This window comes from Procambarus clarkii, chromosome 51 (assembly GCF_040958095.1).
Source record: "Procambarus clarkii isolate CNS0578487 chromosome 51, FALCON_Pclarkii_2.0, whole genome shotgun sequence".
Classification (NCBI taxonomy): Eukaryota; Metazoa; Arthropoda; class Malacostraca; order Decapoda; family Cambaridae; genus Procambarus; species Procambarus clarkii.
In genome coordinates, this window is record NC_091200.1 from 2116623 (window position 1) to 2238359 (window position 121737).

The 121737-nt window shown below is 43.2% G+C and overlaps 2 protein-coding genes across 2 annotated transcripts; one reads left to right on the forward strand and one right to left on the reverse strand.

Annotated features, from left to right (window-relative positions):
- The first annotated feature begins 34731 nt into the window (after positions 1 to 34731).
- LOC123774570 (uncharacterized) lies at positions 34732 to 65350 on the forward strand. The gene is made up of 3 exons (XM_045768934.2): positions 34732 to 37027; positions 63948 to 64087; positions 65213 to 65350. The coding sequence occupies exons 1-2, from the start codon at positions 34838 to 34840 to the stop codon at positions 64038 to 64040; spliced, it is 2283 nt and encodes a 760-aa protein (XP_045624890.2). The 5' UTR covers positions 34732 to 34837; the 3' UTR covers positions 64041 to 64087; positions 65213 to 65350.
- A 2688-nt stretch (positions 65351 to 68038) lies between these two features.
- On the reverse strand, positions 68039 to 85349 carry LOC138351871 (elongator complex protein 2-like). The gene is made up of 14 exons (XM_069303878.1): positions 85198 to 85349; positions 83965 to 84154; positions 83222 to 83344; positions 81697 to 81918; positions 80690 to 80944; positions 79428 to 79639; positions 78756 to 78862; positions 77524 to 77593; positions 77037 to 77220; positions 75817 to 75963; positions 73638 to 73803; positions 72773 to 72927; positions 70190 to 70444; positions 68039 to 68707 (listed from the first exon to the last, which is right to left on the reverse strand). The coding sequence occupies exons 1-14, from the start codon at positions 85318 to 85320 to the stop codon at positions 68508 to 68510; spliced, it is 2409 nt and encodes an 802-aa protein (XP_069159979.1). The 5' UTR covers positions 85321 to 85349; the 3' UTR covers positions 68039 to 68507.
- Between the last annotated feature and the right edge of the window lie 36388 nt (positions 85350 to 121737).

Below are 121737 nucleotides of genomic sequence, written 5' to 3' on the forward strand. Positions count from 1 at the left end.
TACCAATTATGACACTAGCTCTCCACATATGTCAATTACTTAATATGGAACCTTCTTGCGGTCGGTCTCGAGCCCATTGTTGATGTGACCATGTGCATTGATTTTTGTTACTAGTTCTTCAAGACTGTAACTTGCTTAGCTAAATGAATTGTGGAGTTCAGTCCCTGAGCCCATTATGTGGGGTTAGAGACCGACCCCAAGAACAGTCTCTAATCTAAGCCACTTAACTTACCTGATTTACCCGAGAGCCACTAACCCTAGTGGCCTCGACGAAGACAGGAAGCCGGCGGCTTGTCGAAGGTCCCCCCCCCTTCCCATTTGCCTTGATCTTTTCCATGTACATTTTGAAACTCGGCAAAGTTTTGGCAGTTACGTCTTCGGCGGGTAAGCAGTTCCATGGATTAAAAACCCTGCGGCTGAAAAAGCACCTCCTGTTCTCAGTCCTACATTGTGGCTTGTTGAGCTTGCAACCGTTGCTCCTTGTTTGTGTTACATCTGATCTTCTGAAGAAAATATCCATGATCAACATCCTCTAACTTGTTCAGTATTTCTGTACAGGACAGAAATACTGTCCTGTACTAGTGCATTTCTGTACATTACTTTACAGGACAGTAAAGCTGTCCAACTTTTGCTTTATTCAAAATAAAAAGCAAAGAGTGCCTAACTTCACCTTCATAGTTTCATACCTAGTGCTTTAAACTCGCACGGTATCTAGTGCTACCCAATTCCCCAATATATGTACCTATGCCATATAACTTTACCATTGTAATCATTGCTGTTATCTTATATAATGTTATACACATAGTTTGTTACATTATATCTTGCAATAATTCTCAAATTATGCTAAAATGTACCTGCTGAGAACCATTAAATTTACTTTAATGTAACTACTTTTTTTGTCAAATTTCTTATAAAATGTATATTTTAATACTTTCTTACAATGTATTTTTATACTTTTTTACAATATACCTGTAAATATTTTTTTAATTTTGCTAGAAATTACCTTCTTAAAATTACATGTTAGATTAAGAATCTGCCCGAAACGCAATACGTGTTAATGGCTCTACAGTAGTTTAGTTAGTTTAGTTCAATTATTATGCACCCCATACCCATCTTGTGGGCGGTAGTGGAAAGGGTTACAGAGGCACATAATGGGCTCAGAGACAGAACCCCACAATTCATTTAGCTAAGCAAGTTACAATCTTGATGAGCTAGTTACAAAATTCAGTATAAGTCGTCATATCAACAATGGGTTTGAGATCGACCACAAGTACAGTTTCTAAATTAAGCAACTGACATATGTGGTAGTGAAAAAACATATACAACATTAATATATAAAACATAAACATATAAAAAATATATAAAACATTAATAATTGTGTAACTACCTTCACAAGATTGTCACTTGCTTTGCTAAACGAACTATGAGGTTCAGTTCCTGAACCCATTAGGTACGTCTGTAACCCATTCCACCACCACCCATGGGATGGCCACCTATTTTTAACAAAACCTAAGCTTGTTAATAAAAAAAAGTGAAGCTAACAAATTAGAGAATGTTCAAGAAAAAATACAAATGAAAACAATAAAAAGTGTTTCAGTACTACTGAATAGAATTGTTTTGTACAGTATTATGAGCTCATTTGCAGTTTTAGTAATCCACTTTGTGAGATGCTTTTTTATTATTATTAACAAGTTTAAGTATACACAGCAATGTGCTGCTACCATAACTGCCCGAAACGCTTTGCGTAATAGTGGCTTTAGGCATTGTATGTACTAGCTCTTATCTATAAAGCCAACAAACTTTGTAAAATCTCTTTATGTATGTACCTTTGCCTAAATAAAAATTATTATTATTATTATTATTATTATTATTATTATTATTATTATTATTATTATATTCTATATGAAAGATTACAAAGTGTAGATTAAACACTAGCTTCAAGTTCATCTAATATCCCCATCTCACAGGATGGGTAGTCTTAGGTTTAGCCAAGGAGAGAACATGAAGTGCGAGACTGATCTATTTTTTTTTTTTTTTTGAGATATATACAAGAGTTGTTACATTCTTGTACAGCCACTAGTACGCGTAGCGTTTCGGGCAGGTCCCTGGAATACGATCCCTGCCGCGAAGAATCGTTTTTTCATCCACGTACACATTTTACTGTTGCGTTAAACAGAGGCTACAGTTAAGGAATTGCGCCCAGTAAATCCTCTCCGGCCAGGATACGAACCCATGACAGCGCTCGCGGAACGCCAGGCGAGTGTCTTACCACTACACCACGGAGACTGTCTGATCTATTAGCATCCACTAGCAAAATCTAGGTACAGCACAAGAATATCTTCCAATATTCGTGAGTGTATGAGGTAATTACAGAGCTCAAAGTACCTCATACCATTTGGTCTGAAATCACTGATAACGGGGCAATCACAGGGAAAGTGTTGGAGAGTATGTCCCAGCTCTTGTTAGATCTCCTGGATCTTATCAGCATCTCTTGTGAGATGCTGACCTTCGATGCAAAAGGCTTGGGATAGTGGTGTGTCTATCACTCTAAAGTTCACAGTTCATTATTTACACTGCATAAATTATTGGGATTAATATGTAGCCTAGTTAGTCATCAAACCATCCCTACCAGATTTGCACGTTTTCTTCATATATTAAAAAAAATGTGTAGAATTTGAGGTACACCAAAGAAATAGTAATTTTAATTTTAATTCTAACAACTAACTGTAACATGCTCGTGTCCGAAGCTAGACGCAAATACAACAAAATTATTAATGATGGTAACAGAGTCCATTTCATGTGATCTCCATCTCACGTTGGCCTCCGAATGCATGATACGGCTGATAAGTTAGCCAATGAATCTGCCTTTAAAGGAGACGTTGAGTGTAACCTTGGATTGCCAATGAGCAATCTGAGAGCAGCAGTACACCGAGAACTTTAACAAAATCTTGTAGATCTGAGGCAAAGTGAAATCGACCCAGAAATTCCATCTACTACCATACTATCATGCAAGAAGAGCCACACATCTTTGGATCATCCAATAAAATCAGTAGACTTCTAGATGTTATTACTGCTCGGCTTAGACTCTGCTATAAGTGTCTCTGGGAATTTTTATTACCTGCTGATGTAGACCTGACCAAATGTAAACTGTGTCAACAAGATTATTCTCACATCCTCTGTCATTATGTGATGGAGTGCGAAAAGATACGTGTATTCAGAGACAATTCTATAACAAATGTTCCAGCAATGTGTAAATTTTTAATTCACAATGATCTGCTACCAGAAATCTTAGCCAAATATCCCCAGTTTGCTAACTGTAGGTAGTAACTAAGTGACTGTAACCTATCCATCGCTGCCCACTGGATGGGAGGTGGGGCGGTGTGCAGGATAAATATATAAATTGTGACACTAGCTCTCCACATATGTTAGTTACTTAATTTAGAAACTGTACTTGTGGTCGGTCTCAAGCCCATTGTTCATGTGACGGTATGCATTAAATTTTGTAACTAGCTCTTCAAGACTGTAACTTACTTAGCTAAATGAATTGTGGAATTCAGTCCCTGAGCCCATTATGTGCCTCTGTAACCCTTTCCACTTCCGCCCACAGGATGGGTATAGGATGCATAATAAATGAACTAACTCTGTAACTCTTTCCACTACCCCCCAAAAGATAGGTATGTGGTGCATAAGAAATGAACTAAACTAAACTTTCCCAAACAGCAACAAACCTATGGAACATGCTATCCTATTCAGCCTTCAATGACAGGCCTGTTTTCTTGTCAAAAATTCATCCGGGAAAAAATCATCCGTAAGAATGGGCACCCCTTAATAAGGTAGCGGCTATATATTAATGGTTCTATACTAAGGAATGTCACGCTAACGCTCCCGTTTGCGTATTACACCGCAGTGCTTCTCTTCCAACATGGTGGAAACGCCCACTTTAGTGCGTTCATCCCAGCATTACCGTGAGTGAAAGTGCACAACCCTTCCCTCAGCCCAACCGCCGACACCAACTGCCTAACGGCATACACCGCTTTATTTTTTTCTCTCTCACACACTTAATTTACTTTTGAAATTATAAATGATGTGATAGAAACACAAGTCGGGAATCATTGTTATTAGACAACCGGCGGTGGCAAAGGATGGGTCTAAGAGCCGAAACTCGATCCTGCAGGAACACATAAGTGAATACACACACACACACACACAGTTGAGCAAGGTCTTCACAATAGAGCAAGGAGAAGCCCCTGTACTAAATGAGGCGGCGGCAAACCAAGCAACCTTGGAGGAATTTAAGCTCACCAGTGATGAGGTCAAAAGAAATCTGTTGGAGTTGAATATGGCAATGGCTGCCGGGCCTGACAGAATCTCACCGTGGCTACTAAAAGAGGGTCCAGAAACACTAATTGTGCCACTCTCTATGGTGCATAAAAGGTCACTGGAAACAGGAGACCTACCAGAAAGCTGGAGGACAGCTAATGTAGTCCCAATATACAAAAAGGGTGATAGGCAAGAGGCACTGAACTACAGGCCAGTTTACCTAACTTGTAAACCATGCAAGGTGATGGAGAAGATCGTGAGGAAAAGGCTCGAAGAATATCTGGAGGGCACCACCAGCATGGGTTCAGGGTAAATCGTGCCTCACAGGCTTAATATAATGTTATGACCAGTCGAAAAAATTAGACAAGAAAGAGAAGGGTGGGCAGACAGCATTTTCTTAAAATGTAAAAGATAAGGTGCTCCAGTGGATAAGGGAGTATCTAAATAACAAGAAACAGCGAGTAACTGTGAGGGGGGGGGGGAGACATAAGAGTGGCAAGATTTCACCAGCGGAGTCCCACAGGGCTCTGTACTTGGACCCATCCTGTTTCTGATATATTTTAACTATCTTCCAGAAGATATAGACTCATTCCTCTCAATGTTTGCTGATCCTGCAATAACTATGAGAAGAATCAAGATAGACAGAGACTACAGGACACACTGGAGGAATAGTCTAAGAACTGGCTACTAAAGTTTAACTCAAGAAAGAAAGAACCCCAGAAACCCACATCAAAAGGATATCATCAGCGACATTTGCTAGATTGGTCTATAGAAACTGGTGTAAGGAATCGTTCAGGACCCTGTATTCCACTTATGTCAGATCAATTCTGGAATATGCAGCTCCAGCCTGGAGTCTATACCTAGTTAAACACAAGAAAAAGTTAGAGAAGATTCAGAGGTATGCCACCAGACTAGTCTCAGAACTGAGAGGTATGAGATACGAGGAAAGGCTACGGGAAAGGTTGATGAGGGGTTCGGGAGCTAAACCTCATGTCCCTGGAAGACAGAAGAGAAAGGGGAGACATGATAACCACCGACAAAACTCTTCGTGAAATTGACAGGGTGGACAAAGACAAACTATTTAGCACGGGTGGGACACGAACAAGGAGACACAGGTGGAAACTTAGTAAACAAATGAGCCACAAAAACATTATAAAGAATGTTTTCCGTGTCAAAGTAGTTAACAAATGGAATGCATTAGGCAGTGATGTGGTGGAGGCTAACTCCATACACAGTTTCAAATGTAGATTTGATAGAGCCCAGTAGGCTCCAGAATCTGTACACCAATTGATTGACAGTTGAGAATCGGGACCAAAGAGCCAGTGCTCAACCCCTGCAAACACAACTAGGTGAGTACACACACACACACACACACACACACACACACACACACACACACACACACACACACACACACACACACACACACACACACACACACACACACGTATGCGCACGCACCAAGCAGTAGCAGCTCTGGCGGTAGTGATAGTGTCAGTCAGTAGTTCCCCCTGGTGGAGAGCGGAAGGCAGGTTGTCGCCGACAAAGTTGTACATCTTAACATTTAGAACAGTGATTGAAACGCCCGCACACACACTCACGGATGTGGTGGTACTGCTCGCGGTTACTGCTCTCAAGTGGATAGGACTACCTCTGAATTTTGTTGACGAATTGTGAGTCCAATTGAAACCTTCACGAAGTGTTACTATACAAAAGAAGTTCATTTACAATTTATCAAAACGAAGAGGTGAGTGAGTGACATAGTCGTGTTGCATATGTATATATGTGCATATATGCATATGAGTTACATATAGGCACAGTGTACGAACCGGACTATTAGGCTTAGTTGACAATGCGTTTTTGTTTACATTTCGCAGAGATAAAATAATCAGATTTTATGAAATGAACGTGTAGGATTTTATTGGTATTACTAAGTTATTTGTCTAGTTTTACCTATGCTAGGCAGAATTTCACATAAAAATAGGCATATTTGGGTTAGGTCTGGTGAATAAATTTGTTCGGGTTAAATTTAAAAAAAATCTTCCAATATTCGTAAGTATATGAAGTAGTTAAAGAGCTCAAGGTACCTCGTACCATTTGAAATCATTAATAGCAAGATTCTGGCAGATAGTGTTAGTGTGCCTGTTGTTGTTGTTATAGATTAAGCTACTCGGAACAAGTTTCAAGTAGCACGGGCTATGGTGAGCCCGTAACTTACCTGGCACAGGAGCGGGACAAGTAGCACGAGCTATGGTGAGCCCGTAGTGGACTTACCTGGCACAGGAGCGGTGGTTAGCGTGCCCTTGTTCACATAATTTATAATTGGAATGCTCGCCGCTGGGGGAATAATTACCTACAATCATTACGGGCTATTCATGCCCGTGCGACCTCTTTGAGTGGCTTAATCTTCATCAATCAATTGCCTTCAACCACTTGGGTAGGAACTGCTGTTAATGAACTACCACTTACTATTATACCTACTCAGTGAACACACACACACTGTGTTTCGTCAGTGCAAGTATGTATGTATGTATATATATATATATATATATATATATATATATATATATATATATAAATATATATATATATATATATATATATATATATATATATATATATATATATAGTGTCAGACCACGGAGGAAAATTGAAATAGGAATTTCCTTAAGTACTTTCGTATATTAATACATCTTCACTCCTTCTGAAGATGTATTAATATACGAAAGTACTTAAGGAAATTCCTGTTTCAATTTTCCTCCGTGGTCTGACACTGTCACATTTTTAATAGCGTGTTTATTTTCGTGATACACACACACACACATATATATATATATATATATATATATATATATATATATATATATATATATATATATATATATATATATATAAATATATATATATATTTATATATATACAGTTTATTTTAGTCCTGGACTATCTTCAAGACTAAAATATACATGATGGTTAAGAAATCCACAGGAGCTATGATGAGAGGTCCGAACCTATGCACGGTTCCAGGGGATTTGTTCATTGATATATCACGATAATGTGATTTCGCTGTGTATACGTGACGGTTGGTCAGCTAACTGCTTGTTGCCTTAATAATAACCTTCCATAGGTTGTTTACGCCTAACATCAATCCATTATTAGTAACAGCAATGATCTGTGGCGGCCAGTAACCGCAGCTTGAACAGCTGATTCACCTTCACGTAGCCCAAGATCAAAATGATCTTTTTTTATTCATAAAATCGACATTCTTGTTGTTTTAGGTGTAGCTACTCTGAGTAAAAAGTTACAAGAAGCACGGTCTGTGGTGAGCCCGTAGTGGCTCATTTAGCTCTCAACGTATTTAATACAGTTTACCCATAACCTCACAACTCTCTCTCACACACACACGCTTCCCCCAACCTCACAACTCTCAAACACACCCTTCCCCTCACCCCTTCTCACATACCCTTCCCTCATAGTCCCCCCCCCCCCCTCCCTCACTTCTCAAAATCACAGTTACGAGACCATTTAATAAATAACACCATAACACACTATTGTACAATAATACTTCTGTTAATATTACTCCTTTCTTGTATAAATGTAAAATGTATTTGTTTAAAATCATGTAAACATTATTATAAATGCTTTAATTTTTAATCAAATAAAGATACGGCAATTATCAGGAGAAAGCGTTAAGTCATTGCGATTACATTGCACTTGGAAGGGATACGAGGACAAGGAACTAGGATATGAGGACAAGGAACTAGGATATGAGGACAAGGAACTAGGATACGAGGACAAGGAACTAGGATACGAGGACAAGGAACTAGGATATGAGGACAAGGAACTAGGATACGAGGACAAGGAACTAGGATACGAGGACAAGGAACTAGGATATGAGGACAAGGAACTAGGATACGAGGACAAGGAACTAGGATACGAGGACAAGGAACTAGGATACGAGGACAAGGAACTAGGATATGAGGACAAGGAACTAGGATACGAGGACAAGGAACTAGGATACGAGGACAAGGAACTAGGATATGAGGACAAGGAACTAGGATATGAGGACAAGGAACTAGGATACGAGGACAAGGAACTAGGATACGAGGACAAGGAACTAGGATACGAGGACAAGGAACTAGGATATGAGGACAAGGAACTAAGATACGAGGACAAGGAACTAGGATATGAGGACAAGGAACTAGGATATGAGGACAAGGAACTAGGATATGAGGACAAGGAACTAGGATACGAGGACAAGGAACTAGGATACGAGGACAAGGAACTAGGATACGAGGACAAGGAACTAGGATACGAGGACAAGGAACTAGGATACGAGGACAAGGAACTAGGATATGAGGACAAGGAACTAGGATATGAGGACAAGGAACTAGGATACGAGGACAAGGAACTAGGATATGAGGACAAGGAACTAGGATATGAGGACAAGGAACTAGGATATGACGAAGGGAGGAATGGTGCCCAACCACTTGCATGTATTAAATATTTCCGAGTTGTGTAAAGAAGGAATTCAGTTCAGTACAGCATCGTCAACGCCTGTAGCACTATAGCTCAGGGCCATAGATTAAAATAAAAATCAAGCGGACGCAAGATAGTGTCAAATTGAGCTCAGCCGTGGACCACAACCCGTTCTCTCTAACCCAAGGATTCCTATAAATACATTCTGACCATACAGTTTCTGCACGCCAAGGGCCCAGACACACTTCAAAATGTTGCACGAACAAAAACTACATTCACTCCAAACATCTACTACCACCTACGAGCTACTCAATGCCCCAGCCACCTCTTGTGGTGGCTTAATCTTCATCAATCAAAAGTTTGTGTGTAGAATAGTAATTCACTCAATCCCCTTTCCACGCTGAGCAAGTATATTTTTATCCTCATGAAATCTGTGATGTGAATATATCGTGGCAGCGGGGGTGTATTCCTCAGGGGCCAGATTCACGAAGCACTTACGCAAGCACTACGAACCTGTACATTTTTCCTCAATCTTTGGTGGCTTTGTTTACAATTATTAAACAATTAATGAGCTCCGAAGCACCAGGAGGCTGTTTATAACAATAACAACAGTTGATTGGCAAGTTTTCATACTTGTAAACTGTTTAATAAATGTAACCAAAACCGTCAAAGATTGAGAAAAGATGTACACGTTCGTAAGTACTTGTGTAACTGCTTCGTGAATCTGGCCTCAGGTCTGGTGCCATGGGTGTAGCACTTAATGCAGCTTTTGAACTCTGCAAAATGATAACCGCATAAAGAGTCGTAGTTAGCGCTAGACAATTATGACTTAACTACCAGACCGATTTCTTAACCAAATAATAGGTCGTCTGAACACTCGAAGACGACGACGATTAACTAATTACGGGTCGTTGACGTTACTTAAAGCCGACGACTTTATCCTTGACAGCAATAAGCCAACATGAGAAAGCTTGAGTTTTGGTTTAAAGTTTTATTAGAATAAAATGGACCTAGTTCACATCCTGTGGACGGTGGCGGGTAACATAATGCCCCCCATGTGTTCTTAAAGCCTAGCAATGTACACTGTATGTGAACTAGTTTTAATTATTCTCTCCTTTCTTCGGGAGAAGATTTCTCCGAGAGGTCCAGAGTTGATGAGGACGAATTTCGTTACTATAAATAACTACAGACCTAGAAACCTTGAATCGGGTCAATTCAGCAACTTATCACATTAAAGTTACTAGGATAATAATAATAATTTATTCACAAGAAGGTACAATGGGTTGGCGAGATCACATAAGATTGGTATTTGTACATTCTTGCAAAGCCATTAACACGTATTATGTAGTTTGCATAGTATTGTAGTTAGTTTAAGACCTCGAGGTAAGCAAGCAAGACAATATATGGAATGGTTACGCACAGTAAGTCACAATACCGTGGCTGAAAAAATTAACCTACGAATTAACGAATCCTAACGAATCCTAATTAACGAATCCTACACATCTGAAAATAAAGGAAGTGACGAGGTTTCGGTCCGTCCAGGACCATTATCAGGTCGTGTAAAGAAAAAGTGTGATAGATTAAGTCCTTTTATCAGTTAAGAAATTGAGATGATGGCAAGAGGGCAAGAATAATAGGAAAGTTTCCCTGTAGTACAGCTGGGTTAGTTCTTCTTACGGCCTCAATTAGCCAGTAACCGGGTTCTTTTAGTTCAACTTTCTATGGCGCCTTAGTACCTCTTCTTACCAGATCCGACCCCGAGGCATAGGTAAGTTATTAAGAACTGGTAGTAATAGTAAATCCAACGGGACTGGGGGGGGGGGTGTAAACAACACTAAACAAAGCCATCACCAAGTCTACTTCTTCACTATATACACTTATTACATTTGTACATAACATAGCACTGCAGGTGTCACTTTCACAATACAAAAAGAATTTCTGCGATATTCTATCCCGGCGAGTCCACTTCTATCTTCTATCATGCAACACTCAAGGTTCCTTACCTGAGGCTTTCTTCTATGGTACTCACGGCGGCGACTTCACCTCTCTCAGCAATTCACGGGCCAGTCCTCCACAGTATCATCGCAGTGTTAAAACATGAAAACACTATCTCGAAACTCCAGCAACACGATGGCTGGCTTCACCTCAAACAAGCCTTAACTTAGGGGACAAACGGACGCTAATTCCACCAAATAACATAATTGGGCCATCCCAGGATACGTCGGTTGAATCACCAATACCTCGCTGACTATCACAGAGAATTCACTGTCTCCACCGACCAGGCCCTACTTGTTCCAACTGAAACAAGTCTTGTGTTCAGGACTGCCCTTGCTGGTCACTTCGGGTGATCCTCTTGTCGACCAAGGTACCCCCCACATCACTTCTGAGGAATAAAAATTGTATAGTAAGAAGGGAACTACACAGGTGTCAGTAAGATCACACAGCCTTCCACCGGGGAACAGAAAATGCGGTCGGGTGCGTTTATCAGATGGCGTTGACATCGTTGATATCGTCACAGTTCCCGACTCACAATCAGGACAGAAGGGATTTGGCGAGTATGGGAACAAGTATGGGAATAAGGTGAAGTTCGTAAAATCAGTTCCGTTGAATGTCCATTCCTTATTCTGCTTCAAAACTTTCCTGACTTCTCTTTCTTCCTGTTTCCTCCCATTACCGGTCCCCACGTCCTCCTACTCGAATTCCTTGCTTTCTGTCTCTCTTGTTCCTACTGACCCGGACAACTTTTGCTCACATTTTTTTCCATCTTTCTCTTTCTTTCGTAACCCTTGCCTGTTGTTAGGTCTTTCATTTTCCTTCTGCTACTAGTCTTTCACAGCGCCACTCCAGCTGCCAGTCTGCCCTCTCGGCTCGCTCATCCTGTGGCCACCTAGCATAGTATAACATTATTTGACCAAGACCAACCAAGCATAACCAAGTGATCCAGTCTGTTAGCGTATCCTACTACCCTCTTCCGCTTGTCTTTTTCCCCTACTTTTTTCTTCCGATGCAAATCTCTCCCGCCTCTACTTCCCTCTCCTACCAGTCTTTCCTCTCCTGCTCGCCTTTCTCGTTTCTTATTCCTGCTGCCACTCATTTCCTCTCCTCCCTCCTCCCACAACCAGTCTCTCCCACAGCGCTTCCTGGCCGCGGGAGGGGCCTGGGGCCGGACCAACTGCGTCTCCCACCGAGAATATTTCTAGGCCAGCGAGGGAGCCACCGTCTGGCAGCCTGTTGACAAGTGGTCACCTCAAAGTTTCACCGTGTTGGATAACCTGTAGGTCTGACGGTCACTTTTATCTCCGGGTATTTTTATCGTGCAGACGCAAATGCGTTGCTTAGATATAGCTGTTAACAAAATAGAATTTAAGTATCTGACAAATGTGAAAAAAATTGATGATATATGTGTGTCGGTTTCAAATTTAGCAATGAAAATGTAAGATTTATTAATTAGGGTTGCAATTAAATAAGGTTAATGCAGTCGATGGTTTTGTGGCGAGACATTATGTTGAGTTAATATGATGGGGAGAGTGGGGGGGGGGGGGGGATGGTGGGTATACGAGGCTCCCGTCCCGCGTCCTGACACAGTGTTGTAACCGCTCACAACACAACTCAACACCTCATTGGGGCACATCCGATCCCACGATCGTCGTGACCCCTAAATCAACACAACAACACCTCATTGACAGGTGTTGTTATATAGTCAATAACAATAACGCCTGTTCAAGCGAAGCGATTGAACCTCGCTTGAGGGTTCAAGCGCTTAATTGTTCAAGCGAACAATTTGGTTCAAGCGAGGCGCTTGAACCAAATTGTAAACTGCAATATTTTACTGTTATGGTCGAAAGATCAGACCATACTTAGAACATCTATACTCAATTATCCATGCACATAATACATAGTCTCAAATTTAGTCTCTGATCTCAACGTACAGTGAGATCAGAGACTAAAATTTGTTACCATTCCATTAACAAGGGATACTTGTACTTCAGAAAAGACTTTGTTGAATAGCTTTCCAAGTAAATTTATTGGTCGAGGGAAACATCTGTGTAAACTTGCTGAACTATCCAAGCAATTGGCAGGAATTTAACAAAAATGGAACCATGTATATAGTTAACAATAACGTTGTAATATTAAAAGTAAATTACACCAGTTAAGAGAACACGCTCGCCACACCTGGCAAAATGATTTCAGACAGGTTTGAGCCCTGGGCAGGGAGGGTCTGTTGGCTATCGATCGGAAATTGTTCGCCCAGCAGTAATTGGGGACCTGATTGTAAAACGAGTGTCGGGTCGTGTTCCAGGGAAATTTAGTAAAGTAACAATGGTAGGCCTGCGTCCATCCCTCTGTTTGTCTGCTTGCTCTACAGGTCTTAGGTTCTTTGTTCTCGATTCCCAGTAAACCAGTCAGCGCTGCTTAGAGCTCAGTCTGCTGAGACAGACAGAGAGAGAGAGAGAGAGAGAGAGAGAGAGAGAGAGAGAGAGAGAGAGAGAGAGAGAGAGAGAGAGAGAGAGAGAGAGAGAGAGAGAGAGAGAGAGAGAGAGAGTGAGAGAGAGAGAGAGAGGTGGGGGTGGGGGGAATGAGGAACTGAGGATATACACACAGTTGTACCCCGCTCATCGGTAAACTCATACTTGTGAGTTTACTTTAGTCTTGGGCTATGTTCAGGACCCAACTATTCTTGGTTGTTGGTCAGTAAGCTATTGTGGGGGGCCTTAATAACCCTCCAGAGATTTTGGAGGGTTATTCAGGCCTTATTGGGTTTGATAGGCCTTAAACCCAATACCGAACAAAGAGAAGCTATGATGACCAAACCACACGTCAGAAAATGGTGAAACGACGACGTTTCGGTCCGTCCTGGACCACTATCAAGTCGTGCGATGGTCGACATGATAATGGTCCCAGGACGGACCGAAACAACGTTGTTTCTTTTCTGTGTGGTTTGGTCATTCCATCTTCAGCCAGGTTACTGTGACTCACCATTACTGCGACACACCGTTACTCCATAGTTACCTAATCTATATATATATATATCCAGGCGAAAGACGCGTATTTCTAAAAGGGTAATGAGTCCTTTAACTGTTAAGAAACAGCTGAAAGTCGCTCAGTGCGGGCTTGAGGCTACAAGACTGAGGGATGCCTAATGTTGTCCTCTGGCCTGAAAAAGACACAATGTGTAATATTGCCACACTGTTGAGGAAGCTGGTTCCCTGTTTACGAGCTGGATCCTATTGTTTACGTATGTATTTCCGGCCTGGTGAAATTATACAATATATATATATTTTTTAGTTATGTATTGTTGCCTGTGTGTGTTGATGTGGTTAAGGCCATGAAAGAGGTGGTTGACTTGATGAAAGGTGGAGAACAAGTCTCTCTCATGTTCAGAACTTTGATTATACCTGTTAAATATCACAATCTTTTAAGTAAAGACTGGTCACATTTAAGCAATTTCAATTTCTCAATTTCTGTATGTATTATGCACCCCATACCCATCCCGTGGGCGGTGGTGTAAAGGATTACAGAGGCACATAATCGGTTCAGGAACTGAACTCTCTAGTTCGTTTAGCTAAACAAATAACAATCTTTTGACGCTAGTTACAAAATTATTTGGGCTCATTTGGATTTTAATTTTTTCCCCATGTTCCGTGTGTCTCATTCTGTCACTCTCACTGTCTTACTCTCACTCTCGTGCGCAGGTCGTTGGAAGAGGTGCGGAGTGCAAGAGTCGTGATCTGCAGCTGTGGGAATAATTTATGGTAAGTGCACTTGGGAATAGCGCTAATTTAGGCCGGGTTGTAGGGAGTAAATGTCTGTTGAGCACTGGCCGTGTCGGTTGTTTGAAAGGCTGTCAGCTGTACACCGGCCGTGCCCATTGTGTGGAAAGTTTCCAGCTGTACACCGGCCGTGCCCGCTGTATAATGGGCGTGCCTACTGTCTGGATTCCAGCTTAACTCCGTAATATGTACTGGGGTATGGGATGAACATAGGGTGACCACTTCCCTCCTTGGTCCTTCCCTTCGTCATCCCCTCCCCCTGATCGCCCCTTCCCCACTCCCCCTCTTTCCTCAGACAATATATTAAGAAGCACTGAAACTTAGTGCTTATGGGCCTCTTACCCTCCCTTTTTTCGTGCTCCACCTCTCCACCATCCCCTTGGTCCTCCCTAATCCTCCTTTCCCCAATTCACCTCCGCCGTTCCCTTCTACCCATTCCCTAATCCCCCTCTCCACTTCGCCTCTCTTCCCCTTTCTCGCAGAAAATATATTTTTAGAAATTAATGAAACTACTGTATGGGTCTCAGAATTTTTGAGTAATGATGATAAACTCTTGGGCAATCATAACCAATATTTCACACTTGACTACATGAAAATCTGATGACCCGGTGTCAATAATTACTAATATTTCTTAAATCTTTTAACTTAGGCCTACCCTGACTAGCCTCTGTCCGTCCTGTATCCAAGACCTACAAATTTGGGTGACACATATGTCAGTTGCTTAATTTAGAACCTGTACTTAAGGTCGATCTCGAACCCATTGTTGATGTGATGACTTATATTGAATTTTGTAACTAGCTCATCAAGATTGTAACTTGCTTAGCTAAATGAATTGTGGGGTTCAGTCCCTGAGCCCATTATGTGCCTCTGTAACCCTTTCCACTACCGCCCACAAGATGGGTATGGGGTGCATAATAAATGAATTAAACTAAAAAAAAAATAATTTGGGTGAGGCTAGCCCCTAGCGTCTGGCCTCCAGCTTTGGACGCACACAAACACAGAGCAACAGACATTCTCTTAGAGTAGAGATCGATGACTAAGAGCCAATAATTACTAGCTCGGTAGGGATGGAAGTATTAAATGTGTCGATCCTTGGCTCATTTGGTCTATATATGGACCAGTTGTAAGGTTCTTCCCATTGTTTTCCTCAATGGCCTCTAATGTTATTTTGTATGTACTCAACTAGCTGGTCTTACTGGGGGCTGGGCATCTGCTCTTTAATCCCTCCACTGGACCTTCAATTGACTTGTGTATAGGTTTACGAGCAAGCCTATTGGGCTCTGCATATCTACATTCGTGTGATTTAGGTTTATACAGTCTAGAGTCTCTCCTCGTAACTTAGACCTCTCAGCTCTGGGAGTGGGCGGGGGTATATGTCTCGGGTTCTGGAACAGGATGTGGCATTTTTCTGGATTTTCTCTGGTTTCGTTTTATGTTTAATGAAAGAAGGACTGGATGCTGGCGTGGGATGTTCTAAATTTCATCTGATGTGTTCGACCGGGTTTCGAACTAATGCCTGTTCAAGTTTCTGAGAGCAGCCAGTATGTTCCGATCTTCTTGTGTACTCGCCTACTTGTACTCATCTAGTTGTCCTTGCAAGGGTTGAGCATTTGATCTTAAGCCACATGTTTGGACTATCAGATCAGTGCTGCGACTATTCACTCGTTTTATACTTATACAATTGTGTATCGAATTGGTTTTGGTAACTACTTCATTTGGTTCCTTCCACTCATTTATGCCTCTGAAATTTTTTTTGATATCTGTGACCCATCTGTGTTCGCAGTTTCCACTTATTGCCTCTCGTTCGTTCTTTGAGCATTGCTTCCATACTAACTTTGTCTCTCCCCTTAGTATCTTGTGTTCATGTCTGCCCTGTTCCTTCATTCCTCCAGTGTAATAAGGTTCAGTTCCCTCGGTCTTTCTTCATAGCTCAAGGACGAGCCTTGTCCCATATATTTGGACTTTTCCTAGTCTTGTTTTGTTTCTTTAGGTAGGGGTTCCATGCCTCAGCATGGACCCTTTACCTAAACATCACCTTAGGATAGTCTGCAAATAGTTAAATTGAAAATAATTCACTGGTGTAGGTCGTTTATACTAGTCTGGAACACAGGTGGTCCTTGCGGGACCCCTCTCGTCATTTCTCGCCATTCTGATTGTGCATCATTCATCATATTTTGCTTTCGTCCCGCCATGTAGTTTCATATGCAGCTTAATGCTTTTCCTGTCACGTCTGCCTCTTTCCCATCTTCTTTACCAATATTATGTAGGTGACGAAACAATCCACTCGTCACCATTTTTTTTTTTAATTTTGGTAACGTACATAAAAATCGAACCTTATTAGGCACGATTTTCCTTTCCGAAGTCCGTAGGTACTCGCCTAGTTCTGGTTGCGTGGGTTGAACTTCAGTTCTCGGGCCGCACACGCCTGTGTGTGGAAGGGGGGGGGGGCAGGGATGATCAGAAGAGCCACTGAGAGAGTTGGGTAAAGCCTTACAAAATACGGAAGGTGAAAGCAGCCAGCCAGCCAGCCTGTGCGGAAGAAGCTGTCAGAGAAATTAGGTGTTACACACTCGCTTCGTACGTGCGGCTGTCAGCCAGATAAATGCCTACCGAAAATGATGATGTTTATGGCGGCTGGGGGTTCAAGACGAGCATGTGTATGATGCTGGGGGTTCAAGACTAGCTTATGTATGATGCTGGGGGTTCAAGACTAGCTTGTATATGATGCTGGGGGTTCAAGACTAGCTTATGTATGATGCTGGGGGTTCAAGACTAGCTTATGTATGATGCTGGGGGTTCAAGACTAGCTTATGTATGATGCTGGGGGTTCAAGACTAGCTTATGTATGATGGGTTTGACCTGGCTGGTCAAAATTTGTGTATATGGCAGTTAGTCAAACAGTATTTTACATCGGAGGCCGGGTGGATTTAAATGGATGGGTAGATAGATGGATGGGTTTGAATGGGTGAGTTGGGTGGGTAGAGTTATAAGGATGGGTGAGCCCCTAGAGGAAACAAAGAACAAACTAGAGGGTAAGGATTTATCAGTCTCATAAATACAATGACTTAGCAGGGTTCATATATCTCCAGGACTGTTATTTATAGCATAGTAAACCTTATTCTTTTAAGCGCAGGTATGGAAGCCTAGCCGGTCGGCATAGGCTTTTAAGACCCAAAAAGCCTAGCCAATCATAGTCTGCGTTACTTGATGTCGAGAGCTTGACAGCCAATCATCCGCCGGATTTCTCAACGTTTCCAAACTGCTTCTGTTGCTCAAGCGCTTTTAAATGTTGCATGCAAATAGCACTTCTAAATGATGCATGCAAATAACCTGCATTTCGGCGAGTTGCTGGAGCGTTTCCGACGGCCTGGGTTGGCCTAATTATAGGTAGCCTAGTCGTAGCTGTGACCTGAGCTCACTTTCCGTAGCTCCTCTGTTCCGCTATACGTAACACATTACTAACGTCGAGCCCTCGATGGCGGGAAACACCTTCCGGTGAGAGATTTTCACCGGCTTCGTTGAATACCGAAGTCCCCTCCCTTTCTCGCAATTCATGCCGCTTTCCTCGCAATTTGCGACGATTCTCTCGATGCCAAAGAAGTTAAATGCGACCAAAGAAACTTATAGCATGTAGAATTAAAGTTTTGGTATATTGCAGCGGCGTTATTACCACTGAGTCCTCGTGCCTTATGAAGTCAGTTTGACATTTCTTCAAAACTTTGAATAAATATAGTGGCAAAATAATTTAATTTAAGAAGGTGATAGTTTAATCACAATTTGTGTTTCTTCGTCTAAAATGAGTGTGAAATAACAAAAGATGTTGCATAAAGGGGTTCAGTGGTGAGCTGGTTTTTGCTGACAATGAACAAAGAAGATTCCTGCAGGTATTGTTAATTATGATGAGATTTGTTGTTGTTCGCGCCAAGAGCAAAGAGCGTAAACTTTGTCTTAGTGTAGAGGAAATGGCATAAAAAAGCGCAGCTCATTATATGATACTGTCTGGATCGCGCTTCGGGATTTAACAGCTTTTGCCTTGTAGTTTCGTTAAGACCACCGGCACCATTCCTCACCATACCCAGACTTAGTCTGATATAAAGACATGGAGAGACAGTCAGATATCACGGGAGACATCTCCCGTCGCAGGGTGCAGTCGCACCTCCACAGATCTCCAATATCAGCTCTTGATACTGGTAATGGCTCAAAAGGGCCACCACTTACGAGCTATTCACGCCCGTGCCACCTTTTGGGTGGCTTCATCTTCATCTTAACACATTCACAAGGGAGACATCTCCCGTCACGCAGGGTGCAATCGCACCTTCACAGATCTCCAGTATCAGCTCTTGATACTGGTAATGGCTCAAAAGGGCCACCACTTACGGGCTATTCATGCCCGTGCCACCTTTTGGGTGGCTTAATCTTCATCAATCAATCAATCAGTCAGATATCAGTTACAGCCCCGCTCCTGTGCCAGGTAAGTCTACTACGGGCTCACCATAGCCCGTGCTACTTTGGAACTTTTGTTCTAAGTAGCTGAATCTAAAAGAACAACAACAACAGTCAGACACACAACATTTCAAGCGCCCATTGAAGCGTATCATTCACCAGACCCATTCATGGGAAAAGCGTGAATGGTGAAGATAATCCACACTCGTCCCAGAATGCTTTTATTTTTTTATTTACCAGGAAGCGAAGATGTGTTATATAAAGAACATGTCTCCGCCCCAGAACATGAACAGCACTGAGAACTATCACCTCACACGCCACCCGAGCCGCGTCTCGGATCATCCAGGTTGTAGCATTTCCCCAGAGCATAAGTTCTAGAGAACATTTTGCTCATCAAAATTTCTTCCGAAACATCTCTATAGAACACGATCCTAGAGGATCTAGGGAAGGAAACTATGAGGAGAGAGCACTAAGCCAGGATAACTGTATATACCTCGGAAGGTATGTGAGGACAGGAAGATGGGATAGGGGAACGGAATGAAGGAACGGTGTCTGTAACCACTTGGACCATTGGGGATCGAACGCCGACCCAACAGAAAGCGAGGCCTTCGCTCTACTGACCATTCCAAGTAGATAGACTACAGATGTTTGAAAACTTTTATCTCAATAATTCGCCACAATAGACTAATTAGAGCGCGCGCCCACGCTCATCACCTTGGCTACAGTTCACGGCCCAAATAATCATAAAATTTTTAGCGAATCAGTTTTGTTCCGTTCATATTTACTATTATAGAAGCTGAGCAGCCCAGGTGGTCCTTAGCGCTCCTTAGCTGCTCCCACGCCATGTCACATCTATCTATCTATCCATTGTGTCTGTCAGAAGCCTGCCCCTACCCGGAGCCTGCGCCTACCCGAAGCCTGCACCTACCCGAAGCCTGCCCCTACCCGAAGCCTGCGCCTACCCGAAGCCTGCGCCTACCCGAAGCCTGCCCCTACCCAAAACCTGCCCCTACCCGAAGCCTGCCCCTACCCGAAGGCTCTGCCTGTATGTAGAGAGCATTTGCTTATCGTAAATTACCAAGGCTGTGTATGTTGATAGACTGATATGTTACATACAATCCAATATCGCATCGTGAGAATCGCTGGTGCCATCTAGTTTCGATTTCTTAATTGCCAGTTCGTACACAATACCGGAAAGGTCGCTTGCCGCAGGGCTGTGAAACTTGCCTGGATATCGTCTCACGCTGGTGTTGCTCGCACGTCCCATGGCTTGAAATTCCCTTCACGAGTTCGTTATACAATCACTTACCTTCCTACCACGCTCACTGGCGCTGAATGGCGGTAATACCTTTAACCTTCCGCGTGCAGGGAGTTAAACGACCGCTTGCGGCAAGTGAGGGGGCAATTATCCCAAGCTCACAACTATCATCCGAGGCTTGCAACATAGTGCTAAAGGGGTTGAGCATCTATCAATATGCGGTTTATACGGTTTTCTCTCACACTAATTTGTCGTTATGTTGACCAGACCACACACTAGAAGTTGAAGGGACGACGACGTTTCGGTCCGTCCTGGACCATTCTCAAGTCGATTGAGAATGACCATTCTCAATCGAAGAATGAGGACGGAGAATGACCATTCGCCGTCCTGGACCATTCTCAAGTTTGTCGTTATGTTTGCAAATAAAAAACAAACCTTCTGTTTGATATTTTAGTTTCTTAATATAATTTAAAGAAAATTACGATTTCTGTGGTGCCCTACAAGGCTTTATTTTGGGATCTATCTTCTTTGTAATATATAAAACGACGCTGATGAAAAGTCTCTACCACCATTCTTAATCTGAGGATGATACAAAGAATGTGTGTCCTATGTGTGAATGTGTGAATGTGTGTCATCAACTAAAAGACAGCACGCTAACAGTAGCCTCTCCACAAACGGTGAAAGGACTGGTAACACTAAATTTTTTTTCCTTCCTGGGAAGTGTTGTTTTCTGATTGCTTTTGCTGTCAACGTATAGAACATGGATATTATGTCCTTAAATAGAACATGGTTATTATTTCGCTTTGGGCTGTGCCTGAGACAAGCTTAGGGAAGACTTTTTGATGATACCTGAAGGGTGTCGACTTATGGAACACTGTACCATAGGTTCAGATTAGGAGTCGGCAGCCATATATACTTTATATAGTATAAAGTATATTATACTTTAACGTTTACTACCCAGGAAAAATATACATTGTTTAATTACTTCTCGACATAGACAAATGCAAGACTTTCCACGCGAGGCCCAACAATCCACCACCCAGGTATTCACCTGAAAATTCGGCTCTAGAGAAAAAAAAACACTGCTGAGAATTACACCAGCGCCACCTATGTCAACACGACATAGGACACGCCACGCTTCGCACAAGTCACGGACACTACAGTATAATAGAACAACCCAGTATCATCAAAGACTTCAGTGACATCTTCAAGATATCGAGTGATATCCAAACGAGAGACTGCAGCATCAGCCTTGCTGATTCATCTAGGCAGCAGGATGTAAGTCTTATTCAGAATAATGAACCTGTGTGTGTGTGCTCGCTCAAGCCGTTCAACAAAGAACTTACTCGACTCTCAAGTTCAACTGACGTAACTCATCAGACAAAACGGGACGACCTTTCAACGTCGTGGGATCCATTAGCTATTCAAGCCAGTAACATCTTGTTCGACTCATCACTGACGACTCTCCATATTTAAGACTTTATAACTGCTCGAGGTCATCCTTGCCAGCGACTGGTCGTTCCTCTGGATACAGCTCTCAACACTTGATTAGCTTCCTGAGGATGTGTGTGTGCGTGTGTTAGAGAAATATATGTAGTTGACATAATAAGAGGACAAATAAACTGAGCTAATAGCTCGATTCTGCAGATACAAATAGTAAATACACACACACACACACACACACACACACACACACACACACACACACACACACACACACACACAGTACCAGACTAGTACCCGAGCTCTTTCCACCAGACTAGTACCCGAGCTGAGAGGTATGAGCTACGAGGAGAGACTACGGGAATTAAACCTCACTTCGCTGGAAGACAGAAGAGTTAGGGGGGACATGATCACCACATTCAAGATTCTGAAGGGGATTGATAGGGTAGATAAAGACAGTCTATTTAACACAAGGGGCACACGTACTAGGGGACACAGGTGGAAACTGAGTGCCCAAATGAGCCAGAGATATTAGAAAGAACTTTTTTAGTGTCAGAGTGGTTGACAAATGGAATGCATTAGGAAGTGATGTGGTGGAGGCTGACTCCATACACAGTTTCAAGTGTAGATATGACAGAGCCCGATAGGCTCAGGAATCTGTACACCTGTTGATTGACGGTTGAGAGGCGGGACCAAAGAGCCAGAGCTCAACCCCCGCAAACACAACTAGGTGAGTACAACTAGGTGAGTACACACACACATGGGTTAACGAGATGTTCGTCAAGGAACTGCGGTCAGTCAAACATGTTTGCAAACTGAAGCGGCAGGATTGGTGTCAGAGATGCACCGCCGGTGTCGTGTCGGTGCACCTCTCCGTAGGGACCCTTCGGTGGGGACGAGATGACTCGCTCCGGACGACCCTGCCAGGGTAAAAACAAGCATGGCGCCGGCTGAGTGCCGCGCCGTTCAGCGTGTTGGTCTCGTCGACGCCGCAAGAACTGGCTTCACTTCTTCTCTTGTAAGGCCACACTTCACGCTCTCGCCCACCTAGAGCTTATGGTTGCCCCACCTAATGGTGGCCTTCCTCGTTCACTCGGCTACTGGTGACCTTCAGCCACCTACAGCTACTCAGAGTGGCCCCCTACCTACGTGGCTCCCACTTTCACCCACCTACAGTGGCTCATGGTGGGCGCCCACCTCAGCTGCGACACACCCATCATGTTGGGTCATCTAGGCCGCGTGTCACAGCCTTGCATCACCTGCCTGGAGGGAAGCGTGAGGCTGGCATCCCGCGCCCCCTAACACGGACACGCTCCCACAGCTGTGCGTGCGCGCGTGTGCCTCATTTCCATCACATTCTCCACGAGATTTCCCCTCCCATGATCTAGTGGCTCCGTCCTCCACCTTGCTCGCTATTACATCTTAGTATTATACCATCGGCTACATTTACCAGTCGCCATCTTTGGTGGCTTCGATGAGACATGAAGCCGTCGGCTAGTCAGTGGTGCCTTGTTTTTTAATAATTACTTGTCAAATACGCTTCAATGACCTATGCTCACAGCAAGAGAAAAGTTGCCTACTATTAGTGCTGGAACCAGAAGAGTTCCAGAGGAGTAATCCATAAGAGTAATCCATTCATAGGTGAGATTTAAAGATGCAGCCTCCTGCTCTGACTTTATGCAAGATGGAGGTGGGTTTTGAGGATTTGCAGCACCCCTCTCTAAATGAAGCAGAAGCGACCACAATATGAAGCTGATATCTACTTTCTCGGCCACGAACTAACACAGGAATACTAGACCGCCGGCTCGAGACTGTAACGACAAATAATAATTTGAATGTAATATGGGTAACCAATTTATTGTAGCCGATTTGTTCGCTAAAATTCCATTTATCATAATTTAATCAGAAAAGGCAGAAGAAAAATATTAACGGAAAAGCACTACAAATAACAGACGAGTATAAAGAACTGGGAATATTGCCTCTCCTTAAGTACCAATATAGCATAATAGTTGACTCTCGGTTTGCTTATTTAGCTTGTTTTGACTGCTGTTTTTGCTGTGTGAAACTGAGTTTGCCTTTCCAGCATCTGCAACAGTCCACACACACACACACACACACACACACACACACACACACAGGGCCGGTGGCTGACTGGACAGCACGCTGGACGCGTGATCCTGTGGTCCCGGGTTCGATTCCCGGCGCCGGCGAGAAACAATGGGCAGAGTTTCTTTCACCCTGAATGCCCCTGTTACCTAGCAGTAAATAGGTACCTGGGAGTTAGTCAGCTGTCACGGGCTGCTTCCTGGGGTATGTGTGTGTGGTATGGAAAAAAAATAGTAGTAACAGTTGATTGACAGCTGAGAGGCGGACCGAAAGAGCAGAGCTCAACCCCCACAAGCACAACTAGGTGAATACAACTAGGTGAATACAACTAGGTGAATACAACTAGGTGAATACACACATACAGCTGCAACAACCCACACACAATACACACACACACACACACACATACACACACCTGCAACAGCCCATACACACCACACACACACCTGCAACAGCCCACACACAACACACACACACCTGCAACAGTCCACACACGAAAGTTGGTTCAGTGGCCGCTGTGGTATTACGCAGGTTATCAGAGTAGAACTGCAGTAAGTGAAGACGCAAATTTCCCTGACCTTGAGCGGGAAAGAGTGCGAGACTGGATCGCATCGTGCAGGAACCGTGAGGAAGTTACTGGACTTCGCGTGATCTTCGGTGTCATGCTTCGCCTGTTCTTGACCACCGTGCCTCAAGTGGCTCTACTTAATCTTACCAGAGTGATCAAATACACGTATAGCAGTATGGAAGACCCCGACGGCGGAGGCTGACAATAACTGGCTACATAACACCTCACATAACATTAATTTATTTTGAAACAAAGATCAAGTGGTCATGGTAGTGTGTATAAGCCTTTACGGATTTCCATGACATATGCCAGCGCTTGAAAGTGAGAAGAGCGATGACATCCGCTGCCCAGCGAGCAGTCAACTGAGCGTCCGTGTTCTATAGATAGTCACCAGCCAAAACAAGCGAGAGTAGAAAATTTCCTTCCAGGGGAAAATCAGGGAGAAGGTGCTTGGAACCCGAGGTGTGATGAGTTGAGACTTCCGGACGTACACAACGATACGGTGGACTGTTGGAGGAGGGAGGTGGAGGGGGGATTACAGGTGAAAACTAGCGACAGAGGCGTAAGTGTGTGGCAGTAACAAGCGGGTACAGGTTGGGGTGTTGGAGACAAGGTCATTGCAGCACACCGGCCAGACAATGATGAATATATTAAGAAGATAAGGATTTGTGTCAATCTTTGAGCAGGATGGAGAAAAAAGATTGTCGGTAAAAAGAAAAATAGAAGCTCTACTTGAAACAATAGACTTTAAAGAATTAATTTTTCATGGCCGTGATAATATTTTTTCCATTTACTAGTGGTGGCTCAGTACAGGTATGATCTTCAGCCGTCTAAGTTCTAAATTTGCTTTTGATGTTCAAACTATATCTGAGAGAATTTCTTTAATGCCACATTAAATATTGCGGTCATGTCATCCACACCTGACCACAGTGTTGATCAAATTGGCGGATCAATTATTAAAGACTTTGGTACGCAACATTTATTTAATATATTTGTATAATTTTGCAACTAGCAAGATGCGACACCTTTCCCTGGCGAGTGGTTTCTTGAGCAACAACGGACTCGAGGACAACATTCCGCCGTGGAAGAGCGAAAATGTCAAGTGAAGCGCAGTTTTGCGACACCTCTGGTGACGACGTTTGTGAAACCCCCTTACCTCACCGGGTGATGGTTCGACGCCTCGTAACTACATTACATCATCTCCAGTGGTCATTTCCGAACTGAGACTTACGAAGTTGAACACCTGAGCGTTGAACCTTAACATATCTGGGCGTGGAATATGCTTTATGCTATTTAGAGCGAGTCTTGTTGTCTCGGGACTGCTGATGGACTAGGTTTCGGCGGAGCAGCTGCCATTCTAGGGAGGCTAGACTGCAGGAGGAGGATTTCACTTTGGAATTAGGTGCTAAATGTTGATGCGGATAGAGTTAGCAGCGAAAAAACTCTTCAGCAATAGGATACATGATATGGACTAAGACAAACCTGAACTGATAAAGGGTGAAGTCATAGTAAACTAACTCTAAAGCAATAGTGGAAACAGTATTAACAACACAGTTGTTCAATGGAACTCCCACAACAAAAATACGACGAAGCGCACAAACTGGCCCACATCAAAAGGTTATCATCAGCGGCATATGCTAGGTTGGCCAACATAAGAACTGTCTTTAGAAACTCGTGTAAGGAATCGTTCAGGACCCTGTATACCACTTATGTCAGACCAATCCTGGAATATGCAGCTCATGCCTGGAGTCCATACCTAGTTAAACACAAGACAAAGTTAGAGAAGATTCAGCGGTATGCCACCAGACTTGTCCCGGAACTGAGAGGTATGAGCTACGAGGAAAGGCTGAAGGAGCTGAGCCTCACGTCCCTGGAAAACAGAAGAGAAAGGGGAGACATGATAACCACCTACAAAATTCTCAGGGGAATTGACAGAGTGGACAAAGACAAACTCTTCAGCACGGGAGGAACACGAACAAGGGGACACAGATGGAAACTTAGTACCCCAAATGAACCACAGAGACATTAGAAAGAATTTTTTCAGTGTCAGAGTAGTTAATAAATGGAATGCACTAGGAAGTGATGTGGTGGAGGCTGACTCCATACACAGTTTCAAATGTAGATACGATAGAGCCCAGTAGGCTCGGGAATCTGTGCACCAGTTGATTGACAGTTGAGAGGCGGGACCAAAGAGACAAGGCTCAACCCCCGCAAGCACAAATAGGTGAGTACACACACACCAACAAAGCACCAGGCGGGACCTCGGGTAATATCGAAGTCGAAGTTACACCACATTTGGTGTACTTGACTAATATTGATTATATAATTTATTAAGTACTTGAAGACGTACCTGGGTCTGAATGTCACCCCCATCCCCCCCCCCCTCTCTCTCTCTCTCTCTCTCTCTCTCTCTTTCCTTTTATACAAAGAATAGGGTTCAATATGACTGTCAATTGAGGAACCTGGTGAAACTGTAAGCAAGAGCTGTTATCCTACCTCAGAAGATCTGAGATAGGATAACTGTGCACCATTAGGAAAAAAGCTTTATTTAAATCTAAGTAATAATCATATAAAGAGCAGGATGAGGCAGTAGCTAAGTGATCTCAGTAGCTCAGTGGTTGGTGCAATCGGCTCACAACCTGTTGATACCGAGTTCGATTCTCAGGCAGGGGCGAAACGTTCAGGCAAATTTTCCCACACTCGATACGTATGTTCAGATAACAGTAAAATAGATATCTGGGAGTTAGGCGATTATTGAGGGTTAAAAATAGCTGAAAGGCGGAACCCAGGAACTGAAACTCTTTCCTCTCTCTGTGTATTTACTATTTGGGTCTGGAAGCTCGAACTGTTAGCTCTTGGACCTCACTCTTCTAACAGTCGGCTGTCTAATGTACTGACTCCTGACCTATTTCCCTCTATCATATCTACTACTACTACTACACTATTGACCTCATTGCTGAATGATTCGGACAGCGCTCAGGGGTCTTTGTGCTAAGGGTCTGGTTTCGATTCCCGGCCGAGGCAGAAACATAGGGATATAGTTTAGTTCACCCTGATCCTCCTGTTCATCTAATAGCAAATAGCCGAATAAATTATTCCAACGGCATTTTCCTGTACCCTGCCAGAGACTACTTTTTTCCAATTTTAATCTCTCTATTTCCATCCAAGAGATCTTGTAAATCTGAGACAAAGTGAAATGTACATTAGTAATTCCATCTGCCATTGTACTATCAGGCAAGAAGATGCACACATCCGTCGATCATTAATTGCAATCAGCAGACTCCTAGATGCTGCAACTATTCGGCTTAGATTGTCATAAGTATCTCTAGAATCGTGGCATTACCTGCTGATGTAGACTTGACCAAATGTAAACTGCGTCAGCAAAAATTATTCGCACACTCTCCGTCACCATGTGATGGAGTGCGAAAAGATACGTGAATTAAGAGAGACAGTATAACGAATGTTCAAGAAATATGTAAATATTTCGTTCCAAATTACCTACTACCAGAAATTTTACCGAAATATTCCCAATTTGCTAACTGTAGGTAGTAAATGTAGGTGACTGTAGTAAATGTAGGTGACTGTAGTAAATGTGGGAAACTATAGTAAATATGGGAAACTGTAGTAAATATGGGTAACTGCTGTAAATATGGGTAACTGTAGTAAATATGGGTAACTGTAGTAAATGTGGGTGACTGTAACCTTTCCACAGCTGCCCAGTGGATGGGGCAGCCTAACTAATTGTGGGTGACTGTATAATATAATTATTGTCGTTATTGTTATAACAATATATATTAAATTTTGTAGCTAACTTATGAAGACTAAAGCTTGCTTAGGTAGACGACTTTTGGGGTTCAGTCCCTGAGCCCAATATATGCCTCTGTAACCCTTTCCACCACCGCCCACAGGATGGGTATGGGGTGCATAATAAATGACCTAAACTAGACTGACGGCAGTATGACCTGGCGACCTTGAGATTGAAATTGAATTGAAATTAAAATAAGTTTATTGAGGTAAAATACACACAAAGGGATGAGGTAGCTCAAGCTATTCTCACCCCGTTCAGTACATCGTGTTAATACATACATAGACACACATCACAAGCAATAAACGTATTACCAAACATTCTGAGAGATAAACATATACATTTCCTCCTTTACACAATTATTCCTTAAGATGTTTCCTTGTGTGGCGTAAGCCACGTCCCGCTTACGAAGCTGTCATTCCTGTATCACTCAGTATGTTTGGTACGCGAGTTTGTTTAGTTCTGGGATGGTTTTTCTCGTCAACGAATACGCGAACGAATGAATAATTGAAAATATTAAGTAAGAATTAAGTAAGACCACGGAATTGATAGCCTATCCGCCGCAGCTGTGCAAAAGCAGTGCTGTTTAAAATTCAATGGAAAAAATTCTCAGGAATAATGGAGAGGACATTTGAGAAGCCGCCGGCTCTCTGTCCCCATCGAGATCACTAAAGATGATGCATGGTCCTCAGGTAAATTGAGGTAAAGTAATAAGTTTTAAACTAGAGACAAAAAAAAAAAGCGTCGGTGAACTGTATACTATAGTCTACCAAATTACATCAACTCCTGGTAACGTTTTCTGTGAACTTGGATACGGACGTAGTTAATTTTCTTCAATACTTGGGTAACTAATATATAAGTTCATTGAGAGGTTTAACATAAAACATAAACATTTTATTTAGGCAAAAGTACATACATATAAAGGATGTAAGTAGATTGTTGGATTCGTGGGTAGGCAGGTACCTCGCCTTAATCGTTTCAGGCATAATGTGGGGGAAAACTTCAAACTAATTGAGATAAAAAATGACTTCAACTAAATGAGATCCAAATAAAAATGAAATAGAGATAAATAATATAACAATTATTACAATTTTGCTGTTCCATCAATAATGTAACAGCAACAGATAGTAATTTGACAATAAACAGAAGACATTGTATTTTTTTTACACGGCAGATAGCTGCAGCAGCAAAAACAAGTTCAAATTAATGTTCAATAACAGCAAAACATAGTTTGCCATTTAGGAAGTAAGGTAGGTTACATACACACAGAAATCACAATTGCGTGGTGCATCAAATGATGCAACGATTAAGGCAGCGTCTGGGATGCTCTCAGACGCAGGTTCGAATCCTCGTCACGGCCCTTGTGGATTTGTTCGTAGGTTACGTAGTCTATTAGGTATCTCTTAGTTTCTCTTTTAAACTGGTTGAGAGAAGGACAGTCATTGATGTGATTAGGGAGGCCATTTCTTATTTTGGGGCCCTTGGATTTGAAGAGCATTTCTGCTTTGGTTAAGTCGCACTCTTGAAATATGAATAATTCATTATTAGATATTTGATATACTAGATATACTAGATAATTCATTTTAAATAGATATTTGTTTCTAGTAAGGTGCTCATGGGTTCTTCGACAGCCTTCTCGGAAGGATTTAAGGTCAGGATTAGCATTGTAGTTCAGTGAACAAATCCACCAGGGCCGTGACGAAGATTCGAACCTACGTCCGAGATCATCCCAGACGCTGCCTTAGTCGACTGAAATACGACATGGTCAAAAACCATGTCGAAAGTTGAAACCAGAAGTTGGATCTAACTTTCTTGGATCCTGCAGCCTCTCCGAGACACAAACCAGGGTTTTACACAACTCCCCCATGCACTCGAGCTATGTCTATAGACCGTTCTACCTCTTCGCCCTTACTTCATTACACACAGAAATCACAATAGCGTGATGCATCAAATGAACAAATTTGGTCATTTGATGCATCACGCTATTGCGATTTTTGGGTGTAATTGTAGTTCAGTGTTGTATATAGAGTACACTTGAGAGGATATGTAGTGACTTAATATCTAACATATTCAAAGATTTAAGTAAGCTGGCCGAGTGCTTGTTATTCTTCTAATTGCTGGTTTGTGCTGAGCAATTGGAGGTTGTAGATAATGTTGGGTAGTAGAACATCAGCCACAGGTGCCACAGGTGCGATAAGGATAGATGAGCGAGCAATAAAGCCTTACAAGGGGGAAGGGGAACTATCAGGGGGAAGTGCCAAGCCATTACGACTATATAGCACTTGGAAGGGGTCAGGATAAGGATTTGGGATGGGACGGGGGGAAAGGAATGGTGTCCAACCACTTGGACGGGCTGGGGATTTAGTTTTTTTTTGCTATATTTAGTATGCTCAGTATATAGCACTGGAAATTTAACTTATAAATGAGAACAACTTGGAATTCACCATCTACTGTTACTAATGTGGATATTGTAAATTCTCAGGTTAATTTGATCAGTGGATTTAATACTTAACAGAATATAGAAGGGTCTATCAATGTTGTGTGTGAGTTTGTTAGCATTTAGCCAAAGATAGATTTTATTTTTAGTTCAGTATTCACCGTTTCTCATAATAAGAGGTAAGGACTGGAGAAGATGAATAATTATAATAATAACAGTTATTTAATTATGCAATATAATTGAATTAATTGTGTTGGGGGACAGGCAGCCAGAGTGTATTTATACACATTAGGATTTTATCGAGACCCCAACCCCTCCTTGATGTCAAATTACTGACCCCGCCCAGGATGCAACCCCACAACATGCTGACTAACTCCTGGGTACCCACTTACTGCTAGGTGAACAGGTACATTAGGTGATGTGCCCAACCATTTCTGTCCCGCCCGGGATTCGAACCAGAGATTCCCAACTGAGAGTCGAGAACGAAACTGTACGACCGAGACCCAATAACATGTTGCTATGCAATGCCAAAGACAAACTTGAGATCTAGGAAGGTGGTACATGATTTTTTAGTGTGCAGGGTGAGAAATGTGGTCATGCAACGATGCACACCAGCATGAAGTCATGTGTCTGGGGGAAGTCATGTGTCTGGGGGAAGTCATGTCTCTGGGGGAAGTCATGTGTCTGGGGGAAGTCATGTGTCTGGGGGAAGGGGGGGGGAGAACATGGTTCTTATTCTGTGGAGGAGACGATTTATGACAATTCTTTCGAATGGTTTACGAAGGCAGATAGTAAGGGAAACTGGGCGGAAAGCATTCACTTGGTTAGACTTGGAAATCGTAATTAGTTTTAATAGCTAAAAGCAATGGACAATTCAATGGTAACACTACAGCATTCAGTACCTTTCAATGGCAGGGGCAGGAATGTCTGACGAAGGGCTTAGCTATGGTACACTATGGTACACTAAGCGAGATAAGGGAGTGCCTTGATTAAGCGGGGTTAGAACATCGTTGGTGCTCCTTCGGGGTCTGAGGCAAAAATTGCTAATAATAGAACCGAGTTATGGGATGGGAAAGTTCTCCGCCTGCTAAGAGGAGTCAGCTGTCGTGTGTTCCTGTACTACGCACCTCTGTAAACAAAACCCCCGCATGTCAGGGGCCTCCTCGGCGTGTGGAGGATGGTTACTGGTCTCTACTTGTTTTGTTACTCACAACATGATCTACTTTTTTAGTAGTACCGTTACCCCTCGGAGGTCTTCCATGGTGTTGGCTCCCGCTCACACACACACCAGTACTTTCCTAAATTAGGAATAACTGAGATTAGTTTTCTGCTTTGGGTACAAGATATAGAACTGGTATAGTTGCCTGCAACATTTACATTGGCTTGTATTTAACACATTCTGCGTGGAGTTGTTCCTATTGTCGAAGAAATGACTAAGTTCAGGGATTGTTCATGTGAGTGATAGTATGGATATATGGTCTTCAGGAAGTTCTATTGCTTCATTAGTAAAGTTTATCATTTTTGGAGAATTAAATGTAGTGTGTTTAGTATAAAAAATCAATACAAATCCATAGGTAATAGTTTGGTTAGCCTGCGACAGTGTGAGTGTTACAGAGGCTGTGTCTTCCCTCAGGAATGTATATATATCTACATAGACGTTTTAAACGCTACGTAGTTCATTGTCACAGATTGTTTCTGATGAAAGCTCTTTACTTTCACCTACCTCCCAGCAGGTGAAGGTGACACCCACAGCACTCAACCACTTCCCCCTCAGCAGGTGAAGGTGGCACCAGCAGCACTCAACCCTTCTCCCCCCAGCAGGTGAAGGTGGCACCAACAGCGCCCCCTCTCCCCCCAGCAGGTGAAGGTGGCACCAGCAGCGCCCCCTCTCCCCCCAGCAGGTGAAGGTGGCACCAGCAGCGCCCCTTCTCCCCCCAGCAGGTGAAGGTGGCATTACCTGCCCTTGACCCAATAACTGGCTGCCTTCCCCAGTATCATCTTCGTCAACACGTTGCGCTCACAAGACTAACTCCTCTTTTACCAGATGTCCCAATATTGTCTTATTCCCTTTTACTGTAGGCACTTCCTTATTTTTAGCACGATTAAGCTCCTTGAAGTTAATGGCAGAGGGGCTGGCGTTTCAATGTTACCTACTTGATCGCGTTGTTAATATTTGTTCCTGCAAGCCAGGTCTCGGGAGGCAGTGAAGCATGCGTGGAGGTCTCAGCATGCCATAAAGACTCCTCTTGAAGGGGTTTATGCTCAAAATGTAACTTTTGCGACGGAAGGAAAAAAAATATGTAAATATTATTTTAGAACGAGAAAGCCGCTGCATCTGTTTGATATTTGTGGCCCGGGGTGTGGAGTGGCCTGGGGTGTGGAGTGGCCTGGGGTGTGGAGTGGCCCGGGGTGTGGAGTGGCCTGGGGTGTGGAGTGGCCTGGGGTGTGGAGTGGCCCGGGGTGTGGAGTGGCCCGGGATGTGGAGTGGCCCGGAGTGTGGAGTGGCGTGGCCCCGGGGTGTGGAGTGGCCCGGGATGTGGAGTGGCCCGGGGTGTGGAGTGGCCCGGGCGTGGAGTGGCCCGGGGTGTGGAGTGGCCCGGGGTGTGGAGTGGCCCGGGGTGTGGAGTGGCCCGGGGTGTGGAGTGGCCCGGGGTGTGGAGTGGCCCGGGGTGTGGAGTGGCCCTCTCACCACCACACTGGTCCAGCTCTCCACAGGAAGTCCAACCACAACACTCCGCTTTCCCTCTGATAATTCCCTCCCTCCTTCCACCCACACAGTTCCCCGCTACGGTCAAAATAACTCATCCCAGTTATCATGAGCGGCTAAAAAGTTATTTGGGAAGGCGACTAGTGCGACAGATGGCTAGGGAGAGCGCGCGTGCCAGAGAATGAGCAACAGCGCGTGCGCAGTAACCCGGGGAAACTTCTAAAGGATTAGTGGAACGTTGCACGAATTTTATGGCAGCGGTTGTGATGTCAACCCTCACTTACAACTTACTGTGTTTGTTCCGTCTAACACTGTCAAGAAAGCAGTGCTGGAGTAACTGGCGATGGCTGGGATAGTGTACGACGGCCCGTAGGCTTGGCGCGCCTCCCGCCTCGCTATACTTCAGTATCCCCCTTCAAGGTGGCTTTTGTTTGGGTACGGGTGAGTCCTCTTCCGCCACTCGGCTCCTTCAGTACTTTCTGGCTGCGTAACTATGCCAAGAAAAGGTAGTTACATGTTATGCTTTTCCAGCTGCTTGACAACTGTCCAGAGGGAGGGAGAGTCATCCGGATTTGAACATGGTATGTGGATTAGAAAAGTGTTTAGCATTCCACGAGTAAAGATCTACTAGCAATCTCCCACCATACCACGCCCACTCCCCACCATGCCACGCCCACTCCCCACCCTGCCACGCCCACTCCCCACCCTGCCACGCCCACTCCCCACCATGCCACGCCCACTCCCCACCCTGCCACGCCCACTCCCCACCATGCCACGCCCACTCCCCACCCTGCCACGCCCACTCCCCACCATGCCACGCCCACTCCCCACAATGCCACGCCTACTCCCCACCATGCCACGCCCACTCCCTACCATGCTACGCCCACTCTCCACCATGCCACGCCCACTGCCCACCATGCCACGCCCACTCCCCACCATACCACACCCACTCCCCACCATACCACGCCCACTACCCACCATGCCACGCCCAAGACTCGTGAACCAAATAAATTAATTTCTAATGTGCCTTATTTTCTCTCTTGTTGCAGAGTCCGAGACATTGCACCAACTCTCAAGGCAACTTCCAGACTCCAGCGGTGGGCAGGGCGTTTACTGCACTCCACACTTTTGCTTTATCTTGAATACAAGATCCTGTTCCAGTTTGTGACTCTCGTGGAACAATTATCCATTAAAATTATCAGTCTAAGGTCACTTGTTTAGACATTTGGATAAGAAATAATTGTTCTTCCCGGCATTTTCTATAATTTGTCCGAAAATCTTCCTTCCCTGACACTTGGTCTTGGCACTGTAAGGCCTTCCCTTACTGCCTCTGCTGAAGCCAGTTCAACCAGCCTTAGTGAAAGATTTGGTACATCCAAAATATTAACACAAATAGTGAATGAAATGAGCCTAGGAGTTTGACCGTCCCTTGATCGGTGTTAAAGATAATGCCAACAATATATTATTATAAAACAGTTTGATGTACACAGCACTTGCGTCAAAATGTCGCATGTGACTGTGGTAGAGGTGAATGAATCTCTTATTAAGAACTTTGTTAAGGAGGCTGCCTTAAGATTAGGCGTCGAAGATCTGAAGACAACAACCGAGCATAAACAAGAATGCATATTTTGCCAGCGGAGATTCTCACGGGGTAACGTCACCCAAGACAGACTATGTCAGTGCACAGTGTCCAAGATGAACCCAAAGTCCGAAGATTTATATGCGAACTTCAATGAATTACAACAACGTGTCTATGGAATGACAACAGACACACCTTCAACCTTTCCGGCTGAAAGACGTGATCTGCCAAACATTCATACATCGAGGGGACTAGTTAGAAAATGTAGCATTATCGACCAGAATGTTGGGGTGACTGGGGCGGTGTTCATGGTGTCTGACCCTGGCTGCCAACAGCAGTTGGATACTTCCGACGATGAGTCAGATTCTTCACTCACCTCTTCTGTCTCGTCATTATCAGAATCTGATTCGGGCTTGAGCAACATAATTGAGGTAGAAGGGAGGCCTGCGTCCCACCATGCCACCACCATCGCTATCGGTGAGAACAAACTACACAACCGGCTCCTGCTACACATCCCTGGGGCGACTGAGGACGATAAGAGTAGTGAGTCTCGGGAGCATGGCACCGAGGGAGTCCTCCGGGAAGTTTCCTCATTACAGACTAACGAGGTAAAAGTCACTGATGACTCTACAGACACAACGATGACTCTTGAGTGGCGAGTCATTCCTCCCTCGTCACCCATACTCCAACAACCTGCGCACCTTGAGCTAGAGGGCGATCGAGGCTCCACACCTACTTCCTTCTCCAGCGCCTACACGGTGACGGAGCTGGAGAACGAGAGCACCAGCGAGGACTCTGAAGCTCCACGCCACAACTGGTTAGGCCAAGATTCAGACGAAGAGCTGCAAGGGAATCCAAGAATTCCAAACCGTCACAACCCCGAAGGTGCCTTGCTGTCCATCAGCGAAGATAATTCACTGCCCTGGGGAGACGACAATCAGCACTTGTCGGATACTAATGAGAGTGACTCTGTCGGCAGAATTACTTCCGCCCGTCACATTGTCCTAGATATTACAGGAAATACAATCAAATCTGTGTTGTCTAGAGCGGAAGGCGCTTCCCTAGGGTGCAAGCTCCGCGAGGAGCTATATCGGCTGCGTCATACCTCAGACAGCAGCAGTTGCGGTGGTGATAGTATCGTTTATAGCTACATTCCCTGCCGTGATCAACGGGAAAAGGAGGACGAAGAACTGTGGGTAGCCAACGAAGCTGCAGACCCCGAAGGTAGCCAGATCTTCCATGGAGTAGCACCTCCCCTCTTGCTTCCCCCGTGGGGCTGGGGCGACTCACTCGGAGGTGGGTCTGGCAAGCCAGAGCCAACAAAGCGCGGACCAGTCTGGGCTGAGCAGCTGCGGGCGCCGCACGTTTGTGTGACTGCTCCTTCGTGTGTGTCATCGCTCATGTGTACCCTGGCGCCTTCCCTCGCCGCCCCCGTTCCGGTGGGCACAGAAACCACTCAGCGCAAACACTACTCAACAAGACAGAGAGTAGTCGAACCTCAGATAATTACAGTCGTGGACGAGGAACCAAAGTACAAACAAAACTGGAACAAGCTCAACAATGGTGACACAGAAACCCAGAGTGAAAACCTCCAAACGTCCGGCACGACCAACATGCCCACCAAAAGATTTTCCTTCCTCATCAGGAGCAACAGCGTGAAAAAAGAGAGCGTCACCGATCCCAACTCGGTGCCCGCAGTCCGACAGCCAGTGACCCCTAGTGACCAAGCCATCCTCGACAAGCTGGCCACCCTCAACATAGAGGCGCCAGATATTGTGTTCAAACCCAGGACACGGTGCTCACTCTTCGAACCTCCCTGTGTTCGATGCGGAGAGCCCGTCTACCTTCAGGAGCGCACAGAGCCCACCCTTAGGCTCGTCTACCACAGTTCCTGCTTCAAGTGCCATAGATGTGGGGTTAGGCTCACGCTGAAGACGTTCTTTAGGAGCCCACTAGACTCTAAGGACAGCCGGGTGTTCTGTAAGAGTCACGTACCCTCGTTAGACCCAGGCCGGCTGGACCCAGGCCGACTGGACCCAGGCCGCCCCGACACATCTTCAGGCAAAAGCTCCCCTGACGGCACCAGACCAGACACTCACAGCGACACCTGCAGGGTAAGCCCAACAGCGCCATTTGTAATTATAATAATTCTTTGTTTAAGTGCTATTGGATGCTAGAACTAAAAGATAATGTTTACACTTTCAGTTCACAAGTACAGCACATTGTTGTAAATGTTACGCGGATAATTGGCGGTAAGGTTTCCAGAGTGCGCATGGCCTCGACCCCTGGTAATGCACATTAAAGAATAATAATAGATTTATTAAAAATGGGAACGGTACATTGTATGACTTTTCGTATTTATATTTCTTAAAAAGCCAGTAATTAGTTGTAAAAACAATCGTCATATTCACTCAAGTTTTATATATAGGCCAACTACTGGAAATCTAATTGCTTAGCCCAATTGACCTAACCTAATACCGCGCATTAAACCGGAAATAAGATACCTGCAAGGCTGGCATTGACCGCTACGATCACCGACGGAAGAATACCTGCAGGCAGATGAAACTGCACCTTATTTTCATATCTTAAAAGCATGACTTGCTTCACACACTGTGTGTATATATATCAAGAAGATTGTGCCAAGAGCTGGAACTGTAAACAGGTGGTGCACGGGTGATGTAGGTGTTGTGAAGATGGGTTCCGTGTCTCGCTGACTCATCCAGTTCATCAGGCCGTTAAAGCAGTCACAACAATGACACCAGCAGCGAGCTTCCCGGTTACCTCCTCCCCCGTGACTGACCTTCCTTGGTATTCGTGCCGGACAGACCAACCCCCACACAAACAAAATTGATACATTTTTATAAATAGTGCTGTTCGATGTCACACTAACCTATTCGATGTAAAAACGTGGGCTTGCCTCTGGAACCTTTGGGCGTGTTGTGCAGCAAGTAAAAACAGCAAAATGATGTGAACTTTGAGAGTTCCTCGCGTATTTTTTTTTTTCGGAGGTGCATTATTTGTCGAACCTGTTTCCTTAGGTAACATTGACCGCCTTTTATTCCCTATCCTCCTCCTTCACTCAACCTTCCTCAGAGAGCCTAATAACAGATGCACTTCGTTTTATGCGACGGAAATAGCTTGCCTTCACCAGAAAACTTTCATATCGACGCAGAGCTTTTTATTATTTTTCTCAACGTCCGAATCTTAGGCCGTTCACATATGCGACCATTCGAACACGGTGAGGTGGGGGGGAGGGGGGGTTACAGGAACAGCGTTGCCAAGGTCACCGGATCATACGTGTGGTGTGTAGGTTAATAACTCACTTATGTATGAGATATTAAGAGGCTTGTTTAGGCAGTTAAGTGTTTCGGTACACGGAGACAATTCCTTTAATGAGAGTTTCTTAGTCACACATTTTCTTGGAAGGTTTTGGTATTCGATAAGTCGATAGAAAATTAATTATATATATATAATTTCAGGATAAAAAACTTACTTCAAAACGTGGAAGTAATCTGGTCATTAATTTAGTTCAGTTCCTGCAGTGACATCACTCGGAATATTATTAACGCAATATATATGCGGAAGAATGTACGGAGTGTGTAAACTCGGTCATTACAGTGTTGAACACGGCCAAGAGGCTTGGTGCTCTGGTCTATTGTTCCCAGTCTGGATGGTTAGTATTGTGGCGTGCTCCCCCTCCGCACGCACGCACGCACGCACGCACGCATATGGAGGGAGGGAATTATCAGGGGAAAACATCTTGTTGTTGTTGTTTTAGATTCAGCTACTCGGAACATAAGTTCCAAGTAACACTGGCTATGGTGAGCCCGTAGTGGACTTACCTGGCACAGGAGCGGGGCAGGTAGCACGGGCTATGGTGAGCCTCGTCTCTGGCGGGGAAAACATTGATTGATGATTGATGAAGATTAAGCCACCCAAGAGGTGGCACGGGCATGAATAGCCCGTAAGTGGTGGCCCTTTCGAGCCATTACCAGTATCAAAAGATGATACTGGAGATCTGTGGAGGCGCAACTGCACCCTGCGTGACGGGAGATGTCTCCCGGACCAAGCGGTGACCAAATGGTGGGGAAAACATCAAGCCATTGCGACTATATAGCACTGGTCAGGATAAGGATTTGGGATGGGACGGGGGAATGGAATGGTGCCCATCCATTTGAATGGTCGGGGATTGAACGCCGACCTGCATGAAGCGAGACCGTCGCTCTACCGTCTGGCTCAAGTGGTTGGGCGTCACGCATATGGAATGTGTTGGAGGTATGACCAAGTCAGTGGCCCTGCCTCTACCATGGCATCATCTGGTCAGTGGTGGTGATACAGTGGTAGAGTAATAAGTTGGTAATACCTTGGCGGAGGGTTCGAGTCGCCTCACAGCCCCAGTGGACCTTCTCATTGATGTATTTCACATTAGTGTGATTTTCTGTGTGTACGTGGTGGAGGAAGTTGAAACTAATACCATAATAGGTTTAAATGCAACGTAAATATGATAACAATGTAGATGTGCAGATATCATTGGATTAGATGACCAACCAGCCCGTCTTCAAATGTTGTCACAAAGATGAATAATTACTCGAACCGAACCAAACAGGTTCAGACAAATTAATAACACCGTCCACGAATGAAAACATGACAGTTGAGTTATTTATTGTGGACCCCCACAATAAATAACTATATATATAGTTACTCGCTATATTGTGAGTAACTAACTCACAATATGGTGAGGCCGCTCCAGACCGACAACCAGAGCGCAACTCCATAGTCTCCTGAGACTGATGGATGCCTACTACTACTACATACTCACCCCGTGGGCGGTGGTGAATTGATGCAGAAAGCGTGATTATGGGAGACTTCAGCTCCAGGGTTACGACTTGGGCAGAGAGGGAGGCAGGAGGCTGATGCATAAACAGCCGGGACAACAGACTCGTTGTTCATGTGTCAACATGTGAAGTAGATACCAGAGGCCAGATTCACGAAGCAGTTACGCAAGCACTTACGAACCTGTACATCTTTTCTCAATCTTTGGCGGCTTTGTTTACAATTATTAAACAGCTAATGAGCTCCGAAGCGCCGGGAGGCTGTTTATAACAATAACAACAGTTGATTAAGAAGTTTTCCTGCTTGTAAACTGTTTAATACATGTAACCAAAGCCGTCAAAGATTGAGGAAAGATGTACACGTTCGTAAGTGCTTGCGTAACTGCTTCGTGAATCTGGCCCCAGATCGTGAAAAAAAAAATCGTCGATTACACTATGTAACACAATGCCTTGGTGGCATTTATTGCCTTTGCCTCCTTCCTCTCATCACAATCGACTTGAGAATGGTCCAGGACGGACCGAAACGTCGTCGTCTCTTCACTTTCTAGTGTGTGGTCTGGCCAACATTTTTCAGCCACGTTATTGTGACTCCTCGTCAGCATATAACACAATGTTTGCCCCTTGGTAGAGGGAGTTGTGACACTCACAGCTCTGGATAAGGGGTCGGAAACCTTCAAGCACCTTTAAGACATCTTCCCTTAACTGTCTAAGACAAAGGTCAAAGCAAAAGTGTGAGGCGAGCAATAGCCATTGTCTATACTTTGGAGCCATAAGCAATTAGAAAATAACACTACCCAGGGATCCCAAAAGTTGCATAGTGTTATGATCATAAGAGAAAACTTTGATATGTTATCAGTCCAGTAGGCAAGAGTAACCATGTAGTTATGAAAAGTAGGTAAGTTTTTAATTAAGCATGATATAGCGCTCAATAGCTCTTACGTTCCAGCGCCGGCCCACAGGCTCAAATGCTATCGTAATGATTAAGTATGCGAATAAAAATTACACAAGATTGAGGTTACCTCCTCGCATGCATTACAAATTAGATATATGAAGATTGCTTTGCGGATCACTGCATCACAACTGCTAGAAAAGTGAGACCCAGGAGCTGAAGCTCGTCTCTGCAGACTGATAGACATACACACACACACACACACTTCAGAAACAAAGCGCGAAGCAAGATAAAGTATTAGTTTGTTACAGAAGTGGTCCGTGAACTGAGATGAGAGAGTTGAGAGAGAAGGTCGAGGGTGCTGAGCCTCACTGTGCTGGGAACGACACGGGGGCAGAGGTGATATCTTAATTCGCACTCATTTTAGAGAGAGCAAAGTGGGTCAAAACGAGAACATGATGGGGAAACCTTGCACCTTAGATGAATCATTGGGATGTGAGCAAGAACTTCTTCACCGCAAGAGGACTCAGCTAGAAGGGCAAGTTGTAGTTTAGGTGTAATAAGGAGCGAGAGGGATTTTGTCATCGGTAACCCGCCAAATAAAAGCAGGGGCCCCTGAAGATGATGTATGTCAGTATATACATATAAATCAGTGTGTATAGGTGGGTGAACACACGGGGTATGATGATTACATATATAAGAAACTCGAGAAAGGGATACAATTGAGTGATAGACTGGCGTAAGAGAGAGAGAATCAAACGAGGGGGAAGGGACACTAAAAGGCACTGGAAGCTCAACCAAGCACAAGATTTGTGTTTATAGTACACGCATATACGCTCACACCTCCTCAGTATCTCGAGATTGTCTTCACTTAGTTATCCTTAAAAGGGTTAAGCTCACGGGGCTCACATCTCGGGAGTATTATCTCATCTGGTGGCTGGATGTGATTATGACGCTTAGCACGTTCCTGGAACTCCAACGCTGGAGAATGTTGTCAGACGGGTAGACTGGCCTGAGGGGACGTGTCGAGTGGGGGAAGGGGTGGGACGGGTAGTCTGGCCGGGGGGTTGGCAGGGGACGTGGGGGGAAGGGGGAGGGACGGGTAGGCTGGCCTGGGGGGTTGGCAGGGGACGTGGGGGGAAGGGGTGGGACGGGTAGTCTGGCCTGGGGGGTTGGCATGGGACGTGGGGGGAAGGGGGAGGGACGGGTAGTCTGGCCTGGGGGGTTGGCAGGGGACGTGGGGGGAAGGGGGAGGGACGGGTAGTCTGGCCTGGGGGGTTGGCAGGGGACGTGGGGGGAAGGGGGAGGGACGGGTAGTCTGGCCTGGGGGGTTGGCAGGGGACGTGGGGGGGAAGGGGTGGGTTGGGGAGTTAGTTGGTTTAGTTATTATGAACCCAATACCCATCCCGTGGGTGGTGGGAGAAAGTACTAGGGGCACGTAATGGGTTCAAGAACTGAACCCCATGTGAGGCGAGTTTTCCTTCTACCACTTCTACTCCCCCATTCATTTGGACCGCTACGAGTCTCTCTAGACATGGCGTTGTGAAAAGGCTGTTCATCATTCAGTAATAATAACTATTTTGTCAAACGTACAAAAATGTACTGTTGGACCCCATAAATTTACTTTTGTATTGAATTAAAAGAAATAGCATGCTAAAAATATGGAAAACTAAAGAACCTAACCTAACTTAATCTTCCAGAGGCGTAAATACCAGCCCTAGACCTAATATAGTACATATGTCATATACTTGGACATATGTACTAGGCTCGGGCGTCCACTTCCTGGGGCTCGTGCGGCCCAGGTTCTGCTTCAGAAGGCTGGGGTCGTTCTTGCCCTTGCTTGGGGTGGTTCTTCTCCGGCCCCGACCACGACGGTCTCCGGGTTTGGAGTCCCTGTGCCTTCTTTTACCAACTTCGAGGTCAACTCCGGAGCTGGAGCCCCTAGAGCAGTTCGATATAACCTTCAACCTCGTTCTGACAGTTCTTGCGACGGCGCTGGAACCAATCGTATTGGCATTTGCCTTTCCACTGGAGACTTTCGGCGTCGGGGAGAGGAGGGACCTACTGCATGGGTGACAGCTTCGCCTCCGTATCAACCTACCCTGGCTTTGTGCCCTGGAGAGGTCACTCCAGACCGACAACCAGAGCACAACTCCATAGTCGTCTGAGACTGATGGATGCCTGATACTAGGTCTAGGAATGTTTAAAGTTTTTTCGTGGCCTCTATAATTTGAATAGAAAACGTGAACATTGTTGCTTGCAACATTTCATTTTTGTCCGTTCGACAAAACAGTTGCTATAAGTACTATAATTTTAGGAGGACGGGTCGGCGGTGCTGCTGGCGAGTAGTTGTGACCTTCAGTTAGAGCCTCGCGCCATACGTGGTGGTTATCGTCCTCGAGGAGCGCACAACTGCTGCTGGAATTCGTAAATATCTGACATTTGGTATTTGTAGAAAGCACAACATGCTACAAATAAGATTTGAGATATAAAACAAAAATTATGCAGTTTGAATTGTCCGGCCTCGTTCCTGAAGCACCTAGCTTAGAGTATTTATATATATAAATAGTAAAACGGAAGGAAAAAATTGAATAAATTGTTCTCATGAAGAAAGAAAAGACTTCCTTTCTTCAGGGGTCGCCTTACGGTGTACTTAACGTAACATAGACGAGTGGTTGTGTAACCCAGACGGGAGAAAGGATGTATTACAAGTCAATTGACTTGTAATACATCCTTTCTCACACACACACCGAAACTACGACGTTGCTACAACGTTCGAACAAGTTTTAACACTTCCTAACCAGTTATAACAACCAATCTAGCAAGTTGTAACAACGTTCTAATACATCATAAACACGTTAAGCCAAGATGTCACAACTTTATTACAAGTTGTAACAAGCGGAAAATAGAGACAGTTTCGGTTTGTGTTTCCAGGGAAGCCTGGCCTCGGGTCGGGCTTGGGAAGTAGAAGAACTCCCAGGACTCCATCAAGCAGATATGTAGCCTGTGCCAGGGTCAGTTTGGAACACGTGAATTTACGAGTCTTCCATTATGCCACTTTTCATCTGTGTGAAGATAAATCTATGGTAAATATTGGTCGTTACGCATATTGTTGGCATGGCGGTGGACGGGGTGGACCTCCATAAAGATGCAATGGGTACCTGCATGAGCTCATCCCACGCATGCGTGTGTGAGCTCATGTACCTCTCACCTCAATCTCAAGGTCTAACTCCAGTCTATCTGCAAACTTAATGAGAAATACAATTGCCATGATACTACGTGTCTGAATATCTGTATCTATCTTGACTCTGTGTGCATCGGGGGAGGGGGGTTAGTGGGCCAGGTGGCTTGGGGGAAAGGGAAGTGGGCCAGGTGGCTTGGGGGAAAGGGAAGTGGGCCAGGTGGCTTGGGGGAAAGGGAAGTGGGCCAGGTGGCTTGAGGGAGGTGTTTATGGATGTAAACAAACAGCCACGTTCCATTCCCTGCGTGTTACGCCCAGTGTGGACTATTAACATAATCCTCATTCACTGGATTGCTGATGATGCAAATTTTGTAAGTAGTCATCACCTTGTAAGTAAAGTCGTATATACACAATGAAGTCCCGCTGTCCTGTCTAATGGCCGCCCCAAGTTTTTGCATTTGCTAACAAGCGAGATGCCTGGAACTCAACACCGCCTTACTGTCAGAACTGCTTAGTAGAAGGTTATGTCGTGGGTGCTCTGACGCACAGACCGGGTCACATAGCGGGTGTGTGAAAAGTTTCCTTGTTGCGTGAAGCGGGTTCTGGTGCGTAGTGGTCCCTGGTGAGTAGTGGCTCCTGGTGAGTAGTGGCCCCTGGTGAGTAGTGGCCCCTGGTGAGTAGTGGCTCCTGGTGAGTAGTGGCCCCTGGTGAGTAGTGGCTCCTGGTGAGTAGTGGCCCCTGGTGAGTAGTGGCTCCTGGTGAGTAGTGGCCCCTGGTGAGTAGTGGCCCCTGGTGAGTAGTGGCTCCTGGTGAGTAGTGGCTCCTGGTGAGTAGTGGCTCCTGGTGAGTAGTGGCTCCTGGTGAGTAGTGCCCCGTGGTGAGTAGTGGCCCCTGGTAAATAGCGGTCCTTCAGTATGCCGGGGAGCGTTAGGAGACTCGATAGGAAGTGCTCATTAGGAAAAGGCTTTTGAGCCCGTCTTGCACCACCATGTAAGTCAGGTCTGGTCGCCCCACTGTGCTGTGGATCAAGACGAGGTGCTGGAGTGCGTGTATCTATGAGAACCTTGCAGGATCAAGCCTCTGCTTCTAAGTCCCGATTCTCAGCCATCAGTAGTTTAATACAATATCGAGTGAGACAGACATTGAAATAAGTTTATTGAGGTAAAATACGCACAAAGGGATGAGCTATCTCATCTCTTTGTGTCTATTTTACCTCAATAAACTTATTTCAATGTCTGTCTCACTCGTTTTGCTTATGTTAACACTGAAAGCTGTGTATTGAATTGGTCTAGACAGCTTCATCTAATCTGTTCTACTGTTCGTTGCGTTGAACATTACTTTTATACCCACTTCGTTAATTCCCCTTAGTCTTGTATGTTGTTGTTGTGTCTGCTGTGTTCCTTCTTCCCTCCAGTTCAAGTCTGGAACTGGAACTGTGATCCAGTTCCCTCTGTACACAACGGTATCGTATGAGCATTAAATCATAAATCTAAAACAGAAAGCACAAGAGCTCTACGCAAATACGTTAATTTAAAAAGCTTAGTTAAGTCTCACTTAAAACAAAAATAATTTACTTTGCGTGTTTACAATTTAACCTAGTGTTGGTCATGCTGCTACACAACTGATGTTGTCTTGGGTCTGGTAATGTGTATAACAATATATATCCGTTCCTCGACCTACAGAAATCATTGTTATATTTCGCTTTAAATGTTAGCCGGTCCTTGGTAATCTTAGCTGAGAAAACTCTCCTCTGGCCCACTTGGCTACGAGTGACGTCGTCTGCTTCGAACTTGTTTAAACATTGTCTTCATGTACGTAACGTCTGCTTGTCTAGCAGATTCTCTCTCCTCTTACTGGTGAATGGTTTCAATTATTTATGGTTTCAAAGATGGCATCCACTATTGGGTATGTAGGAAGTTCAAACTGGGCGCCGTTGTGCCCGGTGGCGCCAGTTAGTGCTGCCCCCCTGGTCGTAACGGCCGCTGCCCCCCTGGTCGTAACGGACCGCCCAGCCGCCAAAAGTTCCATGAACTAACAACGGTCTTGCAGGAATCTCTTCAATTCTCGCGCTGACCAATTTGTTCAAAATTGAACGGAAAAACGCACATTACTGGACAAGTAATAATCCTGACCACTCCATAGGAGTGATATGGGTTCTCATACACCTCTCTCCCTCCAGACAAATCCATTATCACTCACACTACGGGATTTCTAACGTCGGCCAGCAGGTCTTCGTTGGCATGCTCTTATTGGCTGCCTGATCTAGGCAAGCATAGGTTGTTTGCTTGAGACAAATTACCAGCTTACATAATAGACGTGAGATTGTTCGAGTGTTTGAAGTGTAGGTTATACACACACACACACACACACACACACAGTTTGGGTGGATGTAAATAGGGGCCTTGACTTGTATAGACAAATAGGTATTCAGGCGTTCCCACTATTCTCATGTTCTTATTGAAAACGGATATAAACCTAATTGGTCTGTTGACCAGACCACACACTAGAAATTGAAGGGACGACGACGTTTCGACTTGAGAATGGTCCAGGACGGACCGAAACGTCGTCGTCCCTTCAATTTTCTAGTGTGTGGTCTGGTCAACATACTTCAGCCACGTTATTGTGACTCATCGCCTAATTGGTCTGTTTCCTAATTTCAACAATGGAAAACAAAGTGACAAATGCAAGATTAGCTGTAGCTGTGAAAGTAATCAATAATGCATACAAGTACGTCACCTTAACTACAATATCTGACGAATGCTGGCCAGTATATGTACATAAATACAAGGGCGGATAGTGTACTGTATGACTTATTTTAGGATAGTAAAATCGGTCGAGGGTCTTCGAAGTCACGCAAGTACCGTAGCGATTGAAAGCAAGAGTTACAAAGAACTGAAGTCTTCAGGGAGGCGAAGTCTTCAGGGAGGCGAAGTCTTCAGGGAGACGAAGTCTTCAGGGAGGCGTGACCTTAAAAGCAAGGTCCCACAGGTCTCGGTTTCAGAACTCCTTCCATTTCTTGATTTATATAAATGATCTCAGATGGAATAAACGCCTGCTAATGTCTGTTGTCTAGATTCGTAAATTACCAGATAAACAGGCAAGTTGTAGAAGCTGCGGGAAGACCTGGACAAATAGTAAGGATGGTCTGACAACTGGCTGCTAGAACTGTAACTCTCCTCTCCCAGGCGGGACCTCAGCGCTCTCCTCTCTCATCGCCCAATTCTCTTCCTTCCCTTCTCCTTGCCTTTCTCTCTAACTCCTCGATTTCTTCTTCACATCCGTTATCTCTTCACGCCCCCCCCACCCCTCACTTTCTCTCACTCCCCCCTCCCCACTCCCCCAAGAGCATCTGTGCTTGTTGCCAGCAGGTAGGGACCACATCTGTCACAAAGGCCCCCAAGGGTTATTTTCACCACCCACAACAGGTCTACTGTATGAAGACTACTGTAGTGGTCTACTGTATGAAGACTACTGTAGTGGTCTACTGTATGAAGACTACTGTAGTGGTCTACTGTATGAAGACTACTGTAGTGGTCTACTGTATGAAGACTACTGTAGTGGTCTACTGTATGAAGACTACTGTAGTGGTCTACTGTATGAAGACTACTGTAGTGGTCTACTGTATGAAGACTACTGTAGTGGTCTACTGTATGAAGACTACTGTAGTGGTCTACTGTATGAAGACTACTGTAGTGGTCTACTGTATGAAGACTACTGTAGTGGTCTACTGTAGGTTGCAGCTGTATAATACAAGTGTCCTTCGACCGCTGGGTCTGTTAGTCCCCAGCTCTATGTAGGTCTGCTGCCTATAGGTTAGTTCCCAGCTCTATGTAGGTCTGCTGCCTATAGGTTAGTCCCCAGCTCTATGTAGGTCTGCTGCCTATAGGTTAGTCCCCAGCTCTATGTAGGTCTGCTGCCTATAGGTTAGTTCCCAGCTCTATGTAGGTCTGCTGCCTATAGGTTAGTCCCCAGCTCTATGTATGTCTGCTGTCTCCTTGTAGTACAACTGTCTACGTTCTCGGCTGCCAATTAGATATCCCGGGTTCGATTCCCGGACGGGACAGATGGTTGGGCATGTTTCGTTTCATGCGTTTTAAGGTCTCTGTTCACCTAGTAGTAAATAGGTACTCGGGAGCAAGGCAACTGTTGTGGCTTATATCCTGGGGAAGGTCACTAGTTCGACCTTGGAGAGACCTCATTATATAGAATCCTAAGTATACAGATCCTATTTGTATCACACCTTGTATGTATGTACTTTACCTAAATAAACATTTGAATTTAAACATTTGAATTTTGAATTTGAAGTACTGGCTTCAACGCTCTCCACGTCAACAGAGATTATTATTTTATAAGAAACTACTAGTATTTGTTTACTGCTGCTAAGTATCTTAAGATACTTTTTCGATTTTTTTTTCAATTTGTTTTTTAAAACAGTGATTTTTGAAGTATCATGGACATAGAGTTGTACAGATTTTAACCCCACACTCTTCATATATTGTCTAGTATATTGGCAGTATATTGCCGTATTACATAAGAACAACAACAAAGGTAACTGCAGAAGGCCTATTGACCCATACGAGGCATTATACATTATACACATACTCTTTATATAGTGTCTAGTATATATACAGTATTATGTATTGACAGTATATTGTCAGCTGTTGGTAAATTCCTCCATAGATCTAATGGTATATTGATCCTTGTATCTGAAACAATTATCTTGTATCTGCTGCTAGGCTATAGTTCGTATATCTGAAATTCACGTATTTACTTATATACCTATCCTTATATCTAAACTCATACGCGTATTTACTACCAAGCTCAAGTTTATCATTTATATCTGGTGTTTTGCCTCGACACCTTCAACCTTTCAAGGGTTGATTGTGTAGTTCTATCGTGATCTATTGATGGCCTTCCTTCCCCCTTCCCAAGGTTAGGCTGATTTACTGATCTTTTTTTACATTTACACGGGTATGTGTGTGTATTTACTATTTGTATCTGCAGAATCGAGCTATTAGCTCTTAGACCCCGTCTTTCTAACCAATCTATTTTTCCTATATTATGTTCTACTACATATTTCTTTCTAACGCCGCGTACACACACATCCCCAGGAAGCAGCCCATAGCAGCTGTTTAACTCCCAGGTACCTATTTACTGCTAGGTGTACAAAAGCATCAGGGTGAAAGAAACTTTGTCTATTTGTTTCCGTCATCGCAGGGGATCGATCCCTGGACCATAGGATTACGACCCCCGTCCACTCAGCCGCGAGGCCCCCGATTATTATTATATTATAATAATGTGTGTGTGTGTGTGTGTGTGTGTGTTTAAAAGTAATAATACTATGGGATTACCGATTTTCACACATCTATTATTATTTTTTATTTACTCAAAAATTTGTTCGTTGGTTTTATTCTTAATGGAAAACATGGAGCCTAAGGAGACAGTGAAGCCTTTGTCAGTGAAGTCTGCGATGACAGTGAAGGTTAGGATATCAGTGAGGCTTGAGAAGGCAGTGTGGTCTAGATATGTGTGATGATAGTGAAACCTCGTGAAACGGTGAAGCCTTTCATATTAATACATTTAAGTTTGAGTCTTAAGTGTTTTTCCCACACTTGTCCGAAACGCTGTGCGTATTAGTGGCTTTAGGCATAGTGTGCACTAGCTCTATCTAGAAATCCAGTATTATGTTTGTAACTCATTTTGAGTGTATGTATTTTTACCTGAATAAACATTATCTTATCTGTTAATCAGTGATGTGAAATCTACTATGTCAGTGAAATACACAATTTCTATATGCCAATAGTGAAACCCGAGGCTGCAGTGACGACTTTGATGTCAGTGAAGCCTATACATTCGTGCCAAATATGGTGAGAACCGCTGGAAGCAAGTGGGGGGCCTCCTCACCCCCGCGGCCCAACACAGTTTGGCAACTCGGGGTGGCGGAGGTCCTTGAGAGTGAAGGGGGGGGGGGGACCTCCCACTCAAAGGGGGGAGGGGTGGACCTCACACTCAAGGGGGGGGGGGCTCACTTTCAAGGGTGGGGGGACCTTGAGAGTGAGAGACGCGCGCATTGAAAGTGGAATTCACGTTTCGTCCACGGGCACCGCTCCTGTGCTAGGTAAGTCCACCACAGGCTCACCATAGCCCGTGCTACTTGCCCCGCTCCTGTGCTAGGTAAGTTACGGGCTCACCATAGCCCGTGCTACTTGGAACTTGTTCCGAGTAGCTGAATCTATAACAACAACAACAACATGTTTCGTCCAGTCCCTCCTCTCGGTCGAGTTAGGCTCCTGCACGCACGCAAACATGTCTGGTTCTCTGCGTAAAATGCTGGCTAAATGTTTGGCGTATATTTTGGAAGACTGGAGAAAGCGGAGGAAGGCGGCAAAAGACATGCAAAATGTCTGAGGGGCTGTGCTGATGATAATTAAAACAAACAATAATAATTATAATAAACATCTGGATAATTTTCCCTAATTCACGGCTGGAGTAAAGTTTTGAAGCTAAAAATGCATCGTATATATACACTAATCGTACAAAATATCTTTATGCTTTAAAAATTTTGTTTTTTATGCTTCACATGATACGAATTCCAGGACTGTACTGCATGTTCCAATATTGGTTTTACAAAGGCTGTGTAGATTGCTTTACGAGAGCTGTGGATTAGGTATCTTAACAACGTTCCAATGTTTGGCAGTGTACCATCTGTTGCCGATCTTACTCTGTATGCCTCTGGAAATAGTGTTGGAATTATTTCCACTTCCAGATACTTTTTTTCTGATTCCAGTAGTTGCCTTCCCCTTATGGTGTAGATATCTCCCTGTCTCCTATTTTCATTACCTTACACTTGTTGGGATTGAATTCCAACAACCATTTGTTTGACCACTCCTGGAGTTGGCCAAGGTCCTTCTGTAGCCTTCCTACAGTCCTCTGTTTTTACCCTTCCCATCAGATGTGCGTCATCTGCAAACATTGACATGTACGAGCTAACTCCCTCAGGTAGGTCGTTCACATCAGGATGAGCAGCGGTCCCAGAACTGAGCCTTATGGGACCCCACGTGTTACAGTCCTCCAGCTGTTTTCTCTTACTCCGTACGCCCTTGTCCAGTTATCTCATCCTGCCTCACCATCTTGTACACCAGAGGTGATGGTGATGGTGATGATGATGGAGGCGGCGGCGAATATGGTGGAGGAGATAAAGGAGACTGTCACGACCCTTGAGACTAAATAATGTTCTTCTCCCCACAGTGTAAAGAACCAATAAAAATCTGCCATGCCAATAGGTGTCTAGGGGTATAATTAATCAATGTATAAAAACGGGAGAACAATATATTTTGCTAAGGGTGACAACTTAACAACTAAATAAATAGTAGCCAGAAATATTTATCAGCATGTAATACTATAGAATGCAAGTAATTATTTGAGACCTGAACACTATCACCAGAATATGGAGTAAGCCATAAATACACTAAAATCGTCTATCCAGATAAATTAATATTTATATGGGCTTAAAATAACAAAAACCAAGAACTTAGCTTAAACACAACTGCACTCGACCGCAGCTGCCACTCTACTACCCAGGACGTGGTCCGCAGGCCCAACGTCGACTAACCGTCTACCCAAACACCAATTAATGTTCGCATGAACATTGTGAACATTCTATTTACAAAGGTCAGCCCTAAACTCCAACATTATTAACTAAGAGTTGTCATTACCGGTCTCACATTCCTTGAAATATTACGGCTACCAATATGGGAATAAATAAATATAAAACTATAGGCAATTGATTTGCCAACAATCGCCCTGGCCATTCCCAAATATTGTCAACCGCCCACACGGCTAATTTCACGTGACATCCACCACCAAGACAAACCTTACACACACTACCCAGCTATCTATGTTATATATATATATATATAATGTATATATATCTATATACACAAATCTTATACAACTGACAGCAATATTTACGTAGAGAAAACAAAAACATAATACGAGGTTCAGGAGAATTGGCAGAATCGTAATAAGATTCGTGACAGAGACAGAGGAGCAAGTGGAGAATGAAGAGAAGAAACGAAATGGAAACATAGAAGTGAAAGGCTGAGAAAGCCAGATTGTATTTCAATCATGAATTTCTTATAATGAAACTGGGCAGAAATATCACAGGCGGAAATGCCTTTGTTCATGTTTCTCTGTTGCAGAGTTGTTGACAGCCCAGAGCTGTGAGCCAGACCCAGGCGTCAAGCATGGGGGCCGAAGCTAACATGGAACACCAGGAATATACTGGCGTGTTCCTCCCTCGTGTCCACGTCGTCTGCTTTTTGGCGACACTGAAAGATCTTGATTGATTTTTCCTGCTATCACTGAGTGAGAGTTGGGAGTCATTATCGAATGAAGGTGATAGTGAGTGAGTGAGAGTGAGAGTGAGTGTGTTTGTGTTAAATTTAAAGTGAATGGCTATCAGTAGTCCGAAGTGCCAGTTGGTTTCTTTTCAAGGGTGCTTCTGAGGACGAATGTCTATTCTTGTATTGTTTTGCGTCACATCTAATAGTAAAAGAAGAGAAGCGTTGTTTGTGCGGCTTGAGACTGTCTGCTTGACCTTTAACTCCACCTATTTTTATACGAGCCAGCTGGAGCGAATTCGTAGTTAACGGAACAATAAATAACCTTGTTATTTTTTGCATTAATTTTATCATATTGGTATTGAAAGCATGTTTGTTTTGCCTTCTTCACTCTACCTGCGCGCCTGCTCCGTTGATTACCTATCCACAAAGCTACAACTCTCTACCAAGGATCAGATTTCTTATCCACAATCATTTGCCCTTGTTTAACACCTCAAGCAGCTCTCTCACATTACAAGGTTGTTTCCTCGGTCGGCGTGACATTGGAGACTTAAGACCCTTGATGTCTTTATTACAGTTTTGTGTAATTAAGGTTCGACGCGGACATATTCCCCCCTCACAATGTTAGCTTTCCAACTTAGCGTCATGTATATACGTGCATGACGGCCAGCTTCGTATCTCCACACTGCGCGAGCGAGATGTAAACGAGTGGCTTATGAACACACTGGATATGACTATAGTTTTTGCGAAAGTGATCACAAAGGCTGACGTATAGAGGCCGCGATGATTACGGTAAATAATTACTGTATGAAGTCAGGAGTTTTAGCCCTGATCGCTCGTTGCGTCCGACCTGAAGCAGCCCAGTCAGGTTTTCCTGTCTGATGTGCTGTGATCTTTGTCCACACTGTGTTCGCCTCGGCAGATATCCGGAGATATACTGCGCTCATACGCAGTGATAAGGTGGGGGAAGGTAATCGAATTTGTTTGATAGCCATAATAGTTGCAAATTTGCCATTGATGTTGGGGGATATAATTCAATAAAAGATGAAGGGTGCTGTGAAAATCTTTTACAATTTAAGGAATGAGTTTCTGGGTAATATATAGGGTGCTCTAAGAGACGAAGTGTTCACCAAGACGAAGGATGCTGTAAAAGTTGAGTGTTGCACTGAATTTGCAGTGTTATGGCAGGAGTGGGTATTGTCGTACTGTGGTAGACAATTATGCCATAGTGTACAGTGGCAGGAGATAAATCCTGTGTTAAGCATTGGATGTTGCGGAAGACGTGGCAATCTGAGGTAGACCTTGAATACTGTAAAGGTGAATTGCAGGGCATGCAGTAGGCGCTGGTGCAGCGCTAGATGCTGGGTGCCGTGAGAAAGGCAGTGTGGAGGCAGATGATGAGTGCTGGCATGCTAGTGCTGCATAATATGATGTAATAATATGATGTATGAGTGCTGCATTTGGAAGATGCAGCCGAGGCTTTACGTGGTTCAAGTTCAAGTACGTTTATTTGAGGCAATAAAATACATCTCAAAGGGATAGAGTAGCGTACGCTATTTCTACCCCCCCCTATCCTCACGTGGTTACGGTTCCCTGCAGGTTATAGCCACAAAGGTAAAGAGAGCGTCTTATCAGCTCAGACCGTTGGCATCGCCTCGCACGCTGAGAGATATAAACACGGCAGTATAAAGTGATCCACAATTTGCTTTGAAACTAAACTGAACTGATTCAGATAGCTGCGTAACATTAGCGAAGGTTGGCGGCATCCATCCTCCTGGTTTGATGGTACTTTTTGTAACCATGTGCCCGATCGTACCAATAAGTAATAATGGAGCCCCAGTAAGGCACTTTTTGTACTTTTTTATATAGTCCAGAAAAAATAAAGCCAAAAACAAAATAAATTGTCCTAGGCCTAGTATAGTACACATATGTACTACATTAGGCCACAGAGAGCGTGTATTAGGCCTAGGATGGTTAGGTTAAGTCATATTAACAACATAAAAAAATATAAGCTTTTCCGGTTTGTCCAAAATTCAGTACTATAAAGTCTACTTTTTGCTGGTCCATCAAGATATATTTGCACTTTCGACCACAGTGTTACTGTAAGTACTTTCATTTTAGAAGAATGTGCTGATCCATCCATATATTAATATATAAATATAATGTATATGCAAACAAAATAATTCCAGGATTAAAGTCGTCACAAATCGGGTCCCGGCAACACCACAAGATGAGAGCGAGTAGCTTATAACGGCAGCCGCTGTCAGCCAGGCGCTGGTGTTGTGTGGACGTGTAGCAGAGTGTGTTGTGGGCGCCGGGTGGCAGTGTGGGGTGTGGGTGGGTGCTGGGTGGCAGTGTGGGGTGTGGGTGGGCGCCGGGTGGCAGTGTGGGGTGTGGGTGGGTGCTGGGTGGCAGTGTGGGGTGTGGGTGGGCGCCGGGTGGCAGTGTGGGGTGTGGGTGGGTGCTGGGTGGCAGTGTGGGGTGTGGGTGGGTGCTGGGTGGCAGTGTGGGGTGTGGGTGGGCGCCGGGTGGCAGTGTGGGGTGTGGGTGGGTGCTGGGTGGCAGTGTGGGGTGTGGGTGGGCGCCGGGTGGCAGTGTGGGGTGTGGGTGGGCGCCGGGTGGCAGTGTGGGGTGTGGGTGGGCGCCGGGTGGCAGTGTGGGAGGTGGGTGGGCGCCGGGTGGCAGTGTGGGGTGTGGGTGGACGCTGGGTGGCAGTGTGGGGTGTGGGGTGTGGGTGGGCGCCGGGTGGCAGTGTGGGAGGTGGGTGGGCGCCGGGTGGCAGTGTGGGAGGTGGGTGGGCGCCGGGTGTGAGTGTGGGGTGTGGGTGGGCGCCGGGTGGCAGTGTGGGAGGTGGGTGGGCGCCGGGTGGCAGTGTGGGAGGTGGGTGGGCGCCGGGTGACAGTGTGGGAGGTGGGTGGGCGCCGGGTAGCAGTGTGGGAGGTGGGTGGGCGCCGGGTGACAGTGTGGGAGGTGGGTGGACGCTGGGTGGCAGTGTGGGGTGTGGGTGGGCGCCGGGTGGCAGTGTGGGAGATGGGTGCTGGGTGTGAGTGTGGGAGGTGGGTGGTGGGTATGAGTGTGGGGTGTGGGTGGGCGCCGGGTGGCAGTGTGGGAGATGGGTGCTGGGTGTGAGTGTGGGAGGTGGGTGGTGGGTATGAGTGTGGGAGGTGGGTGGGCGCCGGGAGGCAGTGTGGGAGCGGCGAGCTGATGGTGGTTTAGGAGGAGGGGGTCGGAATGGCTCTGAGACATGAGCCTGAGTGACAGGATACACATTCTTGTGAGGGTGTAAACACTTCACAGGGATAAGAGCCTGTTCTAGGGTACCATCGGGCCTCTTAGAAAAACAAAACTCACTTTCATTGGTTGAACTCCAGTATCCCTATAAGCGTGACAAACACGCGGAAGTGAGAATCTAAATCCACTTGTGTAATATGCAGTGGATGCATCAACGCTGTATAATACAGCCGTACTCGGGCTAGTCACGAATGAACGAATGATCAACACCTTAACTGCCAATCAGTTGTTACGGGCAAGAACACATGAAACAACTGAGCGCGCGTGAGGAACGTAGCTTTCCTCTGGGAGGCGCATCGGAAAACTGGGTCAACTGAGAACACATCTCTACGACCGGTGGCTTGTGTAGTGATTGATGATTGATGAAGATTAAGTCACCGAAAAAGGTGGCACGGGCATGAATAGCCCGTAAGTGTTGACACTTTTGAGCCATTACCAGTATCAAGAGCTGATACTGGAGATCTGTGGAGGTGCGACTGTACCCTGCGTGACGGGAGATGTCTCTCGTGTTGCTTGTGTAGTGATAATCCCGGTGGCTGGTGTATCACCCCCGGGGAGGACCAGGATGTACGTAGACAATGGGGTCAAGGTAGTGCGGGCGGGCTTGCTCCCCCGGGCCGGTTCCCTGAGCTGGTTTCTCCCGCACGACAACAGTCCTCCGAGTTAACAATCCAACTTCCGTTCCATCCTCGGGCTTTTAGTAGCCTCCTCTTGACTATTTTTGTTATATATAGATTGATTTTTACTCTTGAATTGATAGGATGTTAGATCGCATATACTGTAAGTGCTTTTGACGGGAACTTACATTTAAATTTAGTCTACAATTTATATAATTCCTGTCGTGATGGAGAGGACGCCTGTACTCTGGTATGGAGGTTCCCAAGGTCGAACTACCGACCTTCCCCAGGATGCAGTCCCACACCGGTTGCCTAACTCCGGCTACCTATTTACTGCTAGGTGGAGATGCACCAGGTGAAAGGAAACGTTACCAACCATGTCTATCCCGCCCGGGAATCGGGATCCACGATTATGAGACGAGAACGTAGCCTACAGTACTACAGACTCATGTAACATTGTATCTCATTACAGTTAAGATACTGTATAAACACAGCTTCAGATACGGTAGGATTATTGTTATGAAACATGTACCCACCTAGTGGCGCTTGCGGGGGTTGAGCTTCAGCTCTTTGGCCCGCCTTTCATCTGTCAATCTACTGGTGTACAGGTACACTAGTGTATAAGAGCACGACTATAAAACAAACGAGAGTATAATGATTTTTTTTTTGTTTACATTGTAGATAATATTTCAGTTCTACAACACCGTCCTTAGAGAGCTCCTTATCTGACACAAACAGTGAGAACAATGTTCAGAGAGGACGCTACTTTCTGAGCATTTCTCAGTCCCTTCGTTGCAGCGTTGTCTTGAGGATTCGTTATATATTCTCTTCACCATAATAGTTGGCACGACAGTTTATGTGCTGGTCTGTCCAGTTTGCCAAGTTGCGTTGGCTTCCTTGTAGTCTCCTCCGTGTGGCTGTCTTCCTCGTGTGTGTTGCATCACCGTCCTCTTCCTCCTCCTTCTCCTTACCGTGTGGTCTTCCTGCTCTTATTTTACCTTCAACACATTTGTCTAGATTTTTTGTCTGCGTTGATTTGTATCAACACAGACACAGACTGTGTTGATTTGTATCAACACAGACACAGACTGTGTTGATTTGTATCAACACAGACACAGACTGTGTTGATTTGTATCAACACAGACACAGACTGTGTTGATTTGTATAAACACAAATTTGTCTGTGTTGCTCTTTTGTTTTCCTGGATCTCTTCTTACAATACATGTACATGAGGCTCCGTCATGGGCAATTATTAACATTGTATGAAATGATTTAATTTACCTAAACGCAATTTATTCATGACTTGTATGTTTGTTTCAGGTAATAATTCCCGTTGTTGGGGGCAGGAAACCAGTACGTACTTACACTTATCTTGGCTAACTTTTGACTTTGCTGAACATACAGCTAACTGTAGTTAACTTCCCAGTACCTATTTTACTACTAGGTGAACAGTGGGACGAAGTGAAACGAAACGTGTGCAATCATTTGTTCCGCCCGGAGACTGAACACAGGCCCTTCGATTGTGATCCGGGGACGTAGACTACTGTGCTACAGCGCAGCCTTGCGGCAAAGAAACGCCGATGTGAGAGTAGACTTTATTTGCACGTAACCTTTAACCCGTAAGAGCTTTATCCAATCTGAGATACACGAGGCTATGCCGTATACAGGGAGAAAGGGGTTATATACTGCTTAGAATACACTACAGTGTATGTCTGTGTTCGGAGGTGCGTGTGAGTCCTTCCGGCTGTATCGTGTGGCACATTCAGCTCAATAGCCTGGTGACCAAAAGGTCTCGGGTTCGATTTCCGTGCATGATTATACTTTTGGACACGTTTCTTACACCTGATGCCTCGGTTCATCTGTCAATAAATGTGCCTGGGGAGATAGGAGACTGGTGTGGAGTGCGTCCTGGGTGAGGTCAGTCGTTGAAGTCAAGCTGTGGGATAGTTTGTACCGGCTCAACCACAGCCTGTACGTCCTCGCCATGACAGAAAATGATCCTGCCAGTTATCATCACGTGCAGCCTCAATGTTGCTCTAACTTCGTTAAGATCATTCTGTAAATCTCGAAATGGATAATTTGTTTATAGGGCTGAACATGGGATTCGATCCCCCGGCAGGCCACTATAGCAGGGAGTGTCCCCTCCCCAAGCCCCCCCGGGCAGGAAACAAGAAGGGCGGAACCACCCTCCAACTCCCCTCTCCCCCCCACCAGACCACAGCACACGCCCAACACTGTCCTGACATTTGTCTAAGTGTCTACGAGGAAAAACCTGTGGTGTCGGTGGTGAGTGTACACACCTCGGTACCGTTAAGCGAGACGTTCGAGGGAGAGCTCGAAGCAGCGACCCTCGTCTCCTTCCCTCTCAAGGGATAACAAGGAGGTGGGAAGAGTTCAAAATAGTTGGAACAAAAACAAACTCAGGAACAAGGGAGGGGGGGGGAGACCTTTGACAATCTGTCGACTTCCTGCCCCCGTCGGGGCCACTAAATAGATGATGGCTCTAGGGAAAATTCAGGATAGTACAATTTATTCTATTTGGTAGTATACCTTTGACCGGTGGAGCGTTGTGGTTGGCAATGCTAATTGGAGGCAAGTTACCTTGGTCCACAGCGGCTCACACAGACTGGTATTGTTAGGCTTCACAGCTAAAACACCACTTTTTCTTCACCATGGCTGTGTAAGGCTTGCACTGTTTTACATAAGTGCCTTATAAAAAGTAAACAGGATTTTGCTTTGTGTTAGGACTATGCGCGTGGGTGTACTTTTATTTTGTTCTTGTAGGGTTTGCTGCAAATGATTCATGCTTCATGCAAGTCGGCGGTCAATCCCCGACCGTCCAAGTGGTTGGTGCACCATTCCTTCCATTCAGTCTCATCCCAAATCCTTATCCTGACCACTTCACAGTGCTATATAGTCGTAATGATTTAGCACTTCCTCCTGATAGTTCCCTTCCCTTCCTGGGCCCCACATTTTTAAGCATTTGATCATCATATGGTTTGTATATAGGGGTCCTGGTAGTACAGTCGGGCTCGTTCTCGACTTTCAATAGAGAAATACAGTCGGGCTCGTTCTCGACTTTCAATAGAGAAATACAGTCGGGCTCGTTCTCGACTTTCAATAGAGAATTCCGAGTTCGAATCCTGGGCGGGATAGAAATGGAAGGGCGCATTTCCTATCACATAATACCCTTGTTCACCTAGCAGTACATAGGTAGCCAGGATTTAGTCAACGTGTTGTGGAGGTTGCATCCTGGGCGGGGTCAGTGGCTCGACGTTGGAGGGCACCTCGATATAAGCCTAACGTGTATATATACACTGACTGCCTGTCCCCCAACACAGTGAATTACATGAACCCGTATTAGGAGTTAAGACTCCGCCACCTTTTATATTACATTTCATTTGAGTGCTGTCTTTTCTCCAGCAATTCAAGATTTGGCTAACTTGTGAATTTTCCCGCGCATCTGTGCATGCTAGTGAACTCGCTCGCTTGTCGCGAGAGTTGAACTTAAGCTCTGTTCTTCCCTTAAACCATCTGTTGACTGTAAGTAGTGGTTCCCGCGCTTTCTGGCCTGTTACGGGCTCACCATAGCCCATGTTACTTGGAACTTGTTCCGAGTAGCTGAATCTATATCAACAACAACAGCTTTCTGGCCAGTCATGAGTCTCGGTGGTAGGTTTCGTTCTCGACTCGGCAGGGGATCTTGGGTTCGACTACCGGGCGGGACAGAAATGGTTGGCTACATTACCTTTCACCTAGCAGTAAATAGGCACCAATGAGTTAGTCTTCTGTGATTCGTTAGCCGTGCGTCCGTTATCTTTCGCGTTTCGTCAGCCGTGCGCCCGTTACCTTTCGCGATTCGTCAGCCGTGCGTCCGTTACCTTTCGCGATTCGTCAGCCGTGCGCCCGTTACCTTTCGCAATTCGTCAGCCGTGCGCCCGTTACCTTTCGCGATTCGTTAGCCGTGCGTCCGTTACCTTTCGCGATTTCGTCAGCCGTGGGCTCGTTACCTTTCGTGATTCGTCAGCCGTGCGCCCGTTACCATTCGCAATTCGTCAGCCGTGCGTCCGTTACCTTTCGCGATTCGTCAGCCGTGCGCCCGTTACCTTTCGCGATTCGTTAGCGCGTGCGGCTGCCACCCGCCCTGTATTGTATGAGTGGTGTGAAGGTCAACGTGAGGAAATTACCACATCACCTCTTAACTTCCTTCTCCCGCCACCCACTTTCACGGCCACCACTTTTGTTACGCTGACATCACTGTTATACTGAACTTTGTGTGGCTCTTATACTGAACTGATATACTGTGGGTGTATATGATGAACGTTATTTGTGAACTCCAGCTGTTACACTGCACTGTGGCACTGTTATGCTGCAGTGTGGGGAGGGGCACTGTTATGCTGCAGTGGGGAGGAGCACTGTTATGCTGCAGTGTGGGGAGAGGCACTGTTATGCTGCAGTGTGGGGAGGGGCACTGTTATGCTGCAGCGTGGGGGAGGGGCACTGTTATGCTGCAGCGTGGGAGAGGGGCACTGTTATGCTGCAGCGTGAGGAGGGGCACTGTTATGCTGCAGCGTGGGGGAGGAGCACTGTTATGCTGCAGCGTGGGGGAGGAGCACTGTTATGCTGCAGTGTGGGGAGGGGCACTGTTATGCTGCAGCGTGGGGAGAGGCACTGTTATGCTGCAGTGTGGGGAGGGGCACTGTTATGCTGCAGCGTGGGGAGAGGCACTGTTATGCTGCAGCGTGGGGAGGGGCACTGTTATGCTGCAGTGTGGGGAGGGGCACTGTTATGCTGCAGTGTGGGGAGAGGCACTGTTATGCTGCAGTGTGTGTGTGGGGGGGGGGAGGCTGTGTTATATGTAGGAGTCTTTGCTATGCTGCAGCATGTGTGTACCTACCTAGTTGTGCTTGCGAGGGTTGAACTCTGGCTCTTTGGTCACGCCTCTCAACCGTCAATCAACTGATGTACTGTGTGTGGGGGGTGGGGGCTTCGTTATCATACACCCAATTTATTGGTATACATTGGTATCTTGTAGAGTTCTATTAATACCTGATATGGAATGCATATCAAGTAAGGCTGAAAGTCTATCTACATTACTTTAAGTATTGGTTGACAAGAGGTCTCTGTACTTGTTTTTTTTTTATTTCATAATCCATTGTTTTTGTTTCAATGTTTTGCCGAATGTTACTAAGTTGACTGTGGATGTATATCAGTCATATGTTTCTTGCCTGTAGTTATACTTTGTTAATTTTTGTTTTATGGTCGTGTTAGCCTTCCATACAATCGCAAAATGTATGGAAGAAGCAAATTTTGTGTTTTAATTTCATTCCAATAACCGAATTATTTGATGATAAATTGAAAAAAAACTGTGGTATAAACATTTAGAGGTGGATGAACCAATGCTTGCTTTGGTTATAACCCACTTATTTGCATTTTGATGTCATTCATTCATTGGGCCAACACCCAAGACACCATTCTCAATAATTTTTTTGTTTAATTATCTGGGGAAAGCACCAAACCATTACGACTTTATAACACTTGGAAGAGGTCAGGAAAAAAAAAAAGAATTGGGATGGGACGGGGGGAAGGAATGGTGCCCAACTACTTGGATTCAATCCCTGACTACAACGGTCGGGGATTGAATGCCGACCTGCATGAAGCAAGACCGTCGCTTTACCGTCCAGGTCAAAGTGGCTGGGTACCGTTCTCAGTAGTACAACAATATATTTGTAATTTTAAATTAAATACACAAGAAGAATGAAGAAAGACACTGACAAATCCATACAAATGTAAGTATGTAAGTAATTATCAAAGAAGGCACCAAGCTGGGAAGGCTATGTAGCACCAACAAATGTATGGAATAATCAGAGGGTGCTAAATATCACTCAGGATGCCAATATGAGAACAGAAACGCACAAGGCGAACAATATCAAAAGTATCCGATTCACCAAGAATTCGATCGAGGGACAAGTGACCACGGCCATACTAACGTAAAGTAAAGTTGACTTTGAGGAAAGGGAGGAAGAAGATTGTACAAGGTCACAATTTTTGTTAATACGTGTCACTGTGGACAACTGTGAACAGTCTACCAACTAGACGCTACCTTGTATACCCACACACACGAGCCCCTTGCCATGTACTATACCCCCTTTGGTACATAATACTGTACTGTAGATTGTGGTCTAATGCTTGACCTGCTACACCCCACCAGATCATATGGAAGTGGAAACCTTAGCCTTCACAATACAATTTTAATCCAGTCCAAAAACAAGTCAAAGCTGCTTTTGCCGCTGCACTTGCCGAAACTGTAGCAGTTGCTGCCACATCCATCTACTGCTCATGTTAGGCTCTATTCCTTTCATTTATTTATTTGAAATTTAAGAATTCTGTACCAGTATTTGTATAATATTTTTCATACGATGTCATATCATAAATATTACTTATCATTGTTTTTTTTTTTTCTATTTATATATACAGTTAACTTATTTGAGCCATCTATTCGCAAAATGGTAATACTCAACAACCTGACTATTCTATGCAGTCTGCCACACAGTAAAATGTAATATTACATATGCTGCAGACCGTACATACCATTGAAAAAAATGTAATGTATTATGAATTTAAGTGAAGTATGAGCAGAGATTTTCAAATTTTGAATTGAAATATTAACGCTTACTTAAAACTCCCGTATCAACCTACCCTGGCTTTGCGCCCTGGAGAGGCCACTCCAGACCAACAACCAGAGTGCAACTTCATAGTCTCCCGAGACTGATGATGCCTACTACTACTACACTGGTTATCAACAAATTATTTTACTTCAAAGCTTTCATAATAATCTGTGCCTTGGGTAATGAAATATAAAATTCTGTGCGAGTGAACTGGGAAAATGGAGAGGGTGGTGATCATAAAGTCAAGTTTTAACCAAGATGGCTAGTTGATCTCTGCCCTAAGTTGTTGTACAATGCACAATAATGGAAATAAAAATTCTTTATGTGTTATGCAGGTTTTAGATAGTAGACAGCACTATTTTTCATTTACATTATATGATGCGAGAAATCTGTAGGTATCTGCGAGCAACTTTTTTTCACCTTACAGCATCAACCCATCCTCGACTCAAGTCCATTACATCCAGAGGCCAACCCCACAGACACATTCATAAATTTTTACATGCTGTTCATTCAAAATGGGAATTTTCTCAAATATAAATTAACATTATAATATATTAGCATATTGTGCATATACAGTATAGGCATAGGTTTGGTTAGGTTAGGTGTTTAGGTTATGTTGGCAACTATTTGTATTTGTAGTACTTGGGTGTAGCAGTTACAGTGTTGTGGTTCGAACAGAATTTGTCAGCGAACCACTTGTTCCGGAAGGGTTCGAACGAAATCAGTTGCGAGTTGCGTGTAAACCGTTTTTCATTCATAAACGGGGGGTTTGGTGGGTGCATGGAATCACTTTTGGGTCTTTGTTTGGAGGATGGGCTGCACAGCATATAAACACTTTCAGGCATCATATTGCTCTTGGGCACGGAACCGTCAAATTTGAAACAAAATGACATAATTTGATACTCGTACACTGATGAGTTTGGCCACATTTTAATTCATTAATGAGCAGGTAATCGAAAGGTTTAGCTCAATTGCAATTTAATTAAGCAAGAAATTGTGATCACATGATGATTTTCTGTTTTTTTTTTTTATACTGTACATGCACAAGGGAATGAAGTATTAATGTTTGGGTGGGTTTATTAGTATATCCGAGTTGCATTGACGAGCCTACTAGGTAACATGTCTTGATGGATTTATTATATTTTTTATTGTCTTTGGTTTCTATGAATGTCACATTGAGTTTACTGAAGATTTATTTCTCATCTAATTTGCAGATCAGCAGCAACAGTAGTCACACAAGAAAAATGTCACTGCAAGATAAGCTTGACATTGTTAAGTGTGACACTATCGGTCTTCGTTACTTCTGATGTCTTCTGCCACTGGGGCCTCGTACACTGCAGCTCCAGATTAAAAAGTTTGTAGTCTAAAAGCATATTTCACTGCCTTGTATGTACACACGGACCAATATGATAGATGACTATTTGAAGATAAAAGTTTTGCCTGCGAGATTTATAAAATCTATCTGATACACACTGCCTTCCTTACAAGAATAACTGAGGTTTTAGAGTTAGCATGCTGAAAGCTAGAGAAGCTAGAATTCTTGTTTAAATTATAATAGAGTACTATAATGCTCAGAGACAGGAGAGGGAGAGGAAAGAATGCTTTTAAAGAACTACTGTACATTTTTTTGAGCAGATGGTATATTAGATGTGCATATTGTGTGGAGGATTAAGTTGGTTATCAAAGGAGGTTACCTTAATTCACTACCTTGCTCACTAAACTCTTACTGCTCTTGCTGAACAGCAAAAAGAGACCAGGGGTCCAAACTGAATTGCTGTTGATCATGTGAGCTTCAGACACCCTCGTCTCCACCAGTCCCTCCCTCAGCAGTGAATGATAAAAAGAAAACAAAAAGTAGTACACCCCCCTCCTCTTTTGGCACCTCTCTGATGCCTACAACACCTCAAGAAGTCATCTGGCAGTGCCTCATGTCTTACGAGAAATGCCCACAATGAATATTAAAACTCCACATCAGACAGAACCTGTTGTCATGTGCTACATCCACTGTTGAACCTATGGGAAGTTATCTCTCGGTTATACACTCTCGGGTGTCCTTCCTCCAACTCTCTTTATTTTCCCATTCAACTTGTACAGACAAGTTACAATAACCTGGCTGAAGATATGATGACCAAACCATACACCAGAAGATGAAGAAATGCCAATGTTTTGGTACCCAGGAGTTAGTCAGCTTGCTGTGGGGTTGCATCTTGGACAGGGTCAGTAATTCAACTCTGGGGAGGGGAGACCTCGATACAAATCTAACGTGTATGAATACACTTTGGCTGCCTGTCTCCTGACACAATGAATTATTAGTCAGTGCTTCACCGACACTGACTGCCCGAAACGCTTTGCATAATAGTGGCTTTAGGCATTGTATGTACTAGCTTTATCTATGAATCCATTAACTTTTGTATTTCACCTTGTATGTATGTACTTTACCTGAATAAATATTTGTATTTGTAATCATTTTTACTTTCAGATGAAAGGCTGAAGACACCAACAGTGATGAAGACAAGTGAAAGAAGAGTCCTAGAAGGAAACTTTGCTCTACCTTTTGTATTTTGTGCTGTAATTATACATAAATACATTCTATTTATCTTTAATTGAATTTTTTGCAAAAATATGGTTAGCTTTAAAGTTGTTATACAAGTCCTAATGCATGATTTATTAACATTCTATTAAGTGCACAATTTAATTTTCTATGGTAGGTAAATGCTGTCCCAACATGAAACAAGTATGGCTTAGGTTTTGTTTTTAACATGTTCACAATTTCTATAATTAATATACATAATATATATTTGAGTAAACCAATATACCGAATAATAAATGGAAGAAATTATGCAAAAAGAAGAATGGTAATTGTTAGCATATTATAACAATTATGGTGCTGTGGTATATAAAATAGTTAAATTCTTTGCCAAAAGCTGCCACCAGGTTTTCCACTTATAACTAACTTCATTAAAATATTAACTTATTTATACTCTACCACTTTTAAACATCAAACACACTATCAAGCTAAATCGACATAACATTTTGGGCCCCATGCAAATTCCAAATTTTAGAGTAAATTTAAGGAAAAAACAATTCTTCATTGTAATCTTAAGGAACCAATTGAGGCTAACATAATAAATTTCTCCAATATTTTCAGCTTTCCTATCAGACTTACTAGATGTATTAAAAGACTAATAATACCTTAATAAGGTATCTATTTTGACTACAAAGTATTATTCGTTTTATAGTACTCCTCAATTCATCATTAGTTCTGTATTTGCCTATACAAGCGAGGCTCAGATCTGACTTTGCAATCATTGGTTGCCATTAACAAATTACTCTATGACCACACCTAAAAAATCCCTGTGCAATACATTTTAATACTATTTAAGGTGAATAAAGTTTCCGATTTCTATTGCTCCAAGCTGGTTTTAAATTTTATATATTTGTTAATGTTTAAGAGTTTTTATATTATACTTGTGAATTGCATATGATAACACAAATAAAATGTATCTTATATTTTGTTTCAGTAACCAAAAGAAAAGTGTATGTTGTACTCGCACGTTTACTGTTATTTTGTTCGGACTGCAAGAGATAATCCACAGAACTGGAGTGGAATAGTAGTTCCTTAGTAAGCAATTACCAGAAGTGGTTAATCCAGTATGACTATACAGTACTATTTAAGTCAATAATGTGTAAGAGCCTTGCTTTTACCCAAGATACTGACACAAGAGCAGAAAGACACGAGCTTAGATGCATTAGAGAGATCAGATTCACTAAACAGCTCCACAATAGCATTAAAGAAAATTGATGACTAACCAAATTTGTCATCTAGAAAATTAATGAAATATAATTGAGAGGAGACAAGACAATTTAGGCAAGTTGAGTCAGGTTTCCTTTCCTTCATCTGACCAAGAGACAAATTAGTACAACGTGAGAATAATATGCAAGCAGATTAAGCTTATTATTGGATAAAGCAATCCATTTATCTTTCCATGTAAATAAGGTTGAATGTATTATTGTGTAATAATGTGAAAAGAATGCGCTTTGAGAGCTGGGAGCTCATTTGAACGACAGATTTTATTTTGCCAGCCAGTTCATTGGAGTTTATATGAATATGACTAGTTATCAGAGAAAACTACCCCTTGTTTTACTAGACACTAAATATCATGTATGCCCCTCTTGACATGTGGACTCCCACAAATCTAGTGGAAATGTGGATACAAAATATGAATTCTCTTTGGGCATAAAGATTATTGTTGTTGGTTGCAATGTAAAATAATGGGAGAACTTCTAGCTCATGTATTCAATGTACAGGAATTTGGTGCAGCAGAATACATTGATTTAAAAATTTACCTTTTCTCAAAGTGATTAAGGTACCAAAATGCACACAAATGCGAGTTTGATTATTTTCACTAATAAAGGTAATAGCAAGACAGTTCTGTCTGCTGCAGAACGGGTCGATACAAATCCTGAGTACAGCTCCCTTGACAATTGTGCATCCAACCATGCACCCCTTCCTCAGCACCAATGCACCTGACCATGCAAACTTCTAAAAATTTATTTCTCTACCCACTGATGTGTGTGTGTATCATCTCTGCCACATTGTATTTCCACAACAGTCTGTGGAGATTAATCTTGAACTTCAAATAACTTGCTTTTTTTCAAGGTCATACACTTTCAGTGGGAAGTTTTACAATTCAATTTTCTGTTTTAAGAACAAAGCAATACTGTATTAAAATATTGTATGTTTCAATTATTCTCGTAAAATGCAAATTTTAAAATTAAAGGCATAAAATATAAATACAAAAGATTATTATTAATTTCAGCCTATCTTTAATAATGATTAACATGGAACTTTAGGTCACATAATTCTTCATGTTCATGCTATCAGCATTTATGCAACAATTTTTATTTATATACAAGAGTTAATACATTCTTGTAAAACCACCAGCACGCATAGTGTTTCAGGCAGGTTTTTAATCCTAATTTTCCCCGGAATACGACCCGCCAAATTGTTCAACAACCAGGTACCCATTCATTGCTGGGGGAACATAGGCTACAGTTAAGGATTGGTGCCCGGTCAATCCTTCCCAGCCAGGATACGAACCCAGGCCAAAGTGCTTGCAAAGCGCCGAGCAAGTGTCTTACCGTTGTGTCATGGGGACTGCCGTGCCACAGAATTGCTTACTCAAGATAGTTTTCTTTTAACATTTTCCTTCAGTTTCCACTGTATCACGAGCAGCATGTTTCCACAACTAGTATGTTCCCTGACAACACCAACAAAGTCTCACTGAAGTAATAATGCTACTAATGTACTGACTACACTTTATTTATATATAGATTTTCTTTTTTGTACAAAAGATCTTATTAGATAACAACATTTAATATTGATAATATAACAAAATTAAGTGGTTTTAGTTTTGCCCTCATGATTCTTTGGTGTACTGACAAAGCTCCTCAGACAAAAGTACCATACAAGTGCATCACATTTTGAAATATTGCAAATATTAAAACAGACATTTGTAATCATGCATCTTTTGAAGCAGTCAATTACTGATGCACTGTAGATAAATTTAACACCTTACCGAGTTACGTTTATGCAACATGCTTTCTGAAAAATAGATGAATGTAAATCTGCACGATAAGCAAAACTTCCAATCATTCTACCGTTAATAAAAAAAAATCCAATAGTTTTGAGTTAATTAAGGCTTTTAAATATATTTAAATAGTAGAAAATAGATTCTGGTGACAAAGATGACTAGTACAGTACAGTACCGTACTTAAGTTTTAATCTCGAACAATTGTACTCTTCTATCATCTGCACAAGAAGCAAGAACAACATTACCACTGAATTCTACTGATGGCTTGAACTGCAGACGTCTTACCATACTCTGGTGTTTGTGGAATATTTGCAGCACTTCGACAAATACCATCTTATCTAGATTGTATCGTCTAATATGAATTTCTCCATTTACAAGGCCTGGAATAGCAAAGAAATTGCACAGTAAAATATCTATTACTTGTTACACAGATGGAATTGCTATATAATCATTGTTTGAGGCATGTTAAGCCAAGTGTGTTATAACTGATAAAATAAATTTTTTGTCAGGACAGTACCTAGATGCTATGATTTAAAAGGAACATGCATACAAGTACACAGAAAGAACAGGTGATGAGTGACCTAACATTTTATAGCAATTTTATCTACTTGGTAGATAATTTTATCTACAATTTTTATACTATTGCTGCTGAACAGGTCGGGATAGAAAAGCATTTTATCGCCCACCTCCTCGTCTTCATTATATCTGGCCTGCTAATTATATTTCTTATAAGGAGTTTTATCTTATTTTTTCTTGAAGTTATGGATGAAAGTGACTGATAACTTTTTTCAGGAAATAGGGTACAAGAATTTACTTAATCTTTACAACTCAACTGTTATATCTAGCTTTCACCCATGTTCAATTGCCCTATTGCCCCTCTTATTTAAATAGACCATCCTAGTTCATCTTGTTTATTCTTCTCATTTTCTTTTATGTAATAATAATAATATCCTCTCTCTCTCTCTCCTCTCCTCATGTTGCAGCGTATTTCCATAGCCGAGCCCTCTTAATTCTGGTACTAATCTAGGTCTGTAAGAGTTGGATATACATAGTATGTACTTATGCCAGACATGTTTTTGCAATGGCATGTTAAGCCTGCAAATGATGGGAAAAATCTGTGAAATGTGATGTGATTCACTGTGCCGGATCCCGATTTAAACCTATTTTTCTGCACCAACGCAGGCATTAATTACTTTGTATTTTCATAGTCCACCTTGTACAAAGTTTCCTTCATGCAAGCTTTGAACTGTAAATGCAAACAGAACTAAAATATTTCAAATATTTAATAAGAATATCCAGTGCCTAATATTTTTCTTCATTAGCTTTACCCCCTTCTCAATTTAGTAGACTGCAAGACATCAACACGGAAGGAATAGAATAGCTATGAGTACACAAAATGGCTATGAGAAGATGGTTAAAAGGATGCCCCTACCATTCATCATATATTCCACACTGCAAGTCACACAATCCATACAATTATGTTCCTGCTAAACATCCATAGCAACAATCTATTGCTTCTTACTAATGAGTGAAAAGTCCATCCCATGGATTTTCATTCAAAGATTTTTTCTCACTCGCCATGACTTATTTTAACCTTCATCTCCTAATTTTACCCTTAAATACACACACACACACACACACATTCTTCCCTACTATCATCCAATCATTCAACATGACCAAACCATCTTAAACTCTCAACTTTACAACTGGCTAACCTTTGCACTCAACATCTTTGAAAGACTTTAAAAATAAAGAATAGATATGTGAATACAGTATTTATTTTCTATGCATTGTTAACATTCACCTATATGTTATTCAACTCATAACGTATAATAAATGAGAGTTAAAATACTCTTGCTTACCAGTAGCCACAAGCACAGAGCCATTTGCTTCCTTGTCAATGTTTCTGGACACTGCCACTGCTGTCACTTCATCAGATTCATTTAGAAGAGTTTGTCTCAACCAGCCGGTCTCGGTGTGTCTCCACACTGCAACAGTCTTGTCTCTTGAAGCAGTAACAAAGTGACGTGAATCTGGCAGCCAGGCACATGACCAAATTACACGGCTATGCAGAGTTTCTTTTTTACTTGAAAAATCGCATACTTTGTAAGTAAAACCTGAAAAAAAAGTGTCAGTGTTTTGAAGGTTATTGAAATAATATATATTATGTAACAATATAATTGCAACACATGACTATAATTAGCAATGCAATAAACTCTTGTACAACATTAAATTCTTTTCTTTCAATGACCGTTCTAATGAATAGCCTATGCTACATCTTTTAAATCCTCCCTCTTACCACTATGCTTTTCATCCATTTTTAATCTCAACCTTTTCATCAGTTCCAGAGAACATAATATGAAGAATTTCTAAATTCTACACAAAAGCACATGCAAATACTGTATGCACATATGTGCAGATTTTGACAATTCACTAATGTTTTGATGTTAACGGAACAGATAATGTGACCTATACTGAAACTTTTGCAAGACAATATAACGAAGCAACTGACCATCTGCCATAAATGTACATTTCATGGCGGCTTGCTAAAGAACAAAATCCCACAGCAAGTTTGTAGAAAAGTCCATAACATTTGTGAGGGGGTTACCACTACACCTAATACACAAAGAAATCACACTAATGTGATATATATATATATATATATATATATACAGTATATATATATCAATGAGAAAATCAGCTGGAGCACCAAGGTGACTCAAACCAGCAATCAAGGAAATCCCAGTCACACACCTTATACCAAGTTGTGGTGGTACAGTGATAAGTTATTCAACCTGGGATTCCATTGAATCCATAGGAAGTCTGGAGGCTTCTACTGAAGCCAGTCCAAGTTTTACAAAGAACTGTTTATCACATCATGTTTTATAAGGAGCAAATACCATAAACTATTACTATATTTATGGTTTCAGTATAAAATTGAATTATAGATTTGAAACGTTTTACTTCCAATGTCTTTAATAACACTAGAATATGCAGCATAGAATCTGAATTCTAGTAAAGCACAACAAGAAGTTCATAACTTTGCAGCAAGGCAACGAAGAGGTTTATGCTATAATGACATTATAGATTTAACAACTTAAGAGGAGAGAGAGACCAGAATGAATATGATCACAACATGCAAAATACTAAGGGGAATGAACAAGGGCACACAAGGATAGCCTTTTCAAATTGAGGGGAAAATAGGACAAGAGGATATCAGTGAAAGTTGGAAATACAAATGAGCCAGAAGTACAAAAACACCTAGAGGTATTGAAGTAGAAGTTACCCCCCATCCAGAGGAGCTTCAAGGGCAAATATAACAATATGAATGACAAGTTTAAATGCACAGGTACAAATAGCTAAGTTGTTGGGCTTGTACAACTAAATATCATTCCCTGTAGATACTGATAGGTAAGAACTGGCTGGTAAAAGGATGGTTAGAGGGTATTGTAACTTTGAGGAGAAAGAAAGAGAAGGAAAAGGTTGAGAGTACTGTAGATAGATAAGGTGGGAGATAAAATAATCAGAAGTGTAACCTCCTGGTGGGTTGGAAGTAATGTCAGGTATTTATTTATGACCATTTAAAACATATCAGAGACTGGTCAAAAATGCTGCAAATGAAATGATTTAATTACAAAGCACAAAGTAAATTCAATAAATTGTTTCAAGAAATTCTGTAAATTTGGCCAAGATTAAGACCAGATTTTAGCACTTGCGATTATGAAGAATTTCCAATAATAAAACTATTAAAGCTATGGTAATACAAATTTACACATCACACAATATGGTTGTATGACATGCAGATTCGAAACTTTGCCTAACAAATTTTAGTCAAAATAGAGTTAAATCATTTTTGCAAAATAACAAAGAAAATCATATAATTGGCCCAATTACAAAAGTTGCAAATATATAATTTCAAATAAGACCAGTGAATATACCTTGGGACCAGCACAAGTATGACATAGGTTAGTGCAGCTAAGCAGCATATAATAATGTACTAATTTTTAAGAAATGGCTGAAAGCTTAAAACCCCGTTCCCACTAACCAATTATTTAAGTTATTATGAATTCATTCACCAGGGGAATAACAAGGATCTTCCTTGCATCACCAAACATAACATGCTAGAGCATTCTCCAGACATCATAGTGACACCAATTTTGGAGCAAAAGTAAGACAAATTATAGACTTCTAACAATACCAAAAGTTATCCCTATTAGGGATATATACCATATAAAATAATGAGACAATTATAACCAAAAATTTAAACTCCTGCTAATGTTAAAATACTTGAAGTTTGGCAAGGAAACAACAAGGATAATATGAGCAATGCTGATTAAATGCTGATTAAATGCTGAACGCAGAGGATGTGACACTGGACACCAAGGCGATCAATGAACTCAGGCTCCACAATGCGGAAATAATGTTAAAAACAATAATACTATTACCTGCACTATTTTCAGCTGTCTCTTTCCTAAAAACTGTCCAACTACGATCTCGTGATACAGACAGAAGATATTCATCATCTGGAGAGAAGGCCATCTGTGTCACAGTAAGACGATGCTTGGCTAACATATCAATTTTATGCCATGTTGTTGTATCCCTGCAACGATGTGAAGCACAATATTATTCTCAAAACTATTTATTGCTAAAGTGATTTCTGGTTACAGAGTTTACTGTAAGCCCAGTGGGTGTACCACTGGTACTCAGTTTCCAAGGGGGACACAGGTGGAAACTGAGCACCCAAATGAGCCACAGGGACTTTAGAAAGAACTTTTTCAGTGTCAGAGTAGTTAACAGATAAAATGCATTAGGCAGTGATGTGGTGGAGGCGGACTCCATACACAGTTACAAATGTAGATATGATAGAGCCCAGTAGGCTCAGGAATATATACACCAGTTCAGTGAAAGATGAGAAGCGGGACCAAAGAGCCAAAGCTCAACCCCCGCAATCACAACTTGGTGAGTACTTACATTGCAGTTATCTCAATGCCAATATCATAGCATATTGGAGATGCCTCTAAAGACAAAATTGGGTAGGTATAAAATCAAGTTTTAAAGTTTATTCTGAGCAAAAAGTAGCCATTTTCACATTTCAGATATTTAATTTAATAAGTTGCCTTTGCACATTTAGCACCATTTTATGGTGCAATAAGAACAAAGCACACACAAGGAAATACAAAAAAGAAATTCTTCTCATTCCCAAGAATAAATAAAATCTTAAATTGTGAAAACATTATGGGGCTCATCAAGGATACTCTTATGCTATGGCTTTGGGTAATTATAATAATCAATATTGAAGTGATAACCTACCAAATAATAATATTGGCATCCAAATTTTTAGCTGCTCGACACGAAGATGCAAGAACTGCCCCATCGGACGAAGCGGCCAAGGCAATAATATCATTACCATGACCATACAGCTTGGTGGCTTCAGGCCATAAAGTGTTCTGCATTAGCTGGTCTTCTGTTGGTGGTTCTGAAGAGTTTAAAGACAATTTTTTGTATTAATAACATGAAAAAAGTAATATCCCTTTATATACAAAATCCATTAGCTAGGTCAAGCACAGTCTATGGGAAAGATCTTGACGTGTCCCTATCTCTCAGTATTGGTGGATCTGCTCCAAGACGTATATTTAGTGCACTTGCTCATCTCACTCAACTGGTCTTAGTCATTTCTCCCATGGCACTTTAGCATCTTTCATAGTCAATTAATTACTAGTATTTATTTTAGCAGAGTGAGGGACGTATTCCCAATCCCTGTATAAGGCATGTCTCTCAAGCAATATTTTCAACGTTCAAAAAAATAATTATTGCTTCCAAACATATTCATGTAAATAAAAATATATTCCTACAGAGAAGGGAAAAGAATGAGCATTAGGGGGGGTGGGGTGGGCAGGTAGGCGTGGATGGATTGGGTGGGCAGGTAGGCGTGGGTGGATTGGGTGGGCAGGTAGGCATGGATGGATTGGGTGTGCAGGTAGGTGTGGATAAATGGGGTGTGCAGGTAGGCGTGGATGGATAGGGTGTGCAGGTAGGCGTGGATGGATGGATAGAGTCGGGGGGTATATGGTTTTTGGTGTTGTCGATGGGGTTGGGAAGAAGGAATACAAGTGATCATAGTATGTTTGTTGCCTTTCAATGCTAGCCCATCAGTGACTATGGAGAGTGAGGTCTTTTATGCCCCACCTCCTAGCTTTATGTACCCAATGTATTTTTAAATCTCTTGATGTTTAAGTTCAGTGTTGTATTTTTTTTGGAAGTTGTGAATTGAGGCATCTCCAACATCCTCTTTCAGTGTATTTCACTTGCTCCCCATCTGTAACGAGTTCAAGTAGCACCTTATGTTTCTACAGCTACTCTGTGTTCACTGATGTCGTCTTGTCCTAATCTTTCTCAGCATAAAGGCTATTCTTATCACCTTTTCTATTTACCTCAAAATCTTGTATAGTATAATTATATCACTCCTGTTCCTTCTAAGACTGTTAGGTTTCATTATCTTGTCCGTCTCATTCCAGGACAACAAGGGAGAACATGATCCTACGCACTGGAATTTAGCCAGACAACAAACCAGCATTGAATATAATGAAACGCCAAATTTCTGAGCGAGTCTCAGTTCGATGGCAGACAAAGAATGCTCCCAACCACACGGGGGTTTCTACAGGCCATTACTCCTTGTGCCTCATCTGAGGGGGCCAGGTTCTGGCTAGTGATCCCCCAGTATGCCAAACTCTGTGCACTTTGATGCCAGAAAGCTAATAATATCCATATCAGCCTGGATAGCTCCGGGGAGCCGACGGGGCTCCCCCCAGAAAAAATAGTCTTAAAAGTGATGTCTTTGAGCAATGGCAATACCCAAAACCAATGACAACAAAAATATAAAATATTGAGAGATCTGGAGTGTTTCAATTGAGCATGGGAATGGTAGGGGATGAGAAATTAAAAATAATTGCCCTACCAAATTTGAAAAAATGGGATGACAAATCTAAAACAAAACCAAGGAGGAGAGGTTATCTTGAGGTTATCTTGAGATGATTTCGGGGCTTTAGTGTCCCCGCGGCCCGGTCCTCGACCAGGCCTCCACCCCCAGGAAGCAGCCCGTGACAGCTGACTAACACCCAGGTACCTATTTACTGCTAGGTAACAGGGGCATTCAGGGTGAAAGAAACTTTGCCCATTTGTTTCTGCCTCGTGCGGGAATCGAACCCGCGCCACAGAATTACGAGTCCTGCGCGCTATCCACCAGGCTACGAGGCTATGCCAGTGCTGTCCATTATGACAACAGGCACGAGCTGCTACTTTGAGAAAATTGTCCATACTAGCCTGGGAAGCTCTCCTACTGTGCTCTCTTTAAAAGTTCACAAATGAAGTACAGTATATTCTTTTCCTATAAATTTGTTTTTCCATGGCCTGAAGTAAACTGCTGCTTATCCTATATTAATATACATCCAGAACTCCTGTACAGATACTGACTTATTTTCATGTTACTGACCATAAAGAGAGAGAGGCTTAAAGTAAACCTGCACCTCGTCTGCTCCTTCCTCTTCAATCTGCTGCTCTTTCAGGTCGGCAATCATAACTGCCTTATTGGACAGACCAAGAGACGGTACCGACGCGCCCTCTCCAACTTCACACTTGGCTAATGAGAAAATTAAATGTCAGGTCCATAACAAGACAATTAGCAAATGAATAGTTTCTTGTGATAATAATTATAAAATATACTGTTTAAAGACTGTTGCAAGAATAAACAAGATGAAATATATATTTGAAGTTACTGAATAGATCAATAATAGTACCAAAAGGAAAATCACCATAAAATGTGCTTAAACATACATTACTGTACTTTGTAGCTACAAACATTTTATGAGATTTTGTACAAAATTTTTTTGTATCTCTGCACAGAATAGTAGTAACATTGTCTTCTGGTAACTACCCTCCTCAACCACCTGGCAAGACTCCCTCTACTCTCTTTTTTCCCCTCAACCACCTGGCAAAACTATCTACTGTCTCCCCTCTTCAACTGGGTGGAGGCGCTCTGTGAGGCTGCATCCGACTTGTCAACACCTGGTGCTCAACTTCGCTGAAGCTTCCCGTTTTATCCTCCGATGTTTTGCCAATTGTTTTATCACATTTTTTCTTTATTTACATCCACAGAGAGCTATTACATTCATATTTGCATCATACATGTAAAACCCCAGACAATAAGTCTATAAATCATATGATGACGACTGCATTCCCTTAGTAACGTTCTTGACAATAACCACATCTGTACCATGAAATGGTGGTAGGATTTTTTTTATGGGGTCAAGGTAAACCCCATTACAGCCACATAGACCTATTATTATCCATATTTGAATCATACATGTAAAACCCAGATAATTTTTTAAATCTTCAAAAAGTATGATGATAACCACACCCTGTCAAACAATTGATGATAACCGCTGTCTTACGGTTAAAGATAAAAACTAAGAAATAGAAACAAACTTGTAAAATACAATGATTTCTATTTCAAAATATGTTGTACTGTAAAAGTATTTATTGGAGAATGGGAGACGATGTGGTGCAAACACGGCAATGCAAGCCATAGTGTCTACATTAAATTTTGGTTACAAAATGCATATCATGGAATCATTGGCGATTCTGAAAATTATTATCTTTTCAAAAATGAGAAAAAAAAAAAATTGGTTTCAATATTGACTAGTGTCTTCTCACCTACATCTTCCTCAACGTCAATACCGCATATCTGGCCAAAATTGCGTATAAAGTTGGCCGGGGCAATAAAACCTCGTATAACCTTCTCCTCAGCGCCAGATGCAAACTTGTATTTACCACAGCTAGAGATGCAAGCCATATCGTAGCCATGAACCTGTGGTCGGCCCACTTCGTGCCAAACAACCTGTAGGAGAACGTATAGCAAATCACAAATACTCTCATCTGGCAATTCATTAAATTCTTCGTCGAGAAAAATGTAACATTAAAAGGAGATTAATTATGTTTGTATCTACAAAACGAATCTTAATTTCACCAGCTCGTATGATGATCATTTACCAAGCGATCCTGTCTTATTTCTCACAAGTCAGAAAAAGCATTTGCAATTTTATCGAATTTATTGATCTTTCCCAAATGACTATTGCAGAAAAAGCTATTTAAAAAGATTATCTCATCACGTGTACACTACTTCAGAAGGGCAAGTACTAACCTCATCTTCCGCTTTCTTCCAAGGTGCATGCAGACGAGTAGTTTGGTCCTTGCTGACTGACAATAGGTACCTTGAAAGTATGTGTAGGATTTAGATGTGCTATATTACTCTGTACATGGGGGGGTAGAAATAGCCTAAGCTACTCTATCCCTTTGAGATGTATTTCTTTCTTGTCTCAATAAACATACTTGAACTCTATACATATTTATGCAAACCATTAGATGCGAGAAAAAATAATAAGAGTGGGTACCAGACAATATAAAAACTTTACTACACTTACAAATCAAACAAGGGAAATAGTACCACCAGGTTGTAAACACGTTCAATACAGCTAGCATCAACACTGTAATAATGAACAGTATCCCGTAGCTCTCCAACATAATCAACACCACAGGTATAAATCCAAAGTATAAATCCTCTCTTCTGCCAGGCAAACCCAGACCAAGATGAATCTCACCATACCCCACAGGGACACAACCTTTTCTTGGTAGAAATAAACAGTAAACAGGTAATGTAATATCCATGTATGTGACTGTTATAACTGTATGTGAGTGCTATAACAAACAAGCTAGAACTTCAGGTGGATGCTGGAAACACAGATGAACAAAAGGGATCCGAGAAAATACTTTTATGTAGTGATGGGAATAAGTTTATGCAGAAGTGGTCGAAGAAACTGCCATTCACAACGGCAAGGCATGTACGACAAGCATACTGTACTGCAACATCATGGGGTATGAGTGCGCCAAGTACAATAGGTATGAGGCAGGGTTTTAAAGCTCAGTAAGCAACTACCTCATACTGTATATATATTTGTACTCTTATATATATTATTGCAAATACAATATTGAAATCTTTTTAATAATTCATTGTCAAGTGTTTATGTATGCTAACTGCTTCATCTATACAACTTTTAATCATACAGAAAAACTATTACAAAGCTTTGGATGCATATATGCTTTAGCCACAATAATAACGTTGATAAAGATGTTTACGAGATCATTAGGGCTAAATTTTCATACCTTACAGTGGCAAATTAATAGAAAATTCTTAAGTGATTCGGCTAGGGTGTTCAATATTAAGTGGGTATGACTTGTCGGTAAAATACCCGCGGTATATTCTACATAAAATGCTCCCATTTTAATTACATAAGCAGGTAAAACCATAGAAAATATGTGTGAATGCCATAGTTATGCATCTTCACATAAAACAAAACACAATGTTAATCCACTAACCTGCCATAAGGATCCCAAGCTATATCGGCTACTTCATCGTAGTGTCCGCCACCCACTACACAAGGCTGCCAAACACTGTCCTCGTGTTCCCAGAGATGGAGTCCACCCTGAAAATATAAGCTTGCTCTAGTCGTCTACTTTGTTACAGATTTCATTAGGCAGACACTTCAGCAAATAGGCATTACTTTTATTAATCTATCTATCCTTCATGGGGTGCATTATGATCAATTATAGATTCCAGTTATCTTCCACTTGTGGGAAAATACTCTAGTGCATACATCTTTCAATAAAAATAAACCCCAAAATATCAGAAACTCTTTAAATGTACTATTGTGAAATGGTGAAATATAAAAGAAATCGAAAGATAAAACTGGAATAAAAAGTATTTTACTTTTATTGTGTTCTTTTTTGGGCATTTCAGAGTCAAAGCTCCAAAAATAGTGCTATGGCCTCACACGTGTGGGGTCCATGGTTCAAGACCCATACAGCCCAGGTGAATGGAATGTTTATTTCCACGGAAGTGTGGATGGCAATTTATATCAAGACGACCATTGAACAAGTCATTCCATATATAATGGGTGAAAAATATAAACAATAATTATACAATTGTAGAGCAGGATCATCTGTCACTCATTTAAAGAAAAATCTTGACCAAAAATATCCCAAGCCTACCTGATAACTGCAACCTAACACTTGTGTTCCATCAGGACTGAACTGGCAGCTATAATAGCCTTCCATATTGCCACCAACTTCTCCTAGTCGGGCCACCTCCAACCACAGTCCACTGCCACTACCGGACTCATACTCTGGTTCCCAGATAATAATGGAACGGTCCTGAGTCTTTGAGCATGTGAGAAGCTTGTAGGGTTGGCATCTCTTGCTCTCTAGTGAAGAGAATTAAGAACAAGGGACAGAATAAATTTTACAGCCTTATTACATATAATCAAACTAGAGTACAGCACAACTTGTGCTAAAATATCAAATATTGGAATAGTGGATAACAATTTGAAAACGGCTTGGAAAACATTTTGCAAATTACCCTTTCTTCCAGATCATGCTATGAAAAAATACTAGGTTTTGCAAAACTTAGGTCACTGCAAAGTAGCCTTTTGTGATAGAGCTGAAAACCAACAACATGATGCAGGGCACATCTAGTCTCCCATAGGCATTAGGCACACCAATGGTCTATTGCTTGAGGTTGAGAGGAGCAGTTTGAGGAGTGCTAAAAAATTAAGATATTGTGAGAGAATGGTCCCTCAGGATTTTCCCACAGATGACTTGAGTGGCATATTGCAGTGCAGAGTGCACCAGGCAGTGTACAAGACTTATATACCTTATCACTGGATGGAAGTCTGACATGTTGGGTATCTCTGGAGAGCCAATATATCTAGGAACATAAGTTATCATATGGAGGTCACAGTGTGTTTAGAAAGAAATTAGACAGGGAGAATTAAGCAATTATGCCATAGCAACGAGTCAGGGAGTACACCACGTAGGAAGGTGAAGGGCATTGAAAGAGGAAAAGCCAGTCATGCAGGGACTGATAAGCATTCCCGTCACTGGGCTGTAGCAGTCTCGAACCATGGACCCCACGGTTCGAGGGGTCCATGTGAGGCCGAAGCTCTATCGACTGGGCTATGAGTAGTCTTAAGGAAAGTTTTCAGAAAGTAAGAAAATTTATTTTTGCAGTGGTAGACAGTTGGAACAAGTTAAATAAGGTGGTGGAGGACAAAACCATCAGCAGTTTCAAAGCATCATATGACAGTGTTGGGAAGATGGGACACCATGAGAATAGCTCTCATCCTATAACTACACTTTGGTAACTACATATCCACCCATCCACCAGAAAGCTTTCAACATCTTTGCACACTTTGAATGGCTTTCTGTAAAACAATTATATAATGATAATGGTACACAATATTGTGTAGTCTTACCTTTAACAATGGGTCGAGCCCAGCATACTTCAGATACCAAGCCTTCATGCCCTGCTAAAATGGCATCTAATAATACAGACATTATAACATCTGAAGAATTTGATGGCAACTGAAAAATTACAGCCTTTAATCTCAGCTCTTTATTCCCTGCATTCATTGCCTCTTGTAACTGTTCATCATTTTTTAGGGTTGAAAAACGCCATAGTCGAACCGAAGAATCCTTTGAGCCGCTAGCAAGCAGCAAGCCACCATCATCTGAAACATAGATATTAGATAATAATACTGATTATGCAGTTCTAAACGATTTGGGCAGTCACTGGTTATGATATATATGCGCAAGGTCACTCAGAAAATGGACAGTAACAACCTTAGCAGAGTTCACCATAGCCAGCTGAAAATTAATCCGAGTTTAAAGTCCAAATTAAAGTTTGGCCTTTGCCTGAAACGCTTTGTGTAATAGTGGCTTCATTAGTATGTGTAACTCCTGTCCCTACAAATGTACATTACTCTTATGTTCTTTGTATACACAGTCTTATGAATAAACACTAAATCGAATTCAATTCAATTGAACCTTAGTGGCCAGATAAATAACATTAATGGAAACTCCATTTATACTGGGCTTGAGAATAGACAGTAATATGCATTTGAAGCATCAGTGTTGTACGTGTTCCTGCCCGAGTGTGTCATGTTCATGGCAAGGGGGCAGAATATCATTATATAGCGCACATGAGAACAACAGCATAAAATAGTTTATTTGAATCCTATTACTACCATAGGCGAGGCAAAAAATTGTCATGGCATTGCATTCTAATGTACAACATTTTCATTGCTTCACAAAAGCTATGAGAATTTCTTCAACAGTTATGCAATTACAGTATTAATTAACTACATGCAGATTACATAAAGAAAATATCATCTTTGAAGTGCACTATAACACACGTTAAATTTATAAACATTTTCTTTCTTTTCTCATACATCAAATGCTTTAAAAATAATACCCAACTTGCCTTCTTTCATGAAATCTAGGGTCATGACCCAATCTTCATGACCATTTAACACAGCTGCGGGATAGTAGCATCCCAGCTCGTCGGCCATTAAGATATGAATTCTACAGTCATGTCCACCGCAGGCAAAGGCTGGATATTTTGCTCCTTCCACATAGAATAGTCGAAGGCTCATGATAAATGTCCTTGCAGGAGTTAAGAATTCATGAAGCTGCTCAAACTCTCCTGAAATAATCATCGCCATTAATATTGAGAACATAGAACAGATAATTGCACCTCAACACTACATCCTAAGATTGATCCAAAGAACTGTTCAACCCATCACAAAGTCTCTTCCTTCAACTCTTGTCTTCCATCCAAAAGCATGTTAATACTCTACTGTATTCCCTTGATATTTACCTTGCTCAAAACCGTTTCCAGAATACAGACCACTTTGTGTACCAAGCCTCACTATCAATTCCTACTTAAATTTAAGTATTATACACTGTAAATGTTATTAAAAAAACTTAGTAGTACTGTACTGGATTTTTCTCTTGTTTTATAAAATTCATAGTAGGCTAGCTTAATTTGATAAATAATAATATGTTTTTCAACAATTTTAATATAGTTTATACATTGTTCTTATAAATACATAGCACAAAAAATTATGGCCATACTGTATTAGTGAGTTTATATTGCATATTCACATTTATATTGCATATTTACATTCACCACCATCACTGGGTAAGTGCTTCCATACTCCACTAAGGTAGGAGATACAGTAATGAGGTTGACAAACATTGATATTATCAATAATTATACTCATCAACATTAGCATCTTCCTTATTTTTTGAGTCTTGCCACTTCTCATACCTTAATCACGACAATTTTATTTTATTATTTTATTTTTTTTTTGAGATATCTACAAGAGTTGTTACATTCTTGTACAGCCACTAGTACGCGTAGCGTTTCGGGCAGGTCCCTGGAATACGATCCCCTGCCTCGAAGAATCGTTTTTTCATCCAAGTACACATTTTAATGTTGCGTTAAACAGAGGCTACAGTTAAGGAATTGCGCCCAGTAAATCCTCCCCGGCCAGGATACGAACCCATGACATAGCGCTCGAGGAACGCCAGGCGAGTGTCTTACCACTACACCACGGAGACTGTAGTCGTTTAAATGTAATTATTTTACTTTTCTGATAATGCTGTGGTCGTCAAACAAGGCTAAAAATGGCTTGAGGTTGCCTTGACAAAACAGCCCGCCCTACTAAGGTTTCCCAACGTCAAGAAAACGGTCAATTTCAAGTGATGTCTCCTAACATACCCGAGGACCCAAAATAGAAAACGGGACAGTACGTCACTTATCTATCAATATTCAATGGGATTACATAAAAAATTGTTTTCTACAAGGTCTATTGAATATTATCCTTGATAAATTACCAAAATATTAAAACTGAAGTGAAATTTATTGCAAGCATTTAGTATAGTGCAAATACAAAAAGTCTTGCAGAGCTAACAAACATAAAAGTACTGTATCATAAATTTACCTGATACAGGGCAAACAAGCCAACAAGTTATAATGTCTGTTGTCACAGTTACAACCAATATCTTCTCTTTCCCATCTTCCATAATAACTGTAGCATCAGCGAGGCTGACAGCATCTTCGTGATCTGGAGGGTTTGATTGCAGAGAACGGGAAAACAATCAATCATAAATCATAAAGAACGTGCACAAACTTATTCAGAACAATTAAACCTCATCACTCAAAGTTTTACTCTTTGAAGTTTGATTTATTTGTGATGACTAGACATGTGACAATTTTGCAATTAGTGGCATAGTGTTTTACATTTACATGGGGATTCAAGGCAATTTCCACCAATGGTAAGTGATGGGATTGTCATATCCCTAAACCTTATAAAAAAATCATGAATATAATATATTTATTAAAGTTATAAAGAAAAATTACAAATACTGTACTAAAATGATTGAACAGAGAAAGTTGAAAAAAAATTACACTAATTAGATTTTATGAGTTATGTGCTTAATCCCTGTAAATTAGTCAGCCAATGCAAGGTAACAATTCACTAATGTTCAGTCTTACATGTAAGTAATTTTCTAAATATATCAAGTTCTGAAGAGACAAGGGCAAAACAAAGTTTAATAATACTGTAATAATAATAATAATAATAATAATAATAATAATAATAATAACTGTTTGCAAAGGGTTAAAATGGGACTGAACAAGTGTCATTTACATACAAAAAAATCAAACCCTAATACGCATACAAACCTAACACAGCACAAGGACGTAAAACGTGCAGACCCTCTGTCTTCTCTTCAGATACAGTCCAGACCACAGCTTTTGTATCTGCACCAGTAGAGATCAAACTGCGACCTGTTGATGGCAATGGCTCAACCCATCTCACACAAGTAACTTTGTTGGTGTGTACCTTTGTACTAGCCCCAGTCACTGCTCCACTCTGCAGATGCAATAATTAAAATTACTGAAATTACTTACAGTAACTACTAATATTACAAATTTTATTTTCCTCAACGTGAATGAAAAAGCATCATTTCTCTTTTTTTTCTCTGGCTTTAGGAGGGGGAGGATTTGGAAAAAGAAGAGGAGTGAGGAAGGAGCAGGAATGCAGATTATATAAAAAAAATTATTCTATGATACTTGATGAAAGTGCCAACCAGTTTTTCTGTGCAGCACTTTGGTTAAGGAAACAATGTACACCCCTGGCTTGGCCAAGAAGTGCTGGGAATTAGCAGGAAGACAGTGAATTCCCGACGAGACCAAAGAGCCGAAGCTCAACCCTCACAAGCTCAACTAAGCAAGTACTGGAGGTCACTGGAAGATGCATTTTGCTTGATTGGATATTGATAAATGGTCTGTTTGGTTTTGCAAGGTTACTCGATACCTTTCATCGAGTAACCAATGCAAGTTGGAGCCCAACTTTTGGCCAAGCTGCGGAACCCTTCCAATATGAATGAGAAGGTGGTTATAAATAGAAGCTGCCTCGTATGGGCCATTAGGCCTTCTGCAATTACCTTCGATTGATTGATTGATGAAGATTAAGCCACCCAATAGGTGGCACGGGCATGAATAGCCCGTAAGTGGTGGCCCTGTTGAGCTATTACCAGTATCAAGAGCTGATACTGGAGATCTGTGGAGGTGCGACTGCACCCTGTGTGACGGGAGATGTCTCCCGTCAATTACCTTCATTCTTATATTCTTAATACTTGTGTAAAGGAGGAAATTTATATGTTTATCTCTCAGAATGTTCGGTAATATGTTTATTGCTTGTGATGTGTGTCTATGTATGTATTAACACGATGTACTGAATGGGGTGAGAATAGCTTGAGCTACCTTTGTGTGTATTTTACCTCAATAAACTTATTTCAATTATATTCTTAATGAAGACTGGCAGAGACTACTGGATTAAAGAACAAGTAGTTTTAGTAGAAGTACAGAATGTTTTTTTCTCTGGCATATCATTATATATCGAGAATATAATACCTTTGGGTCATACAGCAGTACTCCAGTACCTGCAGCATAACACACCGTCCCGTCCAGGCCCCAGGTGATGCCTGAAGGTGTCTGGTTGACCCCAGAGGAGACATAGCGCACCGTGGCTTCCATTCCTCCAGATGTAAACAACGTAGCTCTGGGGGGCAGTGTTGCCAGATCCAAATTCCTGAAAGTAGCGAGCTGACGGTCAGAAAGTAGCGAATTTGTAATAAGAGTAGCCCAATTTTTTTTTTTTTGTGACTGATACAGGGTTTCAAAGTAATATATTTTGATAAACCTAAAAGGGGTATCACCTCTGGTGCAAGTGTAGGGAGGACCCATAGCCTCGAAAAAGATAATAAAGAGTACCCAGAGAAGACCTTGTGGATCCTCACTGAACACTGACATTTTCTTCTCCTACCACCCCTATTCTTTTAGTATGTGTGTGTATATATATCTAACTTTATTTTAAAATTTCATTACACAAAGAGGGTAATGCACAACTTGAAGCCCAAGTGACACGTACCCCTGGAGCCCGACCTATTGTGTAACAGGAGCCTGACCAGTTGTGTAACCAAACCCCGACCAGCTGTGTAACCAGACCCCGACCAGTTGTGTAACCAGACCCCGACCAGTTGTGTAACCAGACCCCGTTCAGTTGTATAACCAAACCCCGACTAGTTGTGTAACCAGACCCCGACCAGTTGTGTAACTGGACCCCGACCAGTAGTGTAACCGCAAGCCTAGCATGAATGAATCGAACAAACAACATTCGAAGCCCGACTATACACAACCCGAAGCCCAATTGTGATACCCCCGAAACCCGACCAGTTCTGTAACCGGAGCCCGACCTGTTGTGTAACCAGACCCCGACCAGTTGTGTAAGCAGACCCCGACCAGTTGTGTAACCAGACCCCGACCAGTTGTGCAACCGTAAGCCTAGCAAGTATACATCTCATCCAACCTCCACCAAGCTAAACAGTCCCAGAGCACAACCAAACTCCATTCCTAGCTCGACCAAACAAAAATCTCCTTAGCCCTACCTAAAACCCTCCACTTACCCTAAACACCAACTATTGACCCATAGCAAACAATTGAACTATATGCAAAAAAAGAAACCCAAATTTCTAGTAATCATAAACATTACTAGAAATTTGGGTTTCTTTTTTTTATCATAAAAAAGCCCTTTATCATATCATAGCCCTTTTATTAGGGCTTTATCATAAACATAAAGCCCTAGCAAACAAACCTGGAGCACTAGTACACAAACAAGCACTGCAGCACAACCATGTATGAACTAGAGCACAACCACGTACAAACCGGAGTACAACCAGGCACAACCCAAAACCCAACAAGTCACACCCCTGGAGTAATGCAATTGGAACCCGACAAGTTGTGTAACCGGAGCCCGACCAGTTGTCTAACCGCAAGCCTAGCATGAACGAACCAAACAACCTCTGGGTCACAAACATGCACGAACGGAAGCCCGACCATGCACAACCCAAAGCCGAAGTGACACCCCCGGAGCCCGACCAGTTGTGTAACCGGAGCCCGACCAGTTATTTAACCGGAGCCCGACCAGTTGTGTAACCGAAGCCCGATCAGTTGTGTAACCGGACCCCGACCAGTTGTATAACAGTAAGCCCAGCAAGCATACATCTCATCCAACCCCACAAAGCTAAACAGTCCCAGAGCACAACCAAACTCCATTCCTAGCTCGACCAAACAAAAATCTCCTTAGCCCTACCTAAAACCCTCCACTTACCCTAAACACCAACTATTGACCTAGATACAAAAATTGGCAAACAATTGAACTAGATACAAAAAAAGAAACCCCGATTTCTAGCAAACATATAAACATAGAACCTTAGCAAACAAACCTGGAGCACTAGTACACAAACAACCGCTGAAGCACAACCATACACGAATCGAAGCCTGACCATGCACAACCCAAAGCCGGAGTGACACCCTCGGAGCCCGACCAGTTAATACAATACAATACAATACAATTTTATTTAGGTAAGGTACATACATACAATAAATATTTACAAGGATTATTTAACTTATAGGTAGAGCTAGTACATACAATGCCTAAAGCCACTATTACGCAAAGCGTTTCGGGCATGATAAACTTAAATGACAAGCTTAATACTAATTGAGCATAATGAGTAGAATGAAAACAAGAAATGAAAACATAGATGAAAAAGCAGCACAAATACAATTATGTCGACAAACAGCGCTCTTTAAAGAAAAAAACAGACATTGGTTGACAATAGAAGGGTAAGGTAGGTTACAGGGAATTTATTAGGTATAGCTTCGCTTTTAACTTAAACTGGTTGAGAGAGGTACAGTCTTTAACATGGTTGGGAAGGTCATTCCACATTCTGGGCCCCTTGATTTGTAGAGCATTTCTAGTTTGATTAAGTCGTACTCTAGGAATATCAAAACTGTATTTATTTCTGGTGTGATGCTCATGGGTTCTGATACAACCTTCTATGAAGCTTTTGAGATCAGGATTGGCATTATAGTTTAGCGTTTTATATATGTATAATACACATGAGAGAATGTGCAGTGACTTAATGTCTAACATATTCAGAGATTTAAGTAGGGGTACCGAGTGGTGTCTGGGGCCAGAATTGGATATTGTCCTAATAGCAGCTTTGTGTTGAGTAATTAGAGGACGTAAGTGATTTTGGGTAGTAGAGCCCCAAGCACAAATACCATAGTTGAGATATGGATAGATAAGGGAGTAATAGAGAGTCACCAGGGCAGGGCGTGGTACATAATATCTGATCTTAGAAAGAATGCCCACAGTTTTTGAAACTTTTTTTGATATGTTTAGAATGTGTCCCTGGAAATTAAGCTTGTGGTCAATGAGAATGCCAAGGAATTTGCCATCTAATTTGTTACAAATTTGGGTATTGTTTATTTTGAGATTTATTTGATTAGAGGATTTATTGCCAAACAGAATATAAAAGGTTTTGTCAATGTTAAGGGTGAGTTTGTTGGCAGTTAGCCACAGATGGACTTTATTTAGCTCAGTATTTACTGTGGCATTTAGAGCAAGGGGATCAGGACTGGAGTAAATGAAGGTTGTGTCGTCAGCAAATAGAATTGGTTTGAGGTGTTGGGAGGCATTTGGAAGGTCATTAATGTAGATGAGAAAGAGGAGAGGGCCAAGTATGCTGCCCTGGGGAACACCAATGTTGATGGGTAGGGTGGGAGAAATTGTATTATTCACAGAAACATATTGGAGCCTGTCAGTAAGGTAGGATTTGAGGTATTGTAGGGAGTGTCCTCTGACTCCATAATGATGTAATTTAAGAAGAAGGTTTTGGTGGTTGACAGTGTCAAAAGCTTTACGCAGGTCCACAAACAACCCAACAGAGAACTCATTTTTATCAAGAGCTGTATGAATCGAGTTAAGCATACTAATAAGTGCATCGTTAGTGTTTTTTTGGGTCTGAAGCCATATTGGCAAGGGCTAAGTATATTGAGTTTGGCTAGATATGAGTAAAGCTGCTTATAGATTAGTTTTTCAAAATTTTTTGACAAGTTTGGCAGGATAGATATAGGTCTGTAGTTGTTAACATCTGTGAGATTACCACATTTGTGGACAGGCGTTACTCTCGCTTTTTTTAGAATATCTGGGAAGGTTTGGAGTTCAAGTGACTTGTTGAAGAGCAAAGCAATAGCAGGGGCTAAAGATCTGGAGGCTTTTTTGTAAATTAAAGTTGGTATCTCCTCAAGGGCACCAGACTTGGTTTTAAGGGAAAGGATTATCTCATTGACGTCAGTGGAATTAATAGGCTTTAGGTACAGAGACTGTGGATAGTTACCTGAAAGATAGTCATTAATGTCTGTACTGGAAGATGGAATATCATTTGCAAGGGATGAACCAATGGAAGAGAAGAACCTATTGAACTCAGTAGCAGAATCAGAGGCTGAAAGCTGACCATAATATAACCGGAGCCCGACCAGTTATTTAACCGGAGCCCGACCAGTTATTTAACCGGAGCCCGACCAGTTGTGTAACCGAAGCTCAACCAGTTGTGTAACCAGACCCCGATCAGTTGTGCAACCATAAGCCTAGCAAGTATACATCTCATCCCCACCAAGCTAAAGAGTCCCAGAGCACAACCAAACTCCATTCCTAGCTCGACCAAACAAAATTCTTAGCGCTACGTAAAACCCTCCACTTGCCCTAGAAACCAACTATGGAGCCATAGCAAACAAATGAACTAAATAAATAAAAAAAAGACACCCGAATTTCTAACAAACATATAAGCATAGAGCCCTAGTAAACAAACCTGGAGCACTAGTACACTAACAACCGCTGGAGCACAACCATGTACGAACCGGAGCACAACCATGCACAACCCAAAGCCTAACAAATCACACCCCCGGAGTTATGTAACCGGACCCCGACAAGTTGTGTAACCGGAGCCTGACCAGTTATGTAACCGAAGCCCGATCAGTTGTGTAACCGGACCCCGACCAGTTGTGTAACCGTAAGCCCAGCAAGTATACATCTTATCCAACCCCACAAAGCTAAACAGTCCCAGAGCACAACCAAACTCCATTCCTAGCTCGACCAAACAAAAATCTCCTTAGCCCTACCTAAAACCCTCCACTTACCCTAAACACCAACTATTGACCCATAGCAAACAATTGAACTATATACAAAAAAAAGAAACCCCGATTTCTAGCAAACATATAAACATAGAGCCTTAGCAAACAAACCTGGAGCACTAGTACACAAACAACCGCTGAAGCACAACCATACACGAATCGAAGCCTGACCATGCACAACCCAAAGCCGGAGTGACACCCCCGGAGCCCGACCAGTTAATATAACCGGAGCCCGACCAGTTATTTAACCGGAGCCCGACCAGTTATTTAACCGGAGCCCGACCAGTTGTGTAACCGAAGCTCAACCAGTTGTGTAACCAGACCCCAACCTTAACACATTCACAAAGGAGACATCTCCCGTCATGCAGGGTGCATTCGCACCTCCACAGATCTTCAGTATCAGCTTTTGATACTGGTAATGGCTCAAAAAAGCCACCACTTACGGGCTATTCATGCCCGTGCCACCTTTTGGGCGGCTTAATCTTCATCAATCAATCATCAATCAAACATTAACTAGTCTATTTTCAAGTGTTGTCTAGAGCAGACACTTGCGAGATACTGTACCGACGCTCAGTGCGCTCAACTCACACCAAAGTATCACCTTTGTACTTCTGTATATTCGACCAAATATATATATAGTCTCTTAGTGTCTGTTTATTGTCACCCTACTTTACGTAACAATAGAACCGTTACACAGGTATCTCTCTCTAGTGGTCTCGACGAGGACAGGAAGGTTGTCTGGCTTGTCGAAGGCCTCTCCCATTTGTTTTGGGGCCAAACAAATGCCAATGTTTTGGCATTTACGGCTTCGGCGGGTATGCGTTTCCACAACTGTATAATTCTATAGGAGAAAACAAATACTTTCCATCCTTCGAGCTTGTTGAGCTCGAACCGTTGCTCCTTGTTCGTCTTACATCTAGCCTTTGAAGAAGTGTTCTGGGTGAATATCTTCCAAATTGTTCAGTAATTTAAAAGTTTTGCTGAGAGCAGCCCTGTCATGTCTGGTCCCTGTGGCCCTCAACCGTTCTTGGTATGAAAGTTGACTTAGTTCGGAAAGGATTTTAGTCGCCCGGTGTTGAATGGCCAGAACTTGCCATTTGCAAACGGCAAATGCTTTTTTATATTGACAAATGTAAAACTTTGCATGTGGGTCGTAGCAACCCACGACACAACTACCAAATTAATAACATTACATTACAGCAGATTGATGAAGAAAAGAACATTAGAGTCAAAATCCTCCACTTACTGAAAGTTGCACAAACAGGTAGGAGCAGCAGTAAAAAAAAGCTAACCAAACCACACACTAGAAGGTGAAGGGACGACGACACAATCGACTTGAGAATGGTCCAGGACGGACCGAAACGTCGTCGTCCCTTCACCTTTTAGTGTGTGGTCTGGTCAACATACTTTAGCCACGTTATTGTGACTCATCGCCTGCAAGCTAACCAAACCCTTGGAATAATTAAGCATAACTTTGACTTTAAGGAAAAGAAGGTAGTGATTCAATTATATAAATCTCTGGTGCGGCCCATCTGGATTACTGTCTCCAAGCATGGAGACCTCATCTTCAGAAGGACATGGCTGCTATGGAGAAAGTGTAACACCGGGCAACAAAAATCATTCCAGAACTGTTAACTCTTGTACCAGGATCGGTTAACCTTGAGGGCCACCAAGGCTAACAACACCACAAACCAGTTATGACAGGGCGGATCTCATCAAAAGCTTCAAAATACGGAATTGAAGCATTGGAGAATGTTGATCCAGACAATTTCTACAAAAGGTCAGATGTAACACAAACAAGGAGCAACGGTTTCAAGCTCAACAAGCCACAATGCAGTACTGAAAACAGGAGCTGCTTTTTCACCAATAAATAAACCCATAGAACAGCTTACCCGCCAAAGCCATAAATGCCAAAACTCTGTTAGATTTTAAAATCTATCTGGGAAAAACCATATAGGCAATTGGGGACCTTTGACAAGCCGCCTGCTTCCTGTCCTCGTCGAGGCAACTAGAGTATTAGTGGCCCCTCGGATAAATTTAGGTAAATTCATGTATTTCAAAATGTAAGGACTCCCTGCTGGTGCCGCATATTATAGGATTGGTCTGACCTATGTGGTATATAAAGGCTTTGGTGATTCCTGATTTATTTTTCCAAATTAATTTTTTATGTTGACCAAGCCAGCATGTGCCGGTGATAATGTCCATGTGATGTGGACTCGGAGAGACATGTTCAGTGTATGAAATCAGTCCCCAGGTCTTTATCTGTGCTTGATTCATAGAGGGTTTAATGTCCCATTTGGTACCTTGCATCCATCCTCCTGATAAATGCAACCAGTTTCATTACTTTGCGCTCACTTGAATTAAGCTCTATTAGCCATTTTTTGGGTAATTCTTTCAATTTGCCAGGTTATCTTGTAGTTTCTTGTTATCGTCCATTATCTTGATCCTATTTATATTTTTTTCACTATCAGAAAATATTGTGACAACCTGACCTGTGTGTGTGTGTGTGTGTATAATTAATTGCCTAATTGTAGTTACAGGAAGCTCGTGGTGTCCCGTCTTCCCAGTACTCTTTGTATTATAACGCTTTGAAACTAATGGCGGTATTGGCCTCCACCACCATCTCACCTAACTTGTTCCAACCGTCTACCACTCGGTTTGCGAAAGTAAATTTTTTTATATTTCTTCGGCAGCTTTGTTAAGTTAGTTTAAATTTATGACTTCTTGTTCTTAAAGTTCCAGATCTCAGGAATTCTTCCCTATCCATTTTATCGATTCCCGTTACTATTTTAACGCTGCACTGTGTTAGATAATGTTCCAGTGGTCTGTCGGGCATTTCTCCACAGTGCTGACGTTTCTGTACGTAGTGATCATATCTCCTCCTTTTCTTCCAGTTTTGGTATATTTAATGCCTCTAATCTCTCCTCGTAGCTCTTGCCCTTCAGTTCTGGGAGCCACTTAGTAGCATGTCTATGCACCTTTTCCAGTTTGTTGATGTGCGTCTTAAGATATGAGGAAGCACATCAACAAACAGCTCACAACAGTGTGTGTGTGTGTGTGTGTGTGTGTGTGTGTGTGTGTGTGTGTGTGTGTGTGTGTGTGTGTGTGTGTGTGTGTGTGTGTGTGTACTCACCTATTTGTGCCTGCAGGATCGAGCGTTGGCTCTTGGAGCCCGCCTTTCTAGCCTTCGGTTGTTTAGAGCTATGTCTCCTCTCCTTCTCTATCATATCTAGTTTTAAAGCTATGCATAGTGTTTGCTTCCACAATGTGTGTGTGTGTGTGTGTGTGTGTGTGTGTGTGTGTGTGTGTGTGTGTGTGTACGCGCGCATGCGTGTGTGTGTGTAAGCTTAAATGGCTGTATTTCCTAAAATCACCACACACACACAACCTGTAAAAGCCGCTGAATAGATTAATCACCTATTTTTTACCTGGCCTGAAATTAAATTAGTGGATTAGCGAAAAGTTTTATAGGTTCGGGATTGAAAGTGCATAAAAATATAAAATTTTTCCCCTCATATAGATATTCGCTTTTACCCTTTAGTATTACAATAATAAGTTCCAATTTATACATAAACTATTTATGCATAAATTATTAACTGCAAAACAAATGAAGGTATTATGTACTCCTATTTCCATTTGATTTAATAATGTATTATTATTATTATTTTTGTAATTTATTTTGCAATATAAGATGACGACTTATTTCGAGATGGTGTAAATGAATTACTTACATATTATCACACTGTTTGCGTAACTTTACACATGATAAAAAAATGAGACGAAAATAATCTGAGCGCTTTCGCGTTTCAACATTTTTTTTTCAAGAAATACGGATAAGATTGATGAAGATTAAGCCACCAAGAGGTGCCACGGGCCGGTAGGGTCGACCCCGACCCTCCCAGCAACACCCCGACCCTCACCCCATCCCCCCCTAACAAGAGAACTCAACCGCAAGTATCAACAAATAGGAATGGATCTCGATCAAAAAGTTGAGGGGTGGCCGGACTGTGAGGGGGGAGGAAGCCAACTTTCTAAATATCAGCCTGAACTTTGAGCGAGTGTCCAGCCTTTATCGTGTTATCGTAACCCGGGGTGCCAGGCTGATCAAAGTTGGAGGGATTCGTTTGAGAGCGTCTGGCGAATAAAGTTTGGGGGAGGCAAAGCGGAGTGTTGTATTTAAAAATGGCAGTGTAACATAGTACTCTGTTCTTGGTACAGTACTCTGATCGTAGCACAGAACTGTGTATGTTGCACTGTACGTACTGCTGTGTGTAGCACAGTACGTAGTGCTGTATGTAGCGAAGTACTCTGTATGATGGGTACTCTGTACTTAGACTGGCTAGACGTTTTGTGGTTGAGTAATGTGTCCTGCACCTACTCAATCACTTGTCCTTCTCTAAGAAGAATTACAAATGGAAAATAGATTACTTCCTTTAGTTTGTGAAGTAAGTTAATTTGGTTAGCATATGCTGTTCCAGCCAAAGAAAAAAAATGAATATTCATTTCTTCCAATTCTTTATTTTTACTGTATGAGCGAATGTATGTAATATATATATATATATATATATATATATATATATATATATATATATATATATATATATATATATATATATATATACACACAATGTGTTTTATGAAATAAATTTGAGGAAAAAATACCACAAATTAGTCTTCATCACATTACAGTGATATTTAACAAATAAAGAGTTCTCTTAAGTATATCTTGTACATCTTCTACAACTTTTTATATATATATTTCAACTCATAAAATATGTTTGATTTAGATTTGAAATCTTCAGACTCCAGGAAGTCGGCGGCTTGTCAAACTTCTCCCCATTTGCCCTGATGATTCCTGATAAACACTTATACAGTTTAATAACACGAAAACATTATACACATAAGCGAGTAATAATTGTTCCAGAACTGCGATCCCGCAGAGTCTCTGCGGACGACGTGACTGGAACGCCACTCTCTATTTTGGCTTGAAAAGACAGATTTTGTGTTCATTGATGAGACAGACTTGAACTTTCTTCCCAGAAATGGAATTTCAGGAATGGAAAATGAGGGCGCCTGCCTGTTTTTTTTTTTGTGCATTCACAAACCACTCGTTGTTACAGCTGTTGTTGTTGTTGTTGTTCTACGTTACAGACTCGTGGCTACAGCTGTTGTTGTTGTTGTTGTTCCATCCTACAGACTCGTGGCTACAGCTGGTGTTGTTCCATCCTACAGACTCGTGGCTACAGCTGTTGTTGTTCCACGTTACAGACTCGTGGCTACAGCTGGTGTTGTTCCACGTTACAGACTCGTGGCTACAGCTGTTGTTGTTCCACGTTACAGACTCGTGGCTACAGCTGTTGTTGTTGTTGTTGTTCCATCCTACAGACTCGTGGCTACAGCTGGTGTTGTTCCATCCTACAGACTCGTGGCTACAGCTGTTGTTGTTCCACGTTACAGACTCGTGGCTACAGCTGGTGTTGTTCCACGTTACAGACTCGTGGCTACAGCTGTTGTTGTTCCACGTTACAGACTCGTGGCTACAGCTGTTGTTGTTCCACGTTACAGACTCGTGCCTACAGCTGTTGTTGTTGTTGTTGTTCCATCCTACAGACTCGTGGCTACAGCTGGTGTTGCTCCATCCTACAGACTCGTGGCTACAGCTGTTGTTGTTCCACGTTACAGACTCGTGGCTACAGCTGTTGTTGTTCCATCCTACAGACTCGTGGCTACAGCTGGTGTTGTTCCATCCTACGGACTCGTGGCTACAGCTGTTGTTGTTGCCACGTTACAGACTCGTGGCTACAGCTGTTGTTGTTGCCACGTTACAGACTCGTGGCTACAGCTGTTGTTGCACGTAAACAACATAACCTATGTGTTTATCGCCGAACATAAAATTCCTTTAAAGAGTGTAACAAATGGTAATTAAGATCAGGAGGAGAGTGCAATTATGCAAATGACCAAGTTTCCCCCCCCCCGTCCTTTCATTCATCTTCATTTGTTGACTAAGACGCAGTTGCATATTTTTTTGTTTTTGCAGGTGCAATGGAAAAATAGTAATCATGTTTCTCGCTAGTCCGGACACTCGTGCATCCTCCTTGGTGAGAGAATATACAACTGTATGTTCCTTACAGCTGTTGTTGTTGTTTTAGATTCAGCTACTCTGAACAAAAGTTCCAAGTAGCACGGGCTATGGTGAGCCCGTAGTGGACTTACCTGGCACAGGAGCGGGGCTGTAATCCTTACAGTATTGTATGTTCCTTATATACCACCGTATGTTCCTTATAGAGTATATACCACCACATGCTCCTGAAGTGCGCGCCACACATCTTAAGAAGTTCATCTGATCTCTCCCTAAACTTCCATTTCATCATTCTGGAGACAACATGAATGAAGTTTCCGTTTCTTAAGAACCAAATCTCTCAGTAATCCATAACACTAAGTTGTGTCAGTTTCTACATATCTAATGTCTCCAGCAGAGGCAATCAGTGCAAATGCAAGGGTTTCGTTTACCGGCATGGTGGGGCTTTGGTTCATCACTACCAATGAGACAGTGGTTTGTGGGGGTGGCTTGAGGAGGTATAACCAAGAGAATGGGTTATGCCTTTTGGCAGCACCGCGGTGAGAGTCTGGGCCTCCGCCTGTCGCAAGTCACCTACGGCGGAGGTACTCCAAAATAAAATGGTGATCAGTGGTCATAAAATAAGATTGAGTTGGATAATTACATACATATGTTATTTGTATATCTGTGTGTGTGTGTGTGTGTCGAGCTTCTGTTTTTTGAACTCCACTCTCCAGCCGGCGACCGGCTAATGCAGCGGCCACTAAATATCTTATTTCTAATTTAATTTTACAGTTGTGGATGGAGTTTGCTACTAGTAACTTATCGTCTAGTTCATTCCATGTTCACACAACTCAAAGCTGAGCGCTTCCTTATATTTCTCTCTGGTCTATCTGGGGTCTACAACCATGTGTTCTCGTCTTCTACTCTCATTCACTGAACATTTGCCTCTGTTCCACCCCTGTCAATTTTCCCTTTGTATATTCTATTTCAATCATAACTCCTTTTGCTAGTCTCTTTCCCAGCATCGTTAGGACCGAGCCTTTCAACCATTCTTGGCACCTTATCCTACATATTTCTGGACCGTTGCCTCGTTATAAACCTCTTTATCTTTCAAAAGATTTCATGTTATTGTGAAGTGAATGCTTCATGACGGGGCTGCACAGTCCTGGTTTGGTCTCCCGTAGGTGTATAGTGTTGTGACTGCCTTCCCACTCAGGTTCCCGAGCACTGTTCTAATTGTTAGATTACCGCATTCGACGATAGCATGATTTTTGTTATCATTATCGACATTTATATCACTATTCTTCCCTTTTAGTTCTCCTTAATCATCCCTAAGTCTTTACGGGCTATTCATGCCCGTGCCACCGCATGAGTCACTAATCTTAATCAATCGATCATCCCTAAGCCTCATCACAATTACTGTCTCACCCTCCCATACATACCTTACACCCACATTCTTAACCGAAATATCCATTATCTCTCTCTCTCTCTCTCTCTCTCTCTCTCTCTCTCTCTCTCTCTCTCTCTCTCTCTCTCTCTCTCTCTCTCTCTCTCCCTCTCCTTTCATACGCATATCTGCTCGTTGGGTCGCTTTTGTGTGGAGTTCCATTCACATTCGCCGTAGCGGAACAGTCGCCCTTCCATATAGACGGAGATCGATACGTGGCGGCCCAGTTGGTGGTTAGGAAGGAGGAGGAACTCCCACCAGCCCTTGAACACTGGTGAACTGAAGCTTGGAGAGAGAGAGAGAGAGAAAGAGAGAGAGAGAGAGAGAGAGAGAGAGAGAGAGAGAGAGAGAGAGAGAGAGAGAGAGAGAGAGAGAGAGAGAGAGAGAGAGAGAGAGAGAGAGAGAGTGTTAGATGCTGTCACACAAGTAACATTCTGCCACAATTTCATCTTTTAATTACAAAGTTCTGCTGTGGCTCATTTCTAAGGAGTTAAGACTACGGTATATTTCCATACTTCTTCCCGATATGCTTCTTTTCCACCCCACCAGGCTACGGGTTTATCTCTCTTCTGCTGGGCGGGTTTATATACTGCTGGGTGGGTTTATATACTGCTGGGTGGGTTTATATACTGCTGGGTGGGTCTATATACTGCTGGGTGGGTTTATATACTGCTGGGTGGGTTTATATACTGCTGGGTGGGTTTATATACTGCTGGGTGGGTCTATATACTGCTGGGTGGGTTTATATACTGCTGGGTGGGTTTATATACTGCTGGGTGGGTTTATATACTGCTGGGTGGGTCTATATACTGCTGGGTGGGTTTATATACTGCTGGGTGGGTTTATATACTGCTGGGTGGGTTTATATACTGCTGGGTGGGTTTATATACTGCTGGGCGGGTTTATATACTGCTGGGTGGGTTTATATACTGCTGGGTGGGTTTATATACTGCTGGGTGGGTTTATATACTGCTGGGTGGGTTTATATACTGCTGGGCGGGTTTATATACTGCTGGGTGGGTTTATATACTGCTGGGTGGGTTTATATACTGCTGGGCGGGTTTATATACTGCTGGGTGGGTTTATATACTGCTGGGTGGGTTTATATACTGCTGGGTGGGTTTATATACTGCTGGGCGGGTTTATATACTGCTGGGTGGGTTTATATACTGCTGGGCGGGTTTATATACTGCTGGGTGGGTTTATATACGGCTGGGTGGGTTTATATACTGCTGGGTGGGTTTATATACTGCTGGGTGGGTTTATATACTGCTGGGCGGGTTTATATACTGCTGGGTGGGTTTATATACTGCTGGGCGGGTTTATATACTGCTGGGTGGGTTTATATACTGCTGGGTGGGTTTATATACTGCTGGGTGGGTTTATATACTGCTGGGTGGGTTTATATACTGCTGGGTGGGTTTATATACTGCTGGGCGGGTTTATATACTGCTGGGTGGGTTTATATACTGCTGGGTGGGTTTATATACTGCTGGGTGGGTTTATATACTGCTGGGCGGGTTTATATACTGCTGGGTGGGTTTATATACTGCTGGGTGGGTTTATATACTGCTGGGTGGGTTTATATACTGCTGGGTGGGTTTATATACTGCTGGGTGGGTTTATATACTGCTGGGCGGGTTTATATACTGCTGGGTGGGTTTATATACTGCTGGGCGGGTTTATATACTGCTGGGTGGGTTTATATACTGCTGGGCGGGTTTATATACTGCTGGGTGGGTTTATATACTGCTGGGTGGGTTTATATACTGCTGGGTGGGTTTATATACTGCTGGGCGGGTTTATATACTGCTGGGTGGGTTTATATACTGCTGGGCGGGTTTATATACTGCTGGGTGGGTTTATATACTGCTGGGTGGGTTTATATACTGCTGGGTGGGTTTATATACTGCTGGGTGGGTTTATATACTGCTGGGTGGGTTTATATACTGCTGGGTGGGTTTATATACTGCTGGGTGGGTTTATATACTGCTGGGTGGGTTTATATACTGCTGGGTGGGTTTATATACTGCTGGGTGGGTTTATATACTGCTGGGTGGGTTTATATACTGCTGGGTGGGTTTATATACTGCTGGGTGGGTTTATATACTGCTGGGTGGGTTTATATACTGCTGGGTGGGTTTATATACTGCTGGGTGGGTTTATATACTGCTGGGTGGGTTTATATACTGCTGGGTGGGTTTATATACTGCTGGGTGGGTTTATATACTGCTGGGCGGGTTTATATACTGCTGGGTGGGTTTATATACTGCTGGGTGGGTTTATATACTGCTGGGTGGGTTTATATACTGCTGGGTGGGTTTATATACTGCTGGGTGAGTTTATATACTGCTGGGTGGGTTTATATACTGCTGGGTGGGTTTATATACTGCTGGGTGGGTTTATATACTGCTGGGTGGGTTTATATACTGCTGGGCGGGTTTATATACTGCTGGGTGGGTTTATATACTGCTGGGTGGGTTTATATACTGCTGGGTGGGTTTATATACTGCTGGGTGGGTTTATATACTGCTGGGTGAGTTTATATACTGCTGGGTGGGTTTATATACTGCTGGGTGGGTTTATATACTGCTGGGTGGGTTTATATACTGCTGGGTGAGTTTATATACTGCTGGGTGGGTTTATATACTGCTGGGTGGGTTTATATACTGCTGGATGGGTTTATATACTGCTGGGCGGGTTTATATACTGCTGGGTGGGTTTATATACTGCTGGGTGGGTTTATATACTGCTGGGCGGGTTTATATACTGCTGGGCGGGTTTATATACTGCTGGGTGGGTTTATATACTGCTGGGTGGGTTTATATACTGCTGGATGGGTTTATATACTGCTGGGTGGGTTTATATACTGCTGGGTGGGTTTATAAAATGCTAGCCAACGCACCCTGTCTTAGGCAGACGGCCTAACAACTTTAAACAACTTTGAACGCCTGGTTTAATATCTTTTTAATATTGTAAACTGTTCAATCGAGTCGAACTGTAGGCAGTCTCTAGCGAGGCAGGAAGGGCCAGTTTCTCGCCCTGGTTCAGATCAACTGGCAATTAGGAGTCTTTCTCCTGGCTCGATAACTACTATCCTTTGTCTTTTTATGACGCGAACGAGAAGTTGACGGCCTTTAAATGGCTGCAAAGGTCATTATGAAGATTTATTTGATGTCAAAGAAATAGAGGACAAAAATGGGATTCAGGGACTGGAGTTCAATTTAGGGTGTTGGGTGGGGTAGGTGGGGGGGGGGTGTAGTGCAGGTGTAGGGTGGGGTAGGTGTGGAGTGCAGGTGTAGGGTGGGGAGTGTGGTCGTGTAATATGTGATGTAGCCGCGTCTAGTGACGTGTGTACTCACCTAGTTGTGCTTGCGGGGGTTGAGCTCTGCTCTTTCGGCCCGCCTCTCAACTGTCAATCAATCAACTGTTACTAATTACTAACTAATTTTTTTCCTCAAACACATACACACACACACACACACAGGAAGCAGCCCGTAACAGCTGTCTAACTTCTAGGTACCTATTTACTGCTAGGTAACAGGGGGCATCAGGGTCAAAGAAACTCTGCCCATTTGTCTCTGCCTAGTCCCGGAATCGAAGCCGGGTCACAGGATTACGAGTACCGCGCGCCGTTCACTCAGCTACCAAACCACACAGTGTGTGTGTGTGTGTGTGTGTGTGTGTGTGTGTGTGTGTGTGTGTGTGTGTGTGTGTGTGTGTGTGTGTGTGCGTGTGCCGACTTCCTGTCCGACGAGGGACAGGAAGCCAGCGCCTTGTTACAGGCCCCCTATTTGCCCTGACAATTTTACCAAGCTGGATTGTAAAACTGAGCAATATTTTACCATTTCCGGCTTTGGCGGGTGGGCAATTCCATGGGTTTATAATCTTACGGGTGAAAAATCCTCTCCTGTTTTCTGTTCTACATTGTGGCTTGTTGAGCTTGCAACCGTTGCTCCTTGTTTGTGCTACATCTGACGTTTTGAAGTAATTGTCCGGATCAACATCCTCCAAATTGTTCAGTATTATAAAAGTTTCAATGAGATCCGCCCTGTCATGCCTGGTTTGTAGTGTTGTTAGCCCTCTGGCCCTCCACCGTTCCTGGTAAGAGAGTTGTCTTAGTTCTAGGATGATGTTTGCTGCCCGGTGTTGAACTTTCTCTCAAGCAGCTGTATCATCCTGAAGATGAGGTCTGCATGCTAGTATGCAAGTGGGGACGCACCCATGATTTATACAGCTGAATATCTACTTTATTTTCTTTTAAATCGAAGATTTGCTTGATTATTCTTAGCGTTTGGTTAGCCTTCTTTGCTGCAGTTCTCACTTGTTGTGTAAATTTCAGTGAATGATGGATTCTGATTCCAAGTTCCTTTTCTTCAACAATCTACTACAATGCAGTGTTGTTAAGTTGGTAGTTGTGACGTGAAGTGTTCTACTCCACATGTAAGGTCTTGCATTTATTGATACTAAGAAGCGTTTGCCAGTTTTCAGATCATTTGTGAAGTTCTTGTATGTGGAATTAGGGGCGGAGTTGGCTTAGGATGTTTGGGAGAGTTTATGGTCGAAGGCGCGGTCTTTTCAGTGTTCCAACAATGCCAGAATAGTCACTCCAAATGTCATTGATATCAGGATGATATCTGATATCTCCAAGTTCCGTAAGTACTACAGTACAAGTGACTTCTAGTTCGAAGACAGACATCTAGACCTCGAATACAGACATCTCGACATCGAAGACAGACATGTCGACATCAAAGATGGACATCTCGACATTGAAGACAGAGATCTAGACGAAGACTAGACATCTAAAATGTCAACAATATATCCCCCACTGTCAACAAATAGCTTCACAGAAGGCGCTGCATGAATAATTATCTAAGAGAGGACCCAAATCACCGGATCTATCATCGTCAGGCCGGTGTAGGCGGCCTTAATGACCCAAAGTTTTATGCTCCAACTTCCGCAATCATCTCGCAGCTTGGATAAGAAAAAAAAAATGGATATTTACCCCCAGCAGTTTGACAGGATGTGGCTGAAGCGGTCTGGATGTGAGAACACCAGTCTTTCCTTATCCCAGTGTGGCGAGGCGGCAGCCGAAACGTGCCGGAAGAGACGTCAGGTGGCGCGCAGAGGGACGAATCCATGCCCACACACATAAGTGGTCATACTTAAGAACCTTGTGAGTTAAGTGTGTGTAGCCTCGTCATCTAAGCCCACACAAAACAGTAAAAGTTCAGGAGTTGGGCACAAGTTCCATTCCGGAACTGAGAGGTTTGGAGTATGAATATATTCTGAAGGAACTTAGCCTCACGGAACTGGAGGTGATGTAAAGAGGGAATGCCATTACAGCAGATAAGATTCCAAGAGGAAGTAACAGGGCAATAAGGATGAGATTTTCAAACCGGAATTGGAATTGAATTCCTTCCAACTAAGGATCATAGTTGGAAGCTAGAGACGCAAGTGAGTCATACCAAACCCTTCTTTAGCGAGTAAGTTATTAAATGACTTAGATTAAGATTTGATGAGGGAAAATTACCCATCGCACTGGATATTGTTAACGTAAACCTCACACTCTACGGACATATCATTCCCGATTTCATCCCAGATTCATTTTAAATGAAAATCGCTCTGGGGGTTATCTTGAGATTACCTTGAGGTGCTTCCGGGGCTTAGCGTCCCCGCGGCCCGGTCGTCGACCAGGCCTCCTGGTTGCCGGACTGGTTAACCAGGCTGTTGGACGCGGCTGCTCGCAGCCTGACGTATGAGTCACAGCCTGGTTGATCAAGTATCCTTTGGGGTGCTGCGTTGCATGCTATATTTTTTAAAGTACTTAACTTAGGCCTACCCCGGTCAGGACATGTCCGTTCCGTACTCCACAACATTTCCCCTACAAATTTCGGCACGTGTAGCTCCAAGCGTTTGACCTCCAACTCTGACAGACGGACATTCTCTATTATAGAATATCACTATTTAACCCCTCGAGAGTTCAAGCCTGGAGAGGCAGGAGACACCCCAATCCACCAACGATTGACTGTAAGTGATGGATGGTTCTGGAACCCACATATGCTTCTATGTTGGTTCCGTGCCCATCCATCCCCCGGCTAAACTTGTGGTGCATATCGAGTGCGGTGTTTGTTTTATCAAATCCTTGAACATGCTGGGGTTGTGCCGAGCCAACATGTGCGAGACAAAGTAGGAATGATCTCCAAGCTATAAATCACTGTAAACGCTTTGACTTTTCAAGGATTCGAACCTGGACGGGAAGGGGGGTCACCCACCGTACTAATTCTACTGCACCATCGAGTTCTGGGTGACGGATGGTTATAAAACCCATGTGGAAGCATGTGGGTTCAACGACCTTCCATCACTTATAAGTGGTATCCACTTATAAGTGGATGGTGGAGTGGTATTCGTACTGGACAGCCAGTACGCTGACCCCTGGCAGGCAAGATTCGAATCCCCAAGGGTCAAAGAGTTAATAGTGATCATAATATGACAAAGGCTGCATTACACGCGCGAAACATATACATTGCTAAGAACTCGAAATGACCCGGCCAGGATTCGAACCCATGCCGTCCAGAATCCCTCTCAAACACACACGGCGGTACTATGGCTACCTGACTTTGAATCCTGGCCGGCTCCTTTAGACTTCTTAATGATCTCAGGCTATGGCTTAGTGATCTATAATTTTTTCCAAGGGCTTCCTTATTTCTATGTTTTCCTCAGCTCGTCCATGCACAACAGAGACACAGACTGACGTATACAGACACATACAGACACATACACACACATACAGACACATACAGACACATACACACACATACACACACATACAGTGTGTGCACCTCTGCTATCCATATTATTTTACTGTCTTGGACAATGTGTAAATATCAATGTTGGATGAACTCTGTCCGGCTGGACGAACACTGAATACGTCAATGCTTTGACACTGTATTTGGATATGAAAGTTTGTACACTGCATTACGTGCAGGCGATGAGTCAAAATAACGTGGCTAAAGTATGATGACCAGACCACACACTAGAAGGTGAAGGGACGACGACGTTTCGGTCCGTCCTGGACCATACTCAAGTCGATTTCTCAAGCCACAATCGACTTCGTCCAGGACGGACCGAAACGTCGTCGTCCCTTCACATTCTAGTGTGTGGTCTGGTCTGCATTACGTGATAACACTTACACTGTAGGTGTCTAGACACTTGCTCTAAATGTCCAAGAGCTTGCTCTAAGTGTCCAACAACTTGCTCTAAGTGTCCAGGAACTTGTTCTAAGTGTCCAGGAACTTGTCTTATTTACGTTCACTGGGAATTTTTAAATGACAAGATTCCCAGGAGTTAATTAGATTTTTAACTTCAAAGAAATTAATAAACAAGTTTCATCCGCCTGATAAATTAGAGATGTGTAGAAGATTATGGCACGAGGGAGAGAGCTGCAGGTATTGTGGTGAGAGAGCTGCAGGTGTTGTGATGAGAGAGCTACAGGTATTGTGATGAGATCAAAACTAACCTCTCCTATCCCTAACAAAGTCTCAGGAGATGAATCTCACCCCAGTAAGAAGCTGCAAGACGAGCATCTTCACGTGTTCGTATGTTTCCCCCAACTATATCCTCATTTTCCCAGAGTTTCCCTCCGACACGCAGCCAGCGACCTTAAAATTCAGGAAGTTTGCGTGCTTAGTTGAATATATTAATCTTTACAAAGCCTTTGCGCCCGCAGGTTCAAGACGAGGCTGGCAGCCACAAATGCTCTTAAGGGATAATACGTTCTCAGCATCCCCTTGAAGTCATTTTCATAAAACTAATCCCCTTAAGAGATACTAATGGATCGTATAGTGCCGGCCTCGTAATAGAGCGCTTAATAATTTACCCTTCTGCGGACACTTGCAGTGCCTACGTCGTCCCTGGGGACCGTAAACACAACGGGTTTAATGTTGCACGAGGCCGGCTTGTAGCTCTGCCTCCTGCACACACACGCAAAATACTTGCACGAGTGAAATTTTTTGTCCGGATAAGCGGCGAGATGAACTACAGCCTCGGGTGCTTAGGCGGTGAAGTCCTGCCTGATGGAGCGGGAGCTCGGGGAAAAATTTCTTGTCAGTGAAATATTTTATTTACGGCTATGTACCCCTTTAGTCTTTGCACTACTTCGCACGCACTTCGTTTTATTGTGGCTCGCAAAACATTTAGACTAATATTACCGCGGGAATATTCTTCCGCATGAACAAGAAGCGCATATGTTCCCGCCAAGAAAAACGTATGCGAGGTATTCAGCAAATGATTCCTTTTTTTATACAGGAGAAGGAGGACAAACGCCAGAGCAGGAAGGGTGGGCCCAAGACACAATACTGGGACATGGAGAGGAGGGACCGAAGAGGAGAGACCGAAGAGGAGGTCAGGAATCACTTCAGCGACCTGCACATCCAGAAAATGAAGGTATCATAAAAGACATGAAGAATGGACCAGTATCCTCCACCCGCTTAAGGAGCAAGATCTCTGACAGGGCAGCGGTACAGAACAAGCGCGCAGGGCACACTCGGGTACACAAACGTATCCATTAGCTGCCACATTCACACGGATCCGGTGCCTCATCATTTTGGCGTTTCTGGGAATTTACAGAAAGATAAAACAGACTGGTGTAGTTGTTTATACAATGACAAACTGGGTTTGTGTGTTTCGGAAATTATTTACAAATTTATAAAATTGGCTGGTGTATCTGGGAAGATAACCTACTGATACCAGATACAGGATGAGGGTTATCCAAGATAAGGAGCCCCAGAATAAGAGGATGCTGCATAAGGGTTCCCAGGACGAAGTGTTCCAGGAGGAATGATAAGAGTCTGACCATTCCACGACTGGTCAGACAGATGGTTGCTGGAATTCACTCCTAACAAGTGTAAGGTAATGAATATAAGAAAGGGAGAGAGGACACTAGAAGGCATCTACACTATATGGGGAAGGCAACTACAGGAATCATAAAAAGAGAAGGATCTGGGAGTGGATATAATTCCGACGCTCACATCGAAGACACACACTCAAACAGGATAACATCGGCAGCATATGGGACGTTGGCAAATATATAAACATTGTTTAAGAACATGAATCAAAACTCCTTCAAAGCAATCTACTCAACATTTGTTAGACATACTGGAATACGCATCACCGGCTTGGAACCCGCACCTTGTGAAACATAAAGACAAAATTGAAAAAGTACAGAGGTTTGCAACAAGACTGGTGCCAGAGCTAAGAGGGCCAAGCTACGAACATAGACTAATGGAACTAAATCTCACAACACTAGAGGATAGAAGGAACAGGGGGGATATGATCACAACTCAAAAGATACTGATTAGAATAGAAAAGTGGGAGAAGGATAGCCTCTTCAGGTTGAGAGAATGCAGGATAAGATAACACAGGTGGAAGCTCGAAACACAAATGAGCCAAAGAGACGTAAGGAAGTATTCGTATCCTCTACGGGAGGATAACAAGTGGAATGGTCTAAAAGATAAAGTTGTAGAAGCCACCTCCATCCACAACTTTAACGCGAAATTAGACAAAGAATTTGAAAGTCAGAGTAGGTAGGATGAAACTCAACAGGTACAAGGCTAGCAGGCGGGGCATAAAGAGCTAAACCTCACTACCCCGTAGACACTGATAAGTACTGATAGGTAGGTACACACAAGGTAATTAGAAAAGGTTCAGAAGTTTACGACGAGACTCGTTCCAGAATTGCGAGGGGTGGGGGGATATGAAGAGAGACTGAAGGAACTAAACCTGACGACGCTATAAAAAAGGGAGAGAGTAGAGATACGATAGACCTATAAAATGCTTAGGGGGATTGACAAAATGGAAATAGTTCACAGTTAATACCAAGAGAGCAAGGGAGGCATAAGTGGAAGCTGGAAACCCAGATGTGTCGTAGAGATTTTAGAAAGTTTTCATTTAGCGTGAGAGAAGTAGGAAAATGGAATAAACTAAAGGAGCAGATTGTTGAAGCAAACTTCATTCATAATTTTTAAAGGAGATATGATTGGGAAATAGGCCAGGAGTCATTACTTTAGATAACCGGCGGCTAGATAGGTGAGATCCAAGAGCTAATGCTGGTTGTTGTTGTTGTTATAGATTCAGCTACTCGGAAGAAGTTCCAAGTAGCACGGGCTATGGTGAGCCCGTAACTTACCTGGCACAGGAACGGGGCAGGTAGCACGGGCTATGGTGAGCCCGTAGTGGACTTACCTTGCACAGGAGCGGTGCAGTGTCTCTCGAGCTAATGCTCGCTCCTGCAGGAATAAATAGGCACAAGTAGGTGAGTATACACGTACGGGCTATTCATGCCCGTACCACCTCTTGGGTGGCTTAATCTTCATCAATCTGAGTACACACACACACACACACACGCAATTTAGTACATCAGTTTAGTGACATTGGGAACGCCCGAGAGAACGGGCTGAATGCATATACACATATGGTCCGAGTATGAAAGGAAACTGAAAGGGGAATGGGTAATACTACAAATGTTTCCTGATTCTGCACAAGAAATTCGACTCCTAAAATTGTGTTGGAATATATACATATACATAGAAACATATAAGCATCGATACAATACATTTAACAGTATGAAACATGCTCAAGCTGCCATAAGTAGTTTTCTAAAGGTAAAATACGCGCCTCTAAAGTTACATTACATATGACAACGTATTTGTCTAAATTGCGAGTTTGCACAACTGACTTAACCTCTGGGAAACATGGCGACGAATATCAAATACGACTCAGAAACTCTCGACAATCCAGAGAAATAAAGCCCGCTCGCCAAGCTCAATATGAGCAGGACAAGTAATCAAACAGAAGCATCAACTCAACACAACCTCAAATCCGGTGGTGGCGGAAAGCCTCTTCCACGCAATTTCTCTTACACTTGAGCGTCCCTTGTCCCAGCTGAGCGGCTGCGAGCGTTCTTCTTCAAAATGAGAATATTTTTTCCCGTTATCGAGAGTAAAACCCGTCCCTCGTCATCCCCGTTAAAGAGTTATTTTGATGTTTGTATGTACATAAAATATATGATGTTCGTATATACGTGAGTTCCTGAATTTCATGCGGACTAATCGTTTAAGTTCGAGTTACATTATACATCAGTAAAGACCTCGCAGAGTTGGTACACTTCTATCGCAAGAAACTGATGTTTGTAAGTCAACTTTATAACTCCTAAACAACTCCTAAACATCCTTATCAATCACCACAGCTATTTCAAAAGATTCATTGCAGGAAAAAAATAAGCAGCAGTCGCACGAGACAGCGCAGTGGCACAAAGGACGACTTTAGTGCAACAAAAGTGTTGAAAATTTTTGCCATCTTCCTGTAGAAAGACAAAAGAGGCCGCGGCCCTCCCGAGGACGGCGCCATTGTGCGGGGGCTGGTCATCGCGCGTCTGGCAGCGCAACGTATCTCTACGGAGCCCGGCACCACCCGCTTTATTACTTCCAAATTTACTCCTAATTTTGTATTTCCACATTTAATGCTTACTTTGTGCTTCGTATGATTGACTTATTACGTATGTAGTATAATTATGAACTGTTACGTCTGCTATCACTATAGAACACAAATATTTGTGTACTATAGGCTCCCGATACAGACTTTAGTACAAGATCGAATAGAAACTTGTACACAAATATCTATAGTTTACTTACAGGGTTACGGTAGTACAGTTGGGTTCGTTCTCGACCCACAATCGAGAGTTTCGAATTCGAATCATGGGCTGGACAGAAATGGTTGGGCGCGTTTCACATCACCTAATGTTAAATAAGTTTTGGCTGATTTAACCGATTTTATGACTTTTATTAAGAAAAGATTACCCATTTTTAGGAATAACGTGTAGAGAGGGGGTCGATTTAGTGAGAGATATTGTGTTGATCTGCCTACTTGGGGAGCCGGTCGGCCGAGCGGACAGCACACTGGACTTGTGATCCTGTGGTCCTGGGTTCGATCCCAGGCGCCGGCGAGAAACAATGGGCAGAGTTTCTTTCACCCTATGCCCCTGTTACCTAGCAGTAAAATAGGTACCTAGGTGTTAGTCAGCTGTCACGGGCTGCTTCCTGGGGGTGGAGGCCTGGTCGAAGACCGGGCCGCGGGGACACTAAAGGCCCCGAAATCATCTCAAGATAACCTCAAGATAACCTGACGGCTTGTCGCTTGGTTACGCTGGTGGAAGCAGAGTATTAGTATAGTTGTTTGGCTCTACCAATATATTACTCATTATTATTTATGAAGTTAAAAAAAACTTTAAAATAAATAATAAAGAGTTAAGGCTAGGGCACTAGGCTTCTTTCTAATTGTTCATTACGTTTATATATGTACCATGGTCTACAGCTGAGTGGACAGCGCTTGGGATTCATAGTCCTGAGGTTCCGGGTTCCATCCCCGGTGGAGGCGGAAACAAATGGACAGTGTTTCTTTCACTCTAATGCACCTGTTCACCTAGCAGTAAATAGGTACCTGGGAGTTAGACAACTGCTATGGACTGCTTCCTGGGGATGTGTAACAAAAAGAAGGCCTGGTCGAGGACCGGGCCGCGGGGACGCTAAGCCCCGAAATCATCTCAAGATAACCTCAAGATGGTCTACATCGTTACTATAAGCACTGTCTAAACAGGAGGACAGGTTGGTATATTAGATCTACAACCTCCACACACCTGAACCCCCAACACACACCCACACAACCCCCAACACACACCCACACAACCCCCAACACACCCCACACAACCCCCAACACACACCCACACAACCCCCAACACACACCCACACAACCCCCAACACACACCCACACAACCCCCAACACACCCCACACAACCCCCAACACACACCCACACAACCCCCAACACACACCCACACAACCCCCAACACACACCCACACAACCCCCAACACACACCCACACAACCCCCAACACACACCCACACAACCCCCAACACACACCCACACAACCCCCAACACACACCCACACAACCCCCAACACACACCCACACAACCCCCAACACACACCCACACAACCCCCAACACACACCCACACAACCCCCAACACACACCCACACAACCCCCAACACACACCCACACAACCCCCAACACACACCCACACAACCCCCAACACACACCCACACAACCCCCAACACACACCCACACAACCCCCAACACACACCCCACACAACCCCCAACACACACCTACAACACACACCCACACAACCCCCAACACACACCCACAATACACCCCACACAACCCCCAACACACACCCACAATACACCCCACACAACCCCCAACACACACCCACAATACACCCCACACAACCCCCAACACACCCCACACAACCCCCAACACACACCCACAATACACCCCACACAACCCCCAACACACCCCACACAACCCCCAACACACACCCACAATACACCCCACACAACCCCCAACACACACCCACAATACACCCCACACAACCCCCAACACACACCCACAATACACCCCACACAACCCCCAACACACACCCACAATACACCCCACACAACCCCCAACACACCCCACACAACCCCCAACACACACCCACAATACACCCCACACAACCCCCAACACACACCCACAATACACCCCACACAACCCCCAACACACACCCACAATACACCCCACACAACCCCCAACACACACCCACAATACACCCCACACAACCCCCAACACACACCCACAATACACCCCACACAACCCCCAACACACACCCACAATACACCCCACACAACCCCCAACACACACCCACAATACACCCCACACAACCCCCAACACACACCCACAATACACCCCACACAACCCCCAACACACACCCACAATACACCCCACACAACCCCCAACACACACCCACAATACACCCCACACAACCCCCAACACACACCCACAATACACCCCACACAACCCCCAACACACCCCACACAACCCCCAACACACACCCACAATACACCCCACACAACCCCCAACACACACCCACAATACACCCCACACAACCCCCAACACACACCCACAATACACCCCACACAACCCCCAACACACCCCACACAACCCCCAACACACACCCACAATACACCCCACACAACCCCCAACACACACCCACAATACACCCCACACAACCCCCAACACACACCCACAATACACCCCACACAACCCCCAACACACACCCACAATACACCCCACACAACCCCCAACACACCCCACACAACCCCCAACACACACCCACAATACACCCCACACAACCCCCAACACACCCCACACAACCCCCAACACACACCCACAATACACCCCACACAACCCCCAACACACACCCACAATACACCCCACACAACCCCCAACACACACCCACAATACACCCCACACAACCCCCAACACACACCCACAATACACCCCACACAACCCCCAACACACACCCACAATACACCCCACACAACCCCCAACACACACCCACAATACACCCCACACAACCCCCAACACACACCCACACAACCCCCAACACACACCCACAATACACCCCACACAACCCCCAACACACACCCACAATACACCCCACACAACCCCCAACACACACCCACACAACCCCCAACACACACCCACAATACACCCCACACAACCCCCAACACACACCCACAATACACCCCACACAACCCCCAACACACACCCACAATACACCCCACACAACCCCCAACACACACCCACAATACACCCCACACAACCCCCAACACACACCCACAATACACCCCACACAACCCCCAACACACACCCACAATACACCCCACACAACCCCCAACACACACCCACAATACACCCCACACAACCCCCAACACACACCCACACAACCCCCAACACACACCCACAATACACCCCACACAACCCCCAACACACACCCACAATACACCCCACACAACCCCCAACACACACCCACACAACCCCCAACACACACCCACAACACACCCCACACAACCCCCAACACACACCCACAACACACCCCACACAACCCCCAACACACCCCACAACCCTCTCGCACAGTATCCTGATACAGTATCAAAGTCTTATATTACATGCAGGAATTCGTTCTTCAGTGTTCAGGATCAATTTATCCTCCCTCCTCCCCCTGCCCCCATAGGCTTGTGTACTGAAATTTTTGGCCACATGTACTCTTAAGGTCATATTACACAAAAGCAAGCACTGACAACATCACCAGAGAGCACTGACAACATCACCAGAGAGCACTGACAACATCTGAGGCATAAGGCAGCGCCAGTAAAGGGCAGGGAAGCCACCAGCACACTAGAGAGCACTGACAACATCTGAGGCATAAGGCAGAGCAAGTAAAGGGCAGGGAAGCCACCAGCACACTAGAGAGCACTGACAACATCTGAGGCATAAGGCAGAGCAAGTAAAGGGCAGGGAAGCCACCAGCACACTAGAGAGCACTGACAACATCACCAGAGAGCACTGACAACATCTGAGGCATAAGGCAGCGCCAGTAAAGGGCAGGGAAGCCACCAGCACACTAGAGAGCACTGACAACATCACCAGAGAGCACTGACAACATCTGAGGCATAAGGCAGCGCCAGTAAAGGGCAGGGAAGCCACCAGCACACTAGAGAGCACTGACAACATCACCAGAGAGCACTGACAACATCTGAGGCATAAGGCAGCGCCAGTAAAGGGCAGGGAAGCCACCAGCACACTAGAGAGCACTGACAACATCACCAGAGAGCACTGACAACATCTGAGGCATAAGGCAGCGCCAGTAAAGAGCAGGGAAGCCACCAGCACACTAGAGAGCACTGACAACATCACCAGAGAGCACTGACAACATCTGAGGCATAAGGCAGCGCCAGTAAAGGGCAGGGAAGCCACCAGCACACTAGAGAGCACTGACAACATCACCAGAGAGCACTGACAACATCTGAGGCATAAGGCAGCGCCAGTAAAGGGCAGGGAAGCCACCAGCACACTAGAGAGCACTGACAACATCACCAGAGAGCACTGACAACATCTGAGGCATAAGGCAGCGCCAGTAAAGAGCAGGGAAGCCACCAGCACACTAGAGAGCACTGACAACATCACCATAGAGCACTGACAACATCTGAGGCATAAGGCAGCGCAAGTAAAGAGCAGGGAAGCCACCAGCACACTAGAGAGCACTGACAACATCACCAGAGAGCACTGACAACATCTGAGGCATAAGGCAGCGCCAGTAAAGAGCAGGGAAGCCACCAGCACACTAGAGAGCACTGACAACATCACCAGAGAGCACTGACAACATCTGAGGCATAAGGCAGCGCCAGTAAAGGGCAGGGAAGCCACCAGCACACTAGAGAGCACTGACAACATCACCAGAGAGCACTGACAACATCTGAGGCATAAGGCAGCGCCAGTAAAGGGTAGGGAAGCCACCAGCACACTAGAGAGCACTGACAACATCACCAGAGAGCACTGACAACATCTGAGGCATAAGGCAGCGCCAGTAAAGAGCAGGGAAGCCACCAGCACACTAGAGAGCACTGACAACATCACCAGAGAGCACTGACAACATCTGAGGCATAAGGCAGCGCAAGTAAAGAGCAGGGAAGCCACCAGCACACTAGAGAGCACTGACAACATCACCAGAGAGCACTGACAACATCTGAGGCATAAGGCAGCGCCAGTAAAGAGCAGGGAAGCCACCAGCACACTAGAGAGCACTGACAACATCACCAGAGAGCACTGACAACATCTGAGGCATAAGGCAGCGCCAGTAAAGAGCAGGGAAGCCACCAGCACACTAGAGAGCACTGACAACATCTGAGACACACGACTGTTGGTCAAGAGTTGTCCAACAAATGTTGCCAAGCCTGGACATAGCCTAATTGTCTGGGTGCTGGAGGCCCAGTAATTGTTAACGGGCCGTTCTGTACATCATGGCTCCAGGAAGAATACGGTTGGCAAGGAACGTGCTGGGAATGGAAGATAGCTGAGTGTTGATCTTGACTCTAAGAGGTTAGTGTGTTGGTGTGGCGGCCTGTGTGTGGCTCTGGGAACTCTGAGGCACAGACAAATGTGTTAAAACATCTGGAATTTTAATATTCTTTCTTCACTTTGCTGAGATTTATTCCGACTGGGATTGTTGGGAGAGATACGTGGTCCATACCACCCTGTGACCATCCGGGTTGACAGTTCCAGGATAATCAGCTCTTTGTTGCCTTACGTGTCTCATTGACTCACTTTGGAACTACACGTTTCTCACTGATTTGCACTTCTCATTGATTCAATATCGAACTATCAGCCCGTCCTCAACAAGAAAGGACAAATGCTTGTTCAAACGCTAAAACCTCCTGTTTACAAATGATATACAGTTTACACACGACTCGCAACTGATAACGTATACTCTTTTTTCTAGCAGTGCTTCGCTGACGTCCTCTGTTGGAATTGCATCTCTCTAAAATGGTTCATAAGCGTACTGTAAATACCAATAAATGCCAACAGAACTTAAAACCTAAGTTAGGTCTAACAATTCAACATATTTTAGTATGTGATAATAAGTTAAATTTGAGAAAATAAGTATTTTGAAAACACATTACGTTAAAGTTGATGAATTCGTCTTTAAAGTGGGCTGCCGGTTGAAGGAGCCTAGCCTAGGATCAGAGCGTGAGCCTATACATGTTTCACTCTGGTACCACACGTGTCACAATAATTCAATGTGAAACTACACGTGTCTGGTGGAATGTTATTCATCCTACCCGTGTTCGTGGCCAGTTTCATCGGTGAGGTAGTTAAGATTATTTCCAAGCTTCCGTTTCCATGCAGATGACAGCTCTTTACTTGAGCGGGGGCACGCCACCCTCTCCATCGGCAGCCTCCACACCTGCACACACACACACTTACACACTTACCGGAAATCGTATTCATGTTAGTAGCTTCTTGAGAATGATCCATTAAAAAAACAAATTTCCATTCTAGTAGATAAGATATATTAATGAATTCACAACAACAATAATAAAAGCATTGCTACCTGCTTTTTCTCCCAACTAAATCGCAAATTTATATCTCAGTACTTAGTTAAGGGGAGGCGATGAGTCACGATAACGTGGCTGAAGATATGATGACCAGAAGATCAAGAGACGACGACGTGTCGGTCCAGGACGGACCGAAACGTCGACGTCTATTCACCTTCTGGTGTGTGGTCTGGTCATCACAACTTTAGTTGAGTGGCCCATGGCAGCCGATAGCGTCAGCCTCATAAAAAACGACCCAACAGAAAATGATGTTAGAAACCAATGTCCAAACAAGAATTTGTTCTCATTTTTATGCATGATATTTGCACATTACGGATGAAATGGCACCATTGGAAATGTGCATTTTTCTGTGCTAATGAGGTACGTTGGGTAGGTTTCTATCGGCTCGTAAGCTTGATGCTTACGAACCGATAGAAACGTCGTACGCTTGTTACGTTATGTAGCTCGTATAACATTATGTGGCTCGTGTAACATTATGTGTCGCCTGTAATAATATGTTACTCCCTGTAACAGAAAACGTCCATAATAACACATGTGTCCCCGTCGCTGTGTCCGAGGAAACAGGGCGCCGCCGTCGCTTGTATTATTGCATCTCCATGTATCTCTCGCGGGAAACATTTGCGTTTTATATATTTTTGTATATATTTCTGTTTTTTCCCGCTTTTACTGTTTTTTATCTGTAGCTCTCTTGCGTGTCCTTTATTCGTTTTCTCTCTTTCTTTATTCGTTTTTTGTTTACCTATATTCGTTTCCTCTTTCTGAATTTTCATGTCTTTTTTTCGTATATACGTGTTTATTTCCCCTTTATATTCCGTTTTCTTCCTTAATAAATATTTTAGTCTTACTCAATACAGGTCACCGTTTTCTTCTCATTAAATCTTAATTCTTCCCTAATATTCGTTTTTCTTAAATTTTCATCTTACTTCACCTTCACTCGTTCATATTCCCCGTGTTGTCGCTTCCTTCCTCCTTAATTCGTTTTTCTTGCCCATATTAATTTTTCTCTAGGTTTAATTTTAATTATAATTTTCTTAATGTTACCCTACATTATTTTTTCTTCCTTTCTATTTGTTTTTTCCTACATTCGTTTTTCTTTACGATATTTTTAAGTCGTCGGCGGCTACGACTAGGCTCCATGAAACTTACATTTATGGTAAAATAAAATAAAATAAATAATAATTCAGCGAATATACTTACAAAGCGTATACATTTTTTTTTATTTATGGCAACGCTGTTTACATTTGCAGGCGATGAGTCACAATAACGTGGCTTAAGTATGTTGACCAGACCACACACTAGAAGTTGAAGGGACGACGACGTTTCGGTCCGTCCTGGACCATTCTCAATCGACTTGAGAATGCTCCAGGACGGACCGAAACGTCGTCGTCCCTTCAACTTCTAGTGTGTGGTCTGGTCAACTGTTTACATTTATTAAATAGTTTACGAAAATCAAAACTTCATAATTCAAGTTATTTTTGTTATAAGCAACTTCGTCAGCCCTAGATCGTGGTGTTTGGGAGCTCATCAGCATCTTGAGGTTATCTTGAGATGATTTCGGGGCTTAGCGTCCCCGCGGCCCGGTCCTCGACCAGGCCTCCTTTTTGTTACACATCCCCAGGAAGCAGCCCGTAGCAGCTGTCTAACTCCCAGATACCTATTTACTGCTAGGTGAACAGGGGGCATCTGGGTGAAAGAAACTGTCCCATTTGTTTCCGCCTCCGCCGGGGATCGAACCCTCAGGACTACGAATCCCAATCGCTGTCCACACAGCCGTTAGGCCCCCCTTAAGACTGAGGAAAGATTTACAGGTTTCGTCAGCGGTTGCACTTAATGCTTGGCGATTCCCGGTCCAGCGCCCAAGCGGCTTGACACCCGCGAAGTTACTTGTTCCTCAACGTTATTCACTTCGAGTTCATTGGCGATCAGCAACCATTCTGTGCGGCTGGCTATTTCCGTGTGCTTTACACACGGTCGCTGTTTCCAGCGCTGGGAGAATGAATACTTTTATATTGCAACCTGGTTGCTTTTATGCCATTTTTTTGCGATAATATTGCAAAATATAGTTAGGAGCGGTGGCTTTTATGGAACAATGTTCTCTCGCCGAATAGGTGTGTGTGTGTTTTGTTTGTTGTGTGTTTCTGAATAGTTTTGTGTTGTGAATATCATATTCTCTTTTTGGCGGATGACGTAGTGGAGTGCTTAAGTGCATGGCAGCCATTTGGCGTACATGTGAGTTGGGGTATCTGGAGTACATGGGAGGTATTTGGAGGGCACGGGGGGTATTTGGAGGACATGGCTGTAAATGTATAAATGGGGTACATAAGGATGGAGGAAATTATCAGGGAAAAGCACCAAGCCATGACGACTATATAACACTGGGAAGAGGCCAGGATAAAAATTTTGGGATGGGACGGGGGGAAAGGAATGGTGCCCAACCACTGGTCGGGGGATTGAACGCCTTTCTGCATGAAGTGAGACATGGGGATGCAAAATTGTCAGTGGGTTAAATAGGAGTACATAGGACCTGTTTAAACATACATATAAACCCCATACTCATAATCTCCGTCCTATCATCTTTCATAACAACTCTCCCTTCCCTCTCACTCACTTCTTGTTCCGGCCAAGTCCTCTTGGAACGTCTCCAGAGGTCCTCTGGCACCGTCCATCTCTCCAGAGGTCCTCTGGCACCGTCCATCTCTCCAGAGGTCCTCTGGCACCGTCCATCTCTCCAGAGGTCCTCTGGCACCGTCCATCTCTCCAGAGGTCCTCTGGCACCGTCCATCTCTCCAGAGGTCCTCTGGCACCGTCCATCTGGCCCCTTCAGGTTCTCCAGGCACTTGACCCTCTTCATGCCACTTCTGAGACAATCCAAACAGTAAATATTTACGCAAGTGCTCTTTGATGAGGCCGGAGAGAGAGAGAGAGAGAGAGAGAGAGAGAGAGAGAGAGAGAGAGAGAGAGAGAGAGAGAGAGAGAGAGAGAGAGAGATTACATAAATAGTCTAAGACGGAATGAGTCATAAATCACACTACCAACACGAACTCTTCCTCTCTCTCTCACCCATTCCTACATATCCTTCTCCCACCCTCTCACTCCCCCTCCCTCCAACTCTCCCAAGAAAATTACCCTCATAAATACCTGTGCTAGTTTCCCCTCTCAGAGCCACCAAACATTTCTTACGTATCACGGATCTCTTCCAGAAAGTAATCTTGTTCCATAATTTACATTTTTTGTTTGTGCTGCTCACGTTTCAGTTGTCTCTTTTCCTGTGTGTTGTAATATATATTTTAACACGGAAAAGCAAAAATAGTTGGGAATCCAATGTGATACAAACTTCTCCCGGATTTTGTTAATTTTGTTTCATTCTGATGTATTTCTTCCTTTCACTTATTCAAGCTTTCGCTGTTTTTATTTCTGATTATTCTTACGCTTTCGTTCACCTCTTGCAGCTTATATATATATATATATATTTTATATACTTTTTCAGTTTTATATTCTCATTTTGTCTATAATTACTTTTCATTATTATTATTTTTGATAATGTTCATATACATATCTCAAAATAATATTTGGTCACATCTGTGTATTAATTTTGCCAATTCATTCAACTACCTAACTTTCAGTTCATAGTCACGATGCTAGTAATTCACAATTGCAAAAGTATAATTTTTATATACTAATATACTATTTATTGGCATAGAAATATAATTATCCTAAATATAAACGTACATACAATGATCAATATATTTATGTCAGGTGATAAATTGTTAATATCTGTATCATCAACTACAGGTTGATGATAAATCATCTCAATCATCTTATTACTGTATTAAAATACTTTTCTATCTTTTTATCTGTTTAATTATTTAAAATTTTACCCATTTACATTTTTCAATTACAAATTCCCCCTTCTCTCTATATCTGGTATTTTCCAGCCAATATTAATATGAACCTTAATTTCAAGTAGGGAATTTCTTGTGTAATTTGACATTCTATTAAACCGTGTCCGTAAAATAAATTATTACTAATAAGGTCACTATTAATCCCACGTAATGAATAACCTGAAATATTGACCCTGAATTAAACTTTTTATCAAGAATTTATGACATTCATCACTTTAATGATCAAAACTGCAAGTATTATCCATCACTCCCCGATAACAATGAACTGCCAAATTACCATAACGAATTAGTAATAAAACTGAATATAATTTTTTTTACAACCAACTATGTAAACATTGGAATTAGATCCTCTTTAATATTTGTTTTTAATCAAATATTGCTATTATAATCCTCATTATTTTATATATACTTTTTTCAGCTTATTTTGCCATAATATTTTCAGGACGAATAAGACATTCATTCTCATGAACAGTTACTTTCACTTATTTCAAAGCCGGACACAAGACTCAGAGCGGAGCCAGACAGGCAGGGAGACATCATATAAACAGTCAAACAGACAGACAGGCAGACAACAGACAAACGTAAAACAGCAAACGATAGACAGGCACAGACATCGGGGAGGGAGGGGGGGAGAGAGAGAGAGAGAGAGAGAGAGAGAGAGAGAGAGAGAGAGAGAGAGAGAGAGAGAGAGAGAGAGAGAGAGAGAGAGAGAGAGACAGAGACAGAGACAGAGAGAGAGAGAGAGAGAGAGAGAGACAGAGAGAGAGAGAGAGAGAGAGATAGAGAGAGAGAGAGAGAGAGAGAGAGAGAGAGAGAGAGAGAGAGAGAGAGAGAGAGAGAGAGAGAGAGAGAGAGAGAGAGAGAGAGACAGAGACAGAGAGAGAGAGAGAGAGAGAGAGAGAGAGAGAGAGAGAGAGAGAGAGAGAGAGAGAGAGAGATAGAGATAGAGAGAGAGAGAGAGAGAGAGAGAGAGAGAGAGAGAGAGAGAGAGAGAGAGAGCGCCAGCATATATCGACTCTGGGTCAACTGTCCTCATGTAACGTGCTCTTTCTCTCGTCTATTACACATATGTTCCTCTGGCTGTCGTCTCCATCACCTCCTCCATATTGCACTAAAATTGAACCTAACCACAAGCAACACAGAAGCAACACGGCACACCAACACACGAGACACGACCGCAAGCAAGCAGAATACGTCGACGACACGCTGTTACAACAGAGATCACCACACGCAACACTCACACGCCGCAACACAACTAATAACACAGGCGAAACAACACGCCGACATGGGACACGGTAAGATAAAACAGATAGACAAACGCAACACAACTAAGCAACACAGGAAGACAACACTCCATGCGCCCGCATAGTGTCGGAACAACAAAGTAATCCCATAAATTGTGTTCGCCAAAAAGGAAAACAAAAATCTGGAAGTATTGTACTGGTCGAGCAAACAAATAAATAGTATTGAGGCATTCTTGTGTTGTCTAGCGAGCACGTGTAGCTTTTAAGGTAATTGTGTGTGTGTGTACTCGTAATTGTGTGTACATGTGTACTCATGAGTGTGTGTACATGAGTTGGAGGTTGAGGTAAAGCTCGCCCTTCAGTGTAAGTTGATCCTTTAACCCATAATGACACTCAAATCCGCATTTGGAGTGTGCACCATTCCACATTCTGTGTTGCATCCATTTTTCCCTACAGACACTATTTTGACCTGTAGAGTTCCTTCCCATATTATACATTCTGCCTCTGCATAACTTTTCTATATCCCCTTATATCTTATATCTCGTGATCATGTCTCTTCTGTTCATTATTTTCTCCGGTTACGTGAGGTATATACTCTCTCACTCTCACTTGGTTCCCCTTTTCTGTTGTCTATGCTCTTTTTCTCTAACTCCTTGATTTATGTCCACTGCTTTTAATTCAGCTATATAGTCTTCTGTTATTTGCTGGTAAAAGACACCACTACTGTCTTTTTCCCCACCTGCTGTCAGCACTGAAAGCTACACTTTCACTGCTACATCACTGAAAGCTTCAGTGTATCTGAGTATCCGACTAACTAAACCACACAGAATGAATACCTGACTGTTTCACAAGGACTGATCACAGCAGCCTTCACTCTATTGACAGTTCGTTGCAATAGTTGAAAATAGGTAAAACTCCTCACTAATACTTTACTTTTCAACGTTCTGTCTACTGCACGAAACGCTATGCGTGTCAGTGGCGTTGCAAGAATGTTATCTTTAGGTTATCTTTAGATGATTTCGGGGCTTTTGGTGTCCCCGAGGCCCGGTCCTCGACCAGGCCTCCACCCCCAAGAAGCAGCCCGTGACAGCTGACTAACACCCAGGTACCTATTTACTGCTAGGTAACAGGGGCATAGGGTGAAAGAAACTCTGCCCATTGTTTCTCGCCGGCGCCTGGGATGGAACCCAGGACCACAGGATCACAAGTCCAGCGTGC

What these genes read in the sequence shown, in the direction of transcription:
- LOC123774570 (XM_045768934.2), top strand. Translation starts at nt 34,838, where the DNA reads ATGTCGCATGTGACTGTGGTAGAGGTGAATGAATCTCTTATTAAGAAC. An exon ending in CTCACAGCGACACCTGCAGG is followed by an intron (nt 37,028 to 63,947) that starts GTAAGCCCAACA and finishes TCTAATTTGCAG; the next exon opens with ATCAGCAGCAACAGTAGTCA.
- LOC138351871 (XM_069303878.1), bottom strand. Translation starts at nt 85,320, where the DNA reads ATGGAAGCCACGGTGCGCTATGTCTCCTCTGGGGTCAACCAGACACCT. An exon ending in TACTGCTGTATGACCCAAAG is followed by an intron (nt 84,155 to 85,197) that starts GTATTATATTCT and finishes TTGCATCTGCAG; the next exon opens with AGTGGAGCAGTGACTGGGGC. An exon ending in ACGTCCTTGTGCTGTGTTAG is followed by an intron (nt 83,345 to 83,964) that starts GTTTGTATGCGT and finishes CAAACCCTCCAG; the next exon opens with ATCACGAAGATGCTGTCAGC.